This window comes from Dipodomys merriami, unplaced genomic scaffold, assembly GCF_024711535.1.
Source record: "Dipodomys merriami isolate MVZ:Mamm:240054 unplaced genomic scaffold, mDipMer1.0.p SCAF_342, whole genome shotgun sequence".
Taxonomy (NCBI): Eukaryota; Metazoa; Chordata; class Mammalia; order Rodentia; family Heteromyidae; genus Dipodomys; species Dipodomys merriami.
In genome coordinates, this window is record NW_027204960.1 from 211,794 (window position 1) to 347,637 (window position 135,844).

A 135,844-nucleotide genomic window follows, 5' to 3' on the forward strand; every position below is an offset into this window, starting at 1 on the left:
TAGGGAGTTAGCTTTGAGCTGAAGAGTTGGGGGACAACACCCAGGCCCAGAGTTCAGCCCCCACAACTGACAAAAAACAAAACGAAACATGTACACACATGTGTATACATACATGATGGAGTCGAGTCAGTGTGTTGAGCAGAATATTCTGTTACCTGGTAGATTTTGTGTGTAAAACAGCCATCTCCCACTGCACTTTTCCTTTTCCCTCTTTCATGCAAGGCCAGCACATGGGATTGAGTTTATTTGTTCAGAGCTGGGCATCAGGTGGACTGGAATATAATTCTATTATATTGATGAACGTCTGGCCTTTATATCCTTGTAGTCATTCACTCGTTTTTCAGATGTAAATTAAAAGTGGAGATTGCAGATTCCACGTGAGTTCTGGTGAAATGAGTTTCTCTCTCTCCCTCTTAGAACGTACTGGATTATGACAGAAATATAGATGACCTGTAGGAAAATATTCCACCCTTATGAGAATTCATTTCCGTCAAGATATGGGCTGTGTGGCTTTGTTAGCTGATGATGCTTACAATCCTATTTCCGCACTTTTTTATTATGATTATTTATCAGTGAGATGTTAGTTCGACAGTAATGCAGAGGCTTTTCAAGTTATGTCATCGAGCTGTGTTTCTAGTCTTTGAATTATAGGACTAATGCTAAGTCGATCCTTCTACAGCAAGCAGCTTGGGAAGGGGCTTCTTCTCCTTCTTTTACCAGCACTGGGATTCGAACTCAGGGCTTTACGCTTGCTGGGCGGGGCATGCTACTCCTTGACCTACACACCTCTACTCCTTCTTGCTCTGGTTATTTTTGAGATAGGGTCTCCCGACTGTGATCTTCCTCTACATGCTCCCCACCAGAGCTGTGGTGAGAGGTCCGCATTACTGTGCTTCTCCTGTTGAGATGAGGTCTTGTGAAGTTTGTGTCCAGGTTGGCCTGAAATCATGATCCCCCAGATAACAGGTTTCTGAGTAGCTGGACTGACAGGCACGGGCCAGGGCGCCTGGCTACATTCTCCTCCTTCTCTTCCCCCTCCTCCTCTGCTCTCTTCATTCTCTTCCTCCTGGTCTTCCTCTCCTTCCTCTTTTTTTTTCGGTACGTTTCTAGGCACCTTAAAAGAAACGCCATCCCTTCCTGTAAAGCCCACCAGGACCCCATGGCGGTCCGATCACGGTCTCCTGATGGTCTCAAGTGCACAATCCCATCGTGCAAATCTGCGGCTATTTGCTAAGAATCAGAGAAAGAATGAGGAGCCTTGCCCCTTCTGGATGTTGTCGAGATTCGTGACATCTTTATAGCTTAATCAAAGTGCCAGGTAAGCCAGGCATGGGGGCCCATGCTGTCATCCTAGCTACTCAGGAGGCTGAGATCTGGGGAATCACGGTTCAAAGCCAGCCCAGACAGGAAAGTCCCCGTGAGACTCTTATTCCCAATGAACCACCAGAAAACCAGAAACGGTACTGTGGCTCAAAGTGATAGAGCGCTCGCCTTGAGCAAAAGAGCGTAGGCACAGCGCCCAGGCCCTGAGTTCAAGACCCATGACCGACCCCAAAAAACAACAACAAAAAAGACCACTTGTTTAGAAGGGGAAGGTTGAGCTCACCTGACAACCAGGGACATTTCTTCAAAACAACTGAGCACGCTTTGGAGAGAGAAAGAAACGCAGCAGGACAGGCAGGGGCCTCTGAGGAGCCTCACAGGAAGTTCTACCCGGCTGTCCAGCCATGGCCACTGAGACCATGGATTTGTCCGGCCTCTGCCTGGGCCCCGCCTTCACCCCTCAGCTTGGTGCCCTCTGTTGTTAGATACATGCCAAGTATGTACATTACATATATCCCGCCCCTTCCCCACCCCTACCTCTCTTTTGGTCAGTGGTGAGGCTTGAACTCAGGGCCTGGGCTCTGTCCCTGAACTCTTGATCACTCAAGGCTAGTGCTCTACTACTTGGAGCCATAGCCTTACTTTCAGTTTTCTGGTGGTTCCTTGGAGATCAGAGTCTCACAGACTTTCCTGCCCGGGCTGGCTTTGAACTGTGACCTTCAGATCTCAGCCTCTTGTGTAGCTAGGGTTACAACGTGAGCCACTGGCAGCCGGCCTGTCATGATCTCTTTTGAGCAACCTCTGTAACATACTCTGGCCTAACTCGAGCAATGGAATAATCCTGGGTTAGCCCCAAACGCTCCAGAAATAAGTCATTCCACTGAAGGGCAGTCTCCAGGTTTTACTCCTCCTGTTTTAATGCATTGAATTGCGTAGGGCTCTTTTGGCTTCATCTTAGGGAAATGAACTGACCATACACAGGTAATCCTTGGAGGATGGCAAACTTTTTTTTTTTTAATAACTTCCTTGGATTTGCAAATCATCATCTCTGATTAGTTTTCCTTTCCATAGATAATCTGACTGGTTTTTTGTTTTTAACAATTTGGAGACCGAACAAGTGTAGATGTTTTTGAGAGCTACTCTGAATATCGATGATGACAGAGACAGGAAATTTCGATCACCATCTCATGATGCAGTGAAACCGTTTTGAGGCCTCGCAAGAGCTTACCAGAAACAGCAAATCTCACATCAGAATTTCCAGCTAATGCGGGGTGCTGGTGCCTCACTCTACTCAGGAGGCTGAGAGCTGACGATCCTAGTTCAAAGCCAGCCTGAGAAGGAAAGTCTCTGAGACTCCTATCTCCAATTAACAAGCAAAACAGCTGGAAATGGAGCTGTGGCTCAGGGGGAGAGCACTATCCTAGAGCAAACACACAAACAAAGGGACAGCATCCAGGCCCTGAGTTCAAGCCTCAGGACTGGCACTGGGAGGGAAATAAACAAGAAAAGAAAAGAAAAAAGAATTTCCTGCTGATAACATCAGGAACATTATAGGCTGGCATGATCCATCATGTAACTCATTAACGAGCTCACCCGCGCTTGCTTGTTTTGTGTTACATTCTCAGTTGGAGAAAGTAGACTTTTAATTTTTTCAATTTTTAATTTTTAATATTTTTTTTTTGCTTTCTAGAATAAGCAGACAAGTGTGAGATTTAATCTGGAAATTTATTTTTTAAAAAATACTTCTTTGCTGGGCTGGGAAGGTAGCTCAGCGGTAGAGTGCATGCCTTGCAAGCATGAGGCCCTGGGTTCAAATCCTCAGCACCACATAAACAGAAGAAGCCGGAAGTGGCGCTGTGGCTCCAGTGGTAGAGCGCTAGCCTTGAGCTGAAGAGCTGAGGGACAGCGCCCAGACCCAGAGTTCAGGCCCCATGACCGGCCAAAAAAAAAAAAAAAAATACTTCTTTACTTAGAAATTTTAAATATAGGCCGGGCGCTGGTGGCTCACGCCTGTCATCCTAGCTACTCAGGAGGCTGAGATCTGAGGTTCGTAGTTCAAAGCCAGCCCGGGCAGGAAAGTCCAGGAGACTCTGATCTCCAATGAACCACCAGAAAACTGGAAGTGTCACTGTGGCTCAAGTGGTAGAGCGCTCACCTTGAGCTGAAGAGCTGAGGGACAGCGCCCAGGCCCTGAGTTCAAGCCCCATGACCGACCAAAAAACAAAAAAGAAAAATTAAATATAAACCAACCAACGCATGGTCTGCATGCCAGCTGTCTCACAGCAGTAAGTCACTAAAGAGACTAAAACAGAGGTGATGATACCTCTGACGTGAGAGTCGGACCCCGAAGCTCTCCATTGCTCAGCGTCCCGGGTGAGCAGTTCTAACGGCCATCTCTAACGGTCCTTCCTTCTGGGTACCACAGCCCCTTCTCTGCGCACAAGCTGGAGTTGTTCTGCGTGAGTGCACTGTGAGGATTTCCAAACATCCCCAGGTGCTCAGACCAGCACGGCTCCCATACACCTGTCCCTGGGCCTCCCTCCCTGCTCCTCTGGGCCTGGATGCCCCAGAGATGCCCCCCTCCCCGTGGCAGCTCCAGTACCCTTTCAACCCTCAGTATTCCAATCTATGTCTCTAAAAGAATGTTAGAGGAGAAAAAGAAGCAACTGCAAGACTACGTATCCAAAAATTAGGAATTTAATCCGCCAACCAGCGAAAGAGTTTCTCAATGTAAAGAAAAATGTTTTTGTGACTAGGTCTCCTCATGAGGACTAGGCCTCCGGGCTGCCTTGAACTCCCAGCCCTTCTGTCTTAACTTTCCAAGTGCTGGGATTACAGGTGTGTGTCACCATACCTGGCTTCCATGTCATGATTTCTTTTTTCTTTCTCAAGCCCCGCATTTCCCCAGCTTGTTGGATTCAAGATCTCAATATAAGTCCACACACGGTGGACATGTCCTTGAACCTCGGAATCCATGGAGATTTTTACCTGTCAACCTCAAGATTTATTCCCTTTCCCCTTCCCCATTCTACTTGTACTGGATTTGTCCAAGAAGCAGGACTTCTGGTCCTGTAGCATTGTAAGCTAGACTTTTACCGACTGTGTCCCTGTGAGGTATACAATGGCTTCCTGGTTGGCATTAGCATCAGACATCGAGTCACAGGCCCATGTCTGTCTGTCTGTCTGTAATGCTCCTCGGCTGTTCTAGTCATTCCTAGCAGCAAGGAAGAGCATTCCTTAAATTTGTTTTTCAGATGACCTAGGAGTGAAGTTTGTGAAGGAATGTATTTGCCTTTAAACATGTAAGTTGAAGCCAGGGGTATGGCTGGAGTGTTACAGAGGGATTCCATGGTGTCTGGAATGGAAAAGATCAGCCCTGAATTCAGACCCCAGCTCGCATCTCTCCTCCTCCCCCCCAAAAGTATAACCTGGCCACATACTGGGGGCTCACGCCTGTCATCCTGGCTACTCAGGAGGCTGAGATCTGAAGATGGCGGTTTGAAGCCAGCCTGGGCGGGAAAGTCAGTGAGACTCTTATTATCCCCAGTTAATGATCAGAAAGCCAGAAGTGGAGCTCAAGTGGTAGAACGCCAGCATTGAGCAACAAAGCGGAGAGCCAGCGCCCAGGCCCCGAGTTCAAATCCCAGCACGGGCACGAGAACAAAAAATAGAGCTTGAAGTGTGCGGACATTGTTGCAGGTGGCATTGCTCTCTCCCATGTCTGGCCTCCTCTTCTCCTTGGCCTTCCTCCCGAGGGGCCCTGCTCTCCAGAGGCTTCTGATCGCTTTTTTTGGGGAGGGGGCCTGTGCTCCCCATTCTAGCTCCTCTGGGTAGCGTTGAATCTAAGCTGCAGCTTCATCTTTCTGAGCTTTGCTAGAGCACACTATGAAAGCCCAGGACCCGAAGGCAGAGGTGCAGTGTGTGCGTGAGTCCCGACGCTCTGCACACACCTGCATAGCCTGCGTAGACGCTCACCCCGGGGGCTGGGATGCGGGGACCAGCCAGAGACTGGAGTCACGTCTCAGAGCAGAGGATGTTTGCATTGGAGGCTGGCCACGGGGGAGGCTGGCTGCAGCCTCCCTACCTAAGACTCAGATCTGGCCCGGGGCTGGGAGAGGAACGGAAGCCAGCGGGTCTCCTCCCGCCTGGTGGGCTGGGAGGGGGGCTGGGCGGGGCTCGGGGCCCGCAGGCCATTGTGTTCCCTGTGAGCTGGGTGTTCTGCATTTTATGACCCTCTTGAGGACCCGACGCCTCTTCCCCACCCCACCCCTTCCCCCTGCATTTCCCGAGGCCCTGCAGGGTTCCTAATCCCCCTTGACTCTCAAACTTCACTTTCTTCCCCGGGAAGAGATTTCAAAGCATTCTCTCTCCTTCCGGCCCGGGTGACAAGATGGTGTTTTCCACCTTCGTGTGAATGAGCTGAGCAAAGCCACTTTCTTCCCCCACTCCCGGGATCCCACGAGGTGATCAGGAGGTTGGGGGAGGGGTCCTTGTGCGGGCTGGGGAACCGGCATTACTGCCAGGGACTGCCAGACCCGACCCGGTGGCAGCCACACCCAGCCAGCCCAAGGGCCCTGCAGATCCCCGGAACTCTGGAAGGAAGCTAAAGGCCCGGCCCAGAGAGCCTGACACAGCCAGCCAGCAGGGAGAGACTGAGGCTGGCAGGCCGGGGCAGATCGCCCTCACCCCGAAATTCTCCCAGAGCAGCTGGGGCCTCTTCTCCTCAGAGCCCAGAGGGAGAGAGGCTGGCCTCTGTGGTGGCAGGAGTTAGGAAGGGAGGTTGGCGAGCACCAGGCCACTCCGCTGGGAAGGCAGTTTTTCCTGCTCCCTGCCACTCCTGCCCCACAAGAGAGGTTGGTAGGCATTGAGCACTCACACCATAGTAAGCCACGATGAGCTGAGCTGTAGTCTTGAGATGGGGTCTCGTATTCTGGGTTCATGCTTGAGACTTTGTTCTCCTTTGCTGAGCAGGAGTGACAGCTGAGGAGCTGGTCGGAGGCATAATCCTGTGTGTGTGTGTGTGTGTGTGTGTGTGTGTGTGTGTGTGTGTGTGTATCCAGAGCTGAGGATCGAACCCAGGGCTTCCTGTGTGCCAGGCCAGCATTCACTACAGAACTGCGTCTCTAGAACTTTCTTTATAGCCATGAGGCAGATCAAGAAGTTAAAAGAAGACATTTAAATTGTAATAATAAAAAAAAGAAACACCCCTCAGGCTTTATTCCGTGGAATCTTTGGCTATACATCATAAGCCAGTTTAGACACCCCCCCCATTACAAGGGGCCCCATTACTCACGCATATTTCTGCCCCAGTGGCCTCTCGGTGGGTCAGAGTGCGGCCACCAATTGTCATTAGACTTCGTGCCAGCCCTCGAACAATCGCAAGAGGAAGTGCATTGGCTCAGAAAATAAGTGTTATTTTTTCCTTCTTAGGATGGGATCTGAGAGTCCCTTCCAGAGTTTCCCCAGCCCTCCCCCCCCCCCCGTCCCTCCTCGACAGTCACCAGTGAATTTACAGGAAGAGTAGCTGGGGGCTAAGGGGGGGAGTCCCTGCCTCCCCCCTTCTTTCCCACTCCCCCAGTAATCTAATCTATCTTCTGTCACTCAGCTTTACTGAAAATTATCTTCTAAGGGCATGAATGACTTTGACTTGCTTCTTCATCTCCCTCCCTCCTCTCCCCCCAGGATAATATTGACTCTGCTGTTCCTGTCTTCCTCAGATTCTCAGATGCGCTTCCGGTTAGCTTCCCCTTGCCCTGATTTCAAGCCCCAGTACGAGCGCACAAACGCGCGTACATGCGTGCATACACATACACACGCCACATCCGATTTTGGAGTGTTTTTGTTCTTGGGTTTTTGAATGAGGGATATTCGATATTGATTTTTTTAAAAAAAAATCTAGGGCTGGGAAGGTGGCTCAGTGGTAGAGCGCTTGCCTCGCATGCATGAGGCCCTGGGTTCGAGTCCTCAGCACCCCATAAGCAGAAAAAGCTGGAAGTGGCGCTGCGGCTCATGTGGTAGAGTGCTTGCCTTGAGCTGAAGAGCTGAGGGACAGCACCCAGGTCCAGAGTTCAAGCCCCAGGACGGACAAATAAAAAAATCTATACACACACGCACACATACATCCAGAAAATGTCAAATCGGAAACATTTCTGGCCCCCAATGTTGGTACTAAAGGCGAATCAACCTAAACCCAGCCAGCTTCCAACTCAGGAAGGTTCTATGAGTATCTTGACGGGCCTGGCTTCCAGGCCCTCCCCACGGGGAGAAGGTGGTGAGCTCCTGGGGGTGTGGGGACCCAGCACCCCACCCACAGCCTCCGGGCCCCCAGGACACCGGGGCACAGGACACAGGGGGGGGGGGGGGGGGGGGGAGCTGGATGCCACGGCCCCCCACCCCCTTTCCTGTTTAAAGAGCAGAAGAAACATCCTATTGGGGTTCTTAAAATAGACCTTGCACGGGGACAATACAGCGGCTTTTTATAGGCGGCTTCAGGAAGTGTCGGGTCTGTTCCTGGGGCTGGAGCCGCCTTGTTCCTGCCCGGTGGAGAAAGGCCCAGGAGCGCTCTTCTCCCTGCAGACCGGCTGTCGGTGCTTCAGTTGTTTTCTGTGTGTGTGTGTGCACATGCGTATGCGTGCATGCGTGTGTGCACACGTGTACGTGCATGCGTGTGCGTGTGCAATGCGTGTGCATGTGTGTACATGCATGTGTGTGCGTGTGTGCACATGCAAAATGTGTGTACATGCGTGTGAGCACATGCGTGTACGTGCATGCGTGTGCGTGTGCAATGCATCTGCGTGTGTGCACATGCGTACGTGCATGTGTGTGCGTGTGTGCACATGCAAAATGTGTGTGCATGTGTGTGAGCACATGCGTGTGTGCATGCGTGTGTGCAATGCGTGTGCGTGTGTGCATGCATGTGTGTGCATGCGTGTGTGCACATGCGTGTGCACGCCCCACCTGGGCTTGAACTCAGCTCCTCCCGCTTGCAGCCCTGTGCTGGTTATCTGGGGGTCGCCCGGGCTGACCCGGCCTGGCGGCCCTGACCCCCGATCCCTGCGATCCCCGATCGCGGCCTCCCGGGGCCGAGGCCGCCGGCTCGCCACGGTCAGTCCTGGCGCCCGAGCTCGGCGGGGCTCCCCCTGCTCCCCAGGGCGGGCCCGGTCCACGCGGGTGCTCTACTTCCGGGGGCGGGGCTCGGATGCTGGCCCCGCCCCGCCCCCCGCCCCGGGACGGTCCGCCCCTGCCGGCCCCACCCCGGCGGCGGCCCGGCCTCCTCCCTCCCAGGGCCGGTTTCCTCCTATTTTGCCATTCTGCGGCCCCGGGGGAGGGAGGAGCGAGGCCCGGGCGCGGGACCCGTCCTGCTCCGCGGCTCCGGCGGCGGCTTTCCCGCTTCGGGGCCGGTGATGGCGACGCGCCCCGCTGGGAGCACGGGAGGATGCCGGCCCTCCCCACCTCACCCCGCCCTCCTCGGCTTCTACCCCGAGGGCCACGCCCCTCCCACCAGACCCCGCCCCCAGCGCGGTCCGGCCACGCCCCTAACCCCTTCCCTTCCAAGGCCCCGCCCCCTCACGGCCCCGCCCCTTAGCTTCCCCAGGCTTCGCCCGTATCTTTCCCAGCCCTGTTCCTGGCCCCGCCCCTCAACTCCAGGCCCCGCCCCATCGTCCCTCTCACAAGCCCCGCCTCCACCCTTCCGGCCCCGCCCCATACCTCCTCCCCCAAGGCCAGCCTACCCTGCAGGCCCCGCCCCGCCCAGGCCCCGCCCCGCCCAGGCCCCGCCCCGCCCAGGCCCCGCCCCCGGCGCGGCGCGGCCCCGCCCTCCCCGGACAGCTGCGTTCAATCAGCGCGGCTTCCAACTCGCGGCCGCGCGCCGGGAAACTTCGGCGTGGAGAGTGTCGGCGCCGGCCCCGCTCGCGCGGCTCCTTCCCTTCCGGCTCCTCCCGGGCCCCGGCCCCGCCGTTCCCTCCCGCGGACCCGGGAGCGCGGCCTCCCCCGCCCCGCCTCTCCCGGAGCGGCCGCGGGCGCGGGCTGCGGGCGGCCCTCCCCGGCGCATGGGGCCCGGCGCGGCCCGGTAGGCGCGGGGCGGCGGCGCCGGGCGGCCGGGACCGGCCCAGCCGCGACCTCGGCCGGGGCCCGCGCCCGTCCCGGAGCCCGCGCGGCGGGTCGCCATGCGCCCGCGGGGCCGGCGGCGGCGGCCGTAGATGAGCGGCGCCCGGGAGGCCGCGCGGGGCCGACATGAGCGACGGGGCGGCCCCGAGGCCCGGGGACGACGGCGCGGCCGGGCTGAGCGAGGTGAGTCCGCGCCGCCGGCCCGCACCCCAGCCCGCACCCCCGCCCGCACCCCAGCCCACCCCACCCCAGCCCAGCCCGCACCCCAGCCCACCCCACCCCAGCCCAGCCCGCACCCCAGCCCACCCCACCCCACCCCACCCCAGCCCGCACCCCAGCCCACCCCACCCTAGCCCACCCCAGCCCAGCCCGCACCCCACCTCAGCCCGCACCCCAGCCCAGCCCACCCCAGCCCAGCCCGCACCCCACCCCAGCCCGCACCCCAGCCCACCCCAGCCCAGCCCGCACCCCAGCCCACCCCACCCCAGCCCGCACCCCAGCCCGCACCCCAGCCCGCACCCCAGCCCAGCCCGCACCCCAGCCCACCCCAGCCCAGCCCGCACCCCAGCCCGCACCCCAGCCCACCCCAGCCCAGCCCGCACCCCAGCCCGCACCCCAGCCCACCCCAGCCCAGCCCGCACCCCAGCCCGCACCCCAGCCCGCACCCCAGCCCGCACCCCAGCCCACCCCACCCCACCCCACCCGCACACCACCCCGCACCCCAGCCCGCACCCCAGCCCACCCCACCCCACCCGCACACCTGCCCGCACCCCAGCCCACCCCACCCCAGCCCGCACCCCAGCCCACCACACCCTAGCCCACCCTAGCCCAGCCCGCACCCCACCTCAGCCCGCACCCCAGCCCGCACCCCAGCCCACCCCACCCCACCCCAGCCCAGCCCGCACCCCACCCCAGCCCGCACCCCAGCCCGCACCCCACCCCAGCCCGCACCCCAGCCCACCCCGCACCCCAGCCCGCACTCCACCCCGTACCTCAACCCCCACCCCACCCCACCCCACCCTCCCCGCCCCGCACCCCACCCCCGCCCCGCCCCACCGGCTCGGTGGGCTCCAGGGGACCGGGACCCCGCGGCGGGGCGCGGGCGGGAGCCGAGCAAAGTGGCCCCGAACTAACTCCATTTCCTGCCGGTCCCGCTCCTGCTGGGACGGGGTTACTGGCGGGGAAACTGAGGTAACGGCAGGCAGCGCCGATGCCGTGAGTGGAGGAGATCCGCCCCCCCATCGCTGAGCCGGGTGGGGTCCGAGCCTGGGGCTCCGCGGGGGGGTGCGGGGAGCCTTTGACCCTGAGGTCGTGTGAGGGCAGGCCCCGGCTCGGTCCCCCCAGCCCGCCGGGTCGCCTCCCCGCGTCACCTCCCCGCTCCCCCACGCCGGCGGGCCCTGGCTCGGTCCCCCCCAGCCGGCCCGGTCCCCTCCCCGCTCCCCTCTGGCAGGCAGGGTCCACGGTCTGGGGGCGCCCCCCGAGGAACTCCCCGCAGGGCCTTGTGCCAGGGCAGGCTGCGGGGCACCCGTCACCCCCAGCACCCCAAGAGCCGAGGCTCCTGCCTGCCGCAGAGGCCCGTCCTGAGGACACCAGCCAGCCTCTGTCCCAACAGTGTCCCTGGCCGAATCTGTGTGCGCCTGTGCATGTCCATGCTGCTCCGGGGCTCGAACTCGGGGCTTCCGTGTCCTCTCAGCTTCTTTTAGCTCAAGGCTAAGGCTCTGCCACCTGAGCCACAGCGCCACTTCCTGCTCTGGTTAGTCACCGTGGAGATGAGATTCTCATAGACTTTCCTGTCCCCCCCCCTTCAAACCGGTCATCCCAGCCTCCTGAGTAGCTAGGATGACACGTGTGAGCCACCCGCACCCAGCCCAGATGCCCCTGGTCCTCCGCATCCACTCATTCATTCTGTTCCTTTGGGGACCAGGCACTTGTGGTTTCCCTGATTTCCTTAGGTGACCCTGGGTCTCCCAGTGTGGATTTCCCCCAGGGCTGAATACTTAGAGCACTCATACGGATGCTCTGTGTTTTTTGTTTTGTTTTCTTTCTTTCCTGTCCGGACATACTTTAAACCAAGGTATGTGTAAAGAGAATTTGTGAGGCGAAGGGAGGGCTGGGGAGGGGTTGCTCATACTGTGGTCTGTGAATCTCAGCTCTGTTTATCCCAGGCAATTGCTTTAACAGTGTCCTTTTCTATATCTGTAGATCAATATCTACAGATCTAAATGTGATTCACGTACATTTTTGGCATTGTGTCATTGGGATAGTATGTGTAAGGATGTGTGTGTGTGCACACCCATATACCCATGCATGTGTGTGTACCCATGCGTGTGCACAGCCATGTACTCATGCATGTGTGTGCCTGACTGGGGCTTGAAGGCAAAGCCTCGCTCTCTGGCTTGGCTTTTTGTCTTACTGATGATGCTCTACTACTGGAATCTGGGCAGACTCCCCTGCTGGGGCTGGCTTTCAAGCACGACTCTCCCAGTTCTCGGCCTCAGCATTACAGATGTGAGCCGTGTTACAGATGTGGGCCGGCAGTGCTGGCTCGGGGTCCTTTTCTTCCAGACGCTGCTTCTCCTTCACTGTGAGGTGTGGGCAAGGTTCCCGCCTTCTCTTTCTGTCTGCCCCCTCTCTGATGGCCAGCTTCTCCTCCTAGTCTAGAAGCCTAGCTCATAAACCCTCAGCAGCCCCTTCAGTGCCCGAGCCTGAGGCTGCCTGGGGTTGTCAATTGCCTGGTGTCCACCAGGCATCTTGGAGGTGGCCAGTGTGGAGGGTCATAAAAAGGAGCCCTGGATCGGCTTGGGATCTTCCCCCTGCTACTGGAGTCCATGAGGGGCACTGACTGGGGACAGCTGTGTCCACGTGGACGCTACAGCATCTTCTCCAGGTGACAGTGACTCCACTCACTTTCTGCCACCTTGGGTCACCAGTGGACGTAATGGTCTCGTGTAGGATGCCGGAGAGCGGGGGTGGGGAATGGGGGGGTGGCGGACAGAGACTGGGGGACACGAGCTGGGGGTGGGCGCGACGCTTTCACCGGGGAGAACTCTGGTGTAGACGTAGGAGGTTCACCAGGCTCTTCTGCTTAATGAGAATCAGCCATCTCCCGAGAGCCTCTGGGTCAGGCCCAGGGGAGTAGAGCCCCCCTACTCAGATGAATATTCAAACACACTTTTATTTGTTCCCCCAAGTGCTTATTATATCTAATCGGCATGCTGACAGAAGCCACAGAAAACGCGGAAGGAAAAATTTGAGAAGCCTAGATTGGCTATTTGTTCCTTTTTCTTAGCTATCAGCTACCCCTATCAAACAGTGCAGGGAAACCATTATTCTCATTCCCATGACGATGATTGGTAATGTGAGGTCGAGGGAGGATGATCAGATCAGCCAAAATTACAGGCTCTCCCTTCAGCCTCCTCCCTCTCACGACAGCTGGAATGGTCACACTTGCAGTCACCTTAAATTCAGTGTCCCCCCCCACCCACCCAACCTTGTCAAGAGAATGCTCTGGAACCCATCTGCCTGGCAGGGGTTTGGGTCAGCAGCGCACTCTTCCTCTAGGCAAAGCCCTGGACCTGTTTTCACTCCCCTCCCGGCCTTACTCACATCTCCTTGGCTCCTCAACCATTTCAGATCTGGAAGGCAGATGGGCGTGAACCCCTGTACCCCCCAGGACTAGCTGTCCCCGTGATGATCTGGTCCCGTACACAGTCACGGACCTCCACGGGAAAATAAGAATATTGTTCCCTTTCCTGTAGTCACCAAAACCTCTGGTCAAGAATAAACAGCTCTCTCCAAGAAGGTGTCCGAAGCCACCGGCGCCTGTTCTTTGCCTTGGAAGCGATATTTAAACGGAACAGGCGGAAATACGCCGTCATTCTTTACTTTGAAACCTTGTCTTTCTCTTTCTCACTTAATACGAAACCTCCTCGGCCAGATCTTCCCGCTGTTGAGGAGTGGCTGGCCCTTCTCTGGGCTTGTGCTGTTTACCTGGGACTGACACCTAGGATCCCAGCTCCTCACTGATACTGAGGAGACCAGAGCAGAGGTGCTTTGTCCTCAGAATTCATTGTCTCCACAGACCGTATCTTGGTAGCCACACCATTAAGTCTGACGTAGTCGATTTGCAGTTCCTTACAAATCAAGTCAGGACCTGCCGGATGACCCAGGGTCCAAGATCCTTAGAGAACCCCGCTGTCAGCCCTGAAGAGCCCAGAGCTGGTATGCGGCTGGCGCGTCGTGAGTGCCCTGCGTCACAGATGTGAGCAGATAAACTGAGCTGAGGTCAAGCCCCAGGACGGCCCCCCACCCCCACCCCGGAAAAAAGAAAGATGGTTAAACAGTCTGGACTTTCCTCTTCCAGCTGAGCTCTAAGCCTTAAGTTGTCTTCACTGTGACGACGTAGACTCCCCATCCCATCCCATTATTATTATTATTATCTTTAAGTGGTTGTACAAGGAAGTTCCATTCTACAAAACAGCGTATGAGTACAAGGCGTCTGACGACATTGTCACCCATCGCTCCCAACCCATCCCTCCGCTCACTTTCTGTTTTAATTGGGATTAGTCATATCTCACAGTCTTTGGAATAGTGATACTCTGTTAAAGTCGCAAACACATTTTAACCGGCACGGGCACATTCAGGTGGACTTGGTGGTTACTGTCTGTCCACCCCTGGGGCTACAGATTCACTCACCCTTGTGTGGACCCCGATGTTTCGCTTCTGCCATTTCTAGGTCCTCATTCGCCGCTGGTTGTGGCAGGCTCAGGCCCCCTCAGGCTCGCGTGAGGTGGTTGTGAAGTCTCATCTGGGATTCCTGTGGGGCACGGCGCAGGCAGGCGGGGAGTCCTGGGTTCTAGACAGCGTGGGAGGTGCCGGCCCTGTCCCGCCCGAGCAGCCCTTCCCTCCCTGGTCTGTCTTTGCTTGCGGTCCCCTCTCCGGTGGGAGGGTGTGCTCTATGGGTGAGCCCGCCGAACTTGATCTGCATCGAAGTGCTCTGGTGGATGCTCTATTTTTTTCTTTTTGTCAGTCGTGGGGCTTGAACTCTGGGCCTGGGCGCTGTCCCTCAGCTCTTCAGCTCAAGGCGAGCGCTCTACCACTTGAGCCACAGCGCCACTTCCTGTTTTCTGGTGGTTTATTGGAGACAAGATTCTCACAGCTTTTCCTGCCCGGGCTGGCTTTGAACCGCAATCCTCCGATCTCAGCCTCCTGAGTAGTTAGGCTGGCAGGCGTGAGCCACCACGCCCAGCTTGGATGTTCTTGATTTAAAAAAATATCCGAATGGATTGGAGTGAAGGGACTCAGGCAGTCCCAAGACGAAGCAGATGGCTTCCTCCTGTAGCCCAGACGTCTAGTTGCCCAAGTGAGGTTGGCCTTTGTCCCCAACTTGTGTCCCCTCGCCCCCACTGTGCACGCCAGCCCTGAGAAGGCCAGAGGAGGAAAACACAGCTCCCTGCAGCGCTGGAACCCAGGCTCAACCACGGCGCGGGCCCCGAGCCCAGCTCTGGTCCCCTACTGACCCCGGTCCTGTCACTGGGGGCTGCAGAGGCCCGAGGCTAGGGAGGAAAGCAAAGGAGCGCAGCTCAGGCCCAGGGGCTGAGGGGGGCCTCCCAGGGAGAGCCCGCGTCCAGCCCCGCCGGCCACCCAGCTGTGGATGGAGCCGCAGGGCTGGCCCGGGAGGCTGCGCGCAGGGGCCAGTGCTGAGCCAGTGGAGGACAGGCCCGGCAGCGACCAGGAACAGAGGTGCCGAGGGCCAGAGGCCAGAGAGAGGCTATTTATGTACTTATTGCTTGAATTGAACTCAGGACCTGAGTGCTGCCCCTGAGCTTCTGTGGAACCACAGCACCACTTCGGGGTTTTTTTCTAAGGGGGTTTATTGGAGATGAGAGTCTCGCGAACCCTCCTGCCTCGGCTGGCTTCAAACCACAGCCCTCAGACCTCAGCCTCCTGCGTAGTGAGGGTGACGGGCGTGAGCCACCGGCGCCGGCCCCTGAGACCTCCTGACTCCCTGACTGCGTTTGAAGGACGCACCTCTCGGGCGTCTTGCTTACCGGTGTGTGGTGCCAGGGTGCTGAGGGAATGGGAAGGGAGTGTCGGGGTGATGCCCGGGAAGGGAATTCAGGGATGCCCTCTCAGACCTCCACGGAAGGAGATCTCCCCATTGTTTGTGACCGGGAAGGTCTCCTCCTGATGACACAGCAACCAGAAGAGCCAGTCTCTATGCAGAGCAACACTCAGGAGCAGCTGAAGCCCGCCTGTAATCCCCGCCTCACTGGAGCCTGAGATCTGAGGATCCCGGTTCAGAGTCAGCCTAAGCAGAAAAGCCTGGGAGACTCCTCTCTAACCACTAAAAAGCCAGAAGCTGGAACTGTGGTTCAAGTCGTAGAGAACGAGCCTGGAGCAAAAAAGCTAAGGGACGGTGCCCAAGGGCCTGAGTTCAAGCCCCTGTACTGGTATTAAAAAAAAAAAAAGTTGATAGATTGCAAAGAAAACCAAGATTATAATAATGATCAACCCTTAGCTTCTAGGACAAAGGTTTTGCTGGTGAGATTTACAGAAATCAGACAAGCCAAAAGTTAAGAGAGATAAAAGGACTTCAGAAAACTCAAGGCTGTGTTCTGTCAGCCAGGGAATGCCCTGATCAACAGCAGCACCAGGAATCCGGAGTAGTAAACACATACACAGAAGGAAAATTAACGGAACACATACTTACTCCCCTGTTCTCCTAGTGAATGCCCTTTTTTTCCTCTTGCTGACTAGAAATAGCTAAAATTAGTACTTAAGGAAAGAGGCAGGTTATTTGTTGTTGTTATTTTGGAAGGTTCACAGTATCCTGATGGGTGGGAAAGAGCTTCACACGGGCCACTACTTCAGATCTTCCTGAAATTCAGCAAAGACGCTGAATTGAGTCTTGCAGAAGTCCTTTAGGGGTGTGTGTGTGTGGGGGGGGGGGAGTCCAGAATTGGCAGTTACTCTTTTCACTTGTTATAATGTAAAGAAAACAGGAGCTTGGGCCGGTCAATTGCCTTTGCAAATAAGCCATAAAAAGCCTGTCTTTTCTGGGAAGTTTGCTGGGTTATCTCACACTCCAGCCCAGAGATCTGATCAATGCTTGGAATGCGGGTGAGACCAGGGGACCCGGAGAGGAGGTGGGAATCTTCAGCCGCCCTCCTCCTCCTCGGCGGGTGGCCGGAGGGCAGGAAGTGTCTGGGGACCGAGTGCGTGCGCAGGGCTGTGGCCTCCCGCTGGAGGCTGGGAGCCACCTGAGCCGCTCGGCAGGGAAGGCTGCCAACCCGGAGAGGCCTGCCTGGCAATTAGAATGCCGAGCAGGGCTCTGATTGGCCGCCGGGGAGGAGTGGGAGTAATTGCTGGTCCTGCCCTCTTCCCGGTTCTTCACTGACTTGTCTGCACATGGCCTGGCCCTCTTGGCCTCCTGACTCACCAGCCCCCTCCTGGCCTCTACAGGTTAGATCGCTTGTTCCAGCTGTGTCTCCTTAGGAGAGAGCGCGGCCCCCTCCTCCCCCCCCTCTCCTCTGCCCCTCCGCCCCCAGCCACATGCTGGGGAAGCTGGTCAGGTGACAGAGGATGGGCAGGGCACGCTTCCACGCCGCTTTGTCTGGGCCAGGTCCTAGTAGTTGGGTGTGACAGACCAGTCTGCCCATCACTTTGCTCATTTGATAAAACTACACAGTGGACTAGACTGAGTTTGGTCATCGTGACCCTAACTTATGCTCGATCTCTTCCTTGTTCCTTTATGTATGCGGCAAACACCAGGTGCCTTCAGTCATCTAAGCTCTGCAGAGACCCGAACAGACTGTTTATGTGTCTTCTCTGTTGGGGGAAGGGCAGTACTGGGATTTGAACTCAGGACCTTGTGCTTATCCCAGGCTGCTGCGTTACTGCTTGTGGCATTCTTCCAGCCCCCTTTCCTCTGCTGCTTCTTATTTTTGTCAGTTGTGGGGCTTGGACTCAGGACCCGGGCACTGTCCCTGAGCTCTTTTGCTCGAGGCTTAGCACTCTACCACTTTGAGCCACGGTGCGTCTTTGGTTTTCTGGTGGTTCATTGGTGATAAAAGTCGCACAGACTTTCCTTCCCCAGCTGGCTTTGAACCACGATCCTCAGATGTCAGCCTCCGGAGTAGCTAGGATGACAGGCGTGAGCCACCAGCAGCGGCTTCCGGCTGTTTTTGAGATGGGGTCTTGTTTTCTTTTTGCCTGGCCAGCTTGGCTGACTGCGGCCTCATCTTGTCAATGCCGTAGCTGAGATGCCAGGCAGGTGGTCCCGTGCCAGACTTCTCTCTGTTGAGATCTGTTCTTCTGAAGTCGGGTTTTGTTTTTATTGTTTGCCCAGGCTGGCCTGTGACTATAAAGTTTCACCCTGCGACATGGCTGGGGTGATAGGCGCACACCCCTGTGCTCAGCTGCTGATTGAGTTGAGGGTCGAAGGTTTTGCCTGGGTTAGCCTCACACGGCAGGCCTCCCAGTCTCTGCCTCCCGAGCAGTTAGGATGACCGCTGTGAGCCGTCAGCGCCCGCCCGGCTCATCTCTGCTCTGATGGTAGGGCACAGCATTCAGGTGGAATCCAGGTCTCGTGCGTGGGGGGACACGGGTCCGGGGGTACCGCGTGCTGTGAGTACAAGGCACACATGGTGCAGAGGCTGGGGCAGCAGGAGGAGGTGTCTTTTGGGGTAAAGGAGCATGGACGATGAAGACCCCCACCCCCCCGCCCACATGGAGTTCCGACCAGATTGCCTGGGGTCTTGTGAGCTACAGGACAGAGTGGGTATCCCCTGCAGAATTGGGAGCCTTGGCCTGACTTTATCTTTCTATTCTTTCCAGATATGTTTTATTGACTATGGGGCAGGCCGGGGGAGGGAGGGACGGTGGTGGGAAGAGCAGGCGTTCGCTAAACCCAGGCAAACGAAGGCCAGGAAGAAGGCCAGGAAGATGGCGTGTCAAGCCCGCTGACAAGGTGGTGTGGCTGGTCCACAGCCAGCTCCTCCTCCTCCTCCACCATATTCCCAGGCTTCTAACCTGCGCTGTTTTCTCTGATCAGAAATAACTGCAGGGGCTGGGAAGATGGCTCCGTGGTAGAGCAGCGCTCGCCTTGCACGCATGAAGCCCCGGGTGCGATTCCTCAGCACCACATTCCCAGAGAAAGCCCCAAGTGGCGCTGTGGCTCAAGAGGTAGAGCGCTAGCCTTGAGCACAGAGAGGCTGAGGGACAGCGCCCAGGCCCTGAGTTCAAGCCCCAGGACCGGCAAAAAAAGAAAAGAAAAAGAACTGCTTATGCCGTGAACATAAACTGTGATTGTTTTTGGACTTTGTTGTCGTATTTGACATCATTTTTCCTTACCAAACGGAGTGGCCTGGCCGCTAACTAAAAACCATCCAAACATTCTGTTCCGTGGCTGGTGGCTCAGTGCTGACAGATGTGTGTGGCGCACGCGGGGGGCTGGTCGCGGGGGGCTGGTCGCGGGGGGCTGGTCGGGGAACTTCCTTCCCGCCGTCATCGGGACCAACTTCCTTCATCTCTTGACAACTTCCGCCTTGACCCTCACAGCTCCCACGCGCGCGGCTTTATTCATTTATAACGAGCTCAGCTCCAGGGAGGCCGCAGAGGTTGGGTGGATGCCCTTTTCCTATTGGAAAGCTACTTGGTGCCAGGTGGGTGCTGGCGTTTGCAGTACCAGAACTTGGGAAGTGGACTCGGGAACGATCACCGTCTGAGGTCAGCCTAGGCAAAACGCTTCATCTCAGCCGATGAGCTGCGTATGGTGGTACCTGCCTGTCATCCCTTCTACATGGATGGCGTGAATGGGAGGATCGAAGTCCAGGCCCACCCTGGACAAAAGCACAAGACCCTATTTTGAAAAGTCACTAAAGCAACCAAAAGGGCTAAGGGCATGACTCAAGTAGCAGAGCACCTGCCTAGCAAGCGTCAGAAACCACAAAAACCAACAGCCACACCAGCAGCAACAAGGGGGCAGAGCAGAGAAGCCAGGCGTGGGTCAGATGAGGGGGAGGTGTCTGGTGGGGAGGGTACCTGCCCGCCTGCAGCTCCGCTTGCCTGGAACATTTGTGCCACAGGGGGAAACTGAGGCCCAAACAAGGTTGGCTGGCGAGGGAGACGCACGTATCCGGGCTCAGCCCCCAGGTTGCCCCTTAAACGTCCTCTGCTCCTGTGCGCGGGATGCCAGGCGTGTGCTCTGGCACTCTCCGAGACTCTGGTCTCCCACCCCGGCCACCCCGGCCGATCATCAGAACCACACGCCCTGAGCTCCGTGGTTTTGTGAGTACGAGCATGGTCTGCTCCCGGTGGGTTGTTGCTGGCAAAGCTTGCCTTGCTGAGGCTTCGGGATAAAAATCCCAAAGAGCAGCCGCTTCTATTTTGGGCTCGAGTGAGCTGGCTCACTGTTTGGCTGAGTGATCAGCGGCTGTGTATTGACCAAGCCTCTCTGTTGTCTTCTTTATTTTTCTGGATGAGTCGTGGAGCCTGAACTTGGGGCCTGGGCGCTGTCCCTGAGCTCTTTTGCTCAAGGCTCGCGCTCTACCGCCTTGAGCCACACCTCCCCTTCCTCTTCTTTTTGCTGCTTCGTTGGAGGTAAGAGTTTCTCGGATTTGCCTTCCCCAGGCCGGCTTTGAACCTCGATCCTTCTGTCTCAGCCCCTGAGTAGCTGGGAGCGTGAGCTGTTTGTACCGGGCTGTCCTCAGACACATTTTTGGGGCGTGGTCACACAGTGGAGCAAGCACGGTGTGGCCCCCCCCCCCCCCCGCACCTAGGAGGAGGGTTGGGTGGAGGCGGGGCTGGCCTGGCCGGGCTGTCGGCTGCGTGGAGATGATGAATTGGAAGGTGACCACGCAGACGGCCCCTGGTGGCATGCTCAGCGTACAGCGTTGCCATAACAACGCGCCCCACGCGTGTCCGGGCGTGTCAGGATGTGGCGGAGACCGGCCCCGGCTACTTGGAGCTCAGCGGCGTGGTCCAGAATGACCTCGAGAGCCCCCCCCCCCCCGTTCTCCCTCGTTGCCTTCCCGACAGTCGCGGCCTGGCTGTCTGATGATAGCCCAGTCGCAGCTCTGAGATGCAAACGCATCCTTCACAGGGAAACGGCTAGAACTCACCAGAGCGCCAGCCGGCGCCTCCCGGCCCGTCACGGAAGCTCTCAGAAATGAAGGCTGGGGCTGGGAGGGTGGCTCCTTGATAGAGTGCTCGCCTGGCACCATGAAGCCCTGGGTTTGATTCCTCAGTACCACAGACACAGAAAAAGCCAGAAGAGGGCTGGGAAGGTGGCTCCGTGGTAGAGTGCTTGCCTTGCATGCATGAGGCCCTGGGTTCGATTCCTCAGCACCACATAAGCAAAAAGAAAAAAGCCGGAAGTGGCGCTGTGGCTCAAGTGGTAGAGCGCTCGCCTTGAGCTGAAGAGCTGAGGGACAGCGCCCAGGCCGAGTTCAGGCCCCACGACCGGACCCCCCCCCCAAAAAAATTTAAAATTAAAAAAGAAAAAGCCAGAAGTGGCGCTGTGGCTCACGTGGTAGAGCACTAGCCTTGAGCAAAAGAAACTCAGGGACAGCGTTCAGGAACTGAGTTCAAGCCCCAGGACTGGGAAAGGAAGGAAGGAAGGAAGGAAGGAAGGAAGGAAGGAAGGAAGGAAGGAAGGAAAGAAGGACTGAAGGCAGGTACGTAACGGTGGGACTTTGCTTCTGGTCTCTATAATATCCTATATTATATCCTATATGTAATTGTGGCCTGTGAGCTAACAGGGAAAAAAACAACCCCCAAACCTCAGGAAAGGAAACCCCCCCCTTTCTTCGGAAGCAGCCAAGCCGGGCAGTCCCGTTGCAGTATTCATTTGCAAGTGCGCAAGCTGCGCTAAGTGCTTTTTTTCTTGGGTGAGTGAGTTTTACTCTGTGGGAATGATACGGTGGGAAGTGCACCTCCCTCGCTGGAGTGTTGTTAAATGTCGTGTGCATAGGTTTCTGTCTGGAGTTAATAGTGTAGCCGATAAAGCATAGGTTACTACCGGACGCGTTGGCCTGCAGAACGAGTTGTGGGAACAGCAGGAGGAGCGTTTCCATCCAAGCCTTCATTGGTGATCCTGAGCATCGAGAACCACAGCTGGTGTCCCACGGGCTGGGTGGGGGACCCTGGGGTTCTGCTGCTCATGGAGGAGGTCGGTGTGGGGTGAGCAAACTGCAGCTCTCAATCAGTGTCATGAGTACGGAGCCTTGTGAGGCTGCGGACTTGCTCTTTTCCAGAGCTCAGATGACTCTCGGCCGCTTCCTTCCATGCACCTACCTTTAATTCACTCGCTTTTTAAAAATACGCCACCCATTAAGAATTCATAGGGAAAGGCTAATTTTGGAGGGGGGGGGAGCTGTCTTCCAGGCTGGGCTGGAGCCCGGGCCTGTGGCGCGGTGTGTGCGCGCTTCACCGCCGAGCTGGCCCCCGCCCTGCAGCGAGCATGTCATTAGAAATTCCTGGACCGCCTAGAACACACCACAGCGTGGTAAAAACCCAGGCGGTCACCGTGTCCAAGAGCAGCACTGTGCGGGCATCCTTTTTTTTTTTCCTGGTTATTTACCTGCTAGAAACTTTCAAGGCACCAACCCCTCCGTCCTGATGCCCTCGCTCCCTGCTTCTCACTCTAGCCTGACTCTGGCCCGGCCACCAAGCTCCGAGAGCCTCCCTTCCCCTGGAATGGGGGCTGGGAGCTGCCGTCCGGCCTTGCTCCGGCCCAGCCGCCCCTGCCCACGGCTCCACCCCACCTCTGCCCGCGCACCTACCACGCGCAGCTCCTGCGCTGCACGGCCAGCGCCATCCGGCTCATTCCGCCCCGCGCGCCCACAGCTGGGCTCCCCGGGGCCCACAGCCAGGCACCCCGGGGCCCGCAGCCGGGCTCGCCCTCCCTGCTGGCGCAGCACCGAGCCCTCACCATGCATGCATTCATTCGTTCATTCGTTCATTCACTCGTTCATTCATTCGTTCATTCATTTTCCTGCTTACTCTTTGTTTTTCTTAACGCAGTGGCAATGCCTTTTCTTGGTTCCGGTGGGAAGTAAGTGGGTAATCAAGAGCCTGTCACGACTGTCAGGAAGCACTGGGCTGCATTCTTTTTTTTTTTTTTTTTTTTATTTTTATTTTTTTCCGGTCGTGGGGCCTGAACTCTGGGCCTGGGCGCTGTCCCTCAGCTCTTCAGCTCAAGGCGAGCGCTCTACCACTTGAGCCACAGTGCCACTTCCGGCTTTTTTCTTTTTGCTTATGTGGTGCTGAGGAATCGAACCCAGGGCCTCAGGCATGCAAGGCAAGCGCTCTACCACTGAGCCACCTTCCCAGCCCCTGGGCTGCATTCTTGAAGTCCGGTGTTCCTTCCAAAGAAGCAAACATTTCACAGCCTCAGCCCCGTGTTTTCTCTAGTTTCTGTCCATGTGTATTTTCTCTATAAGAAACTTGGTTTTGAAGCTGCGGCGTGTTTGGCACAGTGGCTGCGTAGACGGTGTTTTTCTCCTGCAGCAGTCTTCCTTGGTCTGTGGGGGCTTCGCTGCTCGACCCCCCCCCCTCGCCCTGGGACCCGTGATGGAGCAGACGCTGTGTGTGCTGCGCTTTTCCTGTGTGCACTCCTAAGGCCACGCGCGTCTACCGATGAGGCACAATTAGAAAGTTGAACGGCTACAGCAACATATTGCAATACAAGTTATTTAACTTAGGAATTTGTCCCCCCCCCCCCCCAGAACTTTCCATTTAGTATTTTTGAACTGGAGTCCAATGCAGGTAACAGTCCAGAAAGCAAGAGATGTAGATCAAGAGGCCCACTACTGGGTCTTTAATTAAGGGGGGGAGGGGAGCTTGGAGAAGGGTTAGGGGTGAGGGGGCAGAAATGGGTGTAAATGGAGAATCTGGGCGCTGTGTCTGCTGTTTTTAAGAAAAAGCTGGGGTACCCTGAGGCCCTGGGGTGGTCTCTGTAATACAATCCAAAGACTATAGAGGGTCAGTTTGAAAAGACCAGGCACGCAGGCCGTATAATAAATTGGGACCATCTGTTGTTCTTCTTCGGCCTGCTTGCTTGGACTTCTGCCTGTTGCTTACTTAAGAATTCCTTTAAGATGGAGGAAAGCTGCGGTGTCAGCTGCCAGAGGGACCAGCCAGGCTTTGTAGGAAGGGGTGTGGGGGGACAAGCAGGGCTGTGCAGGGAAGGGGTGTGGGGGGACGGGCAGGGCTCTGCAGGGAAGGGGTGCGGGGGACGGGCAGGGCTCTGCAGGGAAGGGGTGCGGGGGACGGGCAGGGCTCTGCAGGGAAGGGGTGCGGGGGACGAGCGGGGCTGGGTAGCAGCGCTAGGAGCTAGCCCAGGCCCGAGCTGCCACCCTGTTTCCACACGGGCTCCGCGCTGGTTCCGCTGTGGCTTTGTCCTCGTGGCTTTGTCCTCGTGGCCCGGCCGGGGTGAGGGGTCACTGGCCGCCCTTGTTTGTAGTCACCAAGTAACACCTGATTTTCAAGTGGGAGGCAAGGCTGTTTTGCCTGACCCTCTGAAAACGGCCGCGTCTCTTCCTGGCATGCACGCCCGTCTGTGGTCCGCGTGGGCCTGGCTCTCCAGCCGTGTGGGGTCGCTCTGGTCTGCCGGGGGTACTGGGGTGTCTGCTGGGCATCAGGGAACCTAAACCCTGGTGTCCGGGGAGCCTCTTTTTGCGCGGCTGGGTTTGCACCCGGGCCCGTGCTGGCCGGGCGGCCCACCTCTCACCCTTTTTCCGCATTCGTTATTTTTCCACCGTTTTTGCCTTTGGTTTTTGTTTGCCCCGTGCCAGCCCTGACCCACTGTTGTTCTACCCGTCGCCTCCTGGGTAGCTGGCGCTACAGGAACACACTCCCGGGTCTGCCTCCTCTTTGAGAGGCCTCCCAAGCTCTTTCCATGCCTGGGCTGGTCCCGAGCATCTTCCCCCTGTTCTCCCCTGAGTGGTTGGGACGACAGGCGTGAGCCACCGTGCCTGGCTCCCCACGCACCCCGTTTTAACCACCGGGCCAAAAACATGTTACCCTTACAGATTGCTGGTTTAATGGCCACTCCCTGTAGGTAACAAGATTATTCCTTGGAAATTCCTAAACCGAGCTCTTTGGTTAAATGCAAACGTACGGTTCAAGAGCTTGGTGTTAATTTTTGTTTAAAGTGGACATGACCAAAATGCTCATGTGGAACATTTAACCTATGACTTGGTCAACCAGGCCGTGGAATGGGTTTAGCTCGTGGAATCAGGACCGTTTGTGTCTCAGAGTTGGGGGGGGGGACTGGCTCGAGGCTGGGGGTTTTTGGTTTCTTCGTTGTTTTGCCTCTAAGGAGCTCAGTTGTCCAAATAGCCCTCCTTGGATGACCCGAGGCTGTAGTTGCTGGGGTGGGTGGTTGTTCAAGAAGGGGTTTTGTTGGTCGTGGGGCTTGAACTCTGGGCCTGGGCGCGGTCCCTCAGCTCTTCAGCTCAAGGCGAGCACTCTACCACTTGCGAATACTAACCAGAACACTAACCTGGTCTCGATTTCCAAGTGTTCGGAGTCCCAATGACAAGAGGGCGGCTCAGTCAGGAACTCCCTCCTCGCCCGGTCCCTGGAGACTGACACCATCCGCACGCCAGCCTAAGGGTCATTCATTTAGGGTCTAGCTGCACACCTAAGTGCTTTGAAACGTGGCTTTGACCTCTTTCTCCTGTGGAAGTGTTGCCTCCTTCCCCCCCCCCCCTCCCGCCTCGATGCAGTCTTCCACTGTTCCCAAGATACCAGACACCAGACACGACCATTCGTGATACCCGAGTCAGACGTGGCTCAGGATAAAGCCTCGAGCGTCGGGCTCCCGACTTTCCACTCACTAAGGGGTCATCCGTCCCCTCCAGCCGGGGCCCTGAGCGACGTCCAGCCTTCTGGTGTCCGGTGTGGTGTTGGAAGCTGGTGTGCGGGGAGGGGAGTAGGGAGGGGAGCCGTGTGCTGGGAGGAGACATGGACGTAGGGACTGGAAAGGAAGCCATGACACGTCTCTTGCATGGGAGCAACTCTGGTTCTTTGTTTTGGTCGGTCGTGGGGCTTGAACTCTGGGCCTGGGCGCTGTCCCTCAGCTCTTCAGCTCAAGGCGAGCACTCTACCACTTGAGCCACAGTGCCACATCCGGTTTTCTGGTGGTTCATGGGAGAGCAGAGTCTCATGGACTTTTCCTGGCTTTGAACTGCGATCCTCAGATCTCAGCCTCCTGAGTAGCTGGGATGACAGGCGTGAGCCACCAGCACCGGCTGATTCTTTTCCAGAAGCTTGTCCGGTGTCACCGTCCACCCCTCAGGTCCCGTGGATAGGTCAGGAGTGGGGGAGGGGGAGGAGGGGCTTTCTCTCTCTCGTTCTCTTCCTGTGCTCTGGCATTTCCATTTGTGCAGGATTTCACGCTAGGAAGCAAATAGTGGTAAGGCAGCAGCCCTCCGATCCACTCATCTTTCTGCCGCCCCAATTAGCAGCAGCTCCCACGGCCAGCTGGACTTCATTTCTGTGCGTCTCTGCTGCCTTCCACCTGATGGTGGTTTAATTAGCCTCTGATTGAAAATTCAAATGAATGAAGGACGGCAGGGGCAAGAAGGATCCACGTACTGGGGGAGATTCATTCACAGGAGTGTTTCTTTGCAGTGCAAGCATTACTGTATTCACTTGCTCGTAAATTCCTAGCAGCTAATTATATCTTGTTCTTGGTGTTGATAGAATTGCGTTCCTATTTCCAGGTTAGATACTGGAAAGGTTGGGTGGGGGGAGGGAGAGGGGTATGCAACATTGGCAAGTAGACTTTTGTGATTAGAAATGACTGAGGAGGAGGAAATGCTGTTTGGGTTATGCAGAATGAGCACAGGAGAGTCAGAGAAGTGAATCAAAGAAACCAAAGAAAGGTAATTGTTTCTCTTCTTTTGTTGTTGGTGGTGGGGCTTGAACTCTGGGCCTGGGCGCTGTCCCTCAGCTCTTCAGCTCAAGGTGAGCACTCTACCACCTGAGCCACTGCACCACTTCCGGTTTTCTGAGTGGTTTATTGGAGGTGAGAGTCTCCCGGAGTTCCTGCCCAGGCTGGCTTTGAACCGTGATCCTCATGACAGGCGTGAGCCACCAGCGCCCGGCGTTTCTCTCTTTTTTAATGTGGCTCTGTCGGGGAAAGTGGAAACGAGGGCATCCGCCAGACTGTACTTGTAGGTTCTTGTAAGACTAAAAACACATGCACGGAATTTGTCTGGATGATGATGTGTGTACGCCCAGAGAACAGAGAACGAATGTGGTCATTCCACGCACGTTACCGTTGGTGAAATATCTGGACCAGAGCCTTAGATAATCAAAGCCACGTTTCTTTTTTGGTACAACTGAAAAAAAAAGTCATGAACTAACACAGTGAGTGGTTTTGCTTCGGTTGCTTTGGTGCCTGGCGGGGCCTGGGGTCGCCGGGTCGCCGGGTCTCTGGGTGGCAAGCGGGAAAAGCAGCAGCTTCGCGGTGGGGACCTCTCTGTCACCCTGCTAGCATCATCTTCCTTGCCGCCTCCCTCCTCCTAATTGCGGCCCCGACATTTGCACGAAAATCACCCGGGGCGCTGAGCTAGATGCATTAGCCCCTTCTGCAAAAACAAAACCAGGGGAAAAAAAAAAACACAGCAACACATCCATTGACATTTTGGCCTTGCTAACCTCATTAACGGTAGTAGTGGGAGAGTCTGGCTTTTAGCGGGGGATGAACCCTCCCGGCTCCTAATTAGTTAATGTAAATGCCGCGCCATTAATCAGATTCAGAAAGCCACCACGATTTATCGATTTAATCACGTGTGTCAGTGTGACTGAACAAAACTGGATTCGTCCAGAGCTAGGGAGCTGGAAGTGTCACTGATAACATCGGGGATTCAAGCGGGGGTTCAGCCACACAAGCATCGCAGTCATTCGGGTTCCCCCGCGAATTCACACCCAGCTCCCCTGGTCACCAAGATGCCCACCCTGCCCCAGGGGAGCCTGAGCGGCCAGGCCGGGCAGGAGCCGGGCTGCTGGTGATCCATGGGCTTTGTAAAGAGCCAAGGATGGTGCCTGCCCTCCAGAGCTCAGTCTCCCTCCGGAGCCCGGAGCCTGGAGCTCGGAGCCCTGCCGACCTGTGCCTCTCCAGCCCCGCCCTTCATCCTCCCTCCACTGTCACCTTGATGCTTTCTCTTTTTTTGTTGTTGGTTGTGGGTCTTGAACTCTGGGCCTGGGCGCTGTCCCTCAGCTCTTCAGCTCAAGGCGAGCGCTCTACCTCTTGAGCCACAGCGCCACTTCCGGTTTTCTGGTGGTTCATTGGAGATCAGAGTCTCATGGACTTTCCTGCCCGGGCTGGCTTTGAACCGCGATCCTCAGGTCTCAGCCTCCTGAGTGGCTGGGATGGCAGGCGGGAGCCTCGGCGCCCGGCTCTCCTTCATGCTTTCTCTCCGTGGTCCCTGTGGCGCCTTTAGCTTCTCTGGCACAGTCCCCTTTGGTTGGCTGAGTCTGCTGTAGGGGTGACAGCCCCCGACACTGCCAGCAGCGGCTGACGTGGCGTAGTTTGAAAGCCGAGGCCCAGTGTCTGGACGTTCTAGAAGCCCGTCAAAACGAGTCCTCAGCCAGCCAGAGGCGTGCTGACAGGTGACTGGGGTTTGGCCGCTTGCTTCTGGGGTTGTACTGGTCAGCGGTGCGCTGCCATGGCCGAGTCCTGGAGGCCGCTGGCCTTGGCAGGGAAGAGGACTCTTTGGCTCAGGGTCTCCAGGGCAGAGGGTGGTTGGTGGCGCTCCCGGGTAGGAGAAGCACACGGTGAACCGGGCGAGGTCGCCCGGCGCGGTGCTTGGGGGACAGATGCCATGCCACGGAGTTGGGTGAACGGTGAGCTAGTAGTTCTGGGAGCCGCTGCACGTCCCCCGGGGTCAGTGAATGGAGCGACGCTGGTGTTGGTGCCGTGGCTAGTCCAGGGACGCTGGCATGGGCGCTGGTGCTGCCCGACCCCAGCTGAATCTTAACCCTGCCCGGAGACACGGCTGTCTCCTCTACCATCGCCTTCTCTTTGTTACCCACGTCCTGAGTCAGGCGCCCAGAAATCTGGGCTCCTCATGAGGAACTGAGGGAGGGAGGAACATTTTAAAGGGCTTCCATAAGCAGGAGGAAGAGATTCGTTGTGGTGTGTGTGGGGGGGCATATTCTGTGTGTGCACGCGCGTGTGTGTGTGTGCACGTGTGTGTGTGTGTGTGTGAGACAGGGAAAGAGAGAGAAGGGGAGGGAGGAGGGGGAGGAGGGACGGACACGCCTCAGGATGGGGGGTGTTAAACCTGTTCTACCAACATGGTTTACTGATGTGATCACTGCTGCTTCTCTTCATTAGCCGGCCGCCCGCCAGGCCCTGTCTGCGCAGGGTCCTCCGGCCCGCCCGCCCGCCCGCAGCTCCTCCCAGGGAGGCGTTGCCGGTCACGGAGCACCCTGCGGGACCTGGGGAGCACTCCGCGGCCACCGCCACCGCGTAGGGACAGGCGGGCGAGTTGCAAGGCGGCTTGAGGTGAAGGGGCACGTGCCGCCCGCTGCCCACGCCTCCCCTGAGCCGGCACAGGCAAACCGCACGCAGTCAGCCCGGGACCCCCCCCCCCCCCCCCCCCCGCAGCCGCGTCTGTCCAGAGCGCTCTCGTGCTGTGCGCACCGTGTGTGGAAGCGTCCCGCCCTGCTTTGGACAGTGGCTGTCCCGTCTGAATGCACTTCCTCTGACTTCAGAGGTTCTTCACAGCTGAGGGTGGCTCACTGGTGGTGGTGGTGGTGGTGGTGTGTGTGTGTGTATGTATGTTAGTGCGCGTGCATGCATATGTGTGTGCACCCATCCTGGGGCTTGAACTCGGGGCCTGGGGACTGTCCCTGAGCTTTTTTAGCTCAAGGCTGGTGTTCTGTCACTTGAGCTGCAGCTTCACTTCCGGTTGTTTTTTTTTTTTTTTTTTTTTTTGGGTGATTCACCAGAGATCAGAGTCTCATGGACTTTCCTGCCCTGGCTGGCTTTGATCCACAACCCTCAGCTCTCGCCTCTTGAGTAGTCGGGATGACAGGCGAGAGCCACGGTGCCCGGCTCGGTCTTGATTCTTGACCAGCCTTTGGTCCTCCGTCGTGGTGGAAAAATCTGTGTTCCTTGGTCAGGCGGCTTCCTGGCTTTCCTGGAGGTGGGGGGCGCCTTTGTGAGCGCCTCAGTTTGCCTTCAGGTGGAGGGGATTGAAGAATGGGGGTTGGGGTTTGGGTTTCTTTTTTTTAAGTGGCCGTTCATCATAGAATGGCAGGAGGTGTCTGAAGCACACTGTTTTGCTTCTTCTATGTAATCTGTCCAAAGCTGGACGCAGCTTGTGCATGATTGGCAGGCCTTGTCCCTGTGGGACAAGGTCACCGGGGCGGTGACCTTAAAGGTCTAATCAGCATATTACCTGGAGTCAGCGGGAGGAGCCACTGCGTGGTGAATTCACTTCCTTCTGTCCAGGCGCAAGGCCCTGTTTGGAAGGTTGCAGCCGCCGCCCCTGGGATCGCCCCCTGCCTGCCCCTGGGCCCCTCGGCCTTGGTCTGTGTCGGTGTGCAGCCTCTGCGCCTCCGGCAGGATGCAGGCCGGGCTGTGTGATTCCGCTGATGCCGTCCTTCCCTGTCTTACCTTCGGTGCATTCCCCTGCTTACAGAACAGACCCGTCTCAGGGCCCCTCGCGCTGAAACGCGTCTGCTCATGAGGATGGCTTTCACTCCGGTTTCTTCTGAAATCGTTTCCCAGTGCCGCGCTCTCGGGGCGCACCTGCAGACCGGCTCATGGGCTCCTGGCGACTGCCCACGTCGGTCAGCGCTTCGCCCCAGACTGGCTGGACGAGGTGTGCCGCCTTGACCTTCACCGTGGGGTCTGTCAGTGCCGCGAGGTCTGGACTGGAGCTCCGCGTGCTTGGCAGCGGGGGGAGCTCGCGCTCGGCTCTCAGCAAAAGGCTGGCACGGCGTCAAGGTGAAGAGAAAACTGGCTCCGGGAGGCCCAGGGCCTTCTCTCCAAGCGGAGACCGTACCAGGCGGGACAGGCCGAGGGCGTGCCGCCGCACACCCCCTGGGGTCAGTGCGCACCCCAACCTGAGCGGGTCTGGAAATGGACTCAGCCACGGTGTGCACGCGGCACAGGCAGATGCACCCATCGGCCTCGACCTTGGGGTACCTGGACCAGCTGTGCTGTCCTGGCTGGAAACCCTGGCTGGAGGGGGGGGGGGGACGGGGAGGGGCAGCCATCGGGGGAGGGGCAGCCATGGGGGAGGGGCAGCCATGGGGGAGGCTCTTCCTCTCACTGTTCAGTGAGGCTCTCGGCTCAGCGTGTGTTCCTGGTGTGCTGTGGCGTGGGATTCTCTCCTGTCTGAGCATCTGTTCCTCCCGAGCACAGGTCACGTCTGGTTTTCTTGTCCATCTGCCACACCGGGCAGCGTGGGACATAATAGGTGCTCACTAAAGGGTGTGTGGGGTCTTGGGGCAGTGGTGGTGGTAATCCCTGCTTCCCTGGTTTCTTGTGTAGATAGGGAGATGAACACCCCCCACCCCCGCCGCACCCCCCCATCCCCCCACCACCACAGGGTGAACCAACCACTGGTTTCCCGTAAACTAGAGCCTTCCATTTGGATTCAATTTGTTTGGGGTGAGGCGAATCCCCAGAAACAATAGACACCCAGTTTAGAATTCAAAGTCGTTCAAGGCAAACGCTATTGTCCTGGCTCCCCGGGCGGCCCTCAGCAGTGGGGCATTGGGAACTTACTGCCGGATGAAGGGTTGGTTTGTCTGAATCAGGCCACATCAAGACCGGGCCAGGTTTCAACCCTTGCCAGGTTTCGAGCTGTGGGCAGGGCCATCCAAACCCCGGGCCTGGGCTGGGCCCTCCTCCCGTTCTCACGCAGGGGTGGGGGGGTTGGGCTGGGTCCGGGACTGCGTGCGGCTCCGTGGGGCGGTGACGCCAGCGCTCACACTCCCAGCCCAGGCCCGGCCCTCACGCCTCTGTTAACGCCGAGGGACAGAGCCTCTCAGCACAGACGTCCCCCGCTCCTTCCTTCCTCCTTGGCAGGGACAGCGGCCACGGACAGCGCTGAGGAGCCTGGAATCCGCAGGGTGGTTTTGTTTTTGTTCCTGTTTGTCACTTGCAGCGCTTGAACTTAGGTCCCTGAGCTTTTTTGCCAAAGACTAATGCCTCACCACGTTAACTCACAGCTCTACATTTTTTCTGGTGGTTCATTGGAGATAAGAGTCTCACAGTCTTTCCTGCCCAGGCTGGCTTCAAACCACGATCTTCAGATCTCAGCCTCCTGAGTAGCTAGGATGACAGGCATGAGCCACCAGCTCCAGCTTTTTATTTATTTATTTGGTCAGTCATGGGGCCTGAACTCTGGGCCTGGGCGCTGTCCCTCAGCTCTTCAGCTCAAGGCTAGCGCTCTACCACTTGAGCCACAGCGCCACTTCCGGCTTTTTCTGCTTATGTGGTGCTGAGGAATCGAACCCAGGGCTTCAGGCATGCAAGACAAGCGCTCTACCACTGAGCCACCTTCCCAGCCCTTGTGTGTGGACGCTCTTGTTTGGCCTTGGCGCCTGCCTGCTTTCTCTCTAACCGAGGGTATGTTTGTCTTGGTTCCGTCAGCACGATCCGTCTCTCCATCCTCTCGTTTCTGACCTTTTTTTAATGTAGGACCTATTGCGCTGCTATCTCTCTACAGTTCTTTCCTCTTTTCTTGGACGAGTTGTACTTTTCTCCCTGGATTCTTAGCTCCCTTGTCCTGAGACATCTCTTACGTTCGGCTGGAATCGGTTTTGAAGTTAACCGTCCCAGCGGCCTTGGAGCCTGTGCTGATCTGGCCGGGTGTGTGACCGGTTATTTGGCTGACTCTGAAGCGGTGAGTTCAAAGTCATATCCTTCAGCACGCGAGACGGACGGCTCCCATGTTTGCGTTCCTCTCTCTGCTAGCTCAGGATGTTTTCTCTCTGGTACTGTGACCTGTTAGGAGATGCTCTATGTTTTATTTTACTCTGTTCTGCTCCTGGGGTCTTCCGATAGGAAGATGTGTGCTTCCGCCCTTAGAAATGTGTCTTATTCCCTTCATCATCGCCTTCCCGCCACCTTCTCTTTTCCCATTAAAAAACAATTATTCAGTAGATTGCTGTATGGGGTCTTACTGGCTGTAATTCTTCAGTGATCTTATTAAAGTTTTTTTTTTCCTCCTCTTTTTTTTCCTAGTTGTCTGCCCTTTTGAAAATCCCTTCTCTTGAATTTCTAGTTTCCTTATCTCCACTTTTTTCTTTTTTCTTTTGTGCTAGTCCTGAACTCAGGGTCTAGGTACCATCAGACGAGGATTCTCCTACCTCTTATCTCCTGCATAGCTGATAGCATGGGCATGAGCACCATGTCCAGCTTGTTTTGTTGAAATGGGGTCTCACTAACTTTTTACCTAGACACTCTTGACCTCTGTCTGCTGTATAGCTGGGATTACGGGTGTGTGCCACCAGACTCGGCCCCAGATGCATCCTTGAGCTTGCGCTTGCCCTTCTGGTTTGTTTTGTTACAGCTTTGCATCATCATCATTATTATCATCATCATCGTCATCATCATTATGTCATTATGATGATGATTATTAATCTTATCCCTCTCTGTGGTTAAGGAAAACCCTCCTGCTATTTTTTTCTTTGTGCTGGAGACAAAAGACATTTTCTCCTGTCAGGATTTGATTTACTGTATCCATAATAGGATTTGCCGCCTCTCCTTTCTATTCCCCAAGCCACTGCCTCCGTCCACCTTCCCACCTACTTTCACCCCGCCCGCCCCGAATCTGAAACTCAGCCTTGAGTTCCCAGGGCTCCGGTGCCCTCCCGTCCCTCTTCCCGGGGTCAGGACAGATTGGTGATGGAGAATGGATGTTTGAAGTTACCAGTTTAAGACCAAAAGCAAACCTCGTTGGGGTGGGGACCTCGTGGCACCAAGGCTCTGAGTGCGGGCGGGGGTGTGTAGCTTGTCTTTGGAACCTTGAAGCTTCTAGAATGCCGTCAGCTGCCCCTGCGAGCAGGGCTTGCTCTTTGCTGTCCGCTCCCTTCCTCTGGGGACATGGTTGGCAGGACCGTGTCTGCGCCTTAACACCCGAGGGGACCCTGGGGCCCCCTGTGTCCTGGGAAAAGCCGCCCCCCCCCAGACATGTGGCGATCCTTGGCCCAGGCTCCTCTTAAAGTGGCAGCTTCCGTGGCTGCGTGGGCTGGGGACTGTCTCCGCGGGAGTTCCTCCTGCCCCAGCCCTGGCGCGTCCTGTCAGGGGGAGGGAGGGCGAGGGAGGGGGCCTTGCGAGGGTTTGCAGCCAGGACGCCCCGAGGCCCACGGCTGCCCCCTGGCTTCCCCCTGGCCTCCCCGAGGGCCGGTCACACGCCCACCCTCCTCCCCCACTGGCTGAGGTGGTTACTTGGAGTTAAGAATTTCATGGACTTTTCCAGCCCTGGCTGGCTTTGAACCATAGTCCTCAGCTCTCAAGCCTCGTGAGTAGCTAGGATGACAGGCGTGAGCTGCTGGCACCGGCTTTACTACACCTTGAACATAGGGTAAGTGAGCAGATCCGTTCCTGGCGGCAAGAAGACCTCATCCATATTCAGATGCCTTTAAGCTGTGAAATCCAGAACTTTTGGTGCTCATAGGCTTTAAGGAGATGGCCCCAATTGTGCTTGTTAAAACTGCAGAAAGAAAATGCTTACATTGGCGTCTGTGTCCTGAGTAGCCTATTCATACCAGTCAAATAAATAATTTAAACATAAACCATATTCTTTTTTTTTTTTTCCCCCAGTCCTGGGGCTTGAACTCTGGGGCTGGGCGCTGTCCCTGAGCTCCTTCTGCTCAAGGCTGGCGCTCTACTACTTTAGCCACAGCTCCACCTCCGGCTTTTTTCTGTGATTAATTGGAGATAAGAGTTTTACAAACTTTCCTGCCTGGGCTGGCTTTGAACTGCGATCCTCAGACCCCAGCCTCCTAAGTATGGGATTATAGGCATGAGCACCAGTACCTGGCATAGAGGTTTTCTGTGGTTCCTATTAAGAAGCAACGTACTACATTGGGCGCCCCAGAACATACTCCCTGACCACAGGTTTTTACATTTTTTTTGTTGTTTGAATGGTTAAGTGTGGTCAGTTAGCAAATGTTTAATACTCTGCGGGCCTCTGACATACCAGCAGCTTTCTCTACCATATTTTGTTCTCAATTACTTTGTCAGAGTGAATACACTGATTTAGAAGATGACTTCTTTTTTTTTCTTTTTCGTGTCAGTACCTACGCTTGAATTCAGGGCCTGACCACTGTCCCTGAGCTTTTGTGCTCAAACTAGCGCTGTACCACTTGAGCCACAGCTCTGCTTCTGGCTTTTTGCTGGTTAATTGGGGCTAAGAGGCTCCTGGACTGTGTTCCAGGGCTGATTGTGAGCTGAGGTCTTCAGGTCTCAGCTTTCTGAATGGCTGGGATTGCAGGTGTGAGCCAACACCTCCGGCCATGTGGGAACGTCTTTATACCCGAGGGGAGCTGTTGTAGGGGTGTAATTGTCCTCGTGTAAATGTCATTGTAGTTAGGATGACAGGCGCGAGCCACCGGCACCCGATGAGAGATCCCATTTTTCACTGTGAAACAAGTCCAAGTGTACATGATGTCTTTTACCTTGGGAGCTGGGTTATTCCAGAACAATTCAGAAGAACTACACGGTACTGCTTGGCGTTTGCCGGGAGATCAGCCACGCCCTGAGTGCGACCCGTCTGCCTTTATCTGACCTTGGGTCCGTCTCCTTTCACAGGCCTCCTGGCTTCTTCACAGCTCTTCCAGGGAAGGAAGCCGGCCCAGGCAGGAAAGTCCGTGAGACTCTTATCTCCAATAAACCACTAGAAAACTGGAAGTGGCGCTGTGGTTCAAGCGCTAGAGCGCTCACCTTGAGCTGAAGAGCTGAGGGACAGCGCCCAGGCCCAGAGTTCAGGCCCCATGACTGACCAAAAACAAAAACAAAGAAGCTGTCATCTGAGAATCACAGTTCAAAGCCAGCCTGGGACGGAAGGGTCTGTGAGATTCTTCCAGTTCACCAGCAAAAAAAAAGCCAGAAGTAGAGCTATGGCTCAAGTAGCAGAGCGCCTGCCCTGACTATAAAAAGACTCTTAGTTAAAAGTCCCAGTGCAACACACTCAGGCACACATAGACACGCACATAGAGTGTGGCTATGTTGAAAAGAACTCGTGTGAACCGTTTGCTGTGCTAGAGGGGGAGAGGCCCTGCGGGTCTGAGCCAACGGTGTGAGTGTGCAGGGAAGGTTTGATTAGGGCTCTCATCAACGCTGCGATCCCCCGTTGATTAATTCTGCAAATGCGCTGATGTTTCTTGTTGTTTATGGATGAGCTGCATGGCCCCCCCCCCCGCGTTGTCTAAAATTCCACTACCCGATGTGTTCGCGCTCTTAAGAGAATCTCTAAGTTGAATGTTTAATGAAGCTATTTTTACACGATGAAAGCAAGTCAAAATCAAGTAAGTGTTTCTTTAAAAAAAAAAAAAAAGGGAGAGGGGATTGGCCAGTTCTGGTATAAATGGGTCGATTTTAGAATTGAGAGTAACAGCATGCGGGGAGCGCGCGGGGAACTACCCAGGTGACGGGCAGACTTGAACTCGCTTCCTTCTTTCCGCGTTAGCTGGAGAGGACTCGGAGTGGAGCAGTCGCCGTATGCGTTGTCTAGCTTGCTGCTTGGATTCTTGTGAAATCGTGTATGTAAACCTGAGCAGGGATTAGTGGGCGTTTACCTGTAATGAGTACAAGATGGCTGTCTTCCATCTAAATCCACATCCCAGCCCGTGGCCCCCAGCTCAGCCGGCTGAGCCAGCTGAGCTGACTAGTCTCCAGGGTCAGTGCCGTGGCCCAGCCAGGTCTACCGAGCCAGGCTCTGAACTCGGTCTTTCTTGTCTGCATATACAAGCCCCCTCACCCACCCTCATTTGGCCACTACATTGGAGTGTGTGTGTGTGTGTGTGTGTGTGTGTGTGTGTGTGTGTGTGTAAGTGCGCGTGCGCGCGCACGTGTGCACCAATACTGAGACTTGAACTCAGGACCTCACACTTTCCTTTGGCTTTCCTCCTCAAGACTGCTGCTCTGCCGCTTGAGCCACACCCCTACGTCTAGCTTTGTGCTGGTTAATTGGATATAGCACTCTCATAGACTTTCCTGTCCAGGGTGGCTTTGATCCGGGATCCTCCGATCTGCCTACTCGGTAGCTAGGATTCCAGGCGTGAGCCACCGGCGCCTTGCTGCCAGGTTGTTTGCTCTCTCTGTGTATAAGCACTTCGTCTGAACTTTTTATTTTTTTCCTTCTGAGTGCTGGGCTTTGAACCTAGAGCCTTGCCCATGCCAGACAAAGGCTGTACTGCTGAGCTACATTCTCCAGATCTTAGTGGCCGCTATTACAAGCCTTCATGCCTTTCAATACTCCGGAAAACCCTTGCCACGAGCCCTGTGGGCCGAGACTTTAACATCCCTGTGGTACAGCGTGGTAATTCGGGTCCACGTTCAGATGCCCCCAGCTGAGGAAGTCTTTTGTCGCTGTTATGGGAGATCTAGGACCTCGCCTCTGGAGCAGGTCGGGGCTCCTCTCCTTTGGCCCGGGGCGGGGCTCCGCGGGTGGCCTTTCCCAGCACCCAGGCGCTCTCCTCTCCTCTCGTGAGTTCAGTCCTAGCGAAGGATCGGGGGCTGTGTGCCTCTCGGCCTGCCAGCGCCGCACGCAGAGTCCTCTGTCTCATGACTGCGATGCCGGTTTAGAGGTAAAGATGGCTGCCAAAAAAGTCTCCCTATTGGAAAGTGCCTTCCCCCGGCTTTGGTGGTAAGAAATCTCTAAAGCGATACTCCAAGGACTGTCAAAGCTGTAGCCTGTGCCCCTGGGCTTCAGAATCCGTAGCTTCCCTGTGAATGGATGAGTTCTTTAAACCATCGCTGTGTTATTTATGCACACACATGCACACACACACACACGCACACGTGCACACACGCGGCTCGCCACTGGCCTTCCTTCTGACACCCGGCGTGTCCTAAATGTGGCTTCTGGGAATCCCCCCTCCCCCCCCCCATGGGGGAGGTAATTGTGGCGACTTCTCTTTGACAAGAGTGAAGCATTTGAGGGGACCGAGGGGTCTTGTATTAATGGCGTAACATGGGAGGGAGCAGCGAGGATAATGGAATCTTCCGTGGGAGGGATGGCGGGGCTCAGGTGTCCCGTGGTGCGCGGCCTTCTCTGCTGGCCGCCTGCCAAGCATGCCGTAACCGCCACTCTGCCCAGACACATCTGGGACTGGACCCCTCCCGGGCGAGGTCCGTCCTGCGTGGGCAGGGCAGCACCGGCTGGCCCCCCGCCCCCCCCCCGCCCCCCCCCAGCCGCTCCGCCAACACGGATTAAAAAAAAATCTCTCTTCATCTGTTACTCTCTTTCCTGCCAGTCATGGAGCTTGAACTCTTTACGTGCTTTTACTGAAGACTAGCACTCTACCGTTTCAGCCCCAGCTCCATTTCCAGCTTTTTGCTGAGCACTTAGAGGTAAGAGTCTCAAGGAGTTTCTTGCCCAGGCTGGCTTTGAACCATGATCCTCAGATCTCAGCTTCCTGAGAAGCTGGGATGACAGGTGTGAGCCAGTGGCACCTGGCTAACAATTCATTTTTTATGTGACATTTCTTTTCTTCTTCTTCTTTTTTTTGGTTGGTCATGGGGCTTGAACTCTGGGCCTGGGCGCTGTCCCTCAGCTCTTCAGTTCAAGGCAAACGCTCTGCCACTTGAGTCACAGCACCACTTCTGGTTTTCTGGTGGTGTATTGGAGATCAGAGTATCATGGACGTTCCTGCTCGGGCTGGCTTTAAACCATGATCCTCAGATCTCAGCCTCCTGAGTAGCCAGGATTATAGGTGTGAGCCACCAGCACCCGGCTTACTTGACTTTTCTGATAGGAGTGAATTGTGGCATTTCTGTGGTCACTGTCGCTGTTCGGAAGTATAAGGTTTACAACCTGCCCGTGACAGTTGTGTAAGTTAGCCTCATTTTGTTTCTTCTAGACGTGCTTCTAAGTTCTACTGTCTACAAAAACGTGAAATCTGATCTTTGTTTAAAATGGAAACAAATGGAGGGGCTGTACCGTAAATCCTAGTCCCTTGAACAGTTGCATTTTCTAGGGCATTCCATACAGTGTGAGATTCATCGTGGAAGGGGCCTTGGGTACCACCGACCATGGTTATTCTAGAGCTAGGGGAGCGGGCAGAGACCATCCCAAGAGGCTAAGTGTGGTGTGGGAAATAACCCCGGTGACAGGCCGGAGCAGTTTAACCGTGCTACGATAAAACCAGCTAATCGGTCCTTTTAGAAATAAATCGTCAGAAGTGGAGCAGTAGCTACCACGGTAGAGCAGGAACTCAGGATAGCGCTCAGAGCAAACGTCAGGGGAGCATCTAGAAAGCCAGCGTGGCTCACAGCGGCGCGGCACACGCTTGGAGCAGTTCAGGGACCGTGTGCGCGTTCTCGGGTCCCACAGCACGCTCAGTTGGCTTCATTTAGAGCTGACCGGGAGCGTGTGCAGATGATCTGCATGGCAACATCTTTCCTTCGAGGCCCGGCTCTCTTCAGATACTGTAGCTCCTCGGCGCGCGCGTGCGCGTGTGCACACCCACACACTCACAGCGTGTAGGATGACAGCGAGGGCGGGAAGGCCGGCGCTGTGGCGCGGTACGTACCTGGGCTGTCTCACCCTGCCCGCTCCGGTGCTGGTGGCCGGCCGCGCCTCATCTGCCTCCATCTGGGCCCCAGAGGGGTGTGGCGGCTCTAGTCTTGCCCGGCTTTGTTAAGTGTCTCACCGACACCTTAGCTCTTTCTGGAAGGTTCCTAGGCTAGCCCAGACACGGCCTCCTGTCAGTTGTCACTCCAGCTGTCGCCCTGGGTCGCCTGGCTCTGACCCCGTCAGCTTCATCGGCCCCTGGGGATTCCAGGGGGTATCTGTGTGCGGCCACCCAGGACCCTGGGTTCCGCGTTCCCATCGTAATTGCGTTAGAGGATCTGGGAGGTGAAGGGCTTGGGGTTCGGGTGGAGTTGCTGGGGGAGGACTCGGCTGGATCCCGTTGCTTGGAGGTGGCTAGCGCAGCCCGCGGGGGGCTGGGGGGGTGGATATTGGAAGGTGCCCAAGGGGTCTGGGTGGAGAAGGGACTGCGGGCTGGAACCGCGCGGGGAGAGCGGCTCCAGGGCTGTCGGGGCTCCTGCCCGCCCAGGCTTTGGATCGGGGACCGGCAGGAGCACCCCTCAAGCGCAGGTTAGAGCGAAGTCCCGCGTGTCAGACCGGGGTGTGACACGGACACGTGTGCATGAGTCCCGCAGGGGAGGGGGCTCTGGCGCGCCTGTGGCCGATCTTGGCCTGTCCGTGGGGCCTCGCCCTCGGGGGCCACACTCAGCCCCTGCGGCTCCTGTATCCCCACCGAGTCCCCCAGAGCCCGTCTGCACCAGCCCCCGCTCCGTCTCCAGCTGACGTTCTGCGTTTGGTTCTCGGGCCGGAACTGTCCCGCAGGCGTGACCTGTGTGCCCCCCGCACCCTTCTCCCTGTGAACCTGGACTGGACCTTGGCCACAGCCAGGTCCGCCCGGTGTTTGTACTGGAGGAAAGTCTTTGCTGTGACCTTTCCGTCCAGGCCTCTTCTCTGCGTCCTCCCGTCTGAAGAGTGGCTGTGGGATTAAGGGCGCTGGGTTTGGAATTTGCACAGAAGGAAACACGCTGTTTACAGAGTCTGCGTGCCTCCCCAGCCTCTGATCCCCAGCAGCGGTGTGGAAAATTCAGTGGTCAGAGGCCAGCCGTGCTGCAGGTGAAGGATCGCTCCTTGGAGGGGTTTACTCTCATTGTGAAGCTTGCATTCACCCTGGGGCATTGTGTCCTGAGCTGGGGTCTGGAGGGAAGAGAGCTCCGTGCACTTAGCTGATTGCTCCCCTCCCCTCCCCCCTCCTGCCTGGCGGGACAGCAATCAGGAGAAAGCAGCACTCAGCAGATCACGCAGCACCCTTTTGCCCTGGCTGACTTCATCCGTGCCCAGCCCCCAGCCCGTCAGCCCAGGACCGAGATCCCAGGGGCCCTCAGGAGAGACACGGGAAGAAGAGACGCAAAGGAAAATGAATAAAAAGCCAGGGAGGCTCCACCTCCCCAGCCTCCAGTGGACAGCCCCCAGCACTTAAGGCCGCAGGGAAGAGAAGCTGGGGGACTCTGCCAGCCTCCACCTGGCTCCTGAGCGGCCGGCTCGGCCAGCTGTGCGGAGCCTCAGGGAAAACCACCGGGATCGGAAAGAGTCCCGTGTGCACAGCCCCACCCCTGCTGAGCGTCCCGTGTGCACAGCCCCACCCCCTGCTGAGCGTCCCGTGTGCACAGCCCCACCCCCTGCTGAGCGTCCCGTGTGCACAGCCCCACCCCCTGCTGAGCGTCCTGTGTGCACAGCCCCACCCCCTGCTGAGCATCCCGTGTGCACAGCCCCACCCCCTGCTGAGAGTCCCGTGTGCACAGCCCCACCCCCTGCTGAGAGTCCCGTGTGCACAGCCCCACCCCCTGCTGAGCGTCCTGTGTGCACAGCCCCACCCCCTGCTGAGCATCCCGTGTGCACAGCCCCCACCCCCTGCTGAGCGTCCCGTGTGCACAGCCCCACCCCCTGCTGAGAGTCCCGTGTGCACAGCCCCACCCCCTGCTGAGAGTCCCGTGTGCACAGCCCCACCCCCTGCTGAGCGTCCCGTGTGCACAGCCCCCACCCCCTGCTGGGAGTCCCGTGTGCACAGCCCCCCACCCCCTGCTGAGAGTCCCGTGTGCACAGCCCCCACCCCCTGCTGGGAGTCCCGTGTGCACAGCCCCCACCCCCTGCTGAGCGTCCCGTGTGCACAGCCCCACCCCCTGCTGAGCGTCCCGTGTGCACAGCCCCACCCCCTGCTGAGCGTCCCGTGTGCACAGCCCCACCCCCTGACTTGAAGTGTGTGGAGTTGGAGGAGGCATGTACACACGCGTGTGCACGCCAGTCCCACAGGAGACGTTGTGGTACTTGGAGATGAGTCCCGGGACTCGCCACCTGCCCCGCCGCCGGCTCTGCCGGCGACCCTCCGTGCCCAGCCTCCTGGGCCCTCAGCCCTCAGCCTCCTGGGCGCTCAGCCTCCTGGGCCCTCAGCCCTCAGCCTCCTGGGCCCTCCGCCCTCAGCCTCCTGGGCCCTCAGCCTCCTGGGCCCTCCGCCCTCAGCCTCCTGGGCCCTCCGCCCTCAGCCTCCTGGGCCCTCCGCCCTCAGCCTCCTGGGCCCTCAGCCCTCAGCCTCCTGGGCGCTCAGCCTCCTGGGCCCTCAGCCTCCTGGGCCCTCAGCCTCCTGGGCCCTCAGCCCTCCGCCTCCTGGGCCCTCCGCGCTCAGCCTCCTGGGCCCTCAGCCTCCTGGGCCCTCCGCGCTCAGCCTCCTGGGCCCTCAGCCCTCAGCCTCCTGGGCCCTCTGCGCTCAGCCTCCTGGGCCCTCAGCCTCCTGGGCCCTCAGCCTCCTGGGCCCTCAGCCCTCAGCCTCCTGGGCCCTCAGCCCTCAGCCTCCTGGGCCCTCTGCGCTCAGCCCCCTGGGCCCTCAGCCTCCTGGGCCCTCAGCCTCCTGGGCCCTCCGCGCTCAGCCTCCTGGGCCCTCAGCCCCCTGGGCCCTCCGCCCTCAGCCTCCTGGGCCCTCAGCCTCCTGGGCCCTCCGCCCTCAGCCTCCTGGGCCCTCAGCCCTCAGCCTCCTGGGCGCTCAGCCTCCTGGGCGCTCAGCCCTCAGCCTCCTGGGCCCTCAGCCCTCCGCCTCCTGGGCCCTCCGCGCTCCGCCTCCTGGGCCCTCAGCCTCCTGGGCCCTCCGCGCTCAGCCTCCTGGGCCCTCAGCCTCCTGGGCCCTCCGCGCTCAGCCTCCTGGGCCCTCAGCCCTCAGCCTCCTGGGCCCTCCGCCCTCAGCCTCCTGGGCCCTCAGCCCTCAGCCTCCTGGGCCCTCTGCGCTCAGCCTCCTGGGCCCTCAGCCTCCTGGGCCCTCAGCCTCCTGGGCCCTCCGCGCTCAGCCTCCTGGGCCCTCAGCCCTCAGCCTCCTGGGCCCTCCGCCCTCAGCCTCCTGGGCCCTCAGCCTCCTGGGCCCTCAGCCTCCTGGGCCCTCCGCCCTCAGCCTCCTGGGCCCTCCGCGCTCAGCCTCCTGGGCCGAGGCGCAGGGGAGGCGCGGGGCGATGCGTCGCTGTGTTTTGAGGCAGAGTGCTGTGTGGAGGCCTGGCCGGCCCGGCCAGCGCTGGGCTTGCAGGGGTGCTCACCACGCCGGCCTCCAGGCTTTTATCTTAGGCGCTGATGAGCACGGTGTTGGCTTATTTTTAAATTTAAAGTGTGAGGCTCTCAGGCGGAACCTTCCAGTAGCGCGTGCAGGCGGAGCTGGACCTGCCCGGAAAGGCAGCTGCAGGCGGCCTCGGCCTGGAGGCCTGGGGCGCGGCTCCGCCAGCCTCCCGTTCCTACCTGCGCGGTGTGCAGGCAGTGCCCTGCCTCCCCGGCCTCCCCGGCCTCCCCGGCCTCCCCAGCCTCCCCGGCCTCTCCAGTCTCCCCGGCCTCCCCGGCCTCTCCGGCCTCCCCAGCCTCCCCGGCCTCCCCAGTCTCCCCAGCCTCTCCGGCCTCCCCGGCCTCCCCGGCCTCCCCAGCCTCCCCGGCCTCTCCAGCCTCCCCGGCCTCCCCAGCCTCTCCGGCCTCCCCAGTCTCCCCGGCCTCCCCGGCCTCTCCGGCCTCCCCAGTCTCCCCGGCCTCCCCGGCCTCTCCGGCCTCCCCAGCCTCCCCGGCCTCCCCAGTCTCTCCGGCCTCCCCGGCCTCTCCAGTCTCCCCGGCCTCTCCGGCCTCCCCGGCCTCTCCAGCCTCCCTGGCCTCCCCGGCCTCCCCGGCCTCCCCGGCCTCTCCAGCCTCCCCAGCCGTGCCGCCAGGAGCTGCCTGGAGCCGGTGTTGCTTTGACGCCAAGACAACACTGACCTGGTCGCACTCTCCAGAATGGAACGCCCCAGAAGGACCGGGTGTGTCTCCATGGAGGGCCGTGGTGTGAAGAGGCCCCTAGGGAGCGGCTGTGGGAGGAAGCCACCTGGGGGGCTGTGCGTTCGGGGTGTCAGGAGAGCTCGCAGAACGCCACGCGCAGGTCTCCGATGGGCAGGAGCCCAGGTCCCAGGGCCACATGGAGCGAGGGAGGGAGATAGCGTCTGGGAGGTGACACACAGTCCCCTCCTCCTCCACGTCCAGCCGCAGCGCAGAGAAGGCCACAAGGGAAGGCCAGGACACAGGGAGGCTCGGCGGACCTTAAAGGGCCAGCCAGAAAATAGCCATAAAGCTACTGCAAGTGTGTAGATGTGTGTGTACGCACACGTGTGTGTTATGTGTATACACACATGCATCTGTCAGTATTCTGGGAAAGCCAGTTATGAGCAATGTGGGATTGAATGTTTTTGTTCCAATAAAACTTTACACAAATAAGGGACAAACACAGCAGTCAGTGCCACATATCTAGATCAGAAGTGGTTAGTGCTGTACATGTACATCAGGAGTCAGTGTGTACATCTAGATCAGAAGCAGGAAGACCCAGTCTAGGGGGGTTGGCAAGGGTCTGTTTTTTTGTTTTTTGCTGGTTGTGGGACTTGAACTCAGAGCCTGGCGCTGTCCCTGAGCTCTTCAGCTCAAGGCTAGCATGCCACCACTTTGAGCCACAGCGCCACGTCCAGTTTCCTGGTGGTTCATTGGAGATAAGAGTCTCATGGATCTTCCTTGGCCGGACTGGCTTCAAACCCCGATCCTCAGATCTCAGCCTCCTGATGTGAGTAGCCAGGATGACAGGCGTGAGCCACCGGTGCCGGGCGGGGCAGCTCCTGGCCCAGTACCCGGTGCAGGCGGGAGGGGGGGGAAGCTGCCCTGGGGCCAGGGTGAGTGGGTCGTGTGCAGAGGGGCTGGGAGGGGTGGGGACTGGGGAGCCCTTGGCCACCAACACCGGTCCTCCTCCTTTCTCCTTGACGAGTGGGTCTCTGGTTGGTCCCATGCCCCCTGCCAGGAGGGTCTGCAGCCCTCGCAGGACCTGGGGTGGGTAGCTTGTGTCCCCTCATCAAGTTAAGAGTCCTGAGTGGCAGGCCGCGTGGGAACGGGCCCCCCGCAGTGGCGGGGACAGTGGCGCAGTTCTTGCAGCCCTTTCCGCTTCCCCACCCCCCCTCTCATGGGATCCACTTAGCGCTGGGTGGATGCCAGGGCAGCGCGCCGGGGTGGCGATGTGTTTGCCAGCGCCCGAGACCCAGTGGTTTGTTTTCTTGTTTTGTTCGCCTTTGTCTCTTCGTGTTTCTCCGCCCGCGTCGCCTGGATCGTGGGCATTGCCTGAGGGCGGGGGCTGGGGAGAGCATCATGCCTTGCGCTGCGCATCCCCCTCCTCAGAACCCGCCGCCGTCCCTCTGCGCAGTGCTTGGGGCTGCGTTCACATCCTGTTCACTATTTAAACACCCCACGGGCCCGCACGGGGGCTCATGATCGCAATTCCCAGCTACTCAGGAGGCAGGGGTCCCGAGGATCCTCGCTCAAGGTCAGCCTCAGCAAAAGGTGAAGACCCCAGCCGAGTACGGGCACCAGGAGGCCCGGTCCCGGGCCGAGATGCCTCAGGCCAAAAATGCAAAAAATAATGAAACCTAAAACAGCCCGAGCCTGAATCAGGTGGTAGAGTACCAGCCTTGAGCGGAAAAGCTGAGCCGGAGTGCGAGGCCCCGAATTCAGCCCAGGCACCCCCACACACGCGCACACCCACCAGTGTGGAAATGCTGGACACAGGTAGGAGCCGGTCTCGGGAACTGGCGTTCTTCGGAACTAGATCGGGCACCGTTCCCACGCGCGGGACTCGCCTGGGTCTGCGGCGCAGGGCTGTCCTGAACGCAGTACGGTGGGGATTTCTTTCAGGGCTCGCCCCGACCTGTGCTTCAGCTTGATCTGGAGTCTCCCGCGGCGGGTACGTTTTGTACACCATGCCGGTGTGGGCTGGGATTTACGGGGTCCGTGCGTGTAACCCTCCTGGGCAGGGTGCGTGGCGGATGGCCCGGCGGCCTCCCGGGAACGGCCGCGCGCTCAGGGAGTATTCTGTGGCCCCGTGGGTGGGTGGGCAGAGTGAGCAATCTGGTCCCGGCCTGCTGAACGCTCTTATTGACACGGGATTAGTCTCGGTGGAGACACCCAGCTGTCTGTTGCAGGGAGGGTTCACAAAGCCGCCGCCGCTGCCCGGGGCTCCGGGTGGAAGACACCCCGCCCTGGACGGAGCTGAGACCTCGCCCACGGCCCTGGGTAAGCTGAGATGCAGTCCGGCGGGGCAAGGTCGGCCCTGGGCTTTGCACCCCAGGCCCGGGAGCTGCCCTGCGGCTTCTCCAGGCAGCCTGGACATCCGGAGCTCCGGGCGTCCCCAGCCACCGGGTATAGTTTAAAGTCGCATTCTGCGCGTGGAAGTGAGCAGGCATTGTGGCTACAGGTGATGGAAATAGAGTTGGCAAAATGGTCAGGTTTGTTCTTCCGTAAGTACTAGAAGAGCTCAAAAACGCTGAAGCTTCTAGAAAAAAAAAGTACAGAAAAGCTGAATGTTTGGGCTCCCTTGGGCTAGGGAGGGATGGAGGGGAAGGGGGGTGGGGAGTTGGGGTACAGTCATGGAGTGGTCTAGGGACCCGCGATCTCCTTTGTGAGCAGCGCACGGTTGTATGTCCCTTTGTTGCAAACGTAAGCGGGCGCTGGCCTTAGAGTCTGCCACCCCGGGTCGGAAGGACCGCTAGCGCTACCTTGCGCTCTTCGGCGTGGATTCGGGGTCTCTCCACGCGAGACGGTAAGACCTCTGAGTGTCAGTGCACAGACTTGCCCAGGAGAGACTGCCAGACGCGCACCTGCACACGAGTATCCCGTGCACTCCCGGAAGCCCAGAAAACACCGATGCCCAGCTCCACCAGCTCCGCATCGGAGTCGAGGGTCAGAAAGCAGCTTCTTGGGTCAGATGAGATTGTTGTTAAGAAACTGGGAAGCAAAATCCCTTCCCGTGAACGTTCCTTGTGGGCTCCAGATAGAGCCCCGGGAGGGTTTGTTGTTGTTGTTATTGTTATTTGTTTTTAGCTTTCCTCCTATCCCTCCTTTTTTTCTTTTGCAAAATAAATGAGCATCTGTTCAGCTGTCTGAGGAGCGCCCAGGGCAGATGGCGGCGGCTTGGGTTAAGGGAGAGGTTAGCGGTGGAGGGTAGAGGCTGAGCGGGGTCAGGAGAGGCACAGGAAAAGCCTCTGTTCACTCTGCTGTGGCTGGCTGCCCTGGGACTGGGAGGGAAAGACGGAGAGCCGGGGCTGGCTGGGCTGCGGGGCCGGCCTGGCTGCGGGACCGTCCCGGCCTGGCTGCTGGACGTGGGCTGCCTGGATAATCGGTCAGGAAATGGGGCCATTCCAGCCCCCCCCCCCCAGCTTGAGTAGAAAAACGTACTCTGTGTTAATCCTTCTACCAGAATAAAACCTTTCCCCCCGCAAGGCAGCAGGCTTGTGTCTTGGACACCAATGAACTTTTTCCCAAGCCAGCCATCCTGCCCTCACACGCAGCGACTCTCCTCGAGGCCGGCGGGCGCCTGGCCCTGTGGTGTTGGGGTATGATCCGGGGCGTGTTTGTAATGGATCGTCCGGGTGTTCCTCAAAGTTTAAAGCTCTGGGAAGCTCAGCTCTGAACTGCAGCCATTGGCTTGCCAGATCTCAGAGTAATGAGAGGGGGGGGAACAAAACAAAACTGGGGGTGGGGTGGGGAGCCGGCTGACCCCCCCGTCCTGGCGGGATGGGGAGCAGAGGGAGTCAGCAGCCTCCCCCTCCTGCCCTGGTCCTTCGGGGACTGAATGCCGCGTCACGGGAGAGGCCAGGGAAAGGTGGTGATGGTTTTTGCGCTTGGTGATTGCTGCGTGTTTCAAACTGTGCCGTCACCAGCCGTGGCCGGGCCCTGCGGGCCTGTGCGGAGCGCTGCGGGCCTGTGCGGAGCGCTGCGGGCCTGTGCGGAGCGCTGCGGGCCGGCCGCTACCTGCGTGTGTCCCGGCGCCGCGCCGCCCGCCTCTCCACCCCTCCGTCTGCACCAGAGCCGCGCGTGGCCCTGAAGACGCGTGTTCAGGATGCAGGTGCTGCCGGAAGCGTGGGGCGTCTGTTCTCCTGGCCTCTCCAGGGGAGGCCGGCCTCCCCCGTCTGAACGAGGAACCAGCCCCGAGGCTGCCTCACACCCGGCTTTATCTGGTGCGCCCCCCTTCTCGGCACAGCGCCCCTCTTCCGGGCCCTCGAAGGCCTCATTGATGCCCGCGGAACCGGGCTGGAGGGGCCGGCGGGGGGCGGGATGCCGGTGATGGCTCTGGGAGGGTCACAGGCCCCAGAATGTTCTTGGAGGTGGCCCCCACCTGAGGCCGGATGAGGCCGGCCCCCCGCCCCCGTCCCGTATGCTCCAGTCACGGGGCGCTTCTGCGTGAGTGGCTTGTAATCAAACGCGCTCAGTGTCTTGAACGTAGCCGTGGGGCACACCGGTGATCCGTCCTCGGGAGGCCACGGGAAGTGGATGGCGGCGGAGAGCCAACCTTAGCCCCAAACAAAGCGAGATTCCAGTCAAAAAGTAGCCAAAGCGAAAAAGGACTGGAGGCATGGCCCAGATGGTAGCGCGCCTGCTTGGTGAGCACCAGGCCCCGAGTTCACATTTCAGTTCCACACACAGCCGCCACGGATCAGAGCGGCGTGTGAGGAGGCGCAGGGAGCCCCGTGGGGCCGGGCTGGGACTCCGCCTCAGAACGCCCGCGCTGCACACGCTGGGCTGTTGTGGACGCTGGTTCGAATCCCCGTGGAGCGATGAGCCGTGGGCGGGGTGCGGCACCTCAGCCCCACTGACGGCCCGCCCGCCCCGCCCAGCAGAGCCGCCTCCGTGCTCGTATTGGGGGCTGGGTGGTCCACACGCAGTCCGTGTCCTGCAGGGCATTCCCCATGCCTGAGGGCTTTGCCTCACCCCCGCTGCCGTTTCTGATTCGCCGTAGCCCTTGACATTCTCTGCCTGTTTTTATACTGAGTTGAGCTCTGAGTTGACCTGAGTCTGCAGGTGTTTTGACCCTTGGTTCTGCCACTGACCGGCTGTGAGACCCTGGCCACGTGAGCCAGGCGCCGGGGCTCACGCCTGTCATCCCAGCTACGCAGGAGGCTGAGATCTGAGGATCGCGGTTCAAAGCCAGCCCGGGCAGGAAAGGCCGTGAGACTGATCTCCAATGAACCACCAGAAAACTGGAAGTGGCGCTGTGGCTCAAGTGGTAGAGTGCTCGCCTTGAGCTGAATTGCTGAGGGACAGCGCCCAGGCCCAGAGTTCAAGCCCCACAACCAACCTCTTCCCCCCCACCCCAAAAAAAGGCTGGGGTTGGAGAATCAAGGTTCAAAGCCACATGAGGCAAACTAGTCTGAGAGACATTATCTTCAATTAACTACTAAGAAGCTGGAAGTGGTTCTGTGGCTCAAGTAGTAGAGCACCAGCCTTGAACTTAACAGCTTAGGGACTGTGCCCAGGCCCCGAGTTTAAGGCCAGATGACTGGTGTGCATTTGTACACACACACACACGCTTCTCACAGTTTAGGAGGAAACTGGGAAGGGTTAAATGAGGTGCGCTCTGTGTGGCCCATGTGGCTTTGGGTTCATGTCGGTGGTGTCATTCCATAGCCTGAAAAGCGTGCACGTCCCATCCAGATTCAGCCTTCCCTCCCTGTGCTCTCCTGTTGGAACGTTTTCTTACGTAATGCACGTACAGACGTAAGCTCTTCATTGTCTGGCTCACATTTACTGGTGAAATAGTGTAAACTTCGCAGCCAGGTCTGTCTGCGCCGGAGACGCTGAACTCTCCCCGCACGCCGCCCCGGCAGGGCGGGGGATTCAGTGTTTCTTATTGACCAGTTTCGCGATGCCCGGTGAGTTAGCATGCTTTTCCCTTCCTTTGGGTAAGCAGTGAGAAGGTATTAGTGCATCAGCAGGCTCCCGGCTTTACCAGAAGCTGGGGCGCGCACGCTCCTGCCTGCCATGCATCTGTAGGAGAGGGGGGCGGTCAGAGGCGACCACCGGGCTGCGATTTGGCCAGGCGAGCGCCGACCTGGGCTCTGTGGCCATTTCCACTCCCACGTGAGCCCTGGTGCCTTCTTGGTTGTAAATCATGCACGGCCCCCTTTCTTTCTTTCTTTTTTTTTTGGGTCCGGTCGTGGGGCCTGAACTCTGGGCCTGGGCGCTGTCCCTCAGCTCTTCAGCTCAAGGCTAGCGCTCTACCACTTGAGCCACAGCACCACTTCCGGCTTTTTTCTTTTTTCTTATGTGATGCTGAGGAATCGAACCCAGGGCCTCAGGCATGCAAGGCAAGCGCTCTACCACTGAGCCCCCTTCCCAGCCCACATGGCCCCCTTTCGGAGCTGGGAAGCGGACGAGGCTCGTGTGCGGCCAGGTTTACTGTCCCACCACCCTCCACGGTGATCAGGCTCACCGGAGCACCGGCACGCTGCAAGTTTGTTGCCTGGCACGCGCATGCACACCGCGGGCTCTGGGGGCGGGGGGGGGGGGAGCGCCTTGGGTTTTACAGTTCCTGAGCGCACACCACGGGCGCTTTCCTTCAGGCTTGTTTTGTTAGCTGCCTCTCCTGGCGGGGGGGCCTTGGGTGGTGCCCCGAGCACAGGAGCTGCGTCTCCTGAGCGCCTCTGTGCCCCACAGCTGCTTGGCAGTCAAGGGCGCTTGTACCCCGAAGAGATCGAGGCACTGGCCCTGGACGGGCCCCAAGGCAGGGCAGAAACGTGAGTCCAGATAGATGTGCTGCGTCGGGCAGACCGGCCGCCCAGGGCAAAGGGTGAGCCAGTCACGCGATCGCTAGGTGGTATTTCCTTTAAGTGTTAAAGTACAGTGTCACAGGAAGAAGCCATGCAGTTGTAGCAAGGAGTTGGCTTTAAAGAGGAGGTCACGATGGAAGGTGACCTTGAAAGATCAGCAGAGACCAAGGTGGTGGCATTGGTCAGTGCAGGAAAGCGTGCGAGATGGACAGATGAGGGATGGAGCAGAAGTCGCAGGAGATGGGCGAGAGGAGTTTGGGACGGTGGTTTGGGGGCCAGGAGCTGAAGAGGCTCCAGTCCTGTGTCCTGTAGGCCTGCAAGGCTGACTGGTGTTGAGCAGGGTCCCCGATGGGGCCCCGTGGCACCCTCCTGTGGCACCCTCCCGTGGCACCGAAGATGTGTGGACGTTACCAGTCAGCCTCTGCACCAGGATTGCCCTGGGCAGAAAACAGCCGCAGTAAAACAAAAGCAGTCTAGAAACTTCCCCAGGCTCAGGACCCAGTGCATAAAGCCCACCTAAAGCTGGACTCTTCTCCACAGCCCAGGGCGGGGGGTTTCCTCTGGCGAGTGTGCGTGCGTGGCTTCGCTCACTCGTGTCTGTGTTGGTCTTAAATATGAAATGAGCGAGCGGGTGCTGTGGCTCACGCCTGTCATCCTAGCTACTCTGGAGGCTGAGATCTGAGGATCAAGGTTTGAAGGCAGCCCAGTCAGGAGACTGATCTCCAATTAACAACCAAAAAGCTGGAAGTAGAGCCGTGGCTCGAGTGGTAGAGTGCTAGCCTTGAGCAAAGGAGCTCAGTGATAGTGCCCAGGCCCTGAGTTCAAGCCCCAGGGCTGAATGATGTTGAGATTCCCCCATACATCAAATGCAAGAATTGCCCTGGGGAAAACTCTCCACATTTCAGTGCCAGGTTGGGCTGGCAAAATAGGTTTGTTTTTGGTTAAAAGAATGTACTGTTAAGTAGTATACAGGGTGGCGGCCTTCATGATCTGCCGTAGTTTGCTTGCTCAAGAAAATCCAGAACCATCATTTCGTGTGAAATCCATTTCTGTTTCCAGTGGACGGGAAGCAGCAGATTGTGCGGGACACGTCACGTCTCTGTCACCTCTGCCCTTAGCCCTCCCTGAGCCCCACACGTGTGTGGCGGGGAGGGGAGGGTCTGGTGGCTCTCTCCCTGTCACCCACGGTCCGGCCTTCCCTGGTTTGGGAATCTGAAGCAGAGACGCTGGTGGGCGTGGTCAGATCACAGCCCAGCTGCCAGTGGTCTCCCGACCGTGCGGGGCCCTGGGAGTCCTTCAGCCCTGCGGGGCCCTGGGAGTCCTTCAGCCCAGGGACCCCACCCCGCCCCGGAGCTAAGTCAACCCGCCATGCCCGGTTTGTACCCTTGCCTAGTCCTCCAGCCCCTCCTCTGTAGAAAACCATCTCCTACTCCCAGTGTTCAGACCTCTCCTGGATCTAGATCCATGCTTATTTGTTCTTCATGTTCAAAATAAAGCCAGAAATGAGCTTCTGTGGCCAGCGCCAGCGGAGGGGCCTCCTCCCCTGCCCCCCCCCCGGGCTCCCAGGCCGGGAGCTGGCTGGGGTGCTGCTCTGGCAGGCCCGCTCTCTCTAGCCCGTGCGTGCGTAGTAAATTTCTCGAGCCTGGGGAGGAGGGCAGGAGTCGGCGGGTGTCAGGTTGGTGTCTCTGTGTCCCTGACGCAGGCCCAGCTCTTGAACAGGTGGATGATGTTTGGGAACCTCCTCCTCCTCCTCCCCCTCCCCCTCCCCCTCCTCCTCCCCCTCCTCCCCCTCCTCCCCCTCCTCCTCTCCCTCCCCCTCCTCTTCCCCCTCCTCCCCCTCCTTCCCCTCCCCCTCCTTCTCCTCCTCCTCCCCCTCCCCCCTCTCCTCCCCCTCCCCTCCCCCTCCTCCTCCCCCTCCTCCCCCTCCTCCTCCCCCTCCTCCCCCTCCTCCCCCTCCTCTTCCTCCTCTTCCTCTTCCTTCTCCTCCTGCTCCTCCTCCTCCTCCTCCCCCTCCTCCTCCTCCCCCTCCTCCTCTTCCTGCCCTGTCAGACGCCAATTGTTGCTGATGAGCTGTCCTGAGAAAAGGCCCCTGTCCTCTTCTGTGGGTTGGCTTGTCAGGTGTGGGAATGTGAACTCCATGTAGGCTCAGACGCATTCAGCATTCCCCCCACCCGGGAGAGGCTGTTTGTCCCCGGCGCCCTCTGTTGTAAGTTACCTCAGCCCCTCCTGACTACGGAACCCCCCCCCCCCCCCCCCCGGCTGGTTTCAGGACGGCTGGAGACACTCAGAGGCCTTTTTGTCTCCGCCCCCAGACTGCCTGCCTGCCTCAGAGATAGATAATTCTAGAATTGGACCTGTTGGAATCCAAGCTGTCAGCCATGCTAAAGCAGCAGGACCGTTTTCCCTGTCCCCTCCTGTCACAGGTGTCATCACAGCCTTCTGGCCTGTCTCTGCAGACGCGCACGCGCTGAGTCGTTAGAAAGGTGATAGCATATTACGTGAATCGCCAGAATAAAGTTTTGCGGGTTGATCTAAGTTTCTTTTAGTATCCTTCCAACCAATCTCCCCCCCCAAAAAAACAACAACAAAAAGAGAGAATTAAGTATTGCTACCAGTTCAGGGAAGCCCGTCGCGGGCAGCGGGGAGGGAGCGGGAACGGGGCGGAACTTCAGAAGACGGTGTTGTCCGTGCTTATGTTAGAGGATGTGAAGTAGAAGTGGAGGTTAAAGATAAGAAGCTGGCTTCTTCCAAGAGCATCCTGCCAGTTAGGGTCTTGCCCAGGCTGGCTCAGCAAAGGCCTCGTAATAAGTAAGAGCCGCCGGAGAGCCGCGGGCACCCCCGGAGACCGCCAGGCCTTGAAAAATCAGGTCTTGAACAGCAGTGCCGGCCGGCTGTTTGCCTTGAGTGAGTGTTGGAGGGGCGCAGGGCTGTTGGTGTCAGGTTCTGGTTCTTACCAGTTTGGCGATGTTGGACCGCGGCTCTACCTTCTGAACGGAGTCGGGAATGGTGAAGATGGGGGGGGGGAACCCCAGGGTGCTCAGCACCCCTCTGTCCTCTCACGTCAGTGTAGACAGAGCAGAGAATTCTGGTCATCGCTGCTTGATCGTGATCGTGGTCCTCTCTGGACTTTTCCCTGCAGGGCTGTCATGGGTGGTGGGTGGTGGGTGGGGGGAGGGGGGCAGTGGGGGGGATGGGGACCTGAGCGCATCTCCAGGTGCGTGGCTGGCTGTGCAGACGTCTGGCCAGGACTCTGGCCTGGCCCCACGGCTTGCCATTTGGGGCCGCTTGCGAGCACTCACTTTGGAACGGAACCCCTGGGGTTTACGCACTCACTTTGGAACGGAACCCCTGGGGTTTGCACTCTGGGCCCGGGCGCTGTCCCACAGCTCTTCAGCTCAAGGCGAGCGCTCTACCACTTGGGCCACAGCACCACTTCCGGTTTTCTAGTGGTTTATTGGAGATAAGAGTCTCATGGACTTTCCTGCCCAGGCTGGCTTTGGACCGCGATCCTCAGATCTCAGCCTCCCGAGTAGCTGGATGACAGGCTGAGCCGCCGGCGGGCTTCAGAGGCATTTCTGTTGGGAAGGTTTTAGTAGCTTTGGAGTCGTGCCTTCATGTATTTAGTTAGCTGTTTTGTTTTTAGTTAGTTCCAGGACTGGGGCTTGAACTCAGGGCCTGGTGCTCTCACTTAGCTTTTTGCTCATCTCTGGAGCTCGGCCATCCTTTCAGTGTTTACTGGTCACCGGGAGATCAGAGTCTCACGGACTCTCTGTACCAGCTGAGCAATGCTCTGATCTCAGCCCCCTGCAAAGCTAGGATTACAGGCAGGAGTCACCAGGGCCTAGCCAAGAAGTTCATTTATTTCATCTTTCGTTTTTCTTAAGTACTTAGAGAAGTCCAGCCAAAGTCATCTGGGTAGCACTAAAAATAATCCTCTTCTAAATACTTAATAGCACATTCTGAGACCGATGGCGTGTGGCTTGCACAAATAATGCTGCTCTGGCCCGTGCAGCCATGCTTTGTCTGCAGTAGAACCAGGAAAACTGGAGAGGAAAATAGGGCTTTGGGCATGGTCTCTTGTCTGGGTTCTGGAGACGCACACAGGGCTTTGGGAATGGTCTCTTGTCTGGGGTCTGGGGACGCACACAGGGCCTTGGGAGTGGTCTCTTGTCTGGGGTCTGGGGACGCACACAGGGCCTTGGGAGTGGTCTCTTGTCTGGGGTCTGGGGACGCACACAGGGCTTTGGGAATGGTCTCTTGTCTGGGGTCTGGGGAACTGCACCGAGCTGTCTTCAGTGGGTGAGATGTATTGGTCTCCACACGAGAATGGAGGCTTTTAGGACATCATAGCGTTCGTGTAATTTAATCTGTTTGGCAAGCAAAAGCTCTGACTCTCCAAAATCACAAGTGGCTATTCCAGAAGATTCTCCAATAAATAGTAAACAGTGTATAAAATAGACTTGCGAAGGAGGATGCCAAAGAAGAAATTGCTTCCTTTTTCTGAAAGTTACAAAAATATTCAACCAGCTAAACTCACACATCCACATATGCGTGCATCAGGGTTTTAATATTTCTGCTGGAAAGAGAAAATAATGGTTTTTTAAAAAGTTGAATTTCTAATGTATTACAAATGTATGTATATAGAGAGAGAGACAGACAGACAAGAAGGGCTGACGTTATGAGCGTTTCTCCTGTGAGTGAATTCTTGTTTAGTAGCTCACAAACGGGAACATCATTGCTTCCGTTTCTATCATTTCCTCAGGCAGCTGGTCACCGCAGTGGCTGAGCGGGGTTTGAAAGCAGCCAGGTTGAGGAGGGAAAGACCAGGAGTTTGGTCTCTGCGTTTTTGCGTTCCTCTGCGCAGTAGCTTCCATAAACCCAAGTCCTGCCGTATTTACTTTTCGTCATTAGATTTCCGAGCTAGAAACTTGGAATGTGTAAGGTTTATTAAACTGAAAGCACCGGAGATAGACGGCGGACGGGAAGAGGAAGCAGAAACAAGATGGAGGGATTGGGACAGAGAACGGTAGCTTCCCAAGCATGTGGGGGGATGTGGGGAAGAGCTGTATCCCCCCTCCCCCAGCATGGGGCCGGGGGTCCTGGGCCGGGGGGGGGGTGCCCCGGCCTTCCCAGCATCCTCGCAGCCCCTGGACGTGCGAAGGCAGGGTTGGGCCTGCCCGGCAGCGCGTGAGTGAGCACCCGCAGCCCTGCCCGAGGGCCAGGCTTGAGCTGGGTCACCAGGCCACAGCTTGCGGCCATGGAGGTCAAGAGGACAGGGCCGGGGTTTGAGCCCAGTCCAGCCCCTGTCTAGCCAGGACAAGCGCTGATGCGCCCCACTACGGGTCACAGAGCACGGGAGAGCCAGGCGCTGGCTCACGCCTGTTGCCCTGGCTCCTCGGGACGCTGCCATGTGGGGTGGAGGGGGAAGCCAGCCCAGGCAGAGAGGCCCTCAAGATGCCATCTTTAACATAACAACCAAGAGAGGGCGAGCAGCCGGTGTGGCCCGATCCGTACCATCTTAGATTTGCCAGTTTCCAAGAAGCAAAATGCAGCCACGGTGCACCCCCAAATGCACCCCCCCACGCCATCACGGGGCGGAGAGCCCCGCGCACTGACCGGAAGGAGCCTCCCCACGGCTGTGGCCGCGCTGGCTCTCCTGGCATTGGCCCACCCAGCCGCCTGGCCCAGAGGATTAAAGCCTGGATTAAAGCCGCGCTGCTGCTCCTCAGTGGTAATGATTCAGAACGATTCGCAGGAGGCACCGCAGGGCCCAGGCAGAAGATGAACGTGGGTGTCTAGGCACCCGAGGATGCTGGATTTATTTTCTATGCCTACGTGGACTTGCCAGGCCTCAGATCTGCAGAAGCAGGCCATGTGAGGGTCCGCGGCCTCGCGTGGGGCCCTGGCGGGCATTCCTGACTGCGGGGCAGGGGCAGATGGCCGTTCTGCTCTGCGTGAGGCCCGTGTGGATGCGCCGCTGAATTCCAGGAGCCGAGGCCCGGGTCGGGAAGACGCGTCCATGTTGCCAATGAATTCCAGGAGCCGAGGCCCAGGTCGGGAAGACGCGTCCATGTTGCCAATGAATTCCAGGAGCCGAGGCCCAGGTCGGGAAGACGCGTCCATGTTGCCAATGAATTCCAGGAGCCGAGGCCCGGGTCGGGAAGATGCGTCCATGTTGCCAAAAGACTTTCTGGAAGGCAGTGTGTGGAGATGAGTGTCCGTGCCTGAGGCAGGTGCTCAGATCCTCGTGGTTCCCCCCGCGCTCCCCCACCTTTGGGGGGGCTGGACCCCGCGCCCCAGGGCAGAAGGAAAAAAAAAGATATGCACTAAGAACTGCACAAAAAGCCCAGCTAGTGCCGGGCGCCGGTGGCTCACGCCTGGCATCCTGGCTGCTCAGGAGGCTGAGACTTGAGGATCGTGGTTTGAAGCCAGCCCGGGCAGGAAAGGCCGTGAGACTCTGATCCCCAGCTAGCCGGCATCCGTGAGCACAGAACCAGGACAGGTCGACGGAGGATGGAACTTGGCTCTTGGTGCCACAGGCAGAACTTGGGGTGAGGGGGCCCCCTTGTCGTGGAAGCGTGAGTCGGCCTTGTTCCCCCCGCCCCCATGACGTCTCTCAGGAGTCTTCTTTCTCCCCTGGACTCCCCCCCCCCCCTTGCGGCTCTGATGCCAAGCACCCTGCAGGGGAGCTGCGGGCGTCTGGGGGGCGGGGCTGGGTGAGCCACGCCCACCCTCCCTGCCCGGCCTAGCAGCAGGCAAAACCCACGAGTCCCTGGGACGAGGCAGTGCACGCGCTCGCTTTTGAATGCTGTCTTGTGCCTTTCCTGGGCCAGCCTGGACTCGGCTTCCCCATTTACACTTCCTGTGTAGCCGGGGTGACCGACGGGTGCACACGGCCACCGCAGCTCCTCATGGGTTGAGATGGCGTGTCCACCCCCTTTTTGTTCAGATTGACCTGGAACCACAGTCATCCCGAACTCTGACCCCCGAGTGGCTGAAGCGGAAGGCGTGAGCCGCTGTGCTGAGCCCCTGGCTCGCCTTGTTTATTATCACGAGCGGGATCGTTCACAGGTCAGCAGCGGAGGTCAGCGGCCCTCAGTTTCTGTCCTTGGTGGGTGATGTCGCAATCCTGCGCAAGCCCGCGTTGGGTAACGGTGCGCACCACGCTGACACCAGCCCGCTCCGCCCAGGGCTGCACCCACCACCCCGTCCAGGGACACAGCTCGCGCTGTGTGCCAGGGGACAGGCATCGGTCAGACACACACTCAGCCCTTGGGGAGTGCGGAGACCTGTGGAGGAGGCTCCAGGAGCGAGGCCGGCAGGTGCAGTACGGAGGCCGCCCGCGGGGCCGGGAAGTCTGTCTGGGGCAGCGGTGGAGGCTGCGTGGGGGCGCTGAAGGAGGTCTGTGGGTGGAGGACAGCCGCTGAAGGGCCGTGGTTGGATGGCTGCCTCTCTCCTTTACCATCGGAACTGCCCTTCGCAGTGCTCACCCTGGCTGGGACAGGAAGGAGTTCAAACCCCGTGGTGAGGGAGTGCAGAGCCAAGGGGAGGTCAGCAGTTTCCCTGGGCACCAGCGCCGTGGCCCACGCCTGCCACCCCGGCTCCTCGGGAGGTGGAGATCTGGAGGATGGTGGTTTGAGGCCAGCCCAGGCAGTACAGCCTGGGAGACGCCATCTCTCACCGGGGAAAAGCTGCAGTGGAGGCGTGGCTCAAGCAGTAGAATGCCAGCTGAGCAAAGAGAGCCGAGCAGGTGCAAGACCTCGAGTTCAAATCCTAGACCTGGCAGAAATAAAAGGGAGGAGAGAAGGCCGGGAAGAATCTACAAAGGGAACCTCGCGTGTCTGGCAGGCGCTGGCCCCGCGCAGCCCCGCATCTGACCAGTCAGTCAAGCCCAGCAGGGCGCGTGGCTGGGCTGGGGGGCGGTGGGGTGTGCCCTGTGGGCTCAGGGCAGGAGCACGGGGCTGCCACCCGCGAGGCTGCCCTCCTGGAGTCAGCCTGCTGGAACCCGGCGCGTCTCCGGGCTGCAGGGATGATTCCGGAGGCCAAGGCTGCCCGCGGTGGTTCCCTGGGCCTCTCGCTTTTCTTACCTCTCAAACCCAGTCTCCAGGCCAGCCTGGACCTCGGCCTGCCTGCAAGACCGAAGCGCCAAGCGTAACCACCGAGCTCCACCTTGTTTTGTTTTTTGTGGGTTTTTTTTTGGGGGGGGGGAGGGATTTGAACCCAGGGCCTGGGCCCTGTTTCTGAACTCTCTCTGCTCAAGGTTAGCACACTTCCAGCTCCTGATTTTCTGGTGGGTTTTTGTTGTTGTCGTTGTTGTTCTTGAGATCAGACTCTCACAGACTTCCCTGCTCAGGCTGGCTTTGAACCGTGATCCTCCTGAGTGGCTGGGATGACAGGCGGGAGACCCACCTCTTACAGAGATGGACCTGGGCTGGCTTTGAACCACTGCTCTCTCCACCTCGGGAGAAGCATCCGGATGACAGGTGTCCGGGCGTGCACACGCCTGGCCTTTCCCGCGGTCCCAGTTCCGGATGCGGAAGAGCTAGGAGGAGCCAAGTTCCTTCTCCCGAGAGCCCCATTCTCCAGTTCCTGCCAACAGCCAGTCTGGCAGTGTGGAGCTGACCGTCGGCCTCCGGGCCTTGTCCTCCAGCCTCAGCCTTCCTGAAGTCTCCCCCATGGGTGCTGATGGCTCATCTTTTAACTCGCGCTCTACCACTTGAGCCACGCCTGCACTTCCAGGATCTTGGGTGGCTCATTGGAGAAGAGAGTCCCATGGACTCCCTGCCTCGGCTGGCTTCACACTGAGATCCTCAGATCTCAGCTGGGATTATAGGCGTGAGCCACCAGTGCCCGGCACAGCGCACATTTTGCACTTGTGACATAGACAGCGGTTTGAATCCCACCTTCTGCCCCAGTTTCCCTAGAAAGAGGGTAGGGCAGGTGTTCACTGCGTAGACGAGGTAAAAGGACCAGTGAGCTCTTACGGGCAGGGGCTGGCTTGTGAGGTCCTTTAGAGACAGACAGACGGACAGCACCTGTGTCCTGCAGTTGTCCTGGTTGATCAGGAACTTGGGGGGGGGTGTCTGCGGGGCAGGGAACAGACATGTCCCTGTGTGCTGGAATAATAGAAAGGTAGTCTGGAGCTCCAGCATGCAGACGCAAAGGCCACAGAAGGAAAGGGGGAGGCTGAGGCTCCGCACACCCACGTAGAAAAGCAGCAGGTGCCGGAAAGAAAGAAAAGCATTGGAATGAGGGCCGTGCTGGCCGGACGCAGGCTCAGGCCTGTCAGCCCAGCTCCTTGGGAGGCAGGGATCCACGTCTCAGGCTGGCCTGAGCATGAGAGACGCTCCCTCAGACTCTGGCTGGGTGTAGTGGTGCATGCCTGTCGCCCCTGCCACACAAGGAGGATGATGATCCGGAGAGGTGCCACGGCGCCACGCGAGACCCTATCCCTAAGACAGCCAACATCAAAAGGGGCCGGCAGGGTGGCTCAAGTGGGAGAGCTCCTGCCTAGGAAGGCTGAGGTCCTGAGTTCAAATCCCAGAGCTACCAAAATATTACACACACACACACACACACGAATTGCTTCTGCCATTGGAGAGCCGACGATGCCGTCCCAAACTAGACAAAGCAATCACTGCGTGGTTCACTATTTCCACCGGAGCCAGTTCTGTCCCAGTGGCTGTGGCTGGGTCTGTCCACTCCCAGAGGAAAGCCCTGCGTCCATCCGCAGTGGGTTGAGCACTGTCAGAGCCGGGGCAGGACGGGCCCTCGGGCCCAGCGGACGTGCATCCTCCTTAAAACAGTAGACTCCAAACATGGCCAGCTCCAGACGCCCGCAACTCCCGCAATCCTGACCGCCCAGGACGGGGAGAGCCGACGACCTGGGCTCAAAGCCAGCAGATGACTCCCCACATTCTGCTCTCCCGGCTGGTCGGCAGCCTTGAGCGACGAAGCCCCAATACCAGCACGCGCGCTCATCCACATGCTCAGCACACATTTCAGGATGGTTGTCGTGGCCGCTGCACACCTACACGTGTACACGTGATCCGCGTGCATGCGCGTACTGGCATGCGCACATGTGTGGTAAGCTGTGTACACGTGTGTGCGCGTACATACAGACCCTCCTCACTTCCTTCCCAGAGACACCCACACGGACGGATGAGCCGTCGCTGTGATACACTTAGGCCTTTCCTGACCCGGTTCATCGACTGCTCAGCCATTAAAGGCCCTGGGGTGTTCCTGAATGAGAAACTCAATCCAGGCTCGACTGGGTCGATGTAAACACTACAAACAATGCATTTGTAGGCAGGGAGCTGCGTGACTTGTTCCTGTAATTCGGTGGGGGGCGGTGTCCTGGCTTAGGGACCACATCCGTATTTAGTGTGCTGAAAAATTCATGACCCCTGATGAGCGTGGCTCTTAATTGTGTTATCTTCATCATCTCTAGTTCTTAGCCCCGTACTTACCTTCTCTGCATTTCTCTTCCCGCCAAACCCTTGTATAACCTTTTCTTTTTGTAAATAATGTCCTAACAAGAAAAAACATATGCCCGGCGTCAGTGGCTCACGCCGTCATCCCAGCTACTCAGGAGGCTGAGATCTGAAGATCATGGTTTGAAGCCAGCCCAGCAGGAAAGTCCCTGAGACTCTTAAGACTTTGAAATCCCACAGGATGGAAGACATGCAAACTTTGGGGGGGGAAAAATGTCCTGCTAGAACACTGCAGTGTTAGTGCTGAGAACCGCACCCCAAACGTTGCATCTGAAAATCAGAATGACCAGTCAGCCATCCGGGCCCCAGAGGGCCGTGTGGGCTGGCGGCTGGCGGCTGGCGTTCTGTCCCTGGCAGATTTCAGATCAGCCATGGATCTGTGGGCTTGCAGGTCCCGCACAATTGAGGAAAAGCAATTGCTGGGAACCCCTGTGTCTCCCCAGGTTCTCCTCTGCCCCCCCCCCGCCAGCCTGCAGCCAGGGCCAGTTGGCAGGAAAGAGTATTGTGTGCATACCCCAAACGCCACCGGTGTCCACCAGTCCAGACCACGTCCACTTCCACTTGCTGCTTGCGTGCCATCCTCCCTGGCAGAAGCTGTTGGAGGCTGGAAGGAGGAAGATGTGGTCCCCAGGGGCTGAGGAACTGAGCAGGGTCTGTGTTGATCAGACTTCTGACTAGCCCTGGGAAGAGGATCAGTTAGCTCAGAAGCAGGGCACCGGTGGCTCACGCCTGTCATCCTAGCTGCTTAGGAGGCTGAGATCTGAGGATCGAGGTTCAAAGCCAGCCCTGGCAGGAAAGTCCGTGAAACTCTGATCTCCAATGAACCACCAGAAAACCAGAAGTGGTGCTGTGGCTCAAGGGGTAGAGCGCTCGCCTTGAGCTGAAGAGCTGAGGGACAGCGCCCAGACCCAGAGTTCAAGACCCACTACGGACCAAAAAAAAAAAAAGGAAAAGCAGTGTCCCTCTGGCTCCTACAGGCTGGGAGAGGACCCCACATGGGGACCTGGCCAAAACCCCAATGGCCCATACTGGAGGGGATCGTCCAGGACAAGGGGCCACCCCCCTTTTCTGATTCGACCCCCCTTTTCTGATTCAGCCCCTGCCGTTTGTACACGTGGCAATTTGGGGGGGTGCTGAACTGTGAAACCCAGAGCTGCCGTGTCCGTCCATCTTTTAATCTGTCTCTCACAGGGAAGGGGTTTGGATGCTGCCTGTTCTACGCAGTGTTTGAAGAGGCTGGCGTTGAGACAGGGTCTCACTGAGGCCAGGCCGGCCTCAAACCCCCGTCCTCCTGCGTCTGCCTCCTCAGTGCTGGGGTGACAGGCGTGCACCCCCAGCCCAGCACTCCGTGGACTGGCCAGCCCCACACCAGCTCTCCACCTCAGGGTCATTCAGAAGTTCCTGCTTCTCTTTCACCTTCTCCAATTAGGTCCCACTCTATACCCATGATGCTTTTCCGTCTGTTAGAAGTTGGGTGATGAAGCCCAAAAGGATGCGTGTTGTCCCCTGGGGTGAAGGTCTGCCATGCTCCAGGGTGCCCCCTATGGGTGATGTTTTTCCCCCCCTCTTGTTGGTCTGGGCCTCAGCTCCTCAGTTCAAGGCGAGCACTCTACCACTTTTGCCACAGCGCCACGTCCGATTTTCTGAGTGGTTCATTGGAGATCAGAGTCTCACGGCCTTTCCTGCCCAGGCTGGCTTTGAACCACGATCCTCAGATCTCAGCCTCCTGAGCAGCTAGGATGACAGGCGTGAGCCACCGGCACCTGGCTTTTTTTTTTTAATAGGGTCACACCGATCATGGGGGGGGGGGCGAGGAAACACCCCTGTCCAGCCGCCTCACCCGTGCTCCGTCTCTGCCCCCACAGCTCCACCTGGCAGCCCTGGCGTCGCTCAAGAGCGACATAGAGGAACTGAACCGGCGGCTGCAGCAGACGGAGCGGGAGCGGGACCTCCTGGAAAAGAAATTGGCCAAGGCCCAGGTAAGGCCCAGGTCTGCAAAGCCGGGGTTCGGTTTGGTTTCTCTCGTTTCCTCTTTGAAATAGAAGGGATGTAATAGATGCGAATGGCCACAAAACAACAATTCCAGCTGAAGGAGCGGTGTCTGCGGTCTGCTGTGGGTTAGCACGGGGGGACAGAGCCTTCCTCCTGCCCTGCCAGCGCCCCCTGGGGACCCCGTCCCCTCCCAAAGGCCTGACCGTGAACTGCCACCCCGGGGGGGGGGCCTCCCTCCCCTTCACCCCCCCTTCTCCCTTCCCCCCTCTTCCTCCTGTCACCACGCGCTCTCTCCCATGTTTTATTCGCTTGGCTACGTCTCACTCAGTGCGGTTTAATGTGCTGAGATTCCCTGTGCATTCTCTCCATCCTATTTCACATGTTTTACTTCAGGGAATCTTTAAGTACACACTCTTGGTTTCGGTCCCCTGGCCTTGCGTAAGGACTCCTGTCCTTCGTACAGTCCCGCCTCAGACCCTTTGTGTCCCTTCTCGCGATTCTGCCCCTCTTCTCCATCTTCTGGGCTTCGGTTGTATGATGTTTTCCCCTCCCCTCCTGAGACTTCCGGTTTAATGTTCCTTTCTGGGCTGCATCTCCATCCCCTCTCCTACCCTTCGGAGTTTTCTGATTGTGAGTTACTGTCCATTATGCATCATTTCCTTAAAGCCTGCTGTGTGATCTGAAATAGTGAAGGTGTGTTTGGGGCTCTTTTTTGTGTGGCAGGTTTTCATGTTGCTCTGCTCTGTCTTTTTCTACAGCATTAGATGCAGCAGTTCTGTAATACTTTCCTTGGACATTTAAGGACAGGTTTGCAAAGGCTTTAAAAAAAAATTTTTTTTTCTGGTCCTGGGGCTTGAACTTAGAGTCTGGGCACTGTCCCTGGGCTTCTTTTGCTCAAGGCTAACACTCTACCACTTGAGCCAAAGAGCCACTTTTGGCTTTTCTTTTCTTTTTTAATATTTATTGGAGATATGAGTCTCACAGACTTTCCTATCTGGACTGGCTTTGAGCCTCGATCCTCAGATCTCAGCTCCTGAGTAGCTGGGATGACAGGCGTGAGCCACCAGCGCCCAACTTTCATACGGGTTGTTCATTTGCTTCCTCCTAATAAGGAGTAGCTAAGACTTGGAGAGGTTAAGGTTTGGTATTTAGCACCAGATGAAATTCAAGACAAACACAACTTCCTCATATCTGAACAGTCTCTCCCCCAACCCCACCAGCCCATACGCAGTCTGTGGTTGCAGGAAAAACCTAGGTGCTGATATTCATGGCAGGCAGGACCTGCGATCACGCTCTGCTCTGTTGGCATCTGCCGGAGATTGAATTCTGGCTGAGTGGACACAATTACCCGGAGTGGGGCTGGGGGGGAACAAACGAGCACCCCACAAAAGCACGTCACTTGAGACCGCCACTTAGCTCTGTTCAGCCGAGTGTGAGGCTCCTGTGTGGTTCGGGGGAAAGTGAAGCCTGACTGGCAGGTGTTGGTAGCGTTTCTGGAGGTTGCTCACGAGTTGGCTGAACAGTTGAGTGGAACCATGTCCATTTCCTCTCTTCCTGCCGTCTTCTCCACCCGCTCTCCCTTGGTCCAGCAGGACTCAGGAGCCCGCGGGAGGTATTTCAGGACACAGTGAGAAGGGAGACATCCCTGGTATTCAGGAGGAGATCAGAGCACAGGGCGCTAGGAAGGGAGGATTGGGAACTCAGTTCTTTGAGGTCTAAACAGAAGTCAGGGTTTTTTAAAATTATTTTTTAGTGTTCGTGTTCTGTTACTTCAGTTCCAGCAAATCAACTGAGACATTCCACACTGCCGGTCTGTTTCCCCACAAAAAGATCCTACACCTGGGCTTCCATAGCTAACTCCGGAGGCTCAGATGCAGAGGATCCTGCTTTGAGGCTAGCCCTAGAAGGAAAAAGTCTGAGACCCTCTCTCCAAAATAACCAGTGAAAAAGTGGGCTGGAGGTGTGGCTCAATCGGTAGAGCGCCAGTTCAAACCTCAGTACCAGAAGAGCTGCACACACATACTGCCCCACCCCCCCACCGCGGTAGAAATGACGCCCTTTACCTCTGGAAGGGGGCGGGGCGGGGGGGGTCTTTGCTGAGACCCATGCTGGCCAGCACAGGCCTGGCGTTGGGTCTGGCCTGGCCCTTGTGGCAGGATAGGCTTCCCAGGGCCTGGAGAGCCAGGGTGGTGTCACAGAGTGGCCTCCCGCCGACAGGTCACTCCTGCCGGTGTGGCAACCGGCAGCGACCGTGCACGTGCCACCCAGGGTGTCACCTTCCTGAGGTGGACGCTGGGTCCCAGTGGGAGCTGTTAACGACAGTGTTTCGTTGGCTCTTTGGCTCCTGCAGGCGAAGACGTCTTCACTGTGATGATGTAGGAGCCACTGAGTTTCTCCATGAGCCAATGGGAGCCACTCTTGTTTCTCCCTAAGCCAATAGGAGACACTGTTTCTCCATGAGCCAATGAGAGCCACTCTTGTTTCTCCCTAAGCCAATGAGAGCCATTGTGTTTCTCCATGAGCCAATGGGAGCCACTCTTGTTTCTCCCTAAGCCAATAGGAACCAGTCTTGTTTCTCCCTAAGCCAGTGGGAACCACCGTGTTTATGGGAGTTGCCCTCCCTTGCCAATGGGAATTATTCTGCTTCTACCTGAGCCAACAGTATGGTGGTTCTCAAGAGGGTTTTTATTTTTTATTTTTTTTTGTCAATTATGGGGTTTGAACTTGGGGCCTGGACATTGCCCGTGAGTCTTTCCACTCAAGGTGAGCGCTCTACCACTTTGAGCCACAGCACCACTTCAGTTTTCTGGTGGTTCATTGGAGATGAGTCTCAGGGACTTTCCTTCCTGGGCTGGCTTCAAACCACAATCTTCAGATCTCAGCCCCCAGTAGCTAGGATGACAGGCGTGAGCCACCGGCGCCGGGTTCTCAGGGTTTAGCGGATGTTTACGATCAGCGCTTCCACGTCGCTTAGGTTGGGTCTGTGGTTTGCGTGGATGAGTGACGTGTGCAGTGTAGAGTCAGGTGACCCTGAGCAGTGTGGTCTCAGCCATTCCCACATCTGTGTCTAGAGAATGATTCCCTGCGTTCTCCTCTTTCCTGGGACTAGAATCCCAGAGCACCTTTCTGTCCTCTCCTCCCTACCTTGCTCCCAAACTTTGGTCTGTATTTCTTTTCGCCAAATCTGGATTCCTGGTGACTTGGATGGTGAGCAGCGGAGGGGAGGGGCGGCGGTGGCCTGGGCGCTGCTGGGGTTTACGCTCGGCCTCTTGAGTCATGGCATCCTTGGCTGTACCTTGGCCACTGGCGGGCAGAGGGCTGAGGAGCCGCGGCCCACCCTTTCTCAGCCTGCCACCAGATCTCACCGGCGGTACCCGCAGGCCTCAGCGTGAAGAAGATGAAATTCAAATGTCTCAGCTGGATGGGGAAATTAATCAGGGCTGAATGTGACCGGGGACACCAGCTGCCCCGCAGGTCCCTCCCTGGGGAGCGTTCTGTTATGCAGATGGGGCTGGCAGCCGGTGACTGGTGGGGTGTGGGAAGGCTGGGGGAGGGCAGGTGCACGGGTTCCTGAGGGAGAGGAGGGCCGCTCTCCCCCTCCATCACTGTCTCCCCGGAGCAGCCCCATGGCTGTGCGATTCGGGGCGATTATTCTTTTTATAACACTTCCGGAGGCCCCTGGAGCTCAGGCAAAGGGCAGCCGCCTGTTCCCGCCTTGCAGGAGAGGAGGACACAGAACCCCAGAGACCCCAGTTGGGCTGCACCTTGTTAGGTCATCTTGGTTGGGAAGAGGCCCAAATGGTCCCCAGCAAGCATTGAACTAGGGAAGGAAGCAGCGGACGGTGAGAAGATGCCAGGAGTCCAGAGAGGCCTTCAAGGCCATGGTCAGGCCGCCTTGGGTTTACTTCCTCCCAGCGCCGGTGGCTCACGCCCGTCACCCCAGCTACTCAGGAGGCTGAGAGCTGAGGATCCCAGCCGGAAGCCAGCCCACGCAGGAAAGTCCCTGAGACTCAGATCTCCAGTGAACCACCAAAATCCAGAAGTGGAGCTGTGGCTCTAGTAGTAGAGTGCTAGCCTTCATCAAAGCAGCTCAGGGACAGCGTGGAGGCCCCGAGTTCAAGGCCAGGACTGACATCGAAAAGGGAAACCTGCCAGCTTCCCACATGATGAGCCCGTGGACCCCGGGCCTGGGCCAGCGCAGGGCATGGGCACGGTTCTAGAAGGGCCGGCCTCCCTGCCTCCTCCCGGCCGCCGGCTGTGCTGTGTCCCCGGCGGGGCCGGCCCGGCGGGCTGGGGGCTGGAGGCCGCGGAGGCCGCGCCCCGTCCCGTCCCGATCTGGCCGGGAGGGCTGGGGGCTGGAGGCCGCGGAGGCCGCGCCCCGTCCCGTCCCGATCTGGCCGGGAGGGCTGGGGGCTGGAGGCCGCGGAGGCCGCGTCCCGTCCCGATCTGGCCGGGAGGGCTGGGGGCTGGAGGCCGCGCCCCGTCCCGTCCCGGCGGGGAGGTGTTGTGGAGGCTGGAGGCCGCGGAGGCCGCGCCCCGTCCCATCCCGGCGGGGAGGTGTTGTGGAGGCTGGAGGCCGCGGAGGCCGCGCCCCAGCCCCGTCCCGTCCCGCCGCAGTGTGAGCGCTCGCACCTCATGAGAGAGCACGAGGACGCCCAGGAGCGGACGGCCCTGCGCTACGAGGAGCGCGTCACGGAGCTGCACAGCATCATCGCCGAGCTCAACAAGAAGATCGACCGCCTGCAGAGCGCCACCATCAGGTACGGGCCTCCCGCCACGCCCCCGGCCACGCCCCCGCCCCAGGCCTGGCCACGCCCCAGGACCGGCCACGCCCCAGGACCGGCCACGCCCCCGCCCCAGGACCGGCCACGCCCCCTGGACCGGCCCCGCCCCAGGACCGGCCACGCCCAGGCCCGGCCCCGCCCCAGGCCCGGCCACGCCCACGCCCCAGGACCGGCCCCGCCCCAGGACCGGCCACGCCCTCGCCCCGACCAGCCACGCCCTGGGCATGGCCCCGCCCCCGCCCCAGGACCGGCCACGCCCACGCCCCAGGACCGGCCACGCCCACACCCCGGGCCTGGCCACGCCCCGCCCCAGGACCGGCCACGCCCCCTGGACCGGCCACACCCCGGGCCTGGCCACGCCCACGCCCACGCTCCGCTGCCTGAGCACCCCTCCCCCTACTCTGCCCCAAGGCCGCTTCCTCTTTGCCTTTTTCTTCTGTTCTGACTCTGGCCTGGTCACCCCGGTGGAGTGGTGGGCGTGGCCTCGGTGCTGAGCCCGTGGACTGGTGGCCGTGGCCTCGGACGGACTGGTCACCCCGGTGCTGAGCCCGTGGACTGGTGGGGGGGGGGCCTTGGATGGGCTGGTCACCACGGTGCTGAGCCCGTGGACTGGTGGCTGTGGCCTCGGACGGGCTGGTCACCTGGGTGCTGAGCCCGTGGACTGGTGGGGGGGGCCTCAGACGGGCTGGTCACCCCGGTGCTGAGCCCGTGGACTGGTGGGGGGGGCCTTGGATGGGCTGGTCACCCGGGTGCTGAGCCCGTGGACTGGTGGCCGTGGCCTTGGACGGGCTGGTCACCCCGGTGCTGAGCCTGTGGACTGGTGGCCGTGGCCTCGGACGGGCTGGTCACCCCGGTGCTGAGCCTGTGGACTGGTGGTCGTGGCCTCGGACGGGCTGGTCACCACGGTGCTGAGCCCGTGGACTGGTGGCCGTGGCCTCGGACGGACTGGTCACCCCGGTGCTGAGCCCGTGGACTGGTGGCCGTGGCCTTGGACGGACTGGTCACCCCGGTGCTGAGTCCGTGGACTGGTGGCCGTGGCCTCAGACGGGCTGGTCACCCCGGTGCTGAGCCCGTGGACTGGTGGCCGTGGCCTCGGACGGGCTGGTCACCCCGGTGCTGAGCCTGTGGACTGGTGGCCGTGGCCTCAGACGGGCTGGTCACCCCGGTGCTGAGCCCGTGGACTGGTGGCCGTGGCCTTGGATGGGCTGGTCACCCCGGTGCTGAGCCCGTGGACTGGTGGCCGTGGCCTCGGGCGGGCGCAGATGCCCCTGTGAGTTCCAAGCCAGCCCGGCACGGTGGCTCACCTGCCACGCTGGCTCCTCAGGAGGCTGAGGTCTGAGTTCCAGGTCTAGTGCTGGCACCAAAAGCAGGTCCTGAGCAGAGCACCCTGTGTCCCAGAGACACGCAGGCCTCGGCAGGCGCCCGCTGGTCCTCCCGGCCTCCCCACGGAGCTGTGCAGAGATTCACCACGGCTCACGCCCGCATTAGGAGGCTTCTAGATCATCCTGGTGTGTGAGCGGATCAGAGTGACTCATCCTCTTAGCAGACTCAGGCAGGGTGGGATGGGTCCACCCGGTCCACCCTCACCGCTCACACAAGTGGGGCTTAGAAAGCAGCTTTGCCAGGCGGGGCCGACTTGATCTGCTTTCCACAAAAGCGGGGAGGCCGAGTTCTTCAGCGGTCGGCCTGGTGTCTCGGCGCCTGGGGCTCCGCTGGCAGGGCGTTTGCCGAGCCCCAGCCCCAGCCGGGGAGGGGTGCGCGTGGCTGGGGGGCACTTGGGACATCTTGAGAGGGGTGGTGGGCACCCGCTTCTGCAGAAAGCGCGTCTCCCGCAGGGCTGGCAGAGAGCATCACTGACGGTGCCCGAGGCAACGGCTCTCACAGAAGCCGGGGGAGGAGGAGGCTGGGTTCCAACTCTGAGGGTCACCATAATGATGGGGCGCTGCGGGCCGCCTGTGATCTGGCCCGAATCGTGGAAAAGTTTGCACCGAGCTGGGCCCACAGAGCCAGCTCCGTGGTCTAATTTAGAACCCCAAGGCTGCAGAGTCGCGCCCTGGTTTGCAGTGATTGCAGGTTGCGAACACATGAGCAGAGAGTTTCCAGCCCAAAGCAAGGCTGAGGCCGGTCCCGGGCAGCCGGGCAGAGGACACAGGCAAGTGTGTAGTGTCCATTAAAACACACTGCACTTTCCCCCCATTTCCTGCCGGTACGAAGGCTTGGACTGAGGGCCTGGGCACTGTCCGTGACGGCCCGCGCTCCTCCACTTGAACCACAGCTCCACTTCTGGTTTTTGGGGGGTAAATGGCGCTAAGACCCCCACCAGTTTCCCTGCCCGGGCTGGCTTTGAACCTCTGACCCTCAGCTCAGCCTCCTGAGTGGCTAAGATGCCAGGCATGAGTCGCCCGGCAGCTTCAGCACAGGAAATGACGGAATGGTGAGGATTCAAACAGGGCCGTGTGGGGCGATGGACATCAACCCGATCCCCAGCAGTTACCAGCCCTGCCGGGGCGCGCCTCCCCCTCCCAGGCAGCAGGGACCTCACCCCAGACTGCAGGGCAGAGAGCCTGGCCGTCCAGGCCGCTCCTCTTCATCTTTCTGGCTACCGTCAGCAAATTCCACCCCGGCCCAGAGGGATTTGTAGACAATCCGGCGTGGAGAGGCACGGCTAAAGCTGCAGGGGCTGTGTAGAATTTTGTTAGTGTGTGGACGGTCGGCTCTCGGGAGGCCGCGTGCGGGCTGGGACCTCGATCGGGGCTGGCACGGGAGGTGAGTGGTTGGCCAGATCTCCCAGAGGCCCCGCTCCTGCGTGTTGTCTGTGAGTCTGGCTGCCGGTGGGCTCGGCCGAGGGCCGTGGTGAACGACGTCCTGTCAGAGCCGTTCCACTGGGAGTTCAGAGCCCAGCCACAGGAATGTCGGGCGGGTGGTGACATCATTACGTGGGGGTTTGGGCATGGCGCCGGTGGCTCACGCCTGTCATCCAGCAGTCCAGGAGGCTGAGATGGGAGGATCCTGGTTCTAAGCCAGGCTGGGTAGACAACTGCGTGAGGCTCTTGTGGCCTGGTGCTTTCTACACAGATGCTGTTCCCACTGAGCCTCACCTCAGGCTGATTCCTCCCGCCCAGCCCCCCCCCCCCAAGTCATGGGGCTTGAACTCAGGGCCTGGACGCTGTCCCTCAGCTCTTCAGCTCAAGGCGAGCGCTCTACCCCTTGAGCCACAGTGCCACTTTCGGTTTTCTAGTGGTTTATTGGAGATAAGAGTCTTATGGACTTTCCTGCCCGGGCTGACTTTGAACCGTGATCCTCAGATCTCAGCCTCCTGCGTAGCCAGGATGACAAGGCCTGAGCCATTTTCTTCTTCTTCTTCCCATAAGCTGTTCTCATCCCACCAGCCTTCCCCCGCAGTCCTCAGGCCTGGGGGCCTCCTTTCTCTTGGCTCCCAGGCCCCGTGTTGTCCACCCCCCCAGTGGTCCCCTGAACCCCTTAGCTGTGTCCTGCGGCGCACCCCCTCCCACCCCTCACCCGGTGGTGTCCTGGGAGGTGAGTGTTTGGGGTGCTGTGAGGCGCTCAAGACACTGGGGCGCCCTGTGCTCCCCGCATCTCCCGCCAGTGCCCACCCAAGGGGCCGGCCCCATCTGTAGACCACACTGCCCCATGACTGGGGGGTAGATGTCAGTGGGGGAGACGCCCCGACTCTGCCCCGTTGTTTGGCAGCCTGAGCAGCATCTGAAGGCTGTGATTTGTCCCCCCTCCCTGCTCCCCCCTTGCTGGACGGAACCCAGGCTGCTCGGGCTGTGCTGCTTGGGCTGGGCTGCTCGGGCTGGGCTGCTCGGGCTGCTCTGGGCTGGGCGCCCGGCTTCGGCCTCAGTCCACCGTAACTGGCTCTCTCCATGCGTGCGCTTCCCTGCAGCGCTGGACCCTAGTCCGCCTTCCTTTCCCTCTGGCTCTCTCTGCATCCTGGGATGCTGTCCCCGGCCTCCCCTCTCCTTGGGTGAGGCCCCTCCCCGACGCCTCTCCCTGATCCAGCCCAGCCACCTGCCGTGCTGTCTGCCAGCTCAGCCGCCTCTGAAACCCGCCCCTCAGGCCACGGAGGGCGGTGATTCTGGAATGTTCTGTCCTTGGTAGTGAACTCTGACCTCAGACTCCTCTTGCCCTGTGGGGTGACACCCCGCTTTGCCTCACATCTGCACCTGTTCTCATGTAACTGTGGCCTAAAACGGAAACTGAGGAAGCAGACAAATAAAACACGCTCCTTTCCCCTGCCTTCCTCGTTCAGTATGCGCAAGATCTCCATCTAGAGCCGAGATTAGATCTTGCTAAGCGGGGGACAGATCCTTGTGTCCGTGCTGGAACATTCCATCATCTGTTCGATGAGTTACCCCCAGGAAGAATGGCAGGGTGAGCGCCAGCGCCCGTCCTCCGCTGTGCAGAGTGAGGAGACACTGGAGGAATCTGGGCTCAGCCCGCCACCACGCCCTGCGACACGATCTAGACCAGCCCTGCGCCAACCACAGCGCCAGCCCCTCCCGTTTGACGCGGCCGTCACTCTTCACACGGGGTCCCAGAGCTGGCCTCTCACCGTGATCCTCCTAATCTCTGCCTCTGAGCCTCACGCCTGGCCGCGGGCGTCTTCTGTCTCTGGGCCCTGGCGGAGCAGGCCCGCGGGCCCCTCCCTGCCGGCCAGCCCGGGACTCTGCCGACGCCGCGGGCCTGTGCGCCCTCCACGGCCGGCCTCCTCAGGAAGACCTTGCTGATCAGGCTGGGAGCGAGCACGGAGCGCACAGGCGCCAGCGAAGCCACCTGGAAAGCACTCTGCTCCACCACTGGGCTCACCGACGGCCATCACTGGACCCACACCTGGGGCTTGTAGAGCTCAGCATGGCCGCTTGGGGGACTGGTGCACACGCACACACACACGTGTGCACAGATGTGTGCACACACATACATGCGTACGCACGCGCACACGCACACACACATATACATGCATGCACACGTGTGCATACATGCACACACATGTGCACATATACTCACACACATGCACACATACGCACACAACATACACGTGCACACATGCACACATATGCACACAACACACGCACACATACACACGTGTGCACACACACACGCACACACACTTTCCTTCCGCATCACCAGAGCTGGCCGCAGCTTCGTTGTTATCGCTTCTTTGTCTTGGTGGTGGTACTGACTTTGAACTTGGCCTCCCACGTGCTCGGCTGCACTGGACGCTGAGCCACGCCTCCAGCCGAGTCTTTCGCTGCTCGTTGTGAGGATGGGCTCCCTCCCCCCCCCCCCCCCCCCCGCCTGCTCTAGGTTCCCGGCATCGCAGCATGGCAGGCGTGTGCCGCAGGCCCCCGGCTCCCGTGGAGACGGCCTCTCGGGCTTTTCTGCCCAGGCTGGCCCTGAACCACAGTCCGTCCAGTCTCAGCGTTGCACAGAGCTCAGGAAGCCAGGCCCGCACGACCGCACCCCTCCACGGGCTCCGGCGGCTCTCCCAGACTCTTCTCCCCCCCGGCTGGCCGAGGACACTTCCAAGCCTTGCCCCCTCCTCAAAACAGAAAGCCGCTGGCACTCAGAAAGCGGCCCTGCCTGGGAGCCGCGGCCCGGGGGTTCACGGGCCCCAGAGCCTATTTCAGAAAGTCCCTCAGAATGATCAAGCTGCTCTGTGGCAAGCTGCTGAGCCCTCCCCCCACGCTGCGCTCCTTCGGCCCGTGGCGCTGGCCGCCATCCCAGTCCCCTTGCTCCTCACCAAGAAGTGCGGCTCATACCTCCGGGCCTTTGCACATGCTCTGCCTCCTCATGACCTACCGAAAAGCTACCTGTTTCCAGGTGTGCCGGAGTGCTGGACACAGCCAGCGACCTGGACTGCTCCCCGGATCTGCCTGTCCCCCCTCTTGCGTGTGACAGCAGCGTCCCTGCCCCGGCTCATGTGCCACCCCTGCCCAGCTCCCCAGCATGCTCCCCCGTGTCTTCCCCACCCCACCTTCCCTCCCCACCCCGGTGTCAGGTTCTCACCAGAAGTATTTAAGACAGAGCAGGCGGTCTGGCAGGAACGCTTAGGGTTTGGAGAGCTTCAGGCGGCCGTTGCAGGGATTCGTCAGTGTCCTTTACCCCTGGGAAACAGCGGCTCTGAAGCTGGTCGCGTTGGCCAAGCTACAAAAGCAATTCAGTCATGACGCCGCAGTCTCCCGTTCAGCGAAGTCAGAGCGTGGGGAGCAGGCTGGAGGGAGAGCCTGGGGATCACTGAGCAGACAATTAGCCCCTGGACCCACGGGTGACCGCCGAGAGGACGGGTTAATTGTCTTCTTTCCGGGGTCTCATCAGGGTGGATTTCTGCGGATGCCTAATAATTAACTTATCCGCAGAACATCCATCTATGCCTTTGGCCTTTACCATTCCCATGTTAATTCCTACTTTTCATAGCCGGGGGCTTCTGTTCATGGAGTCATCCTGTTTTCCAGAGTGGCGTTTATATGAAAAGCAGGGACTAGGGCATAGAGCACCTGTAGAGCCGAGAACGGTGGAGACATCTTCGCACTTCTCCCACTTGGATTTGTACCCCTCAGCCGCCCCTTTCCCAAGCCCAGTTGATGACTGCTGCCATCTTGATCTACCATGATGAACTCAATGCTACCAGGCACCAAGTAGCTCACGCCTATAATCCCAGCACCCCGGGAGGCGGAGATCTGAGGATCACAGTTTGAAGCCAGCCCAGGCAGACAAATCAGTGAGACTCTTCTTCTCTCCAGTTAACCAGCAAAAAAGCTGGGAGTTGAGCTTGTGGCTCAGTGGTAGCGTGCCAATCTTGAGTGAAAAAACCCAAGAGAGAATGTGAGGTGCAGAGTTCAAGCTCTGTTACTAGCTCAAATTAAAAAAAAAAAAAAAATGGGAAGAAGAATCTTAGGACGTAACCTCCATTTCCCTGTGGCCCTGTCCACAGGCTCCACGGAGCGTCACCTCTGCTCCCGGCTCTGCAGGGAATTGAAGATAAGGATCACGTGGACTAATCCCGCCTGGCTTTGGCCTGACAGTCTTGGATCTCTGACTCCTGAGTTGCCGGGGTTACAGGCATGAGCTACCAGTGTCTGGATGTTTTTTCCCCATCTTTTTCATGCTCATCCCCGTAGTTCTTTTCAACCTCAAAACTCGAGAAGATTGAGAAATCGAAATTCTTCAGGACATTTTTGAAGGGGAAAGGTTTCTAGTGGCAGAGATAAACCAGCCTTGTTCCCAAGCTGGGCCTGAGTTTATCTGGACACAGAAACAGCCTTTTACCATCCACGTATATAAACAAACAGCCTTTCGCCGTGAATGTGGTAATTTGTTGGTCCAAAGCGATCGTGGTCTCTGTGGACCGAGTGAGAGGTCTCTTTCCCCCAACAGACGCTGGTTCTCAGTGGATTCCTCTCACAGCCTCCTTTGTGCTGACCCCCGCCCCTTCTCCTTCCTCAGGGAGGAAGATGAGTATTCGGAGTTGAGGTCGGAGCTCAGCCACAGCCAGCATGAGGTCAACGAGGACTCGCGAAGCTTGGACCAGGACCAGACCTCCGCCTCCATCCCCGAGAACCAGTCCACCATGGCCACGGCCGACGTGGGTGAGCGCCCCCGCCCCCCCAGCCCGCGCTTGGTTTCTGGGTTACAGAATGGAAGTTTAGCAGCACCCGGGGCCCTGAGGGGAGCCTCCGCTCGCGCTGGAGTTGGGGAGGAACTTAATTACTACCTTGCTGGTCCAAATGGAGCCAGGGAGCTGAACTAGCTCTTTCCCTGCCCTAATCAGCCTGAGTTACACACGTGTCACCTCGGCTGGGAAATTCCAGACAGAGAACCACGTAATACAGGAGTGGCAGCGTGGACGCACTTCCGCGCCGGCTGGGGTTTGGGATGCGGTGGGAGGGGGGGTGGAGGGGGGCTGGGGGGTACTTAGCAGCTGTCAGATAACGAACAGGAATCTGAAAATCACTCCAGCACGCTGGTCCCGAGTGACGACGTGGGCGTGCAGAGTCCGTGGCAGGGAGGTTTGGTTTGGAAACAGTTGAGAAGCAGACCCCTGGTGTTGGGGGCTCGAGAGGAGCAGCCAGTGGGAACATCAGCGCAGTGTGTCCCGTCTGGACGGGGCCAGGCGCCGGCGGCTCACCCCTGCATCCCGGCTACTCAGGAGGCTGAGATCTGAGGATCGTGGTTCAAAGCCAGCCTGGGCAGGAAAGTCCGTGAGACTCTGATCTCCAATGAACCACCAGCAGACTGGAAGTGGGGCGGTAGCTCCAGGGGTGGACGGAACGTCCTAGAAGGATTCAGTAATGAGGACGGGATGGGGTGAGGAGAGGAGGTTTCCGGTCTGTCCATCCCTAGTAAGAAGAAAACTCAGGGATCAAGGCTGAGTTTGTATATGTGGGTGCGTGTGCATGCACACCTGTGTACGCGGGGGTGTGTGTGCATGTATGTCATGTGTGCACACGTGTGTCTGTGGGAGGGGTAGGACTGGCAAGGCGGCCATTGCATAAACGTGGGTGGGCAAAATCATGGCTCAGACTAAGGTGGCGCCAGCAGAGACGTGGAAAGCAGACGCACGGTGTACACCGGGGGGCGCGTGGCGGGGTTCGCTGGCTGGTGGGAGGTGGCCGTGGTGGCGGGGGGGGTGCGGCCGTGGCTTGCGCCAATGTGGGGTGTGGAGGAAAGGACCCAGTCTCCAGCCTTCCGCGTTGCTGCGCCTGGCCTGCAGTTGCGGGGTGGGCGGGGGGCATCCTGTCCTTAGCGGGGCCCAGCGGTGCTGGGGTCTCGAGGTGGCTGGGTGGGGGTCTTCAGAAGGCAGCGGGACTTGGGACGCCTCAGTGGAGAGATCTGAGCTGGACAAAACCAGCCGGGAGGCCGCGGGCTGTCGGCAGATGGCGAGGCGACACCAGTGGGAGGAGAGGGGGGTGGAGGGGGGAGTGGAGGGGGGGTGGAGAGGGGAGTGGAGGGGGGGTGGAGGGGGAGTGGAGGGGGGGTGGAGAGGGGAGTGGAGGGGGGGTGGAGGGGGAGTGGAGGGGGGGTGGAGAGGGGAGTGGAGGGGGAGTGGAGGGGGGAGTGGAGGGGGGGTGGAGGGGGAGTGGAGAGGGGAGTGGAGGGGGGAGTGGAGGGGGGGTGGAGAGGGGAGTGGAGGGGGAGTGGAGGGGGGAGTGGAGGGGGGGTGGAGAGGGGAGTGGAGGGGGAGTGGAGGGGGAGTGGAGAGGGGAGTGGAGGGGGAGTGGAGGGGGGAGTGGAGGGGGAGTGGAGGGGGGAGTGGAGAGGGGGGTGGAGAGGGGAGTGGAGGGGGGAGTGGAGGGGGGGTGGAGAGGGGAGTGGAGGGGGAGTGGAGGGGGGAGTGGAGGGGGAGTGGAGGGGGGGTGGAGGGGGGGTGGAGAGGGGAGTGGAGGGGGAGTGGAGAGGGGAGTGGAGGGGGGAGTGGAGGGGGAGTGGAGGGGGGGTGGAGGGGGGAGTGGAGGGGGAGTGGAGGGGGGAGTGGAGAGGGGGGTGGAGGGGGGAGTGGAGGGGGGGTGGAGGGGGGGTGGAGAGGGGAGTGGAGGGGGAGTGGAGGGGGAGTGGAGGGGGGGTGGAGAGGGGAGTGGAGGGGGGGTGGAGAGGGGAGTGGAGGGGGAGTGGAGGGGGGAGTGGAGGGGGAGTGGAGGGGGGAGTGGAGGGGGAGTGGAGAGGGGGGTGGAGAGGGGAGTGGAGGGGGAGTGGAGAGGGGAGTGGAGGGGGAGTGGAGGGGGGAGTGGAGGGGGGGTGGAGGGGGGAGTGGAGGGGGGAGTGGAGAGGGGGGTGGAGGGGGGGTGGAGAGGGGAGTGGAGGGGGGGTGGAGAGGGGGTGGAGGGGGGTGGAGGGGGGTGGAGAGGGGAGTGGAGGGGAGTGGAGGGGGGTGGAGGGGGGAGTGGAGAGGGGTTGGAGGGGGGGAGTGGAGGGGGGATGGAGAGGGGAGTGGAGGGGGGAGTGGAGGGGGGAGTGGAGAGGGGTTGGAGGGGGGGAGTGGAGGGGGGATGGAGAGGGGGGTGGAGGGGGGAGTGGAGAGGGGGTGGAGAGGGGAGTGGAGGGGGAGTGGAGGGGGGAGTGGAGGGGGGGTGGAGAGGGGAGTGGAGGGGGAGTGGAGAGGGGAGTGGAGGGGGGAGTGGAGGGGGAGTGGAGGGGGGAGTGGAGAGGGGGGTGGAGAGGGGAGTGGAGGGGGAGTGGAGGGGGGAGTGGAGGGGGGGTGGAGAGGGGAGTGGAGGGGGAGTGGAGGGGGAGTGGAGGGGGGGTGGAGAGGGGAGTGGAGGGGGGGTGGAGAGGGGAGTGGAGGGGGAGTGGAGGGGGGAGTGGAGGGGGAGTGGAGGGGGGAGTGGAGAGGGGGGTGGAGAGGGGAGTGGAGGGGGAGTGGAGGGGGGGAGTGGAGGGGGAGTGGAGGGGGGAGTGGAGGGGGGGGTGGAGAGGGGAGTGGAGGGGGGAGTGGAGAGGGGGGTGGAGGGGGGGTGGAGAGGGGAGTGGAGGGGGGGTGGAGAGGGGGTGGAGGGGGGTGGAGGGGGGTGGAGAGGGGAGTGGAGGGGAGTGGAGGGGGGTGGAGGGGGGAGTGGAGAGGGGTTGGAGGGGGGGAGTGGAGGGGGGATGGAGAGGGGAGTGGAGGGGGGAGTGGAGGGGGGAGTGGAGAGGGGTTGGAGGGGGGGAGTGGAGGGGGGATGGAGAGGGGGGTGGAGGGGGGAGTGGAGAGGGGGTGGAGAGGGGGGAGTGGAGGGGGAGTGGAGGGGGGGTAGAGAGGGGGGAGTGGAGGGGGGGTAGAGAGGGGGGAGTGGAGGGGGGGATGGAGGGGGGAGTGGAGGGGGGGTGGAGAGGGGGGAGTGGAGGAGGGGGTGGAGGGGGGGTGGAGAGGGGGAGTGGAGGGGGGGCCGGAGGTGGGCGGTGGAGGCCGCGGCCCGTGTGCACACGTTGCAGGAGGTGGTGGGCAGCAGATGGCTTCTCGCAGCCTCGGGTCTGTGCACCTCCCCAGAAAAGGCCAGAAACCCCAGTGTGTGTGTGTGTGTGTGTGTGTGTGTGCATGTGCGTGTGTGCACGCATATGCGTGAGCGTGTGTGCGTGCGTGCATGCGCGCATGTGGGTGCATGCATAGATGTGTATGTGTGTGCGTGTATGCACGTGTGTGCATGCGTGTGTGCGTGCACGCATGCGGGTGCCTGTCTCTGCTGCTCTGTCATTGCCCACTTTCCCTCCTCACGTTACACTGGCGTGTTCCGTGGCGTGCTCGTCTGCGTGACTGGCTGTCCGCTCACCGAGCCTCATTAGGCAGTGGTGTGTGCTTGATTTCTTCATCTCCTGGTAGTTCTCCAGAGCCTCTCCCAAGGTCTGTCCTGAGGCCAGTGTTCAAGACTCCTGTTGGCAGGGAGGGGAAGGGAGGGAGGGAGGGAGGGAGGGCGGGAGGAAGCAGCCAGTCAGGACGGGGGGAGGGCCTGGGCAGCTCTGCTAAGGGGGATGGGGGTTGGCAGTGCCCAAGCCCTGAGTTCACGCCCCGTGAGTGACCTACAGCAAGCAGCAGCAGCCTGACAGCTGGGTGAGAGCTGGAATCGTCCTCGACACGAGTTGGGGGCTCAGCCTGGGCGTGGGCACAGCCCCCCCAGCTCCTTGGAGAATGTGGCCAGGCCTGCAGGGACCTGGCGGCCGTCACTTCCCACAAGTCAGGGGCTGCGAGCTCAGGGGGCGCGGGGGACGGGGGGTGCCGGGCGGGACAGAGGCCACCTGCTGCGTCCCCCAGGGGGGCAGCGCCCGGGACAGCCTGGCGAGCGCGAAGGCCGGGCGCAGAGCGCAGGCGGCGTGTTGCTGATGGAGCTGGCCTCTGCCTCTCCTTACTCCTTTGCCATTTTCCAATTCAACTGCTGCGCTGGGGAGGGGGGGAGGAGGGGGAGGGGGAGGGGGCCGCCTCAGCTCCTCGCCCCACCGCAGCTGCTCCATTGGCAGCCCGCATCAGGAGCCACCTGGCCGCGTGGTTCAGCTTCCCAGCGGGGCCTCGGCTCCTGCAAGGACAGCGCGGGTTACCTTTAAGAAGGCTTTGTCACCGGGAGCCAGTGGCTCACGCCTGCCATCCCAGCTGCTCAGGAGGCTGAGATCGGAGGATCACGGTTCAAAGCCAGCCTGGGCAGGAAAGTCCATGAGACTCTTACCTTCCACAAACCACCAGAAAACCAGAAGTGGCGCTGTGGCTCCAGTGGTAGAGCACCAGCCTTGAGCTGAAGAGCTGAGGGACAGCGCCCAGGCCCAGAGTTCAAGCCCCATGACCGGCAAAAAAGAAAAAAAAAAGAAAAAAAAAAAACCGTGGCCATCCTGGCACAGAGCCTCTTTCTGAGCCTAGTAAAGCATTAGTTACATGTAAGGCCAAGGCGGGCCTGTCACCCCGGCTCATCAGGAGGCCAGGACCTCAGGGTCAGAGTTCAAAGCCAGCCCAGGCAGAAAAAGTCTGAGAGACTCTGCCTCCTCTGAACCACCGAAAAGTTGGAAGTGGCGCCAGCCTTGAGTGGAGAAAGCCAGCCAGAGCGTGCGGCCCTGAGTTCAAGTCCAGTGACTGACCGTGAGGCTGGAGGCAGCCAGGTGTTGTGCGTGAGTCCTCGGCGTGGTTAATGTGGGTTTTTCATGGTGGACCCCATTTTCAGAGGCAGGACGGGGCGCTCGGAGGAGGCAGGCATGGTGGCCTGACCTGCACAGCTAAGAAGGAGCTGGCTGTCACCAGGCGTCTGCGTCCCCCGCTCTGCTCCCGTCCCCACGGCTGCACGGGACCCGCAGAGGGCGGCGTGCTCCTGACCCTCCTTGGGGGAGCCGCACGCACCCCGGGAACAAGGGCCTGGCGCGGGTGTCACGAAGCCACGTCTGAAAGGAGCCGCAGAGCTGACCAGAGGACCTGGGGCTCTGACGCCCCGCGCCCCGCTGCACGCGCCTGGAGCCAAGGCTGCGCCCAGAGCCCGGCCGGCTGCAGTCCTCACCGGCCAGCAAGCCCTTCTGGTTCGGGGTGGGAAGCTTGGTTTCTGGAACTCAAGCCCCGTGAGACCGTGGCGTCCGCCAGGAACACAGGGCGGCCTCCCGAAGCGTCCTGCGCTCGGCTCGTGGCTTGCGCGGGAACCCTGCTTTGTGGCGCGGCGGCGCCCGTGACCTGGGTGTCACGGGAGAGCCAGGCCCCGCAGGCACACTTCATGGCTGCGGGAGGACTATTTCGGGGTGCGGAGCCGCCGCTCGAAGCGGGGAGGGGAGGCGGGCAGGGGCGCCGCAGAGCCGCCCTTCCGAGAGCGGTTTCGGGAGACCCGGAGCGGGGTGCGGGGGGTGCAGAGGGACAAGCAGCCTCTGCACAGGCTTGCTCCGTGCTAGCAACGGGGGGGGGGCTCCTCCACTTAGCTTTGTGTCCCGGTTTGGAGACTCGGGTGTTGGAGGTGGCGCTTCCTCTGGTGGGAATGGTTGCTGAGCCCTGCAGGGCCCTGTACTGCCGGGTTCTGGGATGCGTCCTTCCCTCCCTTCTTTGCTCCTCCCTCCCTCCCTCTTTTTCTCTTTCCTATCCTTTTTCCTTTCTTTCTCCCTCCATCCCTTCCTTCCTCACCTCTCTCCCTCCCTCCTTCTCCCCCTTTCCCTCTCCCTCTCTTTGTCTTATCTGTGCAATGCGCATCCCTGAGAAGCTGGTCACAGGAGGATCACAGCTGGAAATCCAGCCTAGGTGGTGAGTTTGCGTGCCGCGTCACGGGAGGCCCTGGGGGGCGACTGTATTTCCTCCCAGAGACCCGATGAAGCAAACAAGACCGACGTATGCACATTAGCTGTCCCGGGGCGGCCAGCCAGTCATCCGGCACGGCCGCTGCATGGCGTTGCTACCAGGGTTGAGAACAGGAGGAAGTTAGCATTCCCTGTCGGGCTGTCAGCCACTGGCTCCCGCACAGAGACCGAGGCGTGCCCTGTCCTCCAGCTGACCCCTGCTGCTGTTGGAATTCGTGATCCCTTTCTAATACAAGGAGTCTTTACATTTAAAAAAAAATCTTTTATTTCTTGTGCCAGTCTGGGGCCTGGGCACTGTCCCAGAGCTTTTTCACTCACAGCTAGCGCTGGACCGCTTGAGCCACAGCTCCACCTGTGGCTTTTTGCTGGTTCATTGAAGAGACGAGTCCCACAGACTTTCCTGCCTGGCTTCCAGTCTTTATTTTCTAGATCACAGCTCTTCAAGTTGACTTGGTCTGAGGCTGATGGACGTTCATGGCATATTTTCCCTTAAAAACAAGCATTTTAGCTGGTTGCCGGCGGCTCATGCCTGCAATCCCAGCTACTTGGGAAGTAGAATCTGAGGTCTGTGATCCAAGGCAGCCTGTGCCAAAAGGACCATGAGTCTCTTATCACCAATTAACCACCAAAAAGCTGGAAGTGGAGCTCTGTCTCAAGTGGTAGAGCGTCAGCCTCGAGCGAAAAAGCTAAGGGGCAGCATCTAGGCCCTGAGTTCAAGCCCTAACACTGGAACACACACACACACACACACACTTTCTGAGGCCCCAGATTCTCATTAGAAAAACAATCCAGCTGCTGTCACAAGTCTCACAGAGAAAAGGGCCAGGAACAATGCATCTTTTGCGGGGTTTGCACTCCGGGCCTCGCTCTTGCTAGGCAGGGGCTCTGCTGCTGAGTTTTGGGTACGGTGGCCATCGAAGGCCCCCTCTCCCCCCACAGCGCGGGTGCGAGCCTCGGGCAGCCCCCTGGAGGGCCATGCGTGCGCCCCGGTGAGCGGGATGTTTGTTGACCATGCGTGTACCCGCCTCGCCCGGCCCCGTCCCGGTCCTCAGCAGACCCGTGTGAGACCCCGAGCCCCGGGCTGGGGCCCCTGGTCTTGGTGTGCGTCGGTCCCCCGGCTCTCCTCTGCCCTTCCTCCTGGCTTTGTGCGGACTCCAGCTGCCGGTGTCCTTGGTGTGCGGGCCGGGGAGGCGTTGGGGGTGACCCCGTTCCGCCCAGTGGATCGGTACAGAAGCGGGATCGGGTCTGGTCACCGCGCGAGCGCCTTCCGGGACCTCGCCCGAGGGGGAAGGGACGAAGCCAGCCAGGGGAGCGCAGGTCGCAGCGGCTCTGTGTGAGGAGTCGCCCGGCGCGTCCACACTCTCGGCCTCAGTTTGCAGGGCAGATGCGTGGCGCCTGTGGCGTGGGTCCGTGGGGGCTTTCTCGGGGTGATGGGGCCCTGAGCAGAACGGCTTCCGTGTGGTCACTACGTCCACCCATGCGGTGGGGGACGGCGGCCTGCTCCTCTTCGGACCCCGCTTCAGGGAGGGGGGAGCAGGGTCTCCCCTCGTCCCTCCTCCGCTCCCCAGGCCCCGCGGCCTCCCGTGCACGCCGTGCCCGGGGTGGGGGGTCCCACGCAGCGGGAGCACGTGCTGCCCTGGCGAGGCCGCTGTGCCCGGCGTGGTGCAGGCCATGCGACCCTGTGCCCAAACCCCCGCGCACCGGCAGGAGCCCGCCGCCCTCCACAGCCTCTGGGTTTTCCTGTCGGTTTGGTTTGGTATTTTGCCAGTCCTGGGGTTTGAACCCAGGGCCTGGACCCTATCCACGAGCTGCTTTTTTTCTCCAGGCTTGAGCCTTGAGCCACATCTCTACTTCTGGATTTTTGTGGTTAATTAGCAATAAGAGCCTCATGGGTTTCCTGCCCTGGCTGTCTTCAAACTGTGATGCTCAGATCTCAGCCTCCTGAGTAGCTTGGATTACAGGCGTGAGCGACACCTGTGTTTTTCTCATTTGTCGTTCTTAAACATCTAATCAAGTTTCACTAATAGAACTTTCGCCAACCGCCTGTAATCCTAGCCACTCCGCAGTCTAAGATCTGAGCATCTTGGATCAAAGCCAGCTCCTGGCAGACAAATCTGAGACTCTTAATCTCCAAAACAGCCAGAAATGGGAGGCAGGCTCAAGTGGTATAATGCCCAGCCTTGAGAGAGAGTGCCAGACAAGGGTGTGCGGCTCCCGAGTTCAAGTCCCGGTATTGCCACAAAGATAAATACTAAAAAGACTTAAACTGTTCTGTCTTGGAGAAGATCCAAGTCCTTTCTTGCAGGAAATGCAGAGAGAGATAACAAACACCCAAGCCAGATCAGATAGTGATAATGGCCGGGGAGAAAAATACAGGCTCCTGCGAGGGGCGTGGGCAGAGGGCACCGCCCCCGGGTGGGTGGAGCTCGGTGGAGAGCTGGCATCGGCCCAGCGGGGCTGGCCAGGGACGGGGTCAGCGGAGGAGACGCGGTGGGGCACACAGGAGCGCGCCGGGGCCGAGGGCAGCTGCAGAGCTCAGGCGCCGAGCTTCCGGATTCCCCCAGGAGCTGGACAGGTCGCCCGCGTCCAGGCCGCACGCCCACGGACCGGGAGTTGATTGTTCTGGGGCGGGCCGGGCACCGGGGGGTCATAAAAGCTCGCCAGGAAACAGCACGCGGGCACCCCGGGATCGAGGCCCGGAACCCTGGTCATGCCGAGTTCTGCAGGCTCGGGTAAGGAGAGTGGGGGCCTGGACGGGAACGGGTTCTGGGCCTGTATCCTCAGGCCTAGGCTGGCCAAGCTGTGGGCATGTGGCGGGGGAGGTGGCCGCGGTGGGCGTGGAAGGCCAGCCGTCTAAACCGGAGGACGTCGTGGTTGATTCCTGGTGACCGGAGTTACGGGCCGGCTGGGGTGCAGTTCTCCAAGATGGATCCTCAAGGCGCGAGTTTGAGCCCGAGGTGGAAAACGGGAGAGCACTGTCTGGGCCGGAAGCCTCAGGCTGGTTTTCTCCCTGCGTTCTGGAAATCTGGCTGGGAATGACGTGGGGTTGATGAAGTCAACCTGGGAAATCCTGTACTCCACAGACGGGGCGCTGTGGCTCACGCCTGTAATCCTACCTCCTCAGGAGGCTGGGGCTCAAAGATCACTGGTCGCAGCCGGCCCAGGCAGGAACGCCCACCGGACTCTACCTCCAGTGAACCAGCAAAAAGCTGAAAGAGGCGCTGTGGCTCAAGTGGTAGAACACCAGCCCTAAGTAAAGCCAAGCCAGAGTGTGCGGCTCTGTGTTCAATCCTCAGAAAACAGAGCCCTGCTCTCACAGCGCTAAGGCTCTGCCGAAGCCTCACAGACGTCCACACCACATCAGCACTGTGCTGGATAAGAAGGGAGCCCGGGCGATCCTCGCTTCCTGGGGAGAAGGCTTTGGGCTGGACAGAGCTTCCAGGCCTGCAGGATCATAGCGGAACCCAACAGAGCGGTTTCAGGAATTTGTGTTGGATTTCAAGGGACCCCCCCCCCAACAAAGCTATCTTCTGGGCGCGCCCGAGCGCACTGCATTCCATCCATGACTCTGCCTTCTCTGGCCCCTGGCAGTGAGTGAGCCCGGAAGCCCAGCTCAGAGTCCTAGAATTGCCCACGAGACGTGTGCACAAAGAGCAGCGTGGAATTGGTTTGAAACTGGATCCTGATAGAAGGAACTGGATGAGCTGGCAAATATGGTACCTAGCAGTTGGCACATGGGACAGGAATGGTCTCTTACGACTTCTGTTGGGGGTGTTTTTTTTTTAATGGGTTGCATTGGTTCTATTTTTGTATATGTGTATAATGTACTTTGGCCTCGTTCATATACACTGGGTGTGTGTGTGTACACGTGCACCAGATGGCTTTTTTTTGCTCAAGGCTGGTGCTCTTCCACTTGAGCCATACCTCCACTTCTGGCTTTTTGCTGGTTAAAGAATCTCATGGACTTTTCTGCCCAAGCTGGCTTCCTTTTGGGAGGAAGGGGGGGTGCAGAGACCTAGAAAACTCCCAATAGAGTCCCTAGGCCTGGGAAGATGGCTTGCCTGGCATGCATGAAGCCCTGGGTTCCATTCCTCAGGACCACAGACACAGAAAAAGCCAGAAGTGGTGCTGTGGCTCAAGTGGTAGAGCGCTAGCTTGAGCAAAAGAAGCTCAGGGACAGCGCCCAGGCCCTGAGTTCAAGCCCCTGGACTGGTTAAAAAATAAAGAGTACTGAGGGCCTGTGGGTTTGGAGGCCGAGCGCGTGGGGTGGGGACGCTGGCCTAGAAAATCCCGGGCTCCGACACCCTTCCCTGTCACCCCGGGCTCTGACACCCTTCCCTGTCATCCCGGGCTCCGACACCCTTCCCTGTCACCCCGGCGAGCCCCCCGTGGAGAATGGACCAGGGCACGTTCATGGGGGTCTGCCTCCGCCTCACCCCGTGGCCTTCCTCACCCCCGCGCAGATAACTGCAGTGACCTGAACTCGGAGCTGCAGAGGGTGCTGACGGGGCTGGAGAGCGTGGTGTGCGGCCGCAAGAAGAGCAGCTGCAGCCTGTCCGTGGCCGACGTGGACCGCCACATCGAGCGGCTCACCACCGCCAGCGAGCACTGCGACCTGGCCATTAAGGTAGGTAGGCTGGCCTCGGCCCCCTGCCCAGCCTGGCACGAAAGGCAGGACCGCACCCAGGGAGCGGTCACTGGGATTTGAACTCAGAGCCTCACGCTTGCTAGGCAGGTGCTCTACCGCTGGAGCCACAGCCCTCTTCCGTGTTGAGGTTATTGTTCAGATAAGCACTTACGTGTTTTGGCCTCCAGCTGCGATCCTCTGATCCTGGCCTCCCAAATAGGTGCGCACGTGTTTTGGCCTCCAGCTGCGATCCTCTGATCCTGGCCTCCCAAATAGGTGCGCACCACCACATCCAGGTTTTTGTTGAGAGAGGGGCCTGCTGGCTTTGAGCCACGGCCTTTCTGCTCTGGCCTCCCGAGGAGCTGGGCCACAGCGCAAGCCTCCGTGCCTGGTCGCACTGCTGCGCCTCAGTTCTCACTTCTGCTTCGCAGCCGTCAGCTCAGGCTCCCCAGAGCACACTGAGCCTGCTCTTTCTTCTTTCTAACTTTATGAGTCGTTTTTGTGCATGCATACTGTGTTTTAGATGCATTTCTTTTCATTGCTGCTACTGGGTCTCGAACTCGAGGTCTGGGCACTGTTGCGGAGCTTTTTTTATGCACTGGCACTCAACCACTTGAGCCACAGCTCCACTTCTGGCTTTTTTAGCTGGCTAATTGGAGCTCAGAGTCTCAGCCTTTCCTGCCCAGGCTGGCTTTGAACCGCGATCCTCAGATCTCAGCCCTCTGGGTAGCTGGGATGCCAGGCGTGAGCCACCTGGGCTCCCCGCTTTCTGCATCCCTGACCTGACCCGGGGCCAATCCTGTTCACGCCATTCCACCTCTGAAGTGGCGCTGTCCTGCTGAGCCAGCACCCTGGCCATCGTGGGGAGGGAGGGGGAGAGGAAGAGGGGGGAGGGGGAGAGAACGCAGAATGAGAGCGCCGCGCTGTTGGTTGAGGCGAAGGCCATGCTGAGCCACGGTCGCCCGGCTGTGTGCAGTCAGGTGACTCGGGACTGGGCCCTTTCTCCCAAGGGAACCAGCGTGGCTCTTTGTCGCGGTTGTGTTTTGCAGACAGTGGAGGAGATCGAGGGGGTGCTGGGCCGGGACCTGTACCCCAACCTGGCGGAAGAGCGATGTCGGTGGGAGAAGGAGCTGGCCGGGCTGAGGGAAGGGAACGAGAGTCTGACGGCCATGCTGTGCAGCAAGGAGGAGGAGCTGAGCAGGAGCAAGGCCGCCATGCACGCCATCCGCGAGGAGCGGGACCGGCTCCGCCGGAGGGTGAGCGCCGCCCGGCCAGGCCTGCCCTGCTCAGGGCCGGGGCGCCACGGCCGCCCCCCGACCGCCCCGGCCAGGCCTGCCCTGCTCAGGGCCGCCACGGCCGCCCCCCGACCGTCCCGGGCCAGGCCTGCCCTGCTCAGGGCCGGGGCACCACGGCCGCCCCCCGACCGCCCCGGCCAGGCCTGCCCTGCTCAGGGCCGGGGCCGCGGGCACCCAGCCAGGGCCGCCCCGACCGCGCGGCTTCTCATCCCTGAGGCCCGCCGGCCTCTTCCCACCCAAACGCCATTCTTAGAAGGAGTTTAGGAATCCTAAGTTGGAGACACAAGACTTTCAAACAGTAACTTTCTGACCAGGCACCAGTGGCTCACACCTGTCATCCTAGCTACTCAAGAGACTGAGATCTGAGGATCGTGGTTCAAAGCCAGCCCAGGCAGCAAAGTCCATGAGACTCTTATGTCCAGTGAACCATCAGAAAACTGGAAGTGGTGCTGTGGCTCAAGTGGTAGAGCGCTCGCCTTGAGCTGAAGAGCTGAGGGACAGCGCCCAGGCCCAGAGTTCAAGCCCCACAACTGACAAAACAAAAAACTTTTCTTTGGAATCCCAAATCTAAGTAGCTGGTAAAATTACATCCATGTGGTATTCTCACACCTCCTTCACACTCAGTTCAGATGGTCAGTATGACACCTGCTTCTATTTTTTATGTTTGAAAAATAGTCTTGTCCATCAAACTTTTTTTTTTTAGTCAGTCATGGGTTTTGAACTCTGGTCCTGGGCACTGTACCTCAGCTCTTCAGCTCAAGGCGAGCGCTCTACCGCTTGAACCACAGCGTCACTTCTGGTTTTCTAGTGATTTTTATTGGCGATAAGAGTCTCATGGACTTTCCTGCCCAGGCTGGCTTTGAACTATGATTGTCAGATTTCAGCCTCCTGAGTAGCTGGGATTATAGGCGTGAGCCACTGGCGCCCGGCTTCCATCAAACATTTTTTCCTACAAAACTTGCACTTTCTAGTAGGTGCTCACTTTTATGTATGCTTGTGTGAGGTGTGTGATCTCTTCGAGTGTATGTCTGGGTGTGGTGTGTTTGTGTATGTGTGTATGCACATGTATGCACACATGCGCATGTCCGTGTCCGTATGTGTGTATATGTGCCTGCATGTGTGTGTATACGTGCGTGTGTGCCTGTGTGTACACGTGCACGCGTGTGTGCATTGTTTTTCTGTCCAGCAGCCATGAGTCATTCTTTTCTATCTGCCTGCATCGTGTTCAGTCCTCCTGTAGGCGTGTGGAAGAAATGACAGGTTTTGCGTTTACCAGCTTCCTTTGGGGCTGATGTCAGAGTGAACGCCTCGGCAGTCCTGTCTCAAGTCTCATTGCACATTATCAGCTCCATCCATTGTTTTGGGCTGACGTCCTAATGAGTGTGCTGGCAGGCAGCATCCGCACAGCCTCTGGTCTCCGATCTGGGGGTGTGTCTGGGGAACCTGCCTGGTCACCTGTGTTGCCCGCGCTTGCTTCTGTCAGCAGATGTGAATCACCCCAGTCAGCCAGGGCCTAAGCCGCAGGCCCCGCCCCCGCAGCCCTCCTCCCTCCCCCCCTCCCCGTCCCCCTCCCTGATCTCCAGGGCCGATACCCCTGGTCGGGACCTGCTGGCTCTGGGAAGGTGGTTGCTGAAGCAGGTGCTGGTCTGAAGTGTGACTACGTATTAGGCCACACAACAGATTTCTCCCGCTCACTCCAGACTGGAAAGCCTGGAGAGAAACAGACAGTGCCACCCTCCCCGCAGGGCGGCCGGCTCTGGGACCCCACAGCTCTGGGCCGTGCGTGGAGAGCGGTCTACACGGGCACTGGGAAGATGGGGAAGGGCTGAGCCGCAGGTGGCGTGTTCTGATCGTGATATTTGTACACGGGAAAGACCACGGCAGAACCCCAGGGGCAGTCGGAAGACACTTAAAGAAAAGAGTGTCTTCCAGTGGGCCAGGCTCCCTGGGAGGAGGGGGGGGGGTGAGGGGGGAGGGGCGCAGGGTGGAAGAACAATGAAATCTATTGAAATCATTCTGAGGAAGGGAGGGGCTGGCTTTGAACCCGGATCCGCAGATCTCAGCCTCCTGAGCAGCCCGGAGGACAGGCTGACCCCCGCCCCCAGCTCTTGTTTGTTTGTTTGTTCTCTAAGCAATGGTGGGTCTCAGATGACTTTTTCTTTTTGTTGTTGGTGGTGGTGGTCGTGGGGCCTGAACTCTGGGCCTGGGCGCTGTCGCTCAGCTCTTCAGCTCAAGGCGAGCGCTCTACCACTTGAGCCACAGCACTAAGTCTCACAGACTTCCCTGCCCAGGCTGGCTTTGAACCATGATCCTCAGATCTCAGCCTCCAGAGTAGCTGGGATGACAGGCCTGAGCCATTCTTACAACATGAGTCATGCAAGTCCCTGGGGCGCGGCTGCGGCCGCCCCGATGGACTCCTGGTTTGATCTCACCCAGGGCCGGGCTTGGAGGCCAGGGGTGCTCACGCTGTTCATCATTCAGGACTTGATCAGGCCTTTTTTCTGCCGTACAAACAGAAATCCCGCCTCTTCCAGGGGAGTTCTAGTGTGTGGTGGGGAGGGGGGTGGGTCCCCTCTTAGGAGAATCCCGCACACCCTCCATCAACCCACACAGTTTCTGGAAAGTTCCCCTACCGCTTGAGGCTCTTTTCCAGCTGAGTGCAGTTTTCTCCCAGGGAAGCTTCGCCCCTCCGGGGTGGATGAATTATGGAACGTTCCTTTACTTTGGTCCCCCAGTCTGCAGGGTGGAGAGGTGGCGGGTGGTGAATGGAGGAGCTCTCCTGCTGGGTGGTGAGCACAGGCCGCAGCTGTGTCGGAGGGGCTGCGGTGGCCCCGGTGTGGCCTTGGTCCCCGGTGGCCTGGTCCCCAGCAGCAGCGTCTTCAGGCCAGGGGCTCATCGGGCCGTGCGGGGCGGTGCACGGCGCTCCCTTCCCGGGGACCTGGTGCCCCCCGGGGCATCCTCGGGCCGACTCTGTGCTCTGCTGGTAAACTGAGGCTCAGGCTGCACCTGCCACGCGCCTCCCCTCCTCCCGGCCCCGTGAGCCCCCTGACCTGTCAACCACGCTGGTTTCAGGTTCGAGAGCTGCAGACCCGTCTCCAGAGCGTGCAGGCCACGGGCCCCTCCAGCCCGGGGCGGCTCCCCGCGGCCGCCCGCCCGGTCAACCCCAGCACGGGGGAGCTGAGCACCAGCAGCAGCAGCAACGACATCCCCATCGCCAAGGTGGGCTCCGGGGGAGGGCGGGGCCCGGGTGTGAGGGGCGGAGCCCCGGGACGGGGCCACACCCCCTCCCCCAAGGGTGGCACCGCGCAAGTGCAGAGTGACATGTTGGTGCATACGACAGTAGGTGTGGACAGCGGCTGGCCGGGGCCGAGGCCCAGTCCAGCGCGGGACCCTGAGTAGTGAGCCAGTGACAGCCCCACTCACAAGACTGACAGCTCTGCGGGCCAAAGAAATGGCTCAGGAGGGGTGGGCTGTGGCTCCCCCTCTTTCCTGGGTGAGCCAGCTGTCCGCTCTGAGTTCAGCCCAGCCTCGACATCCCACGGCTGGTTAGGCTGATGTAGTTTGGGGGTTTCGGTGGTGGCTTGGTTGGCTGATTTCTTTGCAGTCCTAGAATTTGAACTCAGAGCCCTGTGAGGCTGGGAAGGTGCTCTGCTGCATGAACCACGCCCTCGGTTCTATTGAGCTTTGGCTGGCCCCGGACTGTGATCCTCTTGTTAACACTCCCCTTGTAGCCGCCCCTCCCCAGCTTGGTATCGGTTGACACGGGCTCTCATGGGCTCCCTGTGGGGGCCGGTTTGGATTTATGACCCCCTGAACTCTGCCTCCCCAGGAGCAAGGATTACAGGCATGAGCCACCACACTGGGCAATGAGGTTTTGGTGGTGGTTGATGGTGGTGGTGTGTATGTTTTAACAGCAACAAATCGGTTTAGCTGGCATAGCTGGCCCTGGCTCTCGCAAGCGTGGTCTGAACCGTTGCTCTGGGAGCGGGGCCCGCAGCGTTTGATCATCCTGTGTTTCTTAAGATCGCTGAGAGGGTGAAGCTGTCGAAGACGAGGTCTGAGTCCTCGTCTGATCGGCCGGTCCTGGGCTCAGAAATCAGCAGCGTCGGGGTGAGTGTCGGTGAGCGGGCGGCCAGGGAGGGAGGGTTCCCGGGCCACAGCGCCCGTGTGGGGGGACAGGGGCCTCCTGACGTGCCCGCCAGTGAGCAGGGAGAAATCACAGGGCCCCTCCCGCGGTCAGAGGGGGCGTGGCCTCCACAGCCACGCTGGCCCTGCGGCTTTCCAGCCTTCTTTGTTCTTCACTCCTCTGGCAATCATCCCGGAAGCTGTGATCTCGGTCCGCTCCTGGCACTGGGGCACGGATGGAATTCCCGCGGTGTCTGGTCTCCACCTGCACCCCAGAGTCGGGGGAGCTGCCAGAGAGCCGGCCCATGCACGTCGCTCCTGGAGGATGCTCACGCTGGCCCTGGGCGGGGAGGGGGGGTGTTGATTCCTTTAGGCATGAGAGATGAGCCAGCTCTTTGATGGCGGGGATGAGGTTAACAACAGGAAAAGGTCTTTCTTTAATTTTCTTTTGGTTGGTCGTGGGGCTTGAACTCCGGGCGAGCACTCTACCACTTGAGCCACAGCACCATGTCTGGTTTTCTGGCGGTTCATGGGAGATCAGAATCTCACGGACTTTTCCTGCCCAGGCTGGCTTTGAACCGAGATCCTCTGATCTCAGCCTCCTGAGTAGCTAGGATGACAGGCGTGAGCCACCAACGCCCAGCACAATTTTTTTTTAAAATTATTATTCTAAAGGTGACACACAGCGCGGCTACAGCTGCGTGAGGCAGGAGCTGAGCACGTTTCTTTTTGGATGATGTCACCCTTCCCGGGAAAAGCTCTCTGAAGACACAGTTCCTTCCTTCCGTTTTTGGTGGTGCTGGGGAGACTGGCCAGGCAGCCACTGGGCCACGTGGGCCGCTCCCCGGCCCCTTTGGCGTTGGTGATCGTGTTATGCCCGGGCCAGCCTTCCATCTTCTTCCCTGTGCTGCTGGAGGTGACAGGCGGACACCCCGGTGCCCAGCCATTGTGCTTTCCCCATAGCTGGGATTGTAGACATGTGCCTCTGTGTCCGGCCATTGCGTGAGCTGGGGTCTTTGGGTCCTTTGAACTTTTCTGCCTGTCCAATTGCAATCCCCCAAATTTCACAAGTAGCTACTCCTGAAAGCCTCCCTGAACACCTTACAACAAGCACAGATCGCATGTGTTCAGACTCTGGGCCTAAGTGTGCACATAGAGCCAGAGCCTGAGCCCCGCAGGCGGCTCCTCCGCATGCCAGCTTCGTGCTTGTGTAGAGTTCTCTGTGTGCACCGAGGCCGACCGGCAGGGAGCCGAGCGCCAGGGTGCCAGCCATGGGGGGGGGAGGGGGCCCCTCCCTGCACGCTGGGGCGCTGGCACCGTGTGGGTCTGACGGCAGGGACGTCCCGCCCTGCAGGTCTCCAGCAGCGTGGCCGAGCACCTGGCCCACTCGCTCCAGGACTGCTCCAACATCCAGGAGATCTTCCAGACCCTCTACTCGCACGGCTCCGCCATCTCCGAGAGCAAGATTCGCGAGTTCGAGGTGGAGACGGAGCGGCTGAACAGGTGAGTGGCCGGCCGGCCAGCGGGCTCCTTCGCGGGGCGCTGCGGCGTCCACCCCCGGGCCGCGAAGCACCGACCACGGCCAGGGAGAAACGTGGACCTGTGCACAGGAAGTGACGGGCTGGGAAGGTGGCTCAGTGGTAGAGCGCTTGCCTCGCATGCACGAGGACCTGAGTTTGATTCCTCAGCACCACATGCGCAGCAGAAAAAGCCGGAAGTGGCGCTGTGAGTCAAGTGGTAGAGCACTCGCCTTGAGCAGAAGAGCTGAGGGACAGCGCCCAGGCCCAGAGTTCAGGCCCTAGGACTGGCAAACACACACGCACATGCACACACAGAACAGAATACACGGAACGATCTTGCTGGTCCTCCCTGATTCGTGGCTGTTCTGTACAGGGCTTGAGAATGAAGGGAATCCAGCCATCTAGGTCACCTGATGGCTTGATATAAAATGGTGATCTCCACCCTGTGGCTGGGGAGCAGAGGTCATGGGTGGGGTCGCTGGCCTGGGGTCTGGCCACAGAAGCCCTGGGGAGAAGGGATTGGTCAGCCTGAGCCTCTGAGCCTGGGTCTCGCCTCCACAGGCCTGCTCCGAGCTAGGCTCAGGGGAGGCCGCTTTCCTACTTCTGTGCACCCAGGAGAGACTGAGGAAGCAGGAAGCATTTGTTACGTGCAGCGCCAGTGATTGTGTCTAACAGCGTCACTGGGCTCGCGTAGAGAGGACAGCACCGAGGTCTCAGTTTGCAATGGGTCGGGAGTCGAGTGAGGCAGGGATGAAGGCCAACCTTTGCCCTTTGACCTTGCTATCAGAGGCACAGCTGGGACCCGGGGGCCGGCGGCTGCTCCACAGAAGCCAAAACGGGCGCTGTCCGCGGCGTCTCCTTGGCGCCTCGCGGGTGGGCCGCACGCCGGCTCCGCGGGCCTCTGCAACTGCGAGTCCCCCCGCCAGAGCGGCGGCGTGCGCATGGCGCGTGCGCCCCGGCTCCCTGCGGACGGCGCGTGCGCACCCCGGGCTCCGTGCAGACGGCGCGTGCGCACCCCGGGCTCCGTGCCTAGGCTCCCCCTAGGCTCCGTGCGCACGGCGCGTGCGCCCCGGCTCCGTGCCCAGGCTCCGTGCGGACGGCGCGTGCGCACCCCGGGCTCCGTGCGGACAGCGCGTGCGCACCCCGGGCTCCGTGCCCAGGCTCCGTGCGGACAGCGCGTGCGCCCCGGCTGCGTGCCTAGGCTCCGTGCGGACGGCGCGTGCGCACCCCGGCGCCGTGCGGATGCCCCGGCCGGGAGCTGACGGCCGTGTCTCTCTCCGCAGCCGCATCGAGCACCTCAAGTCTCAGAACGACCTCCTGACCATCACGCTGGAGGAGTGCAAGAGCAACGCGGAGAAGATGAGCATGCTGGTGGGCAAGTACGAGTCCAACGCCACGGCGCTGCGGCTGGCCCTGCAGTACAGGTGAGGCCGCTCGGGGGCCGCGATCGGAGGGCCGCGGCCAGAGCCCGGAGCTGACCAGGGCTGGCCAGGGCGCCCGGACCCCGGCCGCGCTCGGCCCTTGGCCTCGGCCTGGTCCACCCAGCGGCCACCGTCCAGTGACATGCGCGTCCCCGCCCCGCTGACATGCGCGTCCCCGCCCCGCGTCCTCGCCCCGCTGACATGCGCGTCCCCGCCCCGCGTCCCCCCAGTGTCCCGCTGACATGCGCGTCCCCGCCCCGCGTCCCCCTGGAGCTGTCCTGACATGCGCGTCCCCGCCCCGCGTCCCCCTGGAGCTGTCCTTCTGACATGCGCGTCCCCGCCCCGCGTCCCCCTGGAGCTGTCCTTCTGACATGCGCGTCCCCGCCCCGCGTCCTCGCCCCGCTGACATGCGCGTCCCCGCCCCGCGTCCCCCCAGTGTCCCGCTGACATGCGCGTCCCCGCCCCGCGTCCCCCTGGAGCTGTCCTGACATGCGCGTCCCCGCCCCGCGTCCCCCTGGAGCTGTCCTTCTGACATGCGCGTCCCCGCCCCGCGTCCCCCTGGAGCTGTCCTTCTGACATGCGCGTCCCCGCCCCGCGTCCTCGCCCCGCTGACATGCGCGTCCCCGCCCCGCGAACCCCAGTGTCCCGCTGACATGCGCGTCCCCGCCCCGCGTCCCCGTCCCGCGTCCCCCCGCCCGCCCCCCCCCCCCGCCCCTGAGGCCCGCGCTTCCGCTTCCGTTTCAGCGAGCAGTGCATCGAGGCGTACGAGCTGCTGCTGGCGCTGGCCGAGAGCGAGCAGAGCCTCATCCTGGGGCAGTTCCGGGCGGCCGGCGTGGGCTCCTCCCCCGGTGAGTGGCCCCACCCCCCAGCTCCTCGTGGAAACGGTGTCCGCTGAGGGCGGCAGGCCTGGGGCGGGAACGGGATTCCAGACACAGGAAGCAAACGGGCCCCGCGGGCCCGGGGCAGACGGCGCAGGGCCTCCCGGCGCCCTCCCGAGGCCCCGTCCCCCGCCCCATCCTCGGCTCCTGGCCGCTGAGGAGCAGGGAGAGCAATGGAGGAAAGCAAGTGGACGGTGTGCGCGTCCCCCGGCACCGCGCTGCCCCGCAGGGCGTCTTCGTGGGCGCAGCCCCGCCCACCCTCCCCCCAGGCCAGAGAGGCCGCCAGCGTGCCCCTGCGAAGCCGCATTGTCTTCTGTTGCTTAATGCGACTGGAAGCTTTATTCCTTCTCTGAACAGATCCCAAGACAAGGCTGGGCCGCAGTCATGCTTTATTGAACTCGGGGCCTGGGCGCTGTCCCTCAGCTCTTCAGCTCAAGGCGAGCACTCTACCACTTGAGCCACAGCGCCACTTCATTTCCTGGTGGTTCATTGGAGATCAGTCTCACGGACTTCCCTGTCTGGGCTGGCTTTGAACCAAGATCCTCAGATCTCAGCCTCCTGGGTAGCTAGGATGACAGGTGTGGGCCACCGGTGCCCAGTCCGTATCATGGTTTGTATAGTGATGTGAATTAAGGAAAACAGCTAACAGGGGAGAGTATTAATCAGCTTTTAGTTCGAATCAGAGAACTGTCTTAGAGCAATCCGTCCACAAAGGACACCTTCGTGAGTCTTCGGTCCCCACACCAGAGCTCTGGCGGGGGCAGCTCGCAGCAGCCCGGGGCAGGCTCATCCCTGCAGTCTTAGCTACGCAGGAGGCTTAACTCGGCAGATGGCAGTCCAAGGCCTGCCAGGGCAGACAAATCAGAGACTCTGATCTCTAGTTAAGCAGGAAAAAAGCAGGAAGCAGAGGCATGGCTCAAGCGGTGGTAGCGCACCAACCTTGAGCAGAAGAGAGCTCAGAGACTGGCCAGGGTCCTGAGCTCAAGCCCCAGTGGATGCTCCAGCCCTGCCCCTCCACCAGCTCCACCTCCTGCCCACAGTCCAGGGCTCTCGACCAGCCAGGCATCTGTGTTAGCAGAGCCGAGAGGAGCTGGAGACACACCATTCCTCTCGTCCCTTCGCACGCACAGCCCCTCTCCCACCCCACCCAGATGCAGGGCAGCTGTCGCAATGGGCCAGGGACACGGCTGGTGGCCGTGGTCATCTCAACGGCCAGGGCCACTCGGTGCTGGCTGTTCTGTGGACGTGGACATGGGGGTCATGGCAGGACGCTGCCCCTCTGGGCGAGGCCCAATCCCCCTCCCCCTACCTTGCCTGCTTTAGACAGCACTGCACCGCTGAGCTCCGCCCCAGCCGGCCCAGCTGCGGGTCTTTGTGTGCAACAAGCAGGACTGGGAAGGTGGCTCAGTGGTAGGGCGCTTGTCTTGCATGCATGAGGCCCTGGGTTCGATTCCTCAGCACCACATAAGCAGAAAAAGCCGGAAGTGGCGCTGTGGCTCAAGTGGTAGAGCGCCAGCCTCGAAGGAAATAGCCCAGAGACCACGCCCAGGCCCCTGTTCAAGCTCAGGACCGGCGCGCACACACACATGAGCAGCGCCCGACCAGCGTGTGACACGAGCATCACACAAGCAGCGTGCACACACGAGCAGCACACACACAAGCAGCGTGCACACACGAGCAGCACACAAGCAGCGTGTGACACGGGAGCAGGGCCTCAGTTTCCCCCGCACGCGTCACGGCCACCCCGGCCCCGGCCACCCCGGCCCCGGTAACCCCAGGCCCCGTGCCGCCGCAGGGGACGCGTCGGGCGGGGAGAGCGTCACGCACATGCTGCAGCGCGCCCACGACCGGCGCAAGTCGGCAGAGAACGCCACCAAGGCCCTGCTGGCCAAGCTGGACGGCAGCTGCGCAGGCGCCTTCGCGGTGCCCGGCTGCAGCGGGCAGCCCTGGGAGAGCCTGTCCTCCAACAGCCACACCAGGTACGCCGCGCCGCGCCGCCCCGCCCGGCCCCCGGCCAATCGGGAGGAGGACCCCCGAACACGCCCCGCCCCCGGCCAATCGGGAGGAGGACCCCCGAATACGCCCCGCCCCCGGCCAATCGGGAGGAGGACCCCCGAACACGCCCCGCCCCGCCCCGGCCAATCGGGAGGAGGACCTGAACACACCCCGCCCCCAGCCAATCGGGAGGAGGACCTGAACACGCCCCGCCCCGGCCTCCGGCCAATCGGGAGGAGGACCTGAATAACGGGCAGGGTGGCTCACTCGAGCCTGTCCTCCCGCCGAGCCCGAAACCTCGGTAGGAAAATTGTAGGAAGACGCACAAAAAGCAGGTCCCTGCCTCCAAACGGCCCCGGCAGAAGGCCGAGGGTGAGGCTCCAGGGTGGGCGCGCTGCCCAGCAGGGGCAGGTGCGGGATCTGATCCCCACCACGCCAGGCCCCGCCACACGCCGGGGCCCGCGAGATTCTCATCTGGTGTTAAACAGCCACAGGCTGGCCGAGGCGTGGGGTGCAAGCCGTAGAAACCCGGCCCAGGCCCCGGCACGCAGAGAGCAGCACACTTATTACTCTCCATACATGCTTCCTAGTGACGTGCCAGGAAACGGGGTTCCCTTGTTACTGCGCGCGTGCGCGTGCGCCTGCGCAGGCTTGAGCCCCGAGTCTGCGCTGTCCCGCCCCTAGGGCCCAGCTCCATTTCTGTGAGATGAGCGAGGCAGGCTTTCGTGCTGGGCCGCGCCCCCCGGGGCGGGGGTGGAGGGAGCGGGGCGCGGGCGTGTGCGGGGCGGGGCGCGGGCCCACGCCTGTCGGGTCCCGCGCAGCACCACCAGCTCCACGGCCAGCAGCTGCGACACGGAGTTCACCAAGGAGGACGAGCAGCGGCTGAAGGACTACATCCAGCAGCTCAAGAGCGAGCGCGCGGCCGTGAAGCTCACCATGCTGGAGCTGGAGAGCATCCACATCGACCCGCTCAGCTACGACGTGAAGCCGCGCGGCGACAGCCAGCGCCTGGACCTGGAGAACGCGGTGCTCATGCAGGAGCTCATGGCCATGAAGGTGCGGGGTGCGTGGGGGGGGGGGGGGAACGCGGTGCTCATGCAGGAGCTCATGGCCATGAAGGTGCGGGGTGCGGGGGGGGGAGAACGCGGTGCTCATGCGGGAGCTCATGGCCATGAAGGTGCGGGGTGCGTGGGGGGGAGAGCGCGGTGCTCATGCGGGAGCTCATGGCCATGAAGGTGCGGGGGGGAGAACGCGGTGCTCATGCAGGAGCTCATGGCCATGAAGGTGCGGGGGGGAGAACGCGGTGCTCATGCAGGAGCTCACAGCCATCATGAAGGTGCGGGGTGCGGGGGGGAGAACGCGGTGCTCGTGCAGGAGCTCATGGCCATGAAGGTGCGGGGTGCGGGGGGGAGAACGCGGTGCTCATGCAGGAGCTCACAGCCATCATGAAGGTGCGGGGTGCGGGGAGGGGGGTGCCGGCCCCGCAGAGCCTCTCACCGCCCCCCACCCCCCCTCCCGCAGGAGGAGATGGCGGAGCTGAAGGCGCAGCTGTACCTGCTGGAGAAGGAGAAGAAGGCGCTGGAGCTGAAGCTGAGCACGCGCGAGGCGCAGGAGCAGGCCTACCTGGTGCACATCGAGCACCTCAAGGCGGAGGTGGAGGAGCGGGAGGAGCAGCGCCTGCGCGCGCACAGCCCTGCGGCCGGGGCGCGGGAGCGGCCGGCCAAGGTGGGGCTGAGCTGGGGGGCTGCCCCGTCCCCCCCCCCCCGGGCCTCCCCGGGCGCTGTCCGCAGCTCCTCCGCCTCCCGGCCGCGCGTCCCTCTCCTGGCGCCAGCCTGCGTCTGCGGCCGGGGCCCCAGGTCCGGGCGGGCCGCGGGATGCGGGACGCGGGGCCCCGGGTGACGCGGACGTTGCTCCCCAGGAGGGCGCGGACGCCGCCCCGCCGCCGCCGGCCGAGCCCAGGACGCCGAGCAGCGAGAGCGAGCTGGCCGCCGAGCTGGCCAGCGCCCTCCGGCGGTAAGCGCGGGCCGGGGCCGGGGCGGGGGCCGGGCGGGGGGAGGGCGCCACGGGCCGGGCCAGGCTGGGCCTCGGGGCCCGGCGGGAGGAGGGCGCGTGGTGAACCCGGGGGCAGCCCGGCGTTGGCCAGCGCCCCTCGCCTGGGCGGGGTGACCTCGGCCGGCCCCGGCTCCGCGCCGGCCAGCGCGGGGCCTCTTGGCTCCCGCCAGCCTCCCTCCTCGGCCGCTGGAGCCGGGCCGCAGCTGGTGTCTGCGCCGCAGGGAGAAGAAGCTGAAGGCGCGGGTGCAGGAGCTGGTGAGCGCGCTGGAGCGGCTGGCCAAGAGCAGCGAGACCCGGCACCAGCAGTCGGCCGAGTTCCTCAGCGACCTCAAGCAGGCCAACAGGTGAGCAGGCCGGCGGGGGAGCAGGCCGGCGGGGGAGCAGGCCGGCGGGGAGCAGGCCAACAGGTGAGCAGGCCGGCGGGGGAGCAGGCCGGCGGGGAGCAGGCCGGCGGGGGAGCAGGCCGGCGGGGGAGCAGGCCGGCGGGGAGCAGGCCGGCGGGGGAGCAGGCCGGCGGGGAGCAGGCCAACGGGTGAGCAGGCCGGCGGGGAGCAGGCCAACAGGTGAGCAGGCCAACAGGTGAGCAGGCCAACAGGTGAGCAGGCCGGCGGGGGAGGCCGCTGCCCCAGGCGCTGTGACCCCTGCAGCCACAAGCATCACTGAGGCCTTTTTGGAAGAGGGGGATGAGGTTGGTCGTGGGGCCTGAACTCTGGGCCTGGGCGCTGTCCCTCAGCTCTTCAGCTCAAGGCGAGTGTGCTACGTAGCTTGAGCCACAGCGCCACTTCTGGTTTTCTGGTGGTTCATGGAGATCAGAGTCTCAGGGACTTCGCTGCCCAGGCTGGCTTTGAACCGCGATCCTCGGATCTCAGCCTCCTGAGCAGCTGAGGTGGCAGGCACAAGCGCCTCTGCCCTTCACCAGCTCAGAGCAGCGCTCCGTCCGCTCACTGCAGGTTACACAGCGCTTTTGTTTGAAGGCGGCTTCGCCCAGGTCAGCTTAACAGATTGGGGTTCTCGGAGCCCGAGTGACCCCACTCTGACGCTGCAGCGGAGGAGCTGGCCTCCTTGGGCAGAGCCTGGCTGGCAGCCGGGCAGGCCGCGCGCCTTGGGGTGTGGCGGCGCGGTGCGCGGTCCAGGGCCTGTCGTGCTGGGTCTCGGGGCCAGCCTCACTCCCCACCCCGCCGCCTGTACCCCCAGCAACCTGGTGGCCGCCTACGAGAAGGCGAAGAAGAAGCACCAGAACAAGCTGAAGAAGCTGGAGTCCCAGATGATGGCCATGGTGGAGAGGCACGAGACGCAGGTGCGCATGCTCAAGCAGAGGATCGCGCTGCTGGAGGAGGAGAACTCGAGGCCGCACACCAACGAGACGTCGCTCTGAGGCCGCCGCGGCCACGCGCGCCTCGGCGGAACCCAGGGGTGCGGGCATCTCCCTCCGCCGGGGGACCCGGACTCAGACACACGCGGGGGAACCTCCCCGAGAACGGGGCAGGGGTGGCCGTGGCTGTGCGGCCTGTTTTTCCCCTCCTTCCTGAATGGTTGGTCGGACGGGCCGCATCCCTCCTGTCCGCTTGGCATCTCCCAGGGGCGCAGCGCTCGGGCGCGCGGGCAGGAAGGGCGCCCGCACAGCGGCCGCGTGCGCACGCCGGGCCGGGCGCCCCGGGCACACAGGGGAGGCAGGAAGGCCGCCGCCCGCCCGGCCCGGCCCGCGCTGCCGTCAGAAGGCCCGCTCCGCCGAGGGCCCGGGCCCTCCGCCTGGCCCGGCTTCGGTTGGGAGGAGGCTGCGTGCGTGCGTGCGTGCGGGCGGCGGGGCCGGACGGGGCGGGCTCCCGGCGCAGCCCGCCGGCTTCCAGGACAGGAACCCGCCCTGCCGTCCCGCCTCCCACCGCAGGCACGCGCGCGCCCCGAGTTCCAGCCTTGGCACGCGCTTGTGCAGTCGCCGCCCACCCTGCCCGAAACGCAACGCGAGGCTACGGCGCGTGCGTGCTCCTCGCAGACGCCATCTTCCCCTGAGCCACAGCAGCGCTGTCCCGCCACCTTGGAGAAGTCCGAGGTTAAAAAGCCCACACCAGCGGGGCAGCCCAGCTACTCAGGAGGCTGAGCTCTGAGGATCGCGGTTCAAAGCCAGCCTGGGCAGCAAAGTCCATGAGACTCTGATCTCCCATAAGCCACCAGAAAACCGGAAGTGGTGCTGTGGCTCAAGTGGTAGAGCGCTCACCTTGAGCTGAAGAGCCGAGGGACAGCGCCCAGGCCCAGAGTTCAGGCCCCACGACCAACCAAAAAACAAACAAAAAAAACCCATGCTAGCCCCAAAAGGCTTCCCGACGCTGCTGGGATGAGGAGGGCGGGGGCCATGGCTGCGGTACAGGGGCGCCTCCAGCTCCAGTCCCCGGGCACCCCACAGCCACACTGCAGATGAGGGGAAGTCTGTCCATTTCCTTTCTAGGGCACTCCAGAGTCTGGGGTGTCATGGTTACCTGCTGCAGACACGGGAGGGGGCTCTCTCTATGTGGACTCACCTGGAGAGTGGCCTCTTGTGACAAGTGTCTCATCTGCCTCTCCGTAGTCTGTAGAAAGGCTGGTGGGGATCCAGTGGCAGCAAGGGTTCCAGTAGCTGGAGTCCACGTCAGCGCCGAGCCCGTGGCCTCCCGACGGACCCCCTGCCGGGCCTCGCCTCAGCTGCACGGGCCCGCCGGCCAAGGCAGCGGCTTCGCGGGCACAGGCGTGGTCTCTGGTGCCCTCTACTGGAGCCGGGGGCACACGACCGGCTCACGCAGGTTCACAGCACGCATCCCGAGCAGCAGAAGGGCAAGCTGGCACCGCCCTGCCCAGGCCGAGGCAGGGCGTGAAGAGCGCTTCTCCAGCTTCACCTCTGCACTCGGTCCCCATCCCAGCGATCGCGCCCCCAACCCGGAGGTTAGGAAATGCGTCCACGTCCCCACCGCAAATCCATCTGCAGACATCTTCGTCAAGACTTACTCTGCCCCCTAAGTCACCGACTGAAAGCGTGGTTTCAAAGCGCGCCGCCTGGGTGTGGACGGCCTTGTGCTGTGTGTTCTGAGCGTCACCGTGTGACTCATTTTCACATGCTTCACTTGGACGCATTCAGCGTTGGCACACGCCTGTAGTTTTAGCTGCTGTAAAATAGCTTTGTGTTATTTGATACAAAACGTGTCTTTTTAAAAACGAAAACACCATTTATTTATAGAGACATTTATAATGTTTTACATTCTTATATTCTGAATAAATATTTCTAATTCCATGCTGCCGTGTGTGTGAATGAAAGGGTAAAGCCGTCCACCCGCACAGCTGTGGCACATTCACATACCAAACCTGCAACGATGCATCAGGTTAAAAGGTACTGGAGAAGATGGAGGCGACCAGTGCCGCTGAGCACCAGGGGGCACCCAGTTAACCATCTTTCAGGACACCATACCGGCTACAGGACGGCTGACTGCCTTTGATAGGGAATCCCAAAACCGTTTCCCATTTTCATCCATACACGGTAACACTTCTTCCTGTCAATTCCTCCTCTTATATATCCGAATTTCTTGTCAGTCCCAAGACAGGACAACCCAAACATGACAAGTGAGCAGCAGCGCGTGCGCGCCGGCTGCCGGGCTTATTGGCACGACGCTATAAGTGCCAGGATTTAACAGTCCCGCGCTTCCCGCAGGGTGCTTTGTAAGAGAGAGAGCTGTGGGCTTGTCCACTTGTGACAGGTACACGTAAGTCACGGTGCTAAACTCGTGTGGAGCAGAGCACAGGCCAAGTCTCCACAACACTGTCCGGAGACACTGAGACCCCAGCACGGCCTGGGGCTGCTGAGCCACGAGGGAGCTGCCCTCGCCTGGTCAGTAACCAATAAGCAGACAACCAGCCCGAGAAAGCCGGCATCGAGCCCGCTCCACACACAGCCAGCCCCACGGCTACTCTGGCTTTCCCTAATGCTGACAATGAACAGCAAAAAATCAGCAAGATCTTTACAGCAAGAACTTTATTACTGCTGCGGGGTCTCCCCCCCCCCCCCCCCGCTCTAAAATATACCATACAGGTTAATTCAGGCACAACTAATATTACATCACTTCACAGAAGACGAAAGTGGTTACCCAAGAAGCAAGCTTTACAGAATCATGTAGTGACCCAGTTTTCTCACTGAACATCAGACATTCAGTGAAGCAATTTTCGTCTACCAGCTTTTGTAGTCCCAAATCAAACAAGTCATGCAAGAGTGAAGACTATTCCACGAACATCTTCAGGGCACAATGCAAAGAAGCCACTTTAAATGGCACAATATTGGAAAATGACCATTCCTCCTCCCTTGCCCATTCAAACTAAACTCTTCTCTATTTCGGTGACAGTTAAAAGCCCATCCTATTTAACGGATAGTTCTCATAAACGAGCTAGTGTATGAACATTATTCCACGTGAGTGACTGATCATTCTGAATTAACATTGTTTTACTCATGAAAACCAAAAATTAAATTGGAACAGATCTAGGATCAGACACAACCTGAAGACATTTTAAAAGCACAGTAAGGTTGTCATTCAGTAAGCAAACTTTCAAAACTAATTCTAAGACAAAAAAAATGTAGGTGGGGAGGGAGTGAGGACGGGAGGGAAGCCGGGGAGCAGGTGCACGACACACCCAACGCGCAGTGCACAAAGCCCAGCGTGCCGCGGGAGCGTCGGGATGGGGGACGGGGAGGATGGGGGGACGGGTGTGTGTGTGTGTGTGTGTGTGTGTGTGTGTGTGTGTGTGTATGTGAAGGCGACACTGCTCAAGATGGAAACCTCGCTGTACAACTTCTGTGTAGGCACAATCTATGAATCCCACCGAGACACAGGTACATGGAACTCGTAGCTTCCCCGCCCTCCCTTGCCTGTGACAGGAGTGGAAGTCAGGCCAGCCGTCTCCTGTCCTAACCTGAAACAAAGGGCTATGCTGTCCCCTCTTGGGACACTAGTGTTTGACATTTAATTGTGACTAGTGCAACATTCACACACAAACCCAAGACAGCAGCACGCGACTCCTGTGTGTGTTAGTGTTTTTTTTTCCTCCTATCAGTGCATGAAGAATCCACATCTGTGCTGTGCTCAACGTATAAACAGCTCATCAGCCCCCTGCCCGGGGCTAACCTTGGCTCTGCTCTGGTTGGCTGCCCCCTGCCCTTTACTCCTAGGATCACAGGCAGAGGTAGTTTCTTAAAGCTTGAGATGATAGGATTGGGGCTGGGAAGGCGGCTCAGTGGTAGAGCGCTTGCTTTGCATGCCTGAGGCCCTGGGTTCGATTCCTCAGCACCACATAAGCAAAAAAAGAAAAAAGAAAAAAGCCGGAAGTGGCGCTGTGGCTCAAGTGGTAGAGCGCTAGCCTTGAGCTGAAGAGCTGAGGGACAGCACCCAGGCCCAGAATTCAGGCCCCACGACCGAACAAAAAAAAAACAAAAAACAAAAAACAAAAAAAAAAAGCTTGAGATGATAGGATCGGGGCTGGGAAGGCGGCTCAGTGGTAGAGTGCTTGTCAAACAGGAATGAAGCCCTGGGTTCGATTCCTCAGTACCACATACACAGAAAAAGCTGGAAGTGGTGTTGTGGCTCAAGTGATAGAGCGCTAGCCTTGAGCACAGAGAGCCTCAGGGACAGTGCCCAGGCCCTGAGTTTAAGGCCCAGGACTGGCAAAAAAAAAAAAAAAAAGAAAACAAAACAACCTTGTAGGCTGGGTCCTGAATGCTTCACCACCGTGGTTTGTGGTTAGGGATACGCTGTGTAGACTATTAGACCCAAGTGATCAGAAGGAAAAACATTACCTTGCACTGACAAATCCACCTTCCAAACAAGACTGCCCGAGACTCAAAGATGTGCGGAGCGCAGTGCCCTCTGATCCGGGGCGTAGCGCGACCGTGGCTCAGGAGCGAGCGCCCGCTGTCCACCTGTGGCCACGCCAAAGTGACGTCTTCTCCACGAAGCAAAGTGTAATCACACAAATGTTCACAGCGGCGGGCAGACTCGCCAAACAAAGATTATTTCATAGGGGGACGGATCATGGGGGGGGGGGGCGGGGACAAAGGGCAGCCTCTTAGCCAGCCACACCAACAGCAAGGATAAATAAGTTTTCACAAATGGCGCCAAGAGCCAACAAAATCCACTCAACTATGTAACTGCCTGGGAGGAAAGACACACACACACACACACACACACACACACACACACACACACACACACACACACGTACACACACGTACACACACGTACACACACGTACGTGCATGCCCTGGGAAGGTGATTACTCCTTTAGGCTGGGCTTTTAGGCACCACCATAGACAGCTCCCACTCTGCTGTCTCAGGAGACGACTCTTGGGCCTGAGGACTGGGGTCTGGATTCCATTATGAGCATCTACGGCATGATGCCGGGCCCGCTTGCCTGTACATCCGTCTGTCTGAGCAGAAGCCAATCCTTCAACTCCACACCACCGCCCCCAGGCGCCGGGTAGCTGCTTCTCTTTCCCAACCACCGAACCCTATCTCATGCTGGGTGCAAACTCCCTTACGTGGAACATCTTCACCGAGCACAAATGCACGCACCCTGAGTGATCTTCCTCTAAGACGCTAGAATTTTGGGAAACTGCAAATGTTCTTGAAAGTCACAGGATGAACAACACACAGGCTTTACTAAGCTACCAGGAAAAAGGTTTAAGAGAACTTTTGTTTTGCTAACATTGTTTACCCAGGCACATAAAAGGATACTTCTAAATAAAACTCATAACTGATTTACTTAACATGAATGTAAAGTTACAATGAAACATTAAGAGTCTCTTCTCACAGGCTAGAAAATAAAGCAAAACCACCAGGAGGAAGCGTTGATGAATACAACTATGATTAACAAGAGAAGGAAACGCTACCTAAGAGAATCTGAAGACTCCACAGAGGTCAAGGAGATGTGATCTCTTAGACATGAATTGATTCAAGAATCAAGGAAAACAACTTGGTAAGTCTCATTTTTCATAGATTTTGCTTTCATACTATTTAAATGCTGAAGATAGAAATGAAAGGGAGGGGAGGAGAGAGAATAAAATGATTTCAATGCACACAACTCCTGTCACTGACTTCAGATTTCATCTTTGCGACATTACATATTGCTAACACCTTCAAAAAGAAGCGGTACAAACCAATCTTACAAAATAAAACTAATCTGCTAAATAGCTTCATTATCTGCATTTACTAATTGATATTCAGTATAAAAATAATGATATTCAAAGCGCAAAACAGCAAGAAGTGGCCACCATTCCCTTGACAGCATTGGGAGAGTTAGCCATTATCTATTAGTACAAAAATCAAATTTAATTTTCCAACACGTTTAAACCCAATTACACCCACGCAGGCAGGAAAACTACCCGTGGGCCACGCACCATCTGTAATCCTAGCTACTCAGGAGACTGAGAACAGAGGATCAAAGTTCAAGGCCAAGTCCAGGCAGGAAAGTCCATGAGATTCCTCTCCAGATAACCACCAAAAAGCTGGAATTGGAGCCTGTTAGCTCAAGTGGTACAGCACTAGCCTTGAGTAAAAAAGCTCAGGGACAGCACCCAAGCCCAAGTTTAAGCCCCAGGACTGGCACAAAAAGAAAACAACAACAAAAAGCACAACAGCTCTCCGCCTCTCAGACATGCACTCACTATTTAAAATCCTATAATCACTAACCTGCTAGATCTAAACAAAAACTCACAGAAGGCATGTAAACTGTACCCTTATCTCTTGGATTACAATGGTTAAGTACGGAACAATTCCTTAAACATTGTACAGATCATTAAAGGTACACTTAAAAGCACCTACAATTTTCCTTTAAAAATAAAAGATTGAGCTGGGTGGCAGTGGCTCACACCTGTAACTCCTATCTACTCAGGAGGCTGAGATCTGAGGATCCCAGCTCAAGGCCAGAACAGGCAGCAAAGTCCACCTCCAATTAACCACCACAAAAAAAAAGGGGGGGGGGAGAGTAGAATTGGTAGAGTGCTCACCTTGAGCAAAAAAGCTCCAGGCCCTGCACACACAATAAAGAAAAGATTCACAGTGCACTGCACCCTGGAACGTACGTGGTGTGTGAACGCAAACAAAGCACAAGGAAGCCAACCTAACCTGCGGTGTGCCATCTTGCTTCTTAAAATCCCGCTTTCTCAAGCAGGAAGGAACCAGCTCGCATCACGTCCCCATGTCTCAGGAAAAAGCACGCAGCAGCTCCTAGGTACCAGGACACTGAGAAGGAAGTACAACAGGTGCACTTAACACAGGCCCGTCGCCGCTTCACGCTGTCTGCGGGGTTAAGTCCCACCACAAACTCAAACCATCACCGGAGAAGTCTCGTGTTACCACACCACAGGCCGATGCACACCCTTGATCTGTCCCACGGGCGTTAAAGCAGCGTGTCAGCAAATGCTGCTGGCATTCAAGAGCTCATTTGTTGGAGCTTCAAAATGTCAACAGCGTTAGCAGCCCGGTTCTGGTTACTAACCCTACATCTCCGAGCGTGAGTCAGGAGAGGTGAAAACCCGAACTGCAGGCACCAGCAAGGCTCACTGAAGGACCTACTTGAAAAGAGGAACATGACACACACACATAGGAAACATTCATTGGTTTCCAGATACAGTAAACAAGTGAAAGTGATTCGTCTGCAGGTACATGAAGTTTCCACTCCCTTAACCATTCAGCAGAAATCTGGAATGCTGGAACCGACTGTAAATAGAGCTCGAGGAGACACGGGTTTCTGGAAGGAGCGGTAAGGGCTTGCAGTGCAATCGTGTAACACATCGCAAAGCTAGCTCACAGGATTCACAGATGAAGTCACATTAAAAGACGCAGGATTCTGGAAAAGCTAATTCCACACCAGTATCACTGTGATCTTCCTGCTCAGCACCAAGTGACATTCTCATGAATAAATATGATTGCTCCTTTAAAATTAAAAAAGAAAAAAAAAAAAGCTAAAACAAAGAAGTAATACCAAATGAACTCTTTACAACAGCCCTTCTTCTGAAAGCCCACAGGGTTATGGCGGAGCCCTATTAAACGTGTCACTTATACAGAACTCAGGTTTCACAAGCAGACACACCTTCTGTAGATACCACTTATAAAAAGACTATGAAATCCCACAGGATGTAAGACATGCAAACCCCCCCCCCAACAGTAACTCTAGTGAGGTCAGACGCAGCCCGAACAGTATTGCTTCCTTAAAGCTCTGCTGATTGTCAACTATGGATGACATCCTTACCACAGGCACTGCTGTTCTTATTTGGAGTTAAGAATCTTGAAGGAGCAAAATTCATTTTGCTAGGCGTTACCTGCGTTCCTCCCAGAGCTCGACCTCCCCCAAGTGCTTCAGTTCACGCTCTGCTACTCTAACATCAGTATAAAATCAACACTGAGATGCAAGTAAAACTAGTGACATATTTACACAAATGGACTATCCAAGAAAAGTTCACACGCGCAGAATCACTGTGTAATACTAAGGCGGCGGGAGGCGGATGGTAAGCGCATCACCACGTAGCGGGCCCGCACGCCGCACTCTGTGCGTCTAGACTGTGGGGAGCACCACGCCAAGCCCTGCTGTGGTGCTGTGGACGCAGTCCTTGCGAAGGGCCCAGAGTTCACTGCACGAGTGCCGCTTCGTAGATGCCAGCTCTACCATCTTCCATAAAACTCCACGACAAGGGCCCAGCGTGCTGAGGCAGAGAAATGAGCAAAAGGCACCGACCGCAACAGAGGCCTGCAACCGCGCCAAGAGGCCCGTGCGCAGCTCAGCACAGCACATTTGAAGTCGCTCTGCAGCGCTCCAGTGCAGCGCGGCACATTCCCATCAACTTGGCTGCTTGTGGTAAAGCCAAACGCTACTCTCCTGACCCGGAGACAAAACACAGCCCAGTCACACAGGAAATGTCCTCAGAAGAAAACAAAGCAACTGAAACCTTGGCTCCAAGCACTGCAGAGGTCAATGTGAAGCTGCAGCACTAACCGCGTCTGCAGGCCGGTCGCCGCGCCCTCGGTCTCCTCTCCTGCCCAGAGCCTCTCCAGCAGCACGGCCTCCTGCTCGCGCTCTGCACCGGGGAAGGGAAGGCTGGGGGGCGCAGCAGGCCGCTCCAGCATCTCGGGACTCACAGTGCCCCACTGCTATCAAAGGTCCAAGATCCTCATGATGGCGTTTTGGTCAAACTTAAAACTCAGGAAGGCTCTGGATGAGAACGGGGGCCGGCAGTGGCCGTTACACGTCACCGATGGCCCGTCGGCGCGGTCCGGCACCGCCTCCTCACCGGAACCGGGGAGGTCGGACGCAGCATCTGCTCAGAAAAATGACAAACATCAGTTCGTAAGCTCAGTGGAAAGGCAACGCTGCCCCTGCCCTTGCACAGAAAGAAACCGCGCAGACACAGATGCGTCTGTCCCTGTCCACAGGAAACCAGAGGAGATCCACCAGCGTGGCTTCCCTTCCCTCAGCACGGCGCAGCTGACCCTAAACTACTTCCTCCCAAATCTTTTTTTTGGGTCCAGTCGTGGGGCCTGAACTCTGGGCCTGGGCGCTGTCCCTCAGCTCTTCAGCTCAAGACTAGCGCTCTACCACTTGAGCCACAGCGCCACTTCCGGCTTTTTTCTTTTTGCTTATGTGGTGCTGAGGATTCGAACCCAGGGCCTCAGGCATGCAAGGCAAGCGCTCTACCACTGAGCCACCTTCCCAGCCCCCTTCCTCCCAAATCTTAACCTCTGCCTTGGACAGCCTGGGCCATTTTGAAAAAGGGTGTCATTTTGCCTCTTACAGTATTTTGTGCCCAATAATGAGACCTTTTTTTTTTTTAAAAAAACAGATCTCAAAATGGAAGTGCTGTGAAAAGACCATTCCACTGGAAGAAGGGAAAGAAGACAGCGCCAGAAAACAATGATGAAGGCTACCAGTCGTTAAACAACTTCAGAAAACCCGAGACTACAGCTCGGTAACTACTCCAAACTTTCTTAAGCAGAGCAGGATGTCTCAGGAGGTTTGAAATGGACATCGAGAAGCTAGGACAGAAAGTCGTCAGAAAGCAGGGTTCTCGGGCTGGGAAGGTGGCTTGGTGGTAGAGCGCTTGCCTTGCATGCATGAGGCCCTGGGTTCGATTCCTCAGCACCACATAAGCAGAAAAATATCCAGAAGTGGCGCTATGGCTCATGTGGTAGAGCGCTAGCCTTGAGCTAAAGAGCTGAGGGACAGCGCCCAGGCCCAGAGTTCAAAGCCATCACAATCACACACACATGCACACACGCACACACACATACAAGCAGGATTCTCAAGACAAGAATCCTTTGGTACTTCATTCTACATATTTTGTATATCCATTCCACACACAACTAATAACCTTCTGCAATGTTCTTGAACATGTTTTGTTTTTTTAAGGTTCTGTTAACTGACTTCTGAATAGATGTTAAGAGTTAAATTAACAGCCGAGCCCGTTTTCTATCACTGAGGTGATCCCCAAAAAATGCTACTAAAAGGACTTCTCTCCCAGCTTCGCTGTGGTGAACTCTTGCTGTGCTAGCGATGGCGGGGGTGGAGCTCGGGGCTCTGTGCTGTGCTATGTGATGGCTGTGGAGACTCTGAGTGAAGGGTAAGACGCTTCAAGAAAAGCGCCAGGAAAACTGAGCATCAACATGTAGAAGAAACTGGACCCTGAAAGGGGACAGGGCAGCCCTCCAGCCCATGTGTAACGAGTGTAGTCTAAACCAAAACAGACCATGCCTCCCCCACCCCTCGCCCCCAAGCCGCACCCCGCACCACACACAACAGCGACCTGAAGTGGCCTACGGGGAAACTGAACCACAGAGGAACCTTTGCGAATGTTACACCAAACCCCAAAACAACTGAGAGAAGACTACATCCAACTGGACCCCTGGGTCTCTCTCCTCTCCACCAACCCCCAGTGCTGTCCGAGGACTCGCGCAGGGCTTGGGCCCAGCACACAGCACACAGCACCAGCACGCTGACCGGCCTCTCTGGAGCACTCACGCCACGCACACTGCACACCCCGCACACCCACCGCACGCCCGCTCAGCAGGCAGCAGCCCCCAGGCCCCCAGCTGAAACCTCACCTCAGGAGAACCAAACCCCACCCCATTTTCTTAAAAAACAGAAAAGGACTTGCCTGTTTCAAAGTTGTCCTGAAGTTTTCGTGGGTGCAGTTTCTTTTCACATTTCTATTAAAAAACACAAAACACACACAAGAGTAGTTACCAGTTATTTTTTACTTATTAAAAATCAGGAGCGCCAGACTCTGGTGGCTCACACCAGTCGTCCTAGCTACTCAGGAGGCTGAGATCTGAGGATCGCAGTTCAAAGCCAGCCTGGGCAGGAAAGTCCATCAGACTCTCATCTCCAACTAACCACGTGAACTGGAAGTGGCACCGTGGCCCCAAGTACGAGAGCGCTAGTCTTGAGCAGAAGGGCTCAGGGACAGCGCCTAGCTTGAGTTCAAGCCCTAGTACTGGTGTGTGCACACACACAAACACACGCATGCACACACATACACACAATCAGGAAATACATATAATCAAACCTCTCTTGAAGAAAATTAAACCAGCAATCCAATCACCATCCCCATTCTGAGTCTTTTTTTTAAGCCTAAAACTTACTTTAATTCTGGTTACAATAAAGACACCAGACAAAGAAAATTATATATCCTACAACTCAACCCAGAAATAGCACTATTTCAGTTATAGCTTTCCAGCTTTTATCCCAGGAAGGCACGGATAAATGCATTTTTATATAGTTAACTCTGAAGGGAACTAATTACAGCACACTGATACTGTTGTATGACCCTCCGTGGGGCCTGACACGGGGGGGCGGGGGGCACCTGTTCCTGTCCCTGGGTTACATCCAAGGCAGTTCTAGAAACATGTAAAACAAAACCATGTTCTAATCAGTGCCAATCTGCGTTGTCTTCTTACTTTTGTTGTTGTTTGGGGCAGTACTGGGGACTGACCCCAGGGGTTCCTGGTTTGCTACTTAAGGGCTCTACTGACGTGGAGACACACTCCAGTCTTTGTACTCACGCTATTTTTCAAGACAGTCTCGTTTTTGCCTTCCCAAGTAGTTGGGAATAGGGCTCCACCTCAGTTCTGCTGGCTTAATGGTACTCTATTAATACAGCACCCGCGTCTGTATTTTCATAATTGCAAAGAGAATTCCAGGCCTTTCATTCAGCCCAGCACTTTTCTAGACAGGCTGTACAATTTACTATTATTTACGATTTGCTAATATACTCAATAATATGCAACTTGGAATTACCGATGTTTTTATATTTGTCTGTGATGGGGAAAGATCACTGCACCAGTGTTTACATTCATGGAGCAGAGTTCAATACTTTTATATGTTTATACTTAGAAACTTGTATTTCTTCTCTTACAAACTGTTCATACTTCACTATCATTTTATTAAGACAAAAGTTCAAGTTTTTCTACACAACTTTGAGAGTAACTTGTGAAATATCTAAAAAAAAATCCCACAGGAATTTTGAATGACTAAATTCTAGATTAATTGGAGACATGTACTGTCATTAAGGAAGCACTTGCTGCATCTTATTGAAGCCTATTCATTATGATCATCTTCTCGCTCCTGCCAATCCTTTCTCAGAGCCGAGTAAATAAAAATGCAAAGTCTGACAGTAACTGTACCATGTTTACTGGTGGAATCATGATAGCCAAGTTGTAAATAAGCTACATTCAGGGAATTTGTGTGAAAATACTTTGACAAAAAGAAACCCCACAGCACAGGCAAGCAAGGACATGAGAAGTTATTAACTTAGACAGCAATTACAAAGTAAAGTTACAGGACTGGGAATGTGACTTAGTGTTAGGGTGCTTGCCTTGCATGCATGAAGCCCTGGATTCAATTCCTCAGTACCATACACAGAAAAAGCCTGAAGTGCCGCCGTGGCTCAAGTGGTAGAGCGCTAGCTTGAGCACAGGGAGGCTCAGGGACAGAGCAAAGGCCCTGAGTTCAAGCCTCAGAACCAGGGGGGTGGGGGGAGGAGTACATTTACCCTATTAGGAATCTTACATAATGGATTACTGTACAAAAAAAAAAAAAAAAAAAAAAAGACAAAAAACTACCTAAGCTGGTGGCTCACGCCTCTAATCCTAGCTACTCAGGAGGCTGAGATCTGAGGATCACGGTTCAAAGGCAGCCTGGGCAGGAAAGGCTGTGAGACTCTTATCTCCAATAAACCACTAGAAAACTGGAAGTGGCACTGTGGCTCACGCAATAGCGCTCTTGCTTTGAGCTGAAGAGCGCAGGGACAGCGCACAAGCCCAGAGTTCAAGCTCCACAACCAATACAAACAAACAAACAAACAAAAAGTACCTAAGGAGTTGCTTAGATATATACCCAAACCAATGTCATAAGTCAGTCTGTAATTCAGAGTAGCTGGATTTTTGGGTACATGAACACAACAGTATACAATCTGGACCTAAGAAGCCCTGCAGATGCATGAGTCAGAGTAAGAACCGAGTGTGTCACACCCACGCACCGACCTCCTCTGGGAGAAGCGCTGAACACTTACCATCAAGGGATTCTGTTGCTTTGCTGGTTGACTGTGGATTCCATTTGTTCTTTTCTTTTGGTTAGGCGAGTCTTGATACTGCTTCCTGCCATTTCCCCTCAAATTCTGATTCTGTTTTTCCAGTAAAAAGAAGTAAAATGTGAGTTTGTGGCACAATGTTGTTATACACAAGAATCTCTACGCCTGTGTTTACAGCTGCTTAACCCCAGAGCTGAGCAGCGGCAGACACTCTCCTAACTCCACATCCATGTCTTTTTTTTTTTTTTTTTTTTGGGTCCAGTCCTGGAGCCTGAACTCTGGGCCCGGGCACTGTTCCTCAGCTCTTCAGCTCAAGGCTAGCGCTCTACCACTTGAGCCACAGCGCCACTTCCGGCTTTTTTCTTATGTGGTGCTGAGGAATCGAACCCAGGACCTTGAGCATGCAAGGCAAGCGCTCTACCACTGAGCCACCTTCCTAGCCCCGAACATCCACCTATTTCTTATGAAAGGTAGTTTGTTCTAAAGCCACAGGTACAATGGCCTCTCCCTGCCCCACCTCTCCCTTTCCCCACGGACGGCTGAGACTGGCTCTGAGTGGCTCCCTACTTGAGCTCAGCAAGCCAGCCTGCGTGAGGCGGCCCTGGCTACAGGAACAAATAGAAACAAAAGCACAACCACAAGAGTGGAGGGGACGCAGCGCCCACGGGAAGCGACAGCACTCAGGAAGGAGGCGCCGAGGCCACACAGGCACCGGATTCTTTTTTATTTTTTAGCTGGTGCAGGGTCTTGAACTCGAGGCTTGGGCACTGTCCCTCGGCCTCTTTGTGCTCAAGGCTAGCTAGCACTCTACCACTGGAACCGCAACGCCCCTTTCAGCGTTTTCTGAGGACTTTATTGGAGGTAAGAGGCTCACAGACTCTTCTGCCGGGGCTGGCTTCAAACCCACAGTCCTATGAGTAGTTAGGATGACAGGCCTGAGCCCTGCTAGCACAGTTGTTAAGAGTAGAAAACAGGCAGTACGTGTCATCAGTCATTAGTTACTAGGAAAATCTGCCCTAAAGTTTTAATCGATTCTTAAGTGAATAATCTTCCACTAAATGTTCAGGTTGGGCCTTTTGAACTTTTGAGTGTTTTTTGTTGAGTGCTATCTCTTAGGTAAAGGTGAATCTACTAGAACCATAGCTCCACTTCTAGTTTGGGGTTTTTTTTAATGGTAATTCAAGATGAGTCTGGTGGACCCTCCAACCTCAGGTGAGCCGCTGGCATCCAGCCAAACAGCAACTTTTAAAACACTTCATTTTCATTTACCTTGAAAGGATGACTATTTAACAGGACTAACTAAAATGGGGTGACTCAGCCAACTATAGGTACATATATATGATAAATGAAAATGACAAATGAAAATTTCATATTTACATTCCCTCTACCTACGGGAAAAAAACCAAGCAGCTACTAAGACAGGTGAAAACAGTAACAAACCCCAAGTAACTACAGGAAAAATGGGTGCCAGAGCCTGCCGCGTCCTGCTACCTACCACACAGGTGCACGCTGGCATCTGTCTGGTTTTCCTGTTACACTGTGGTGTAACACACATAAAATTCACCACAGAACCGACTTTATACATACTCCAGTGGCACCTAACACAATTTTAACAACTGTCATCACCGGGCCCTTCCCAACTGTTTTGGTGGTGCTAGGATCAAATACTTCGCCTTGCACAGGACAAGCATGAGCCCACAGAAGCTCCGCACCCACAACACAACACAACTCCATCCGCCTCCTCCTCCTCCAGCCTCAACTTCTGCTCTACCTGTGTGCTCAACTCTCTACCTGACAGGATCTGTTCTGCTGTGCCTGTTTGTTTAGGGCCCTACTTTTAAATTCTTTTAATTTACACACCTAAGCGTGGGAAGAGCGAGTCACCTGGTAACCACATTTAACTGGCTGAGGGAGCACCAGCTGTTTTCCCTAGCCAGACCGTTCACATTCCCATTGGTAATGCACAGGGCTCCAATTCTTCCTGCTCTTACCAACGCTGGTCACTTTCTTCGTGTGGGTTCTATTACTACCAGAGCCACTCTTAATTCGTAGTAGGCATTTTACTCTAATGCTGTCTTGTATTTCCCAAATGGGAACGTGGGCCATCTTTCTGTTCGTAGGGACCCCCTGAATACCTTCCTCTGAGAGTTTTCTAATCAAGTTGTCTGCTCTCTTTCAGACAGGGTTGGGCTGTTTTGTATGACTATCACTATAGCTTTTGTGTAGATATCTATACATATATACTTATCTCTGGATATTAATCCTTTACCAGATACATGACTGGTGTATACTTCCTCTCATCTTGTGCGTTTTTTTCCCCACTTTCTTGACTGAGCAATTCAGTGTGTATGTTTTTTAAAAAAATGATTACCACTCGGAAGGCAAAAACAAAAAGACAAAAATATTAGTAAGCAGATGGAATAATTCTAACTCAAATACTGTTCCTAGCGTGTTCTCCCTTGGTAACGTCTACCCATTTGTCTCATAAGATTCCCATCAAGGTCAGCTTCAGATCACATCAGAAGGCTGGAGGCTCTGCTCCAGAGTTCAGAGCTCACTTAGCCATGCACACGAGTTCTGTCGGCGACCGCCGTGCCACTCCTCACTCGGGAGTGAGTGGGGCGCGCGCACACGCACCTTGGCTTTGAGAAGGTCGGACGCCTCGTGGCCGCCGCTGCCGCCGCCGCCGGGCTTCTGCGGCTGCCTGTGCTTCGCCCATTGGTCACCGGGAGATCCTTCGGGGAACAGCTGCTGACTGTGGCGGAATTTGGTTCGACTACACCAGGATTTAAGAAGCACAAGTCAGATGAGACAGTTGTCTGGGCCTGGGGGCGCTGTACCACCTGAGCCATAGCATACCAGTTCTCTGGTGGTTTCTTGGAGATGAGTCTCATGGACCTTCCTGCCTGGGCTGGCTTCTAACCACAATCCTCAGATCTTAGCCTGCTGAGTAGCTAAGATTACAGGCATGAGCCACCAGCACCTGGCTTTGTAACCATCTCTTGAATATTTAATCTTCTATTTGTCTTTTAACTAGACTTTTCTAAATTTTTAAATTTTCCAATAGCGGGTTTGAACTTGGGGCTCACCCTTGCTAAGCAAACACTCTGCCTCTTGAGTCTTTTTTGATTTTTCAATTCAGGTCTCACATGGCTAGCCAGGCTGGGCTGGCCTGTAGGTCTCCTGATACTTTTCATACAGTTAGGAGTGCAGACATGAGCCACTGTAGGTGACTTTTATTGGTTGAGGTGAGGTCTCAAGAACTTTTTGCCTGGGCTAGTGTTGAACTTCGATCTTTCCCAATATGCTCTCCCTGAGTAGCTGGGATTATAGACATATACCACCTGCCTAATAGCTTTTTTTCTTAATTGGACACAACTTATATTCTTACTGAAACGTTTCCAGTATGGAACTTAACCCTACACATATTAGTTACACAGTATAGCATACACTTAACTTTAGTGATCTTGCCACACAGGATGGCACACATGCGTGTGTCGAGTCACAAATACCAAGACCACAAAAGAGTAGTAGCTTTCCAAAACACATTAAGAGTTCTTCAGGGCTGGGAATGTGGCTCAGTGGTAGAGAGCTTGCCTCACATGCATGAAGTCCTGGGTTCGAGTCCTCAGCATCACATACACAGAAAAAGCTTAGAAGTGTTGCTGTGGCTCAAGTGGTAGAGTGCTAGCCTTGAGCACAGAGAGGCTCAGGGACAGCGCCCAGGCCCTGAGTTCAAGGCCCAGGACTGGCAAAAAAAAAAAGAATTCTTCACCGTTTTACTGAAAACCTAACAAAATCTCAGCCTTTTTATCCCTTTAGACAATCATTGAAACGCTTCTGCTAACACCTTGTGGCTGTGGCTGCGGCTGCATGGTAATATCCTAAGATCCCCTCCATGTCCACCTGCAAACAGAAGTGGAGGGCCGCCTTTCCACGGCTGCACCATGGGGCAGCGCACAGCCCGACCCTGGCAGATTCCCCGAATAATGATCATTTCTGAAATTTTTCTTTTCTAAACCCCTATTTCAGAACTTTGTGATAGCATCTTTCTTTTTAACTTTGGCTACGTTGCTGTCTACCTTATGGCTTCGACACTTTGGTATTATTACCAAAGGAAAAATTACCAAAGGAAAAATAGACTCTTAAGCTCTGGTTCTCATAAAACCTAAGTAGAACAGAATAGTTGCCATTTTTAAACCGCTAGCTGTGATTATGGCTTGTTCCTGCTGCTTAATTGTTAAAGCTCTATGGGAAACGCTGCCCGTCCATTTTAGAGAAAATGTGAAAAACAGTTCTTGATCCTATCAAAGGCAACGTGGTGGTTAAGCCAATTGGAAACACACGCCTGTTTATGTGACTTTCCCTGTCTGCGTAATTGTGATTTGGGTGCATGAGCTTGAGTTCACACCCATGTCACAAACACACCTCATAATACATAGCCGATGGCAGGGAAGTACGCAAAAATGCAAACCAAGTCTTCACAGCTCTGTGGGAAGCTGTAACCATTTACCAGTGCCCTGGCCTCTCCTGTACAACCAACCAGAGCTCAGCACACCTGCCTCATGCCTGGCGCCGTCACCTCTGAGGGAGGACGCAGAGCAGAGCGACTCCAGGAAGGCCTCTCTCCTAGCTGCCGGCACCCTCTCAATTGTTTAAAAGCGTGTGCAGAGCTCCATCTACCTGCTCTCATCAAAAACCTTTGAAAACAGTCTTCCACGAGACCGGTTAAGAAAAAGCACCTCCAAAAAGGAATCTGTACCTCTGCGAACTTTAGAAGCAAATAGCACTGCAGTAGAAATCACGAGAAAGTCAGAATTCTGTGAATGCATTTCTGTACCTCAACTTCTCCACGGTGGGCTTAGCTGGGGTGCTTCCAGCTGAGGAAAAGCCATTGTCGCTGTCTGAGGAGTCCCCGAATCTTCGAGAAAGCCAGTCCCTTAGCGGTCTGTGAAAGTATTAAAAATTCACCTTTAACACCTGCAGTCTCAGATCTCTGAAAGGCGGCTTTGTATGTCAAGTAATATATACATAGAGAAGTTATAGCCAGCAGCGTATTGAATGGGGAAAACGACAATCATTGCCTCTCAAGTCAGAACAAGACTCTTTCCGTCTTTAAGAGTACTCGAAGGCTTAGCTACGGCAGTACTGGTAATAGAAAAACATAAAGAGGATGCACTTAAGAGGAAAAAGTCCGAAACAGCAGCAGCAAAAGGAAAGAAGAAAACGGGAGGGGAGGAGGGTGGGAAAGGGGGAGGAAAGCTCAGTGTACCTGATAAAGGGAATGGCCATAAAAAATTTGTTAGGTGCCAATCCAAGTTTGGATTTTGGAGTCATATCATTTCTATGACAGGGCAGTTTCTCAATGGAAAACCATTCAATGTTCTGAAACACAGGAAGAAAAGGAAAAAGATCTTTAATGATTATCAAGTTCTTAAAGGAATTTCCCACTTGACTCACCAGGGATGAAGGTGCTCAAGGGTTACATACACGAATCTCTCTTCTTGTTTTGGGGTTAAACTTCGTGTCCTTGGGGACCCCTGGAATGATGTACAGGCGAGCGAGCTGGTCATTGATGCGCAGCTCAATGTAGTCATCCTTACAGATGTACTCCTTGATATCAAAACCAGTTTCCTCAAAGACCTGGAAATCAATTTGAACGAAACGTTCAATTTTAACAGAGTTCCAGTGCGATGCAATCTATTTCAAAGATGAAAACTCCAGAAATATCCAGTCACTACAGGTACACAAATGCTAAAGCAGGACTAAAGACGTTCTTGCATATCTGCAGCTTCTTTTTGGGGACTTCAGCTCTGGGGCTTGAACTTTGGGCCTGGGTGTTGTCTGGGACAGACAACAGGCGAGCGCTTCTACCACCACGCTGAGCCACAGAGCCACTTCTGCAGCTCCTTTTTAAATATGCAGAAGTGACTGGTAATGGGAGCTCATTCAGATGCACAGACTGCAGGAGGAGAGCACGGCATCTGTGTGCTTGTGCTGCCTGGGAAGAACAGGAACAAACATGCAGAGTGAGGAGTGCAGCCGCGCCGCTCCTGAGGGAGGGGGAAGGAGGTACGTGGGACACAGGAAAGACAGGAGGAATGGACTAGACTTCTAACGCAGCCTTTCTTAGAGTGTGTGTGTGGGGAGGGGAGGGCTACAACACAAATCTCAGGATTACTATTACACAAAACCCTCACTCTTTCCTTCAGCTAGAGAAGGAAGATGTGCTTGCTCTAACATACTAAGCTGCTTAAGATAAAGACCAGTCGGGTGCCGGCGGCTCACGCCTGTCATCCTAGCTACTCAGGAGGCTGAAATCTGAGGATTGCAGTTCAAAACCAGCCCAGGCAGGAAAGTCTCTGAGACTGACCTCCAATAAACTACTCAGAAAACTGGAAGTGGCGCTGTGGCTCAAGTGGTAGAGCGCTCACCTTGAGCTGAAGAGCTGAGGGACAGCGCCCAGGCCCAGAGTTCAAGCCCCATGACCGGACCCCCCCAAAAAAAGAAGTAGATAATGTGATACTGAGAGGTAAAGAGGGACTCTCCTCTGGCCTGTGTTGGTATCTGCAAGGTATTGCAGGTATACAGGAAGCAAGTGCACTGGAGAGCAATGGCTGACATCCAAACACAGCTTACACACTTCCCAGAACAAAATATCAAGTGCTCAGTGCAGAAGCTCCCTAGCTTCACACTTCCCCAAATCCTAACACTCGCATACACGGGGGAGCGTAATTAAGCTGTCACTCACGGGCGTCACGGCTCACTCATGCTGCTGAGCACGCAGCGGGGACCAACCAGATGTTTTACCAAGATTTAATCTACTACTTGAGACAGCTTAAAAGTGTTTTGACTGGAATGTGGGTGCAGCAGCAGTGGAGTACGTGCGCCGTGTGCACAAGGCCCTGGCTCAGCCTCCAGCAGCGCCAAACAAGCCACACACACAGTGTCACTAGCACGTCCATCTTCAGAGATGAGATTGGTTATTATGACAACTGAGACTGCTGTAACCTAAAAACTTTCACACCGATGACAGTAGAAAATTTCTCCTCATCATAGACGCTGTTGAGTCAAAAGGGAGGACCCAAACCAGAGGGCACAACAGTTCATAAGCAGAATACATTAAAAACTCTATCAACTAGACACGTGATCCACTATAAAAGGGGAAAGTCAGCCAAGGGTAGTGGCTCACACCTGCTATGTTAGCTACTCAGGAGGCTGAGATCTGAGGATCCCGGTTCAAAGCCAGCCTGGGCAGGAAAGGCCACGAGACTCTTATCTCTAATAAACCACTTAGAAAACCGGAGTGGCGCTATGGCTCAAGTGGTAGAGCACTTGCCTTGAGCCGAAGAGCTAAGGGACAGTGCCCAGGCCCAGAGTTCAAGCCCCAAGAGCAACAAAATAAAAAAATAAAAATGGGGGTGAGGGGAGAGTTGACATGAAAAAAGAGTTTAACATGTAAAAAGACACTTTAGGAAGGAGACACTGAAGTACCAAGTAAGATGACATCCTTAAATTTCAGGAAATGCCGTGAAAGCCACAATGACACACACACCACGGTTAAAGAGCTTAACGTGCTAATGTTTCGGCCAGGACACCGCACCCTGCAGCTGGTAGGTAAATTTGTACAGCCTCCTGAGAAGCTCCTGGCAGTGGCCCCTGTGTGATTCAGCCCGGCCACGCTCAGAGAAATAAGGATCATTTCCCTTCAAGACATGCATTCACAGCAGCCCTTATTCATTTATCAAGAACTGGATAGACTGCAATGCACAAGAAGACAGAGGAGGAAGTGTGACACAGGTATACACTGAAATTCTGAACAGCGTAAGAACCAAGTATCGACAGGTGCTGCGACACACAGACCCGAGCCGGGGAGGCCGCAGCCGGCGTCAGACCCTAACCAGGAAGGTCAGGAGCCAGCAACACTCAGCTACCGTTTGGAAGAAAATGTTCATTATCGCTGGCTCTGCACTTGTATAAGAAGAGGAGTTACTGGTTTCTTTTTACCCTTCTGATAAGCTTGTTGAACAAAGATTATAGGAGGAACTGCAAGTCTCACTGCGTTTTTTTAAATCTTCAAAAAGAAATCTGAGTGGAGATTTAGTCTGATCGCATCTGAGAAGTTCCTGTTCTCTGCGAGTCAGGAGGAAGCCAGCAGCAGTGGGGCTGTTTTGTTTCTTCTGACCACGGGGCTTCTGGGAACCTGGGGAATGTTTTTCTCTACTGAGTCACAGTGAGGAAGTGCGAGGGGCAGGAAGGGCTGGACTTGCTCTGTTGTTTGGGGTGGAGGGGGGATCACGAGCCGGTGCAGATGGGCAACCAAAGAGGTGCATTAGAGCAGGAGCAGGCCCATGCGGACAGAAGGGAAAAGCCCCTCAGCTCTCCCACAGTCCCCGGCCCAGCCCGTACCAGTCAGTCCACGGGCTTCATCCCAACATGCAGCCCTGTGCTGACTGAGACTGAGAGCAAGGGACACTAGAACAGCTTTCCTGGGAAATTCCCTCATCTGCAGAAGACCACCTATGAAGTCAGAGAGCCATGGCCTTCAGCCTCATCCGGGGTTTCATTAGCAGAGCTCACAGCCAGGAGGGGAAGACAGAAACGTAACCACAGCTGAGCAGTCACAGCGCCCTCCACTTCCAAACACCATCACTTCCAATCTGTTCCCAAGGATCATGCACGGCCCCTCCAAACCACCTACTCCCCAGCTCTCTGACTACGGAGACAGGGTCTGCGCCCCAAAGCCTGCAGGCGGCCCCACCGGACACATCTTTCTCCTATCACAACAGTCATTGGGAAACTTCCAAAGGCAAAGGCGTTTTCTAACAAAAACAACCGACACCTCCTTCCCAAAGTGCTCAAAATGGACTGCAAAATGAGGCGTTCACTCTCCCCAAACATTTCCCGAGATAAACTTTTGATAGCTGACTTACGTGCCAGCCACTTCTTCACTGTGACTCAGAGTAGGGAAAAACATTCCCCGGGTTCACAGAAACCCCGTGGTCAGAAGAAACAGAACAGCCCGACTGATAAGTAACTTCTCAGATATTATCAGACTACATCTCCACGTCAGATTTCTTTTTGGAGAGTTAAAAAAATACACAGTGAGACGTGCAATTCCTCCTATAACCTTTGTCCAATAAGCTTATCAGAAGAGTAAAAAGAAACCAGTAGTTCCTCTGCCATCATACAAGCGCAGAGCTGGGGGATGATGAACGTTTTCTGCCAGATAATATGAACACTGTACTATTCTGAAAGTACAAGCTAACTGTTAAGTACCATCTGCTTGACCTCAAGAACAACACGGTGTCCAGTGTCCAGGGGGTTGTGGAGAGGAGCTCTCCCCGGCTGGAGGGCGGCCTGCTCCAGAAGGCGCAGCTCCTTCCCATCCTAAACAGCTCTCCTAGCACATTACTGTTGCCCTGCTCACAGCCTGAGAGACCCACACTTTACTGCCTTTCTTGCTATACCTGCGCTACCCTGGTTGCCTGCACCTGTGCCCGCCGAGAATTACTTGTGGTTACGGAGATAAACTATAGAGCTCCCTTCTCGTTACTTAGGTGCTGGCACTAGAACTTGAACTCAGACCACGTTCTTGCTCAGGATTTTGGCTCATGGTTGGTGCTCTGCTGCCTGAATAACACCTCCAGGCTGGCATTTTGCTGGTTCATTGGAGATCGGGTCTCTTGGACTGTTCTGCCTAGGTTGACTTAAACTAGCACCCTCCAGGTCTCAGTCTCCTGGGCAGTTAGGTGTGAGCACAGAGATTCTTGTGTCATTATCAGCGATCCTCAAGAATATTAAAGATATAATCCATTCCATTTACTCTATTTTCTTTTTATATGAAAAATATATGGAAGGGTAAACATTTAATCTTTCTCCCAGTAATAAAGCTAGTTAATAGTAACTGAGCATTTCTATACACCAAACAACACACTAAGCATGGTACCTAGATTTTGAATTCATTACATGCCACGTGAATAAATTTCACCAGGTGATCCTTAACTTTTTCATGACCAACAACAAGAGTTAGTTAAGGACAGAAAAATTGTGTGTGTGTGTGGGGGGGGTCAGTCATGGGGCTTGAACTCTGGGCCTGGGTGCTGTCCCTCAGCTCTTCAGCTCAAGGCGAGCGCTCTACCACCTGAGCCACAGCACCACTTCCAGTTTTCTGGTGATTCACTGGAGATAAGAGTCTCACAGACTTTCCTGCCCGGGCTGACTTTGAACCACAATCCTCAGATCTCAGCTTCCTGAGTAGCTAGGATAACAGGCGTGAGCCACCGGCACCTGGCAAAAATCTGTTTTTAAAGAACTTTTACAAGGTATATATCCAGAATTACTGTTCTCCTTCCTGTTAGTGAAGGGAGAAGAGAAACTGATGCCTCACCATAAATAAGGGTAGAAATACAGACGTTACCCTAACATGTCAGCAATACCTAGAAATCATTTTTGACATCTGTGTCCTAAATCTCTTGGTACCTCAAAGCTAGCCCAGAGACTCCATCTCCAATTAACCAGCTATCAACCGTGATCGCACTGTCTGCCTACTTGTAAAGCAAGAGAAAAAGACTGAGTTTAGGGCATCATTCTAAGTCTAATTTAGAAAATGGAGGGGGGGAACCTTTCCCTATCTGTTAATTGAAGTCAAAATGGAGAATGAAGCACTGATAAATGATTATGAAAGTGGGAATCTGGTTTTCAGCTAAGACATTGGATCTTCTGATTCTACAACACTGTAACGCCACCCAGTGGCAGAGGGACATACTGCAGTTCTACAACTGCTAAAGACCTTCATCATTTGAAAGTGGCAATGCTCAGCAGGACCTGAATTGTGTCTTCTTGTAACCAGAACAATTCGAGTTAAAGCCCCAACCCTCGCGGTGATGAAGTTAGCGGCCCACCACTGCACCACCCTTGGCTCACAGGCACCAGGCTCCTCTGGTCTTGTACCCGTATGAACACACAGGTGGAAAGTGACATGTCTCTTGGGCCATGGAGAAAGCCCTCAACAGGAACCAATCTACTGCCCCGGAACTGTTGAGTGAGGGACACACTTCACAGTTCAAACAATCTGAAACACACAAGTCCTCACAAGCTATCGCTTATGGAAAGGAAAAGCTCTTGGGCTGGGAAGGTGGCCCAGTGGTACAGTGCTCGCCTCACATGCATGAGGCCCTGGGTTCAATTCCTCAGCACCACCTAAGCAGAAAAAGCTGGAAGTGGCGCTGTGGCTCAAGTGGTAGAGCGCTCGCCTTGAGCTGAAGAGCTGAGGGACAGCGCCCAGGCCCAGAGTTCAGCCCCCAGGACCTTCCAAAAAAGCTCTTAAGAGGAGGGGGTAATTTCAAAAAATGGACAAGGAAAATTAAAAACGGTTAGGACAAAGCGATGTGGACCAAATTCCAGTGATAGCCCAAGTTACCTTACGCACTGAAATGCAACACCGGGAGCCTAAAGACCAGATTTGCCACTGGAACCGCAATGACTTACCTCTCTCGCAGCACAGTCGTGAGGAGCTTCTTCTTTATTGACTTTTCCCTTTGGAAAGCCCCAGCCTGACTTTGCTAGGTACCCCTGAACCAGCAGCACCTACGGAACAAGCACAGATGAAAATCGAACCTGCCCTCCTGCCCGTGCTCCTTCCAAAACCAGAACTGGAGCTCTTCAAGGAGGTTTACACAGCACTCGGCTTCACGGTGTTCCATGATTCAAATACACTAATGTGAACAAAGGCATTCTGCCTACTTAAAATTCGTTTGCTGACAATAGCTCAACACTTTGATACTGGTACTGGGGCTTGAACTCAGGGCCTAGGTGTTGTTCTTGAAATTTTCCCCAAGACTAGCAGTTTACCACTTGAGCCACAGCTCCAGCTTTTTGCTGGTTAGCTGGAGACAAGAATATCATGGACTCATCTGCCCCAGCTGCCTGCAAACCTCAATCCTCAGCTCCCAGTCTTTTGGGCAGTGAGGATTGATGACAGGTGTGAGCCCCTGGCTCACTAAGCAAGTCTTAAGACTCAAAGAGCATTTACAAGGCAAAATCTGGCCTTTCACCACTCAAAGTTCTAAATATGCCAGAACTTCATAACTCTATGTAATAAACACTAACGCCTTATGATCATTTCACTCAGAGTCTTGTCTTATACTCACATTTTCAAGTGTCTCATCAAGAATAATTGCTCCATATGTTGGCACTCCCATTTTATATTCCTTCCATTCATCCAAAACTTTTTCCACATCTTCACCTTGTGGCAGCAAAAATGGACAATGGCTGAAGAGTATAAACAGTGTAAAGGAAGTTTCTTTCTCATTAACATAGCTTGACAAGTTCTCTACAGAAAGAACTATTTAAATAAACTGTGTATGAAATTATTCAAACCTTCATCTAACATTTGTTTTTTATTCCACATTCATCTTCTCTTGAGCAACTCACTATCGATGTCTACATTTACCACAGACACTAATCAGGTAACATTTTAGATGTTCAGCAAATGAAGGCCTCAAATAACAATTACCTTAAATAGTTCTCACCAAATAGTCTATTTAATTCATCATAGCAAAGTCAACAGACACTGAAAGAAACCAAAGCACAAATATATTGCTTTGTGCAAATATACTGTTAAAACAAGAAGCCATCAGCCACAAAAATGGCTAAGGCGTTTAACTCTGTAATCAGTGTTCATTTCCTAGGAACACAGATCTAGAAATAGGAATGCTCCTAATTCTGTTAGACAGAACCCAGTCCTCACACAGGCTGCTCTGGGCAGAGCTAAATCACCAGCTCTTGCTGTCCATCTGACAAAGGCGAGCGCTTTACCACTTGAGCCACAGCGCCACTTCTGGTTTTCTGGTGTTCACTGGAGGTAAGAGTCTCACGGACTTTCCTGCCCGGGCTGGCTTTGAACCACGATCCTCAGATCTCAGCCTCCTGAGTAGCTAGGATTATAGGCGTGAGCCACCAGTGCCCGGCTCTAGCACGTTTTATTAACAAGAATGAAAGACCATCGTTACAGTAACGAAAAGGATATCAGCTTTAGCAAAGTCTCTTATCCCACACTGAGGTAGTCCTGGTGTGTTCTGCATGTAGAAATCCAAGTAAAACCAATGGGCAAGTTCAATCTGAAAACACACTCGGATGGCATTGTCTCGTTCCTCACTGGGGATATGCAAAATAAATCGGCTGTCAAAAACAAAGAGCAAAAAAGTTACACTTAGGAACTGTAACAATTTATTCTAACCCATTAAACTCCATGCCCAAGACCCTCTTCCCTGGGAGAGACCACAGTAGCAATGGGTATATGGGGCAAATTCCCACAGGAGGAAAGAGCCCTGGACAGGAGGAGCTGGGCGCAGGCACACACGCCAGCAGGTGGGAGGCGGGCGGGGCAGGAGCTGGAGAGGGGCCAGCCTGGGTGGGCCACACGTAGTCAATCTGACTGTGGGGGGGGGGGGTAGAGGATTCACAGACAGACACAGAAACACAAGGAGAGAATAAAACACACGAGCATCATCTGTATCTTGGGCGAGATGTGGTTAGAGTGCCTGCCTAGCTCAACTCAGAGGCTCTAAGTTCAAACCTTGGAGTCACCAGTACGTAAACTAATAGAGTTCAGCTACCTGAATAATGTGTATCTCCATACACAGTATCAAGGGGGAAGGGGAGTTAAGTGCATAGAAACGAAGCACCGCCAGTGCATGGCATGCACGGCCAGGGCATCACTGAGGATGCAGAACGCACTGTGCTTTTGGTGCAGCGTCTGGGACTGGGTCTCTGCCCACGTGCTCAGCTGACATCACTCTGAAGGGTTATCACATCCAGGACTGGTAAGTCACCATCCCCCCTGGCCTGTCCTCCTCCACCAGCACCTTGAAGACGTATCCTGGGAGACGAGAACACAGCCTCCACCATGAAAGCACACCTGACCCCTCGGGGCAGCCTATGCAGACCCCCTGGGCGGCAGCAGTGGTCCGACGGCACCCGCGCGCCCTGTTCTCCTCAGACGTCCAGGGGCCACGCTCACCCCCACGGGTCTTCCATTCTGACCCAATTCCCCTCTACGCTCACAGGCTTTCATTCTCTTGTAAGCAGCACTGCTCCAGGCTTCAGCCAACAGCTGGGCCCTCTCCCATTTCCCTGCCCACGCCTCTTCCATGTGACTGTCCAATCACGCCACTGCGTGAGAGGGGGGTGAAGCTCACAGAGGTGCAAGGAGTCCCTACGACGAGCTTTCATCTCTGCATGTCAGCCCCCCCGCCCCCATCCCATAAAAAGTTAGAAAAATAAACACCAAACTCCAAACCTCTTTTTTCACAAATGGCCCACAAGCCCCTGACATAAGTTTTTTTTCTTTTCTTTTCTTTTGGTGTTGAGTCTGGGACTTGAACTCAGGGCCTGAGCTTTTGTGCTTAAAGCTATAGCGCTCCACCACTTGAGCCATAGCTCCACTTCTGGTTTTTCGGTGGTTAACGGAAACAAGAAACTCGGGGACTTTCCTGCCCAGGCTGGCTTCAAAGTGGGATCCTCAGATCTCAGCCTCTGGAGTAGTTAGGATTACCGGCGTGAGCCACCAGCACCCCACTTAAAAAAACTTTTTCTTAAGTTCCTGACACACATCTTTCTCAAATACTTCACTTTCCCTAGTCTTGTATATAACCTCAAAAAAATTTTCTTGGAGTAACAGTTAACATTTATTGGTCTTAACTATGTGTCCACGGGCTCTTCCAAACTTGCTCAATGGCAATACCTTGCCTTTGTATTGTTTTACCATCTAGCGAATTGCTCCACATCCATTTCCATCTAACCTTTCATGTAAAAAATTATGCTATATCAAAGTCAAATATCCCCATAACGAGCTACAGATTTACTTATTATGTATTTTACACGTACTCTATAAATTATAAAGCAAAATTTTCCCACTGTAAACCGTCTTTTTTCTGAATGTGTATACACACACTTAAAAATCTAACAAAAGGGGGCTGGGAAGGTGGCTCAGTGGTAAAGCGCTTGCCTTGCATGCTTGAGGCCCTGGGTTCGATTCCTCAGCACCACATAAGCAAAAAAAAAAAAAAAAAGTCAGAAGTGGCATTGTGGCTCAAGTGGTAGAGTGCTAGCCTTGAGCTGAAGAGCTGAGGGACAGCGCCCAGGCCCAGAGTTCAGGCCCACAACCGGACCCCAAAAAAAAAAAAAAATCTAACAAAAGGCACCATGTGACTAACAGCTCTTGTACTCAGTAGTATACATCTTTCAGTACACAAAATACTCCATTTCTGTCTCCTAGCTGGAAAATAAAATTCTGTATTTTGGATTACAACCAGTCGAATGGGCAGTTGTTTTGAAATTTTAATTCTCTACTTTTTCACATCAGTAAATTTTACATTTCTTCAAAACTTAACTCATATGGTAATGACCAAAATAGGCAAAATAACTTGAAATAGTAAAATGTCCTAAGTATACACCAGCAATAGAAATGGAGGAAAAAAATGCAGCAAAAATGACAGGCTACACAAAATTTATATAGTAACAGGTATGTAGGAATGCAAAGAACACCAGAAAAATAAGCTTTATGATTTAAGCTTTACTTTTGTAAAAATAAAACAAATTCCTTTTTTTTTCTTTTTTGGCCAGTCCCAGACTTAAACTCAGGGCCTGGACACTGTCCCTGAGCTTCCTTTGCTCAAGGCTAGCACTCTACCACTTGAGCCACAGCACTACTTCTGGCCTTTTCTGTGTATGTGGTACTGAGGAATCGAACTCAGGGCTTCATGCATGCAAGGCAAGCACTCTACCACTAAGCCACATTCCCAGCCCCAAAATAAAACAAATTCTAAGTGGGGGGGGGGGGGAATGGAGAGGCAGAAAGACCCACCTTGGCTCAAGACTCTTTGTGTCTCAAAAAAATATATATATATGTTTAACTCACAATCAAAAGCCTGATTATTAAAATACAGCCTCAAATTAATCAGCAAGCATTAACTTAAAAAACAGCATTAAGCTGGGTGCTGGTGGCTCACGCCTGTAATCCTAACTACACAGGAGGCTGAGACCTGGAGACCGAGGTTCAAACCAGCCCCGGCAGCAAAGTCCATGAGACTCTGATCTCCAATAAACCACCAGAAAACCAGAAGTGGTACTGTGGCTCAAGTGATAGAGCACTCATCTTGAGCTGAAGAGCTTAGGGACAGTGCCCAGACCCAGAGTTCAAGCACCATAACTGACAAAAACAAAACAAACAAAAAAACAACATTACTTTTAAACCCTGAAGTTTTAAGATATAGTTATTTCTTTCACTACAAGTTTACCAAGTAGCTAGTCCTAATACTTTTTCTTTCTGGGTCCAGTCGTGAGGCCTGAACTCTGGGCCTAGGCGCTGTCCCTCAGCTCTTCAGCTCAAGACTAGCGCTCTACCACTTGAGCCACAGTGCCACTTCTGGCTTTTTTCTTTTTGCTTATGTGGTGCTGAGGAATCAAATCCAGCACCTCACGCATGCAAGGCAAGTGCTCTACCACTGAGCCACCTTCCCAGCCCTAGTCCTAATTTTTAGATTCCATTTATATTATTTTTCTTGTAACAGAAAACAAAGATTTATCTAAGAATAGTTTAGTTACGCTCATTAGAAAATCAGGTATTGAGGCCTAACAGAGGTTTATAAAACAGTGTAATTATTCTGTGAACAGTCTACTCCTACTTACAACAGCTGATGTCACTTATTAAAATGATGTAACCCTAGGTAATATATAATAACCCCAATGTTCACCGGAAGACTTAGCTTAGATGCCTTCCAGAATGCATAAGGTCATCTGATGGTACCTCTAAGTCAACTTTACCTCCCAAGGACTCAGCTTTGTTTTTCCTGACTACAAAATGCACAGCCTTTCAAAAAGTAAGACTGGAGGAAGGTCCAGTGGTAGAGGGTCAACCTACCAAAGCCAAGGTCCCCGAGTTCGGACACCAGCACTGGACAGAAACGATCATCATGATGATGATGATCCTCCTCACCCTCATCCTGAGAGCACTGGGTGTGAGGGTGGCGATCCTGTCACCCACTGAGGGTGGCGATCCTGTCACCCACTGAGGGTGGCGATCCTGTCACCCACTGAAGGTGGTGATCCTGTCACCCACTGAGGGTGGCATCCTGTCACCCACTGAGGGTGGCGATCCTGACACCCACTGAAGGTGGCGATCCTGACACCCACTGAAGGTGGTGATCCTGACACCCACTGAGGGTGGCGATCCTGACACCCACTGAGGGTGGCGATCCTGTCACCCACTGAGGGTGGCGATCCTGTCACCCCACTGAGGGTGGCGATCCTGTCACCCACTGAGGGTGGCGATCCTGACACCCACTGAAGGTGGCAATCCTGTCACCCACTGAGGGTGGCGATCCTGACACCCACTGAAGGTGGCGATCCTGACACCCACTGAGGGTGGCGATCCTGTCACCCACTGAGGGTGGCGATCCTGTCACCCACTGAGGGTGGCGATCCTGTCACCCACTGAGGGTGGCGATCCTGACACCCACTGAGGGTGGCGATCCTGTCACTCACTGAGGGTGGCGATCCTGTCACCCACTGAGGGTGGCGATCCTGTCACCCACTGAGGGTGGCGATCCTGTCACCCACTGAGGGTGGCGATCCTGTCACCCACTGAAGGTGGCGATCCTGTCACCCCAGTGGTGGCATTTTCCCGCCTCTGCGTCTCTATACCCATTTCTTTTTCCTTTCATCACGGAGGCGCGGCGTTCGACGCCGGGCTGTCGTTCCTTCCGCAGCGTGCCTGGGCCAGCTTCCTCTCCCGGGGAGCGGGGCCGGAGGGGGGGAGCGCGGACTCGCCCGGTCTCCGGGCCGCGGGAGGGGGAGAGGCAGCGAGCGGGGCTCGGGCTGCGCGGGCCTCGGCGGTCGGGCTGGGGGGGGGGGTGTGAGCGCACGCGCCGCCCCCGCCGGGGTCACGCGGGGTCACGCGGGGTCACGCGGCGCCGCCCGGCCCGGGCAGGCCGCCGGGGGCCGCGGCTCGTGCTCGGGGGGGCTCCCGCGCTCGCGGCCCCGCGCAGGCCCGGGGCGGGGCGCCCCGGCCGGAGGCGGCGGAGGGCAGGCGCGGCGCGGGCCCGCGGCGGGAGGCGCTCACCTGCAGAGATCGTCCAGGACGCTGCCGGGAATCTCCACGCGTTTGGTCTCCATGATGAGGCCCCGCAGCAGGAGCAGCGCATCCCGGCTCCGCGCGGCCGGGGACCGAGCTACAGACGGGGACTCGGGCTCCGAGCCGGAGAGCGGGGCGGCGGCGGGCAGGGGGCGGCGGCGGCGGCGGCGGCGGCGGCGGCGGCGGCTCGGGCGCGACTGAGGCGGGAGCGGAAGGGGCGGGACCCGCTCACTTCCGTCCCGCTGCCCCGCCCCCTCCTCGAGGCTGGGCTGAGGCCGCGGAGGGGGGGGGCGCCGAGTCCCACCGGAAGTCACGCCCCTTAGGCTTGAGCGAGCCAATGGGCAGCTGTGATATCGAGCGCGCGAGCTCTCGGAACCACTGAGACGTTTGTTTATTGAGACGTACCAGTTCCGGTGCCGAAAACCCACTTCCCGCCGCCGGGGACGAGCGCGCCGTGGGTCTGCGCATGCGTGTGGGGCCTCCCGAGCGCCACCACAAGTTTAGCGCTGGCGTCTTTTCCCCCCCTAGACCGACATCCGGGCTCTGGAGGGGGTCTTCCAGAAGTTTCTGTGACCCACACCACCCGAGAACAGTGCGCCTCCAGCCCCCTCCGCCGCGGGATCGCGCTCCCCTGGGCAGCAGGAGCCCCCGAGAGCCAGCTGCAGGCCTGGGCAGCTGCAGGGCCCTGATCCACTGCCTGGTCAGCAGCCATCCATCCTAGTGGGCCGTGATGAGCCCCAGGCCCGCACGTCCACCCCGGGGTCTCCATCTCCTAGCCCCGAACCCCCCGAGGTCATCTAGGTCACCCCGGACAATAGCCGGCGCTGCTTCTCACTCCTCCCTTGTGGCCGGCTCCTTTCTCTGGCACAGTCTAATAATCCATCAAGCACCATGTCACCTTTTCCTGTGTTTGCTTTGCTGGAAGCAGGAGCCCACCGTGGGACCCCAGGCTAGCCTCCAGCCCACCACCCTCCGGCCATTTTTGATGCTCTGCTTCCCACAAGGTCTTTATCTCACTGTGTGACACCTGCTGAGATTTCAGGAAACCCTGACTGAACTTGAACCTGGCCCCCAAGCTCTACAACAGTTCTTAAGAACTTGCTTTTTACGTTTCCTCTTGCTGACGGGCACTGACTTAACCCCTCGCCACTAATTATTTGTGAAATCTCTTTGACTCTTGCTTTCCTCCTCTTCGCCTGACAGTTCGCTTTTTAACTGGGCAAGGTGGTTGGTTGGTTGCTCAATAGGTATGTCATCATGAATTTCTTTCAGAGACAATTTTCCAGGGAAAAAATAACAAACCCAAATAAGGCTTCTCCCATCACTCACTATTTTTTTTTTTTTAAAGTCAGTCGTGGGGCTTGAACTCTGGGCTTGGGCGCTGTCCCTGAGCTCTTCAGCTCAAAGTGAGTGCTCCACTGCTTGAGCCCAGCGCCACTTCCGGTTTTCTAGTGGTTTATTGTAGATAAGAGTCTCTCGGAGTTTCCTGCCCTGGCTGCCTTTGAACCATGATCCTCAGATCTCAGCCTCCTGAATAGCTAGGATTATAGGCGTGAACCACCGGTGCCCGGCACCATCACTCACTATTAAAACAACTCCCTATGTTTGCCCCCTAACTCTCCTCAGTAGACAAACACAAGAGACCTGGCCCGAGGCCTCGCCTGTAGTGAGCTAGACCCTGTACTGGACATCCCACAAAGCCAGAATCCAAGACACCAGAAACCAGTTTAGCTGCTACCAGAAGAGGGCGCACATTCTTTTCCATTTTCAAATCTGACAACCTACAGTTGATTTCCAGCCTTTAGTTTAAGGGCCAGACTTTCCAACTGTGGGTTTTTGCTGTAGGTTAGAACGCCACTGCAGAGGCACTGGAGAAACCCAATTCCTGGTGAAGTGACTCTGGTCTTCCCAGCCAGCCTTCTTTGATCTGCTCTTTAGCAGTCCTGGCATTGTCCAATTACCTGACAGCTATGATGAACACCTGGGTCATGAATACTTTTAATATCCATTGCTTTATTTAGTCTCCTCCCTGGAAGGCAAGCATTGGTACTCTCATTTGGGGCCTGAGGGGAAAAAAGTAACAACAAAAAACAAGCCCCAAGGCACTGAGAGGTTAAATAAATAATTTACTCCAGGTTAGAGCAAAGGCTACTAAGAACCAACAGTGAAGCCCACATGACCCCTTGCCGATCCATTTGCAGAAACTAGTTGTTATAAACTGAGAGTTGTTTCTAGAAATTAGTTCCAATCCCTTTTCTCCAACTCCAAACAGATTAAAGTAGAACAGCAAGGGGGCTGGGAAGATGGCTCAGTGGTAGAGCGCTTGCCTTGCATGCCTGAGCCCCTGGGTTCGATTCCTCGGCACCACATAAGAAAAAAGAAAAAAGCCAGAAGTGGCACTGAGCTCACGTGGTAGAGCGCTAGCCTTGAGCTGAAGAGCTGAGGGACAGCACCCAGGCCCAGAGTTCAGGCCCCAGGACCAGACCCAAAAAAAAAAAAAAAAAGTAGAACAGCAGGCTGGAAATGTGGCTTAGTGGTAGAGTGCTTGCCTAGCATGCATGAAGCCCTGGGTTCGATTCCTCAGTACCATGTAAACAGGAAAAGCTGGAAGTGGTGCTGTGGCTCAAGTGGTAGAGTGCTAGCCTTGAGCAAAAGAAACTCAGGGATGGTGCCCAGGACTGAGTTCAAACTCCAGCACTGGCAAACAAAACAACAACAGCAGAACACCAGTGGCTCACACCTGTAATCCTAGCTACTCAGGAGGCTGAGATTTGAGGATTGAGATTCAAAGACAACCTGGGCAGACAAATCACAGAGACTCTTGTCTCCAGTTAACCAGCAAAGAGTCAGAAGTGGTGATGTGGCTCAAGTGGTAGAGCACCAACTTTGAGTGAAAAAGCCAACCAAGAGACCCTGAGGTCAAGACCCAGTATCAACACAAAACAGAACACCCAACCCTGCAGAGCTGTGTGGGAGAGCAGGTCAGGACAGTGGTCCTTGGAGAGCCGTGACTCCCAACTGGCCCAGATGCTGTGCACAGATGAGAAGAGGGTTTGTAAGTCAACTCTAGAATAGGCCAAATTTCAGCAGCCTAAAAGTCCACAGGATGAAGGACAGAGGGGATTCTAAGTGGTAAACAGCAGAACAAAATGCAATGCTGTCCAAAAGCCCTAAGGTGGCCAGAAAGAAGAAGAAGAAAAAAAAAACCTCTAAGTTGTTTTGAAGGTAGAAGACATAAAGCCACTTTTGTCATTTCCCAGAAAGACACTGGAGGCAGATGAGGGGGAGGGGGAGGAGCTTTGACACACGCTGCTTTAAATGCAGCTAAAAAAGGCAAGAAGCAAGCCACAAGTAATGAGGGGCAAAGCTGCCTTTGATAATAAGGAACAGGGGAGGCCAAGGGAAAGGCCCAGAGCCCGTAGATCGTGACCCATAGAAGAGAGTGTCTACTTTCCTGTACTGGGACTCACAGAAATTCACAAGATTATTCTGTCTAACATAACAGATTTTTTTTTTTTGTTTGTACTTGAAATTGTGGGAGAAAACAAGACAGGAGAACCATGATTTTTGGGGGGTGTTGAAATGGTGAGAGAAGAAAAAAAAGACATTCAAATTGATGTTAAATATGTACCTTAAAAGATGGCATTCGGGGACAGTCCTTAGGCCATTTAGCTCAACAGACAAAGATTTTTAAGAATCAGAAACCTAAGCCAGGTACTTACTGCTCTTGCTGGTAATCCTAGCTACTTAAGAGGTGGAGACCTAAGGATCAAAGGCAGTAGGGGCAGACAAATACCAGAGACTCATTCCAATTAACTAGCAAAAAAAAAAAAAACAAGTAGAAGGTGAGAAAGACCAGGCGGAGGAGGAGGAGGAGGAAGAGGAGGAAGAGAATTAGAGATCTATTTGTTTAATACAGAATTG

At 57.2% G+C, this 135,844-nt stretch overlaps 2 protein-coding genes across 3 annotated transcripts; one reads left to right on the forward strand and one right to left on the reverse strand.

Moving 5' to 3' along the window:
- Positions 1 to 9,469: 9,469 nt before the first annotated feature.
- Positions 9,470 to 100,669, forward strand: LOC138803593 (colorectal mutant cancer protein-like). 2 transcript variants are annotated; one of them, XM_069987651.1, is made up of 17 exons: positions 9,470 to 9,612; positions 62,643 to 62,756; positions 67,387 to 67,529; positions 75,021 to 75,163; positions 85,754 to 85,917; positions 86,967 to 87,173; positions 90,285 to 90,431; positions 91,236 to 91,322; positions 92,692 to 92,840; positions 94,141 to 94,281; positions 95,023 to 95,126; positions 96,952 to 97,135; positions 97,973 to 98,207; positions 98,673 to 98,876; positions 99,070 to 99,164; positions 99,425 to 99,547; positions 100,398 to 100,669. In XM_069987651.1, the coding sequence occupies exons 1-17, from the start codon at positions 9,556 to 9,558 to the stop codon at positions 100,576 to 100,578; spliced, it is 2,478 nt and encodes an 825-aa protein (XP_069843752.1). In that variant the 5' UTR covers positions 9,470 to 9,555; the 3' UTR covers positions 100,579 to 100,669. The 2 variants fall into 2 exon arrangements, with proteins under 2 accessions (XP_069843752.1, XP_069843754.1); XM_069987653.1 differs by lacking the exon at positions 90,285 to 90,431.
- Positions 100,670 to 103,206: 2,537 nt separating this feature from the next.
- LOC138803594 (m7GpppN-mRNA hydrolase-like) lies at positions 103,207 to 132,067 on the reverse strand. The gene is made up of 11 exons (XM_069987654.1): positions 131,909 to 132,067; positions 126,815 to 126,966; positions 125,937 to 126,064; positions 125,275 to 125,373; positions 119,275 to 119,427; positions 119,057 to 119,169; positions 118,625 to 118,732; positions 116,422 to 116,560; positions 113,767 to 113,877; positions 111,352 to 111,403; positions 103,207 to 109,518 (listed from the first exon to the last, which is right to left on the reverse strand). The coding sequence occupies exons 1-11, from the start codon at positions 131,959 to 131,961 to the stop codon at positions 109,355 to 109,357; spliced, it is 1,272 nt and encodes a 423-aa protein (XP_069843755.1). The 5' UTR covers positions 131,962 to 132,067; the 3' UTR covers positions 103,207 to 109,354.
- Between the last annotated feature and the right edge of the window lie 3,777 nt (positions 132,068 to 135,844).

Bases quoted from the DNA above. Each gene is read 5' to 3' on its own strand.
- LOC138803593 (XM_069987651.1), top strand. From the start codon at position 9,556: ATGAGCGACGGGGCGGCCCCGAGGCCCGGGGACGACGGCGCGGCCGGG. The intron at 9,613-62,642 runs GTGAGTCCGCGC...CTGCCCCCACAG, and splicing joins GCGCGGCCGGGCTGAGCGAG to CTCCACCTGGCAGCCCTGGC. The intron at 91,323-92,691 runs GTGAGTGTCGGT...CCCGCCCTGCAG, and splicing joins CAGAAATCAGCAGCGTCGGG to GTCTCCAGCAGCGTGGCCGA.
- LOC138803594 (XM_069987654.1), bottom strand. From the start codon at position 131,961: ATGGAGACCAAACGCGTGGAGATTCCCGGCAGCGTCCTGGACGATCTC. The intron at 126,065-126,814 runs ATATCCTTTTCG...CACTGTTTATAC, and splicing joins AAGAGACTTTGCTAAAGCTG to TCTTCAGCCATTGTCCATTT. The intron at 118,733-119,056 runs GTACACTGAGCT...ATACTTTCACAG, and splicing joins ATGGCCATTCCCTTTATCAG to ACCGCTAAGGGACTGGCTTT.